General features: G+C 41.7%; 1 protein-coding gene and 1 pseudogene across 4 annotated transcripts; one reads left to right on the plus strand and one right to left on the minus strand.

The window, feature by feature from the left end:
- Positions 1-4,047: 4,047 nt before the first annotated feature.
- WLS (Wnt ligand secretion mediator) lies at positions 4,048-112,986 on the minus strand. Of its 4 annotated transcripts, none has more exons than XM_024565369.4 (12): positions 112,630-112,986; positions 71,272-71,544; positions 41,384-41,508; positions 35,891-36,052; positions 34,625-34,761; positions 31,600-31,768; positions 30,253-30,350; positions 29,829-29,892; positions 27,747-27,890; positions 26,453-26,536; positions 20,810-20,963; positions 4,048-4,773 (listed from the first exon to the last, which is right to left on the minus strand). In XM_024565369.4, the coding sequence occupies exons 1-12, from the start codon at positions 112,733-112,735 to the stop codon at positions 4,682-4,684; spliced, it is 1,608 nt and encodes a 535-aa protein (XP_024421137.2). In that variant the 5' UTR covers positions 112,736-112,986; the 3' UTR covers positions 4,048-4,681. The 4 variants fall into 4 exon arrangements, with proteins under 4 accessions (XP_024421137.2, XP_053776001.1, XP_053776002.1 ...); XM_053920026.1 differs by lacking the exon at positions 4,048-4,773 and adding an exon at positions 4,780-11,701 and having other exon boundaries at positions 112,630-112,984; XM_053920027.1 differs by lacking the exons at positions 4,048-4,773; positions 112,630-112,986 and adding exons at positions 4,780-11,701; positions 109,795-109,814.
- LOC112309066 (protein FAM118B pseudogene) lies at positions 85,761-87,012 on the plus strand (annotated as a pseudogene).
- Positions 112,987-144,179: the final 31,193 nt, after the last annotated feature.

Below are 144,179 nucleotides of genomic sequence, written 5' to 3' on the forward strand. Positions count from 1 at the left end.
TGATCCATATCCCTAATCTCTTCCTTGGGGCATTTTCCTTGGGGCTCATGTTAACTCATCATCGGTTTGACCTCTTGGCCGGCTCTCTCCTCTCAGGTTTATAAACTCAGTCCAGTTCTCTCCTCAAATTTAAAAACACAAGCTTTCCCTCTACTCTGATTCCTCCTGGAACCACAACCCTACCTCCCATTGACTGCGCCACCTCCAAATTCTGCCCTTGCCACTTGAGAGGGTCACGTTCAAACCACCAAATCCAACAGGCTTTATATTCAACCCTTAAATACTGCTGAATCTCTCAGGATACCTAACATTTTCCCCATGGATCTGGTCTTTCTTTGGCTTCTTTAACGCATTTTTCTGAGTGATTTACCTCATTTTCTTCCTGTCACCTACTGAATGCAGCCGTGCCTGGTTCACGGCCCCCGGTTATCTTCCCTGATGCTTCGATGCTCTACCCAGCTGTCCTTCTCATTCTCAACAATGGCCGCCAAACCTCCTGCTCTGAGTGGTCTGCTCAACCTCTCATTTCTAATTGTTAGCTTGTCAATTCAGCCAGAAGATGGCTTTTAAAACCCAGCCCAGGCAAATCCAAACCTATCATCTTGCTCGTTGTGGTAGATCTTTTCTGATTGTTTGCCCAGGTCTAAATGGATTCTCCATTCTTTGGAAACTGACCCAAGTCCACAGGATAAGCTGCTGAAAGCCACTTGACTGCTTTATCACAGTTGATTGGCAGGCACAAAGACAGGTACCTGTCTGAGACTGAGCCACTCACATAGATTTCTCCTAGCCTTGAAGTGAGAGAGACACACTTGGGCTAACTGTAGATGGTACTGTGCAGGGGAAAGGTCCATTTTGAATCCTGGTGCTGGGGTCCCTTAGAACTGTCCCAGTTCCCAGACTTTCTGGTTAATTCAGCTGTTCCATGGATTCATGAGAAACTCCAGAAAAATTCTAGTAAAGTCCCTCTTTTGGCTAAGCTTGCTTGAGTTGGCTTTTACCACTTATAGACCTTTAAGTAACAGAACCATCCACCCCTCTCCAGGAATCTCTCCAATTCTGGAAGGGGCCCTACCCTTCCCTTACCCAGAAAGGCTTGAAACTTGACTCTGCCCTTGCTTTTCCTGAGGCCCACATTCAGAATTCTCAAACCTTGACAGTTTTTCCTCCACAATGATTCCCCTCCTCTTACGTCCCCAGTTATTGCCCTAGTTCACTGGTCCAGCCCCACATGCTGCAGTGGTAACTCAGATCATACCATTTCTCTGTCTAAACCCTAAGACTAAGTCTTACAGCTCTTGATGTCACGTAAGTACCCTTCTCATTCCGGCTCACAGGTGCATGGGGCTTATTTCATGCTGTTTCCATTCCTGTGTGCCAGTCAGTCCTGATGAGCAGACTTATCTAAACACTCTCCATTCTTCACTTCCTCTGTGATTCCTGTGCTTCTGCTCCCTTTGCTCTTCGGCCCTGGTGAACCCTTACTTCTTTTTAAGGTCTGTGTCAGGCCTTTTCCCCATTTCCTCAGGAGAACCTCTCCCTCCACCCTCTGGGACAGGAGATCATTGCCACATATTAAATTCATCTCCCCTTCCAGCCTGCGGGGCACAGCTACCTTTAATTCCTTGCATGATAGTGGTTGATCAGAAGTGGGTGTTGAGTCAATTAGTTCATACGCCATCAGATGTTCATCAGGATAGTAAAAGGCCTGAGAGAGCAGGCAAAGCCAAAGAATTTCCTTCTGCCCCTGCTTACTGTGCTTTTAGCCAAAATCAAGGTGGGAGGGGACTGGATGGTGGGTGCCGAGTGGGTGAGTTAGACCATAACCCAGACCTCCAGGCAGCAGTGTCTAAAAACCAGGACACTCCTGAAATTGTTTTTGATTCCAGGGAGAACACATTCATATTGCTTCAACATTTAAAATTCATTTCCATATACATTAACTGATTTAATTGGCACTGCTACCGCACCATGCAGTTAAAGTTTACAAATACCAGTTTGTAGGTGAGGAAATGTTATAGGAGAAACTCAGATCTTCTTGCCGATGCAGTAAAGAATTACAGATCAGCAAGTCTGTTAGCTTGCATGCAGGGTTTATTGGTGATATGATCTCATGGAAGAGAATGGGCCTTGCTGAGGAGGGGGAGAAAGGTAAGAGCAGGGGTGGCAAGGGCAGGGGTAGCAAGAGCATCAGGTCCTTTCTTCTGAGGACTTATATAGTTGGCTAGATGGGGTGAAGAAATTACATGTTGCTTTACAGGTAATATGTGGGCCCTTTCTGGCCTTGCAGGCCTTGGGATGAAAGCACAGTTTCAAAGGCTTTCTTTCCCAGATAGTGGAAACAATTCATAGAATTTCAAGGACTGCCCTCCTCCCTTGATAGCATGGTGTTTCCTGTGATGTTGGAACACCTGGCAATATTACCAGCCCAGGCTCAGGACTGCTGAGTTAGTGGGTGAAACATGTCTCCCTCCTCCTCCCTGCCTTGGTTTGCTATCTATCCTACCTAACATTCTCCCACTGAAGCATTTGGAACCCAAATCTTTGGAGGTTTTGGGGCGACGACCACTCTGGCTACTTCCTGTTGTAAAAGGGACGTTGAGCCTTCTTTGGGTTCCATCTGCTTGCTAACTATCAATCACAGGAGGTGGAGGGAGGTGTCCTTCCATTGGCCTGTGATAGAAGTCTGGAGCCTCCAGTCCCAGAGGTCCGTAGTCATTCACGACAATCATTTGTAGCTTTATAGCATCTATTCTAGAAGAGATAAATTTAGTTAGTAAGTTGATTAACACGGGTCCGAATAGTAGCATTACTAGTATAATTAATAATGATGGTGCAAAGGGAAGAAGTAAAGACATAAGCCATGAATGAGTCCCAAAAATTCGTTGAAGTTTTGACCCTAGATGTGGATTCAAGAATGCGTTGGGTGTTTTGCTGGACTTGCTCTGACTTGTTAATGTAGAAGCAACACTCTTCCTTGAGGTATAAACACGTTCCTCCCGCTGAGGCTGTGAGGAGGTCTGATGCCCTTCGATTGTGGAGGGCAACTCCGGCTAATGAGTCCAGTTGCTCTTGGAGTGCTGCACGCATTTCCCCTGCTTTAGTTAATGATTCAGCCATTTCCTGTGACAGACGGTAGTGGATTCCTAAGGAAGCTCCCCCTGCCACTGTTCCATGGCAGAGAGGATCCCAATAATTGATGTTAAAGGAATAAGGGGACCAGCCCTTTTGAAAAGGTGTCCTTGTCCTACTAAAGAGAAGGGGAGGGAGGCATTTTCCCAATCTATGGAAACACCAGAAAGAATATACCCAAAGGGGCAGATTCCCCTCCACTGCGGAGGAAGGTCCAGTATGCCTAGGACCCACAGATCCAATGGACTCCTGTAAAAGGGGGTATTTCTGCCAGCAAAGCAATATCTGCCAGCTTCATTGGATGGGTTTCTACAGAGATGTAGCTGCCATTGACGAGTTGTTTGGCTCTTGGGTATTTAGCACCTGACCATTGTGATCCTTGTGCTACTGTGGGATTGTGGGAACTTGTGCTATTTATAAACTCAATAAAGATAGAGCCCCTCTTCAGTCCACAATGTATGGTGACTCGAGAGCTGCGGAGCACAGTGATACAGTCCTCTCTTTCCTGTGGGAGGGATTCATTAACTTGACAGGATGGCTTGCCCTGGCAGTAAGCTGTTTTTGCTTCAGTTTTTGTGTAAAGGTGGGCTAGGAAAAGCTGGCTTCGGAAAGCAGGTACGCATGAAATTTGTTTTGTCCCTCAAATTAGGAATTCCTCCAGAGATATAGGGTATTGCAGTGAGGAAAATTCCACAAGTAGAGTCTGTGAGAGGGGGACCTGAGATTAGAAAATTTTGTCGGCTTCGGCTATCAGCAAGCCTTCCCACGGGAGTGCCTCCTGGAGCATTACCGACAATGTAGGAGGGACAGCTGACTGAAGATGGTTTATTATTGTACTTTGCCAGGTATAATGCATGCCTGCGTTTTTGGACCAAACTTTCAGGAAAAAAACATCTTTTGTTTTAATTGTTTAATTCAATTATTTATTTATTTATATTTAGGTACTCATATTTTGTATTACAAAGGAATTCTAGCATTTATTTTTGAACATATTATGGTATAAGAAATTTTATGTAACAAATAATTACAAAACACAAGAACAGACACAAGGTACAAGGAATTTTACATACCGTACCACCCATCTATAATGTGCACACCTATTTTTCCCTCAAAAATTTGGGCAAAAATAATGCGCATTATATACAGCAAAATACGGTATGTGAGGATACAGAGGCCCTCTAGGGGAGCACTGACTGCTAGTGGAGAAAGTCTTGGGTAATAGTTTAGCCAGGTTTTGAGTAGCTCTGATGCCCTACGGGCTGGAATGCACAGCCTTTTTTGTCTAGGGTAATGGAGACGTTTCCCCGCTGTTCTGGTGCCAAGGGCTGAACTCAGCCCTAGCTACGAAAGAAAGCCAACAGGAAGAATTTAATTTTAAAGATTGGGTCATATGACTGGCTAATTCATAGGCAGTTATAGACGGAGATTTAGCATCAGTGAAAGGGGGTAAGGAGTAAAATAGGAGGCTACTTATCAGACTGCAGAATGTCCTTTGGAAAAGGAACTCGAGGTCCTCCCCTGGCGCAGAGGAGTATGTGGTATCATCCTGCTATTCTGGGAGTCCTGAGGGTTTAGTCGGCTCCTTGCATGGTTTGACTTCAGAGTGATGTATCCAACTGAAGATGTCAGGAACTTTGATGGCTGTTGGAGAAGACATAAGAACAGGGAGGGGTCCTTTCCACAAGGGTTGTAGTTGAGAATCTGGGGAACCATTCTCCCAAACTTTAAGTAAAACCTGGGTTCCCGGGGGATCCAATGGGCAGTCGAATCCTGCCTTGGTTTTTGCTGTAGGCCAAATTCCCGAAGGGTGGCCTGAAACTGAGCCACCATCTGCACACAGGTTTCTAGGGAGGGAGCCTCTGTGCCTAGCAAGAGTTCTGAATATAGAAAAGGTCAGCCTATAGTGCCTCGAAGGGGCTGAAAGTCAAGTGGGCCTTGGGGACCACCCTGGTCCAGAGTAAAGCAACCAGCAAGGCTTCCTTCCAGCTGAGAGAGGTTTCTTGTGTGATGTTTCTTATAGTAGCTTTTAGAAATTGATTGGCCCTCTCTACCTGCCCCGACGACTGAGGGCACCAGACAGTGGAGTCTGTAGTCTACTCCCAGGGCCTTGGAGGTTGTTTGGACTGCAGTGGAAGTAAAGGCTGCCCTGTTATCACTTTGAAGTGATCCAGGTAACCCAAACCTAGGAATAATTTCAGGTAGAAGCTTCTCAGCTACTTCATGAGCCCTCTCCGTTCAGGTTGGAAAGGCCTCTATCCAACCCATAAAGGTGTCTACAAAGACTAATAGGTATTTGTGTCCTTGTTAGGGGGCATCTGGGTAAAATCTATTTGCCAATCCTCCCTTGGATGGGAACCCTTATGTTGGGCAGGCTGGGCCAACATTGGTATAAATGCTCCCTGGGGGTTATTAAGAAGGAAGGAAGGACAGGAGGATATTACTTGATTGATAGCCTTGGACAGCCCCTTTCCTTAAAATGCCCTATCAATAAGGGTGGCCAGAGATTCCCTTCCCAAGTGAGTTGATTCGTGGAAGGACTTAAAAGATTTCCCGTTATATATTTTGGGTAGAATTAAAACAGTTCCTTGGCTAAGCCATCCCGACGGGAGAAGTTGAAACCCGTTCTGCAACACCCAGGACTGTTCTTCAGTGTAGGATGGAGTGGGTAGGGATGCCTCAGGGATGAGAGCCCCTATAGTACCTCAGCTGCCGGGAACTCCTACCTCCTGAAGGGTGGCTTGTCTGGCAGTGGTGTCTGTCAAGCGATTGCCCTTGACTACCTCAGAATCCCCCTTTCGATGTCTCCTACAATGAATGGCCGATACTTGCTGAGGCCTTTGAAGAGCCTCAAGAAAATCTAGAATTTGAGGCCTGTATTTGGTGGGGTGGTCCTTAGTGGTAAGGAAAACCCTCTCCTTCCAGACTGCTGTGTGAACATGTAGGACTAAGAAAGCATAGAATCTGTGAAAATGTTTGCCCTTTATCCTTCTGCTGGTGGAAGTGCTCGGGAAGCGCTATTAGTTCTGCTAACCGAGCCGAGGAACCGGCAGGTAGTGCTCGTGCCTCTGTCACCTGGTGGAGAGAAACTACTGCGTACCCTGCCTTCTTTTTCCCTCTACAACAAAACTGCCGCCATCTGTGAACCAAATGGTATCTGGGTTGTCTAGAGGCCGACTGGAGAGATCGGGGCCAGGGTTAGAAGACAAACATTCAGTTTCAGAGCAGGAGTGGAATGGTAAGTCCTCCGCTGCATTGGGAGGGAGAGTGGCAGGATTTAAGAAGAGATAGTAATGTTAGGATTTTCTAAAAGTAGGGCCTGGTGTTTTAAGAGTGTATTGTCAGAGAGCCAGCAGTGGCCCTTGGTCTGCAGGAGTTCTGGGACTTGATAACTAGTATGTGCCTGGATTGGAACCACCAGAGTCAGTTTGAAGGTCTCCTCTAAAAGAAAGGTGAAGGCCCCAACAGCTCAAAAACAAGACGGCCACCCACGGGCTGCTAGCCTTTTAGATATGTAGGCCATGGGTTGGTGGGTATTTCCTAATTTGGGGGTTTGTGTGCCAAAGCAGGTGCTGTATCCTTTTGTATCCCTTGTCCATCATAAGACTCTAAGTCCCAGTTAGTATGCTTGACGAGAGCTTCTCTCAGCCTTTCTAGGAAAGTGATAGGGCTCCCATCTGGGCCCTGGTTGACAACAGATACCTTGGAGTAATTAATGGCCTTTTGGTGGCCTGCCTCGAGTCCAGGCTTCGTACAAAATAAGGAGTTTCATCCCGGAGTTCCAATCAGGAGTGAATTTCAAAAGCAATTCACTTTCGGGAATTGCTATTATAATCCCACCCAGCGTCCGTAGGTAGAACCTCTGGTTCTCCTACAGGATATTTCTTGTCAGACAGATGTAAATTGTGAGCAAACTTTCTCCTTAATTTTTTTCCTGTTCAACGTCTGATACAGTTTGTCCCAGAACTACCATCGCATCTTTCCGGGTCAGTTCATGTGCCAAAGCAGGTGCTGGAAAGTGTCTATGCATTTGTCCAGATTGTCTGACTCATTCTCAGGTCAGCTCTGATTTGCCCGAACTCAACAAGGGAGGAAGGTCTGTGTGTCAGCTGGGGGCCGGATTCTCCTGCCACTTCTATTAGGGGCAAGGGCTGCGTAGTCGGGGCAGTTTTAGGGGTGGGAAAAGTAGGGGCCGGCGATTGTGCTGAGGACCCTGGCTTTGGGGTAGTGAGGAAGGCTGAGAAAGGGCCTTCTCTGGGGTCTCTGGGGCTGGGACTGGTTCCATGAGCATCTAGGAATTGAAGGATGAATCAGGAAGCACAGCATTTATAAGACAAAGTGTATACTTTTTGCATTAATCACTATGACTCCTGAAATAGAAAAATGCTTGGGTATCAGGAATCTTTGACCACTTTCCAAGACATTTACAAAAGAGGCTACGTTGTAGAATTGTATTATAGTTTAGGGTCCCATACAGTGGTCAAACTTACCTATCCCCTAGTTGATAAAAGAGCCAAGCTGTATTACAAAAAAAGATCAGTTGGTCTTTCTTTAAATTTTGAGGATCAAACTGCAACCAATTAGAAAGCATACAGCTTAATGGGGTACCAGCAGAAACGGACTCTTGATTCCCCATCTGGAAAAGGGAAAAACACCGTGCCCAGTGAGGGGACGTAGGCAGTAGCTGGAGCGCCTAGCTCTTTTTCTAAGGGGTTGAGAAAGAGTCATAGTAGTTCCTGCATCCTTCTGGGAGCTGAAAAGGCTTACTGGGGAATTGAGAGGTTAAACAGTGGCAGCTATTCCCTGGGAGCAAGCTGGGAAGCAGTCTGTTCTGCTCTAAGAGTGCCCTGCCCTGTGCTCTGCTCAGGGCAGAGGCTGGAGAGGGGAAAAAAGCAAAACAAAACGGTGGAGATATCAGGCTCAGTCCTCAGGCAACGGCTGAACAAGGGCCTTGGTTTTGTCACCTTTTCCCCTCTGCGTTGGGAAGGCAGGCACCCCGGTGTTTCAGCAACCAGTGACAGTTTGAGTAGCGAGTTAACGAACCTATTGTTCCCAGGACCTAGTAGTCCCCCCGGTCTAAAATTTATAGTGTTCCAAAGACTTTTCCTTATTTTTCTTTCTGAGTCCTACAGTCTAGGAGGGGTTGTGAGTTTCCCTCTTTGTACTGTTGTTCCGTTAATGTGGACACAGTGGGGCCAAGCCCAATTTGAAGCTGCAGTTGAATGCAGGGCTTGGGTCAGGCAGGTGAGGAATAGCGTCACCTCCTGCTAGGCAGTAGTGATCAAAAGGCATGGCCTTAGGGGACTAGATGGCCCCGGGCTGGAAAACAAACACAGCAATTACTTTGTAAAGCAGATAGACCTGGGAGTGGTAGGGATGTAAATGGAGTGGCCAGAGAAAGGGGGAAAAAGCCTTAGGAGTGAGGCAAATTCCAACGAAAAAGGCCTAGTTAGGAGAACAGGACCTGAAAAAGCCAGCACTGTGCACTACAGGCTAAACTCTTGCTTTCTCCTCTTGAGAACTAAACCTAAATGGGGAACGTGCCACAGGGCTGGGAGTATGATTGCTTTTACAGTGTGCCTCTTGTTGTGTGGACTTCTGCTGGTGGCTAGGGGGAACCTAGTGTTTTTGTCCTGGCCCATAACCCAGCTTATCCTTCTCACGGGTGTCTTTCTTTGCAGCGAGACCCCTGGTGACTTTCAAATGCTCTACCTGTGCCCGCAGGGTGTGGCAATTTGGAGAGGGGGAGAGAGAGACAGAGAGAGAGAGATCGCGCAAGACCTTAAGTAACATTTTTGTCCCTCCTTGCGGCTCCTGCAAGGGGTATTCGGATACAAATTGAGTTGCTAGAAGCCACTTGGGGAAGAGAGAGATGATGCAAACTTCCAACAGGCCAATGATTTAAATGGACTTTTCTGTTGGCGAGGTTTGGAGGTAGAAAAGGCTACGGAACCCAAGTAGTAGGTCAAAGTGTGCTGCTTATGAGTAGGGCTTCCAAAGGCCATTACCTCTTTGGTCATCCCTAACTCTTATGTGCCTCAGTTTTTCCCCTGTCTAAAACAGCCTGGGGGGTTGGGGGGGAGTGCGGCTAGCAGTGCTGGGTGACAAGCCCTTGTTTTGCTTGTCCCTGGAGAAATCAAAGTTACTTTACAGTGATGGGAGTTCCCTATGAGGCCTCTGTACGTGGATCAGGCTGGATGGAGCAAGTTCCTCTTTAGTCTTTGGAGCTGGGTGAAACCCCAGCACTCATTTCAGGTTTCATTGTTTCTACCTCCAAACACAGGCTTAGCACGTTTGAATGCCCCACCCCCAGAGCACAGCATCTCCTTTATCCCAAAGGTGAGAAAGGCGAGAAAACCTTGCAGATGAGACCATACTCACTGCGTTCCAAACAGCTGGAGGCAAAGGGTGAGATCCAAGTCAGGATCCCAGTCACAGCACTTTTTACTTTACTGGAGAAGCTCAGTTCTTCTTGCCGATGCAGTAAAGAATTACAGATCAGCAAGTCAATTGGTGTGCATGCAGGATTTCTTGGTGATATGCTCTCGTGGAAGAGAATGGGCCTTGCTGAGGTGGGGGAGAAAGGCAAAAGCAAGGGTGGCAAGGGCAGGAGTGGCAAGAGCAGGTGTGGCAAGAGCATCAGGTCCTTTCTTCTGCGGACACATATAGTTGGTGGGGTGGAGGTGAAGAAGTTACTTATTGATTGATGGGTAGAGGTGGCGCTGCCAGCTTCCCTGGGGGACATGACTACCCAAACTTAGGTATGTGTGGGGGTCTGTTAGCCTGAATCCTTATCTTGCTCCAGATTCCATTTGTTCATCTTGTTGTAAAACAAATATGGACAGAAGGCAGTTAATTAAAGTTGGGGCAGCTACCCAAACTTTATTTGTAGGCTACATTTGTGGGCTTCTTCCTGTAAGCATTAGGGACTGCCTTGTAAAAAAGTGACCAGAGGTAGGCAATTAACCAAAATTGTTTTATGGGCTTCTTCCTTTGGGCACTTCTGGGCCCTTTCCTGCCCTTCAGGCCTTGGAATGAAAGCACAGTTTCAAAGGGTTTCTTTCCCAGATAGTGGAAATGACACACAGAACTTCAAAGACTGCCCCCCTCCTGTGTTAGCATGGTGTTTCTTGTGCTGTTGGAACACCTGGCAATATTACCGGACCAGGCTCGGGACTGCTGAGTTAGTGGGTGAGACATGTCTCCCTCCTCCTCCCTGTCATGGTTTGCTGTCTATCCTACCTAACAGAAACATCCAGGCCAGGTGTCTTCAACCAGGTGACACTTATAACTGATGGACTTTCAACAGGAAACTGCCTTCTCACCTCAGAGCCAGGGTTCTTTCTCTCCTCTGTACCGTGTGGCTTCTCCAGTGGCGGAGTTAAAATACAACTGAACAGGCTATTTGTGAGGGTGGGAATGGGGGGGATGGTAATCTGCTTCTAATCATGTAACTTTTTCTCCTACCCTGATGGTCACACGTGACACCTAGGGGGGTTAACCACCCAGTACAAAACGTGTTCCCTATTTCCAGAAATAGATACCGCCCCCGAACACTTTGATTTGATGGCAAAATATTTTAATTTCTCATAAAGCTATTTCCCCCACCCACTCCCTGCCCCATAGACTTGACATGGAAAAGAATCTGCACGCGTGTGTCCTGGCCGAGCAGGAGGATGACGTGTGCATGTACATACATGAATATACATACAGGTTTATTTAAATGATCTACACTTTTGGAGAGTGTTTGAAGCATCTTATCAAAAGAAAACACATTTGAAGCAAGAGGTTAAAAACGCTTTTCAGACCCAACCCACATCCAACAGATCGGTTAGTATTGGATATTCAGATTTGGTTTCAAAGCTGAAATGCCCCCGGTGTGATAGACCATGAAATTCAGTTATTTTATGGTATGCATAAAAAATAGGGACATATATCTATTGGCAACTTAAATATTAACTCAACAGGCTACCTGGTGATATAAATAGGAAAAAAAGTGGTCATGAAGGAGGAGTGAAAAACTACGACACCAGCCTCTCTTGGACTGCAAAGGATGTTAGAAATCTATCCTAGCGTCTAAAACAGGAAAAAGAGTCAAACATTCCACTCCATATAGACCCCGCCTGGCCCAAATCATTCCCAAGGAGAATTCCCCCAACACATGAGGTTTACTAACCACCTGCTACAGATGTTACTACGTCACTAATGAACAATGAGCACAGAATGTGTCATACCAGAGGTTTTGTTATCACATACAATGCATTAGTGGCTGCAGGGATCTTTCCTCCCAGATCTATAGTCAGAAGGCAAAGGGACAACATCCACGCCACTGGTCCAAGAAACCACAGCTAAGAAACACGAGCAGTCAAGCATGTTTGCACAGTGAGCTCTCTCTGGCCCGCTCCCCACTCTAGGGAGAAGGGCTGGATGGGGGGACCGTCCCAGCCGGGTGCTGCAGCCGTCTACTCCTGGGCTTCCTTGCGGCTCAACTTGTAGATCTCGGTGGGTCCGTCCACGTGGGTGATAGTGGTGGTGAGCTGGAGTTCTTCCCCACTGTGGACCCTCAGATCGCCTGAAACAGGGTTTTTGTTGTTTGTTAGACGTGGTCAGGGAGGAAGGAGGAGAAAGCTGGCTCATCTCAGTAACTACCGCCCAATGTCTCTTTCACATTCTGAGCTGATAGAGAAAAACCTGGGCACAGACACCTAGGGCTCACACCCAACCTTTTCATTCAGACTTTGCAGTAATTTCATCCACTTTTGTCTCCCAGGGAAGAGATATTAACAAGAGATGAGTCAGCTTACAGCTTGTATAATTTGTAGTCATTACTAACATTTAATGAGAGCTTACTTGGTGACTGATGCTATTCTGGATGCTTTATCCTTGGTCGTATTTATCCTCACAGAGCCTTCCAAGGTGTCATCCTGACCATGCCAGCTTTACAGAGGAGGAAACTGGGGTGGAAGTAAGGGGACTGCCGCAGGTGATGTGACAGGTATACAACTGAGACAGATGGGAGCTAGGCCGAGGAGAGGAGGCTTGTGCTATGGGCTGAGCCAGCACATTTGCCTCCCCTGTGGGGGGAGGGGGGTAGGCAGGCACATACTCCCTTGCTGTGAATAGTTTACAAAGTGGCCATGCCACGTGCAGGAAAACAGGACCTGCCCACTCCCAACAGACTGCGTAGGGTGCTACGTGTCATATGTTTAGGAACAATCAGGAGTCTTCTTCTCAAGGAAAAATGGCCAGAAATACACTCTCAACGTTCCCAATCTCCAGGACTGTGTACACAAGGCCAGTGTGTCGGTCACCCCACATACCGGCCCTGCAGGGTGCTTGGTCAAAGCTGGTTCTGAATTTGCATATCTGGGTGAGCCCTCAAAAGTTCAAAGCCAGTTTCCTGATCTGGAGGTCTGCGAGTCATCAACATTTCAAAGATAGTCCTGACCACCCCAGTAAACCCATTAACACCTCCAAGTGTTTACCTAAGGAATCTCTTTCCTTGAAGACATCAATACTAGAATGTATTTAATTTTCTTCAGGTTTTGAAACAAAGATGTGAATTCTTTAAGCTTAAAATGTGATTCCAATTAGCAGGCCCTAGAAAATGTGTCTGCTCCTACAGATCATTTGATGAAACAGCCAAAATTACTTTGGCTTATTTCACAGGTACCTATATTACAGTATGTGCCCGACACTGTTCTGAACACTTGACAAATATTAACACATTTAATCTTTGTACCAGCCCTTTGACAGAAGTGCTGTTGTCGTCATTCTCCTTCTGTTGATGAGGTAACTGAGGTGCAGAGAGGTTAAGCAACTTGCCCAAGGCCCAGGGAGGTAAATGGTGACGTGAGAGTCCAAGGGGAGCAGTGGGACTCCAGCACCCAAGCTCTCAACCTCTAGGCTATGCCGCTTCTTTGACTTTGTAAGTGACAGCCAATGAGAAGGCAGCAAAGTATAAGTTCGAATGTGATGCGTTAGGGTCATAAATCCATACATATAATCCATACGTATAATAATTTGGATGAACTGCTCAGGATGTTAAATTTGCTCTACGGATCTGATGAAAGAGAATTTATAACACACAATATCAGTGCACTGATAGTAAGGACAGCTGTTGTGCACGCCTATTGACCACATGCGCTATTAGGGGCTTAGCAGGCCTTGTATTTCCGTATAAGATGTGAAGACACTGAGGCTCCGATAGGCAATTACTTTCTCTAATGTGAAGCAGCTTGCTCCCAGCAGAGCTAGGATGAGGACCCGGACCTATGCAACTCTGGCTAGCAAAACCTAAGATTCATGTATGGTTCTATTATACCTGGAAGGCCAACTGTTTCCCCTTAGGGAATGGATGTGGGAATACGGCAGTAACATGGCAGGAGTGGGGATCCCTCCATTTATCTCCAAATTCCACCAACCCCCTACTCCTGCCAAGGTCTTGCTCCATCTGTTCTCCCCGCTCTCTCAGCAACTGCTGCGCAGTATGCAAACACACTCAAAGGCTCTTCTCTTCCAAGACAAAAAACCCTTCCAAAAACGTGGTATGTTTCTTACTTTGGAGGCAGGGAAGGGTAAAAAAAAATAATAAGGAAGGAAAAGAATTTTTCAGTTTGTAGGAAGTTTCTTTCTCTGGTTATAATGTCAATTAATCTCAGCTAATTAACCATAAGATCAAGGCTTGTTTCTTTCTAACCATTGGGAAATGGGACCAATCTCTGGCATGGGATTTAATCTCAAAGGACTACGGATGGGTCCATATTTTTGGTATCACGGCCACAGATTGTTGCTTCTGCAGCTGCTGCTTGATTCTAACTGCCGGAAACACACACCGGGGGCCCAGAGACCGCGTAGACTGAGTGGTCCTGAATCAATGATAAGCACAGCTTCTGAAAACGGGCGGCGCTTCGGTGACAGTTATTTGTGTGTCTGTGACTGTTTTAGTAAAAAGAAGGATAAATCTGAGATTGTTTCACAGAATCTGGGAGATCGGCAGTCTTCTAACATCATCAATAAGGGCTACCCAATTCTTTCCTTATAACCACTAAGACAAATGAACACCCCATTATCCAGCTATGGAAGCCAGAGAGGTCCCATACCACGAGTTCATATATGTTTCTTACACAGTATATACTAGAGCCGGGATTCCAAACCATCTGTGTCTACCAACAAAGCTTTTGTTCTTGCCACGTAAGATTCTTGACTTCATTCTTTTCTGTGGAGTTTTTTCTAGTCCCACACTGACCTTCTTCCCATTCACCTTCAAAGCTAAGCTCAAATGATGACTCTCTATAATGAAGTCCCTGGTTCGCAGCAGAATGCGAAAATCAAAGAGTGTAGTATTTGTAAAGCAAGATAATTTCAATGCAAATGACTGTTGTTTACCCGAAGATTACATCTGTCCTATATTTGGGGTGTTAATAAAATAGTGGATATTAGGTCTTATAAGCTTTTTTTCCTTTTCTGAAGAACGTGAATACCCAGCATGGGATCTGGTTTAGTAAGTGCTCACTAAAACACTCACCAAGATTTGTCTGGTACAGGCCAGTCTCACTCCTTCCTCCCTGCTCTACTCCACATGGCGAGGTCCAGTCCGGTGCACCAATACTGGGGTTCCCCACTGGGGCTTAGGGACAAACTCTCAGCTAGCAAACAGGTCTGCCTTGGGATGATTCTGCTTTTGTGGTCCCTTCTGGGGGATGGCGCAGAGTGGCCTTGGTGGGACAGGGTTCAGGAATCCTGAGTCCAGCCATCTCTCAATCCCTTTCAACCATTCAAGGCAGTTTATACCAGATGTGGGATGAGGCATTTCCCACCTACGTCCACAGCACCTCCAGACACTCAACGCCAGGCAACTGCAAGGAGTGGGGCACAGTAAAGCCTAGAAGTTTTGAGTGAACTCTTAGTGTTGTGGGCTGAATTGTATTCCCCACCCTGTAACTGTCAAAGTCCTAATTCCCAATACCACAGAATGATTATATTTGGACACAGGGTCTTTAAACAGGTAATTACGTTAACATGAGGTATTGGGGTGCGCCCTAGTCCAATATGACCAGTGTCTTTAGAAGAAAGGGAGTTGGGATACAGACCCACACAGAGGGAAGACCATGTGAAGACACAGGGGGAAGACTGCTACCTATAAGCCAGGAGAAGCCTCAGAAGAAACTAATTCTGCTGGTACCTTTATCTTGGACTTCTAGCCTCCAGATTTGTGATAAATAAATATACTTTTGTTATTTAAGCCATGTGGTATTTGTTACAGCAGCCCCACCCAACTAATGCCTTTAAGAAACAGAAAGGTCCTCTCAAGAAGGTGACTGAGGTACCTCCTATCGTAGTGGGTGACAGTAATACTAAGGCTCAGAAAATATGATTTTAAGTGCTCGGGCAAGGAAAGATTCGGTCACTGGTAGGCCAGTGGCTTTGGGAGGGGCAAAGCTGGAGGTGCGAGGCTGGTGATGGCCTGTCACCAAAGTCCCATCTTCACGAGGGAATGGGAAAAGGCTGAGAGCAGCTCTGACGGTAAGACCAATTCCGGGACAGACGTCAGGAGAAGCGAGGCTGGCCTTAGGTGAGTCATCTAACATGCAGCCACAGTTAAGACCTCGATAAAAGGCAGCCACTGTCACAGCCTTAGAACTCAAACCAAATGTTTATTGAGGCAACAAAAGCCAAAGCCACCTTTCCTGTGAGGCAAGCAGTGTGAGACCTCAGAAGCCTCTGGGAAGTAAAACTGTCGTAGTATGGGAGCTGGCTACCAAGACGTGGGACCCGGAGTGGCTGCTGTGACTTCCAGTAGAATGAGTGTGTCAGACAGAAGACATTTAGTGTGAATAGAAATAGAAAGGAACCAGTTGGCAATTAGAGTGTCTCCTGTTCCCTTCGTCATCGTCATCCAGTCAAGAATTCCATTTCTTGCTTTTTTCCTAAAACCTTCTAACAAGAATTCTCTAGATGAAAGAACACAAGAATGAAAGCTATTATCAAGAATTGTCTGACTTCATAAGCAGCACCAACGCTTTCTCCCCACATGAATTGGTGGCTTGGGGTTTGGACAGCTTGTCATGCAGACAGGGCATCAACGTTGCACCCCTGGGAGACGGTGCCTCCCCTCTGAGCTAAGGGCTAACTAACATCAGCTGAAATTCATTTCTGCCCGGGAAGGCATCCAGAATGATTCACAAATTGTTATGGAAACAGGTAAAAAGAACACCTTTAATGAAAAAGCAGCAAGAGAAGAGCAGAAAATGTGAACAGCCCTAGCAAGAAAGAGGTCTAAAATATCTTTGTTAAAGTTTAAAAAAAATATATATATATATACACACACCACATAAAGTGATTACATAAGCACGTACATACACACGTGCACACACACATATAAAAGACGGTTAAGGCGAATGTGATGGCACCACTGCAACTGTGGTAAGTCAACCAACAAGAAGGAAGCCAGAGTCCCACAGCCCTGCAGCACCAATAAGCTACTGAAAACATGAAAATATTCTGGCTGGAGCTGTCCTGCCACATCCCGTGTTTCAGGAGGCGGCCAAGAAAGTCTTAATCTCCCATCCCAAACTTCTAGCTCCCTGAGAACAAGGACGTGTCTTTGTTACTCCTTTGGGCTTCTCATCACTCCGTCTTATCAGACCTAGCACAATGCTAAGTGCTGAGCTACTCAGTGGCTTCTAAGGGTCACTTTCCAACCCACACAATAGAAGATGAACAAACACATGGGAGAAAATGCTCTTTGGAAACCAACCCTCTCTTGAACCTGCTGCCTGCTCTGTTTCTCTCTGTTCATTCCTTGATCAAAAGGGAGAAGCAAAAGCCTATGCTCGGTGCTCCCATTTCCTTCCTACTACTTCCTCCTGATGTATTTCTAAACAAAACAACACTTCCCAGTGGTTCTTTCTCTTCCAGAAGTCTGTCTTTTTCCAGAGGTCTATCCAGGATCCATCTCAGAAGGCAAGAAGCATGACACACCTGTGGTTCATTCTCCATAGCAAGAGAGCTGAATGTTTGGCTCTGGACCTTAAAAGAAAGGAGTAAGGGGAAGAGTCCAAGCCCATTTAAAAATAAAAACTTTCCACGAGAAGGGAAAGGAACTTGAAAAAGCTGGGGCAGGGAGAGAAGCGCCATCCAGAGAATTTAAAACTCCAGTATATCCCCCTACAAGTTCATTTTCTAGGCTTCCATGTAATACTCCAAACTAGTCTTTCTGGGGAGCTTCAGCATCTTGGCAAATGTGCCACAGTTCCTGGGACACATTGTGTGGTTTGGTGGCGGATGAGGTGAAAAGTGAAAGGAGCAGAGAAGAAAGATGATCAGAGAACCCAACCTGAAGCAGCCCGTTCCAAATGCACACAGGTCACGACACTGTGCAGGAACAAGGGTACGACCAGCTCACCAGTGTTTGGAAACGCCATGGGCTGCTCATGTCACTGTCACAGAACTGCTAAATCATGTGACTTTTTTGTTTGTGATCAGAACAAGGTCCCAAAAGGGTCTGCCCACTAAGCTGCTTGAAGAATGTTTTCAACAGGTGCCCTATGGGCATTAGGGGCAGGGCGGTTCTTTACCACGGACCGTTTCACTCTGTGCAGGACATTTAACACACCTAGAATCTGGTCACTAAATGCCAGGGGCACATCCTGGCCATAGTGACAACCTAAAACAACTATGAACATGTCCGAACACCACTCAGTAAAGGACTCAGGGGAGATCACCTGAAAACTAGCTTTTGAGCTTCCTGTGAAATTGCAGTTCAAACTGTCTTCAACAACAACCAAAAATATTATGGCAAATAGATCAAGTGCTACTCTCAACTGCAGGGTCTCAGGCCTAAGACGGCAGCAGCTGTGCAGGGAAAGAAGTCCTAATGGGAGCTGCTTATCACCTGGCTACCACTCCAGCATCTGACCCAACAGGGTGGCAGGCGGCCATCCTGTCTCTGCAGGGCTGGCCACAGCTCTGGCCTCCTCCCATGTGCCTGAAAGTGCTGGAGCTGTGCAAATTCTCACCAGTGCTTGGAAACCCCTTACCTGTGACAGAACCACTACCTGGGCTGCCACCTTATGACAGGAGATGCTCTTCTGCCCCTTCCTTGCTATCAGGAAGAAAGGAAACCATAGGATTTCATGGTGCCATAAGACTCTTAAGAGATCGCTTACAACTGGGAGGTGTGACGCACAGCAAAGTGAAGCAGTTTGCCTACAGTCACACAGCAAAAACCACCAGAAAAGTTTGTGTGCACAAAGTGCTGCAGCACAGGTCGGTGCTCAACAAGTGCTACCCATTAGAATGGCCTTCCCACATCCTAGGAAGTCCAGCAAGTACTTTTTGTGGAATTTCCCTGGTAGGCAGGAGCTCCATCTTTTAGACTCCTACTTAACACTCGAAAGTCAAGGACAGGTCCATGTGGTTTCTGTCAAAGTCCGACAGGATGACCATGAAATGAAATCACAATTCTTGATCACAAGCCCAGAAGCCCTTCCTGCTGGCACGATGGGGCCCGCTTCTGGAGAGGCCGCGTGCTTCCATATTCCATGCACATAGTAAAACACTGAGTGCTGGCAGTGCGAAGGAAGCAGCAGAAAGTGAAGGGCGCCCAGTTCACGAGCTTTCTAGAGAGGATGTCAGTCAAACCCAGAGCTGGGCAGAAAGGTCAAAATTCTTCACTCTGGCCCAGGACCCATCATCACCAAAGGTAAACCCAATACTGTGTGACAAGAAGTCAAGGAATAGGCCCTGGCTGGTATGGCTCAGTGGATTGAGCACCAGCCTGTGAACCAAAGGGGCGCTGGTTCGATTCCCAGTCAGGGCATGTGCGTGGGGTGAAGGCCAAGTACCCAGTTAGGGGCACACAAGAGGCAACCACACATTGATGTTTCTCTCCCTCTCTTTCTCTCTCCCTTCCCCTCTGGTCTAATAAAAATAAATAAATAAAATCTTTAAAGAAAAGAAAAAGACGTCAGGGAGTAGGAAGGAAGGCCTGATGTCTAGGACACTCGTGCACAGAAGGGGCAGGGGCAGTACGGAAGACATGCTGGCTGAGACCACTCCTCCATCCCTGGTCCCTGCTCCAGTTCTCACACCACCACCCACCTCCTTCTACCCTGCTCTCATCTGTGAAATATGAAAGCTAATCTAGGACGACCCTTACTTCTAAAGCACCAAGTCACTCAACATTTTCAAAAGCACCTTTAAGAACCAGTCCTGCCTTTAAGGAGTTAGTGTTCCAACAGGAGAGAGAAGGGACAGGCAAACTCACTCACATCTACACAGTGAATGTCAGGTGAAAAGTGTAACCTTTCCCCCAGGCCTGTTCCTTAGAGCACTAGTTCCCAAAGACACCCTCTAGAAAAAGGGGTCCAGGGCCAAATGATTTAACACTTTTGGAAATGCTCTCACCTCCACCCACTGTAAATGACTTACAGTACATATTAATGTGCTAAAGGCATTAAGATGTCTTTTAGCAAAAACCTCAATGATGCTGATTAAAAACCCAGTGATTATCAAACTTATTTGACTCCTAGAACCTATTAACATCCCACGGCAATAATGTTCTGTTGAATGTAATTTGCTGAACTCCAACTGGTGAGATCAGGAAAAGGTTTCAGGATGGAGGACGCATTTTGAATGAGTCCAAAAGATGGGGAGGGTTTTATTACCCCCAGATGGAGGCAGGATATGCATCTATTAATTCACCACATACTCGCTGAGCACTTCCTACACGCAAGGCCAACCCTCTGTGCCACGGTGGACAGGCAGACCCTGGTCTGAGGCAGAGTGGGGGGCACTGGCACTGCCTTGAGAAAGAGCATCTTATATTTGGGGAATAGCAAGCACATAGCTAGGGTAAAGCAGGTGTGAAAAAGGCATAAAAGAATAAGGGTGGAGCCAAACAGTATAAAATCAAGTATCCAAAGCAAAAGGAGCTATCAGAACAGTTTACCAGGCAACCAATTCCAAGTTAACAGTACTGCCTTAGACAGTGATATTCACTCTTTCCACCATGGCTGGTAGAAAACCATGCAAGCCCTTCTCCTCTCTGGGCCTCAGTTTTCTCATCTACAAAATGACCAGACTAGCTAAGTTGTCTAAGGCTCCCTGTAGCATCAACATCTGAGACAGCACACACCAGCACTTAGGAAGAAAAAGGCTGCAGGGACCAGAGAGTAGCAATTAGTTTGGCCACATGTCCAAGCTAAAGAGTGAGCAGGAGAAAAATGAAGCCAGCTCCATCTTCAACTCTCAGGGCCCAGTCCCATTGCACCTGACACCAGAGGATCGTGCTTCTCAAGCTAGAAGAATGAATGTGGTATACTTTTTTCAACAGTCAATTTTGCTCAAAAAATTGAGGAAAGCAAATTTAATTTTTTTTTGTTGCTAAAACTGGGACATATTTTAGACTAGAATGTAATGTTCCCAATGTATTTTATTTTTTTTAATTTTTTTTTATTTTTTCCCCAATGTATTTTAAAGGTTTTATAAATGAGGACTTAACGAAGCCTCTGCCATGCACTGGCTTTTTGTCTCATGGTTCCAGAATTCTTCAGGGTGCTCATTCACACCTGGAGGGAAAGTTGGACCGGGGAACCCAGAGCCTTTGCTATTTGTCTTGTAGAAACAGAATCCTACTTTTCCTAAACAGAGCTACATGGAAGAGACTGTAACTCACCATTCGACTGGTCGTCCCCATAGTTCTTATGGGATGGCGCATACAAGAACATCAGAGCAAAGACATACAGGTTCCACATCCCGTAGATGCCTGTGAAAAAGGCACTGTTCACTTGCACTGTGACACCGCCCCACTTCCAATGGCCTTCAGTCACCTACAGAAAAAAGGCAATGACACTGAATTAGAGCCAAGAAGAAACACAGCACCAACACAGGGACCAACCAACACAAAAACCAAGTCTCTTCCACATGTGGGAACAGTGAAGGGCCAAGTAGGACTCCATTTTTTAATCTGAATCATACTAGTCTGAACAAATTAATTACAGGCTTACTATATGTGTCAGGTACAAAGTCTTCTCATCTTGGCTGCACACCAAACTCACCTGGGGAGTGTCCTTCTTAAAGCATCAGTTCATCGTTATCCCTAATTTAAGGAAACTATATTGGAGTCTAACTCTTATTCACACATATAATTTCTCCTTGCTTATCTGTCCCCTCAGCTGGCTGTAAACTCCCAGAGAGAGACCCTCTCTGATTCGTTTACTGCCTTATCTTCATGCCTGATGTACCACAGGGGCTCAATAAAGACAAATGAATCCTTAGAGTGAGTTTTCCTTGGTGGGGCAGTGTGGGGAAGCAGAATGACACAAGTTTGAAGTCAGAGATCCAGATTCAAATCCGGCTCCACCACTGTTTAATGTAGGAGAAGTAAAGACTGAGGCTCCGAAGTTTAGTTTCCTTGAGCACACACACACACACACACACACAAACCTTGCAGGATTATTAAGGAGAATTAAGTTAAAATATTTCTAGAAATTTCCTGGCATGCAGTAAACACTCAATAAATCTTTTTAATATTGTGTTACTCTATGTAAATCACTCACAAAAGTACTTACGAGCTTTCATGTGCTTTACGATTCTGCAAGAATGTTTTGAGGCTGCTTTTGTCTATGTTAATGACTTGGTAATTGTTTTAAGAGATGTCTGATGACATGATTACACTAAGAACTGTCAACAGAACTGTTGAGGTGAATGACTAGTGATTTGTGCCTGCTCTAAGATGAATGAAATGATTTTCACCACCTCTTAATGGGAAATATAATGATTACTCCTGTAGTTCTTACATGGGAATAAAAGAAAGTATTGGACATATGTTCCTGTGACAGCTTAATGAGGTGGGTTCTATTAGCCATCCCTTGGGGCCCCTTCTTCTAGGAGCTGAAGTGTGAGATGGTACACTCTATCTCAATATGAATGACTAACAGGTTGATTTCACCTCCTGATTCCAAGGCAGTGGGTCTATATTCATTTGGTACCCTCTTTATAAGCCATAATACACTGGGGCCCCAGGCATAGTACAGCCGAAGTACAGCTAGTTCTTTCGGAAAGACCTGGAGTGTCAGTTAACCAGATTAAGTGATTCTAGTCTAACCGGTTTTAATGCTAACATTTAAAAAATAATAACAAGGATAATAATAGTTAACATTCAATGCTAGTGGTTTGTCTGGTACTACACTAAGAATTTTATGTGGAAGGTATTATTTAGTTTCAATAACAAATCTATGAAGTAGGGAGGTAACATTCCCACCCAACACATGGGTAAACTGTGGCGCGGAGAGGTACAGCATCTTGCCCAGGACTGCTCAGCCAGAACGCCAGGGCTCTGACTCCGAAAGAAGGTATACTTAACCATTACCCAACACAAGAACAGGAATCGTATCTGAAACAGAGGTGAGTCTCCTAAATTAAATTATGAAGCAAATATTGTGTAAGGTCACATTTTTTGTTGAAAATTCAATTAATTGACCAAAATGCACATTGTTTACATAGTATATACACACACAGGTTTGTTTATTCAAATCCATATAGTAATATATATGCACTATATATCCTAGATATAATGCATGGGACATAATAAATGGCATATAAATGCAAAACACAATTTTACAGTAGAACCACTCAAATGAGATGCTCATACTCTGAGGGGCACACAGGAGCGAGCGAGACGGAGGAAATAGCATTTTCATGCCCACCTCTTGTGTTTGCTTTGAGACACATGCATGTTGTTTAGATACATGTGCAGAATTACCCATCCTACTTAATTTGTAAGCTCTAAATGTATTATTTTCTGCCGAGGGCAAAGAGTTGAATTTGAATAAATAAATAAACTGCATACAGTGTCACTCTGCTGTTTGGAGACTGGATTGTGTTTTCCCCTCTCTTCTCTCAATTATTCATGCCTGAGCCATCCTGAGCTCTGAGCGCATTCCCACCAATATGGACCACAATAAGCAGCCTCAACAGAGAGGGGCTTGTAAATCCAAAAACCTCACTAGGCAAGGCAGAGAGGTGAGAGTCACCCCATTTTAACTTTCAGAGAGAAAAATCAGGTAGCCCCAACCAAAAGAAAAAGAAAAAAAAAAGAAAATCGTCTTTCTTCTGTATACGTCTTATTTCTAAAAGTTTCTGTTTTTCCTGATTTAACATTTGAACAATTTACTTTTGTGTGAAACCACCCAATTATACCCCTGGAGCCAAGTGAAGGTCAAATCCTTTTACACCCAGTAGTCTTGACAACCAACATTCCACTTAACAACAAGATTTCTAAATCCCAGACACAGGCTCTCTTACTGGAAACATTTCCTCTGAAAGTAACAGAATGAAGTGGTCACACAAACAAAAAAAGAGCTGGGGACAGGCTCTCTGGGAGTTGGCTGCTTATGGCTTGACCTGAATGTCAGGCACCTGGGGGTCCCCTTAGTGAAGGTTGGTGACCTCCTCCCCTGCACTGCACTTGTGTTCCCTACTGCTCGTCACCTCTAAATGGAACACCTCTTTCTCTTCCAGAGGAAAGGGGCTAAAATACCAGACTGTGATATGCCATTGCTTGGTTGCTAGGACTGAGACCATTAAAATGGCAAGCATTAAAAGACTGCACCTCAGTACCCAGCTACAAAGCCTCAAGGTCACTGCATTCCTCGGCTTCCGTCAGCCGGTCTTTCATTCCTGGCCTCAGAGCTTCAGTATCCTGGCGAGATCCCCTCGCATTATATTTCATGGGGCTTAAATGCAAGCTCTCCCAGCAAGCCCGAGAGTATAATGGAAGTTTTAATACATTCCTTTTACCTAAGGCTGGGATCTATTTCAAAAAGTTACCCAATAGGTTTTCTTTCAGGTGAGCTCATTGCTGAGACATTTCAAAATGACATTAAAAAATAAATCCTCTGATGACTATATTAATACAGTACCTGGGACACTGAGAGTTATGCTGGAAAATGTCTTAGATATCTATAAATAAACCTTAAAAAATAACCCAGCAGGAGGAGTGTGAAGAGCTAATGGAATCCAAAAGACCTCATTGCTACCCCCTAAGAGTTGAAATCCACTCTGGGCCAACTGTCACAGTAGACATAAAAAGCCAGCCACAGGCTGGAGCTATGTTAGAAAATACTGGGGCAATGGAATATTAATTTTTTTCTCAAAAGAAAAGCCACAAACTCTGCTCCTTGGAAGACGGACCACCTTTGCTTTAAAAAGGTACACTGATTAAACATGTACAAGGTTAACTTTGGACATCGTATAATCGCCTTAAACACCAGCCAAATGTCCCTTCTTGACTTCAGATAGCAGGGACTCTGCGGGGACAAGGGAGGACGCGGGATGGGGCTGTGGGAAAACAACTTCGGTTTTCTAAAGTGGCAGAAACATGTGTTAGGACCTAAGGTGTCCTTCCCGAGAACATAACTTGGTACTGCCTTTCATTCCTCGGGCCCACCTTACGTGAGGTTGTGTTTCTCCGAGCGGTGCGCCCTGCTCTCTCGGCCTGGCAAAACTGGCTGTATTAGGCACATTACCGAAGGGCCGCAGGACCCTGAAGCATTTTGGTCACATGAGGGAATCAGCCAAGGGATAAGTCGGGCCTCCCACCCCATACAACTTGTTTGAGTCTCAGCTGGTTGAATAAAAACTCATTCAGAATTTGAAATATTTTTACTGCATTTGGAAGGGTGAATGAAGTGCTCCGAGGTTTTATAAACAGTCTGATACAAACACAGCACTGTTGTAGGTCAAAGCAGATGTGGTGAGCAGAACTTATGAAGACACGTGTGGATACATTTTTTATTTTTTCCTGCATTCACTTCAGCCTTCAGGAGCAACACTAGTGCTGCCCACTGGGCATAGCCAACAGAACGCTAGGGACCCCTAACTTGCGTTACAGGCACCCTTGGGTGTCCTTAATAGAATTCAAGGGGTCTGTGAACTGAAATGAGAAAAAAGATATATCTTTATTTTCACCAGTCTCTAACTGAAAGTTACTGTTTCTTTCAATTATGAATATAGAAAACAAATCCTGATAATATTAGCACTACCTATAATTTTGTTACCAGTAGACATCATAGCTTCAAATGTTTTAGTTATAGATATGTATAATTGCAAATATATATTACCTATCTATCTATATCTAATGCCTTTGAAATCTAAAGTTTTTTAAGTTTTATTTTACTCATTTAAATACATTCAAAGAAGTGGCCCAAAGCCCTCAGCAGCAGGGCACCCAAGGGGCTCATGGCACAAAAACTCAGAAGCCCGTGTGCTGGAAGGGGACTCACCAGCGCAGCAGGGCGAGTCTTCTCCTAAGGCTCTGTGAGCACTACGGCCATTTTCAATTTGGGCCAAACACAGGGATGACAGAGCAGCTGGTAAAAAAAAAGTCAAAAGGCCTGGGTACTGGTCCCTAATGTGTTCCGTGTCCTCTGGCACAACATTCATGCCTTTGCTATTGGTAAGGGCGAGCCTACTTCTGCTCACAACGTGCCCGGCGCAGTGCAAAGCACTTTGCAAGCTTGACCTCTTGTGGTCCTGCTAGTCGTCTTCCACAGTGGCACTATTATTATGTCCACTTTACATACAAGAAAACTAAATCTTAGAACTGTTAAGTGATCCATCCATAGTCCCACCCAGCTAGAAAACAGCATTAAGTGGGTAATGTCTCTAAGACCATTTGATTTCATATTCCAGCAAACTGGGATAACAATTCCTACCCATCAGATTTCTGTGAAGCTCAAATAAATCATAGGTATATAATACATTAGATGTAAGTAGTACTTTCCAAAACAAGTCCAATATTTTAAAACCATTAGCATTATTAAGATTTTCAAGTACAGAAAAATGTTGAGTTTTGGAAATAACCAGCAGAAAGATAAGGTTTTATCAGGGGGACTTTTGAATTTCATTTCATGTTTAAGTGGCAATCTAATTATCATAAAGAATGGCTGATGGACGGTAACAGGATCTATATTCATGTCAGATAAGCATCAAATCAAATTAACACTTGCTTGGTGGTGTTCTGCTACAGGGCTTGAAAAGTTCATTCTCTCAAGTAAATGAAACGAGTGCTCTTCAATGTGGCTGCAGGCTTTTAATTTACTTTTCCTCCCCTGAGGCAGTTCTGAAAGGGAAAATTCAGTCCACCTCTGGCCAGAGGATAAAGAGACCCAGAAGGGAGTCTAAAGAACGTGGCTCGATCAGCTGCGTAGCCTGATACCTTCCCTGCTCTGTTCTCAGTAGCACTATAGCATTTTCCGTGCGGAGCAGAGCCCCTCTCCAGCGACATTCTCACCCCGACCTCTCAGGGTCCTCTTACCTGACTAACAATGAAGAAGATGACAGTCATGGCAGCACAGGCCAAGGTGATGAGCATGAGGAACTTGAACCTGAAAATTAGCCCCTATTAGGAAAGAAAGAGTAGTTTAACATTCTACCAGCTACCATCAACCGTATCTCAATATGTAACTTTATAAAAAGCTAATTTTAAAGGAATCTATAAAACCCAGTCCTTAAGAATGACGGTAAAATAATTTCACCTAGTAACATTTCTCCTGCAGAGGTAAATGTGGCTGAAAAATGTATTGGGCCAAATATTTCCTATGTCCTTATCTCTCATGAAACAGTAATACCGGAGCCTGGGAAATTATATTCACAGCATGTCATGAGGCTGCTAATTTCCCTGCTAAGCTGGTTAAGCTTCTCCGCAAGTGTTCAAACTTACCAAATCCAAGTTTTCTGCAGTTGAAATAAAATTCTGCTCCAGTGAACAAAGAGAAATATGCACATTAATCAACATGAAGTGGACCTGATTGAATTTTTTCATGTGTCACTCTAGTTCTAGAGACAGGCAGAGCTTTAGAACGTGCCCAGGATTTCCGAGAGCAGGACTGAAGGGCACATTTGTTTGGGGAGAGGTGCCTCTTACTGCAGATCCACTGCATATAGAAACCCTGGGGTTCTGCCGTTTCTCCTTTCACAGAGGAATTAGGCCCATGTCTCTAAGGACCGCCACTTTGGCATGAGCCAAAAGGGGTCCTTGAGAAATTAAGAATGTGTTGTCTGCATTGGAGAATGAGTGTGTCTCTTGAATAAGGCACATAAGCTATAAGCTGAGGTTACTGAACTGTATCTAAGCACCTGCTGGATATTTCAGGGGAACTGTGGCTTCCTGGAGTCTGGAAATCAGATGACCTGGGCTGAACCCCAGTGTTCAGGCTCATTCTCAGCAAGGGGACCTTAAGTAACACCTCACCCCAAGCCAAATCCCAATTCTACCATCCTCAAATCTCCCATCTAGTATGCACCTACATTCCATCCCAAAGCTGAAGAACCTGCTGGACAAGTTCACTGCTCACTGAGGATAGAAAGACATTTATACCACAGAAAACTCCAAGATTTAGAGAGTCCAGCTAGATGCTTGCTTCTCAGAGTAGGATTTAGCCTCTTATTTTGCCCAGAGACCCTAAATTATATGGAAATCTCTCATTGTATATGTGTATTTGAAATAAAGGCTTCTAATCTCCAGGTGTAGGGTGGTGTGTGTGTGTATTTACATACCAGGCAAGAGATATTGAGTACCATTTCCTGAATGAGCCAACGGATTTGCTCACCTCATAGTGCAGCCGCCGGACTTTGCTCATGGCTGGCAGGCTGGACTGCTTCCCACTGATGTTCCGAAACACCTGAAATACCATGAAGCACAGAAACAGGAAGTACAGACAGAGGCAGATCCCAGCCACAATGATGAAGGCCATCTGATGGAGTCCAGTAAAGGAAATGGCACAGTAGCCAAGGACCCAGGCACTTCTCCTCAGCAATGTTGGCAATGCCATTTGTCTCCAAATATCTAAGCAATTTTCAGGGGGATAAAATATTAAAACCTGGCTCTAACACCAGTGATAGAGGTTTTCTGACACAAAACCACCACAAAGAATGTTCCAAATTGCTTTCTAAGGCAAATAAGAGGAATGGAGCTCTGCTTGTTAAAAATGCAGACTCCAGGGCTTACCCTAGCACCTACTGAATCAGAAACTGCCTTTTAACAAGGTCCTCAAGAGATTTATGGGCACAATAAATTTGAAAAGCACTAGAATATTCGGTATTGGTTGTAAAATACTGATTGGGTGGACAACTACATTAAAAGCACCAGAGGAGTTAAAATACAGGTGGCCCGGGTCTCTCACTGCAGGTATATGAAATCAGATTTTCCAAGGGATAGGACACTAAGTATAGCCATGTTTGGGAACCACTGGGCTAGTCCCTGGATTTTTATAAGGAGATTGAGATACCCTGGAATCAGAAGGAAATGGAATGGGACTGGAGGCCTGGCCATGGGGCTGGAGGTCTTGAAGTGAAACCAGGCATGAGGTTCTGTTCGCAGTCTTCTGTCCACCACAGAAACAACTTTGTCAAATGGAACAGGGAGCAGAAGGACACACGGCCACGGTGGGAGCAGAGGGGGTCGTAATGTACTTTGAGACTGGGCAGGGCGACTCTAAGATTTACCTTTAAAGTTCAGTCTGAGAACCTCCAAGGCTTGGGGTAAAGTGAACTGGCTTGGGAGACAGGTGACCCGACTCCAACTCCTTTCTGCTACAACTCTACCCCACGCTGCATATTTTAAAATATTTTAACAAGTGTGAACTCAGCACATATATTTCATTAAATAACAGACACTTAATGAAGTTTTTCCTTCTTTCCTAAAATAATAGTACCCTGAAATGAAGGGAACATAGTTATTTGCTGCAGAACTTGAAATTTTGTTTGCCTCCCTGAACCTCCATCGTATCGGTAGAACAAAAGAGCTGGAGTGGACTTAACGTTATGTATAGTCCCCATTCGGTTCTTCGTGGGGGATGGAGTGACAGACGGACGGGTTGGGAGAGCTCAACTCTCTCATCTTCAAGATAACGATACTACTGACTTAGTTTACTCACAAACTTCTTCTTTTAATCAGAAGCCAATATAATCATCACGGCCGGACACAGCATATTTACCAGCGCATGACAAGGTACTATCCATTAGGAAAGAATACAACTGAAGCCTTTCTCCCCTCTCCAGAAGTGTCTTTTTCTTCCAAAGGTTTTAGCATATATTATTCAGGAAGATAATATATTTAAATCCAGCAGCCTAAAAGGGATAAGCTAAGACTGTCGCTTCTGCTTCATGAAGATGACTCAGACAGTTTATGCCAACCAACCAGAAGCCTCAACGCCTCTGGAACTAATGGCAGCCTTATCTCCACTTGGTCTCGGAGATGACTAGCAGCAGCATAGTATACCAGCACGCCAAGGTCACTGTAAGAAGTCTCACACACACAGGCGACTTCAGAAATAGGCTCTCCCACAAGGAGCCCAGAGATGAGCCTCCATGGCTCCAGGGAAAAGCTAGTCATGCTTCGGTCTGCAGTAAACTGGTGTAGAGCAGATAATTTAGACAGGGTGCAATAAGACCAGCAACTCTGATTCCCCTGCTGTGGGGACGTGCTGCAATCTCCTTAGTCTGCCTGCTCTCACCCGGGCTTAAAAGCCAGCATTAATTCCTCTCATTATTTGCCTTAATTATGCTGTTATCATTGGTCTAAGGATCAAAGCTCTGGCTGAGCTCATATGGAGAACATCATTAGAAAATGATCTTGGGGATTGGAAGGCTATAAGAAGAAATGAAACCCTGAGCCCATGCAGGAAGGATACAGCCAGCTCCGTTCCAACATCTGTAGTCCAGATACTGTAGAAGGGATTTGTGAGTTGTACCCCTCTACAAAGAGAAACAAGATGGAAAGGCAAGACACAATTAATACAGAGGCAAAGGGGAACTTTCCTTTTTATATGTTCTTAGCTTTTCAATTGAGGGGTGGGGGCTGTATTTAGACTAAGAAAAGTCACAGGGCTTAAATAGAAAGGGGGTTTGAAGGATAATCAGCCCGAATACTTTGCATCTATAAAGAGCTTTGTCTTTAATTTAATCCCAGTCCTTATCTGAGGATGTGACCCTGTCCAACCCTTTAGTCCATAGCCTCCCAACCACCCTTCTCCCTTCTGCATCCTCCTCCTAAGGAGCTGGAAGTGGGCACGGTGATGCACATTTCAGCCTGGAGTCCCGTTGGCATCCGCTCACCTCTCACACATGTCAAATATGAAGAGGCAGAAAGAGCCAACAGCGATTGGTCCGACTTGCTTCCAGTACCCTGCTATGTGATTCCGCTCATGCTGATCCTGATGAAAGCCAAGTTGAGAAATGAGATAGACACAAGGAGAGCAAAGCAATTGCCGACAACCTGCTGTGTACCGAGCATCGCGCTAGAATCTAGGCATGAGAATGGGAAAGACCAAAATTTGTTCTCATAGTAATAACAACAGGATGCTACAGGAACATAAAGAAAAGCCTAGTAGTTTAAGTCATTCAGAATTAAATTCCTATGGGACTTATCCCTTGTGTTTGTTAAGGAGGGGTGGTCCCCAGAGGACAAAGTAAAGAGTCTAAAAGGCATTAAAATATGTCAGGTATAAGAGGTCTCATGGTTAGGAAAACAAATACACGTGCTCCTTATCTTTACTAAAAACAAGAATGGTTCCTCTTGATGCATATACAAAGACAGTAACAGAGAATATAAAGGAATGCAAAGTGAGAAAATGGATAAAGGCAAAAGACATTATCTTAGAATCCAGGCTGCGACCCAGGTGGAGCCGTCCACACCAATTCACTCTGTGCAATCCACCTGGTGGCCTGTTCTGCTGCTGTACCCGAGTCCCCTCCACTCCCTGTCCCTGCTGTTGAGGGCCCATTCACAGTGTGTCCCTGCTGGCAGACCCTCATGCTTACCCCAGAAGTAGGCAAAAGCCTTTCCCTTCTCTCACTGTTCTCCTGGAGGGGCTGCAAAGCTTCAGAAGCAGTGATCAAGCCATGACGAAATTTAAAAAGAGCCCACTTAACAATGAAGCCCACACGCCTGCCATGGGGCCCCAGCTCCAGCTGGCACACGATTTTAGCCACAGCGTGATGATGGCTCCATTCTTACTTTTATCCATGGTACCTTCAAGCCCTCTTGAAATATGATTCAGTGTCTGTGCAAACAGACCAGGGAGGCCAGTATTTTAGGGTAACAGGGGTTACTAGGCTACCTGGATAGATTGCTAGCTGGAAAGAACTGGGCCCACATTCTCCAGTGGTTACTTTGGTCCGGGGACAAGCACAGCAGAAGTCAGAGGACAAGAACTAATAATAGTCATTAATATGCATGCTTACTTTCTGCTAAGTATGTTACATTTAAATCTCACAAAACTCTTTATTTTATAGATGAGGAAACTGAGATTCAGAGTGACTAAGTCACTTATTTAAGGCCTCTCAGCTAACAAGCGGTGAAGCAGAAATTTGAACCGAGTGCCTGACTCTGGAGCTTACTCCTGTACCGATAATTTATTCTGCCTCACCCACTGTCCCTTCCCCAGGGGCTCTTGCTCTTACCATCATGTGCTCGCCACAGAAGATGATCCAGAAGGAGAGAAGCATTGCATAGAAGATGCCCTGTCGAATATCACCAAACAGCAGCATCCAGGTCCAGTCAAACCCAATGGAAAACCATTCCACTGGGATATTGATAAAAGTCATGGAAATCCCAAGGGCAAAGATGACTCTGATGGCGAGAAAATATCAGGAAAATGACTTTATTCATTTGGGAAGGAGATCTTCAAAAAGCAGAAGCCAGTTTTGGGAAATGAGATGTTGCTTATTGGGACTGATACGGTATGATCAGCTTCTTAGCTCTCATAATGAGTTTCTACAGAGATGCAAAGCATCCTATTTGGTTGCCACCACTGCAGAATGAAGGAGTGCTTATCTTGACCTTTCTAGATAATTGAACCTAACTTCCTTAATCCCTGGAACTTTATTCTGGTATTAGCTCAGGTTAAACACTTCCTACATTGTTTTTTACCTGCTCTTGCTTTCTTAAACAGACCTCATTGAATATAATTATCTTATTACCTATTGAGGTTATCATTAACTTGATCATTAAGAACATCCATTACTATTATGCTATCCTCAGCAACTATGAATTATATAAGCATATGCACTTCAATAATTAATGACTTCAAACAATATGAAATACAAATTCTTTTAGTGGCTTGTTTAGTTTTTATTTTGTTCTTCCCCGTCACACTATTAATTGCCACCTCTCTATCACAATGTCACTCATGTTGTCACTGATATATATTCCTACTTTCATTCATACCACTGAAATACATATGTTTACTAAACACAAATTATGTGCCAGGAATATTATTAGGGCTATAGACACCTAAATAAATAGGACCAGTTCTTCTACTCATGGAGATGTATTTAGTGCCTAGCCACACGGAGAGACAAAGTGTGATGAGTGATACAACAGAAGCATGCACAGGCTGGCTGCTACAGGGACGTCTAACTTTGACGGAAACAGAAGTTGAGCTGAGCTGTGAGTCAAGGTGAGGGAGGTGGGAGGGTATTCCAGAGGGAAGTGTCTGGATGGAGCCACAGAAGCCCAGAGCAGCCTTTGGGGGTCTTCGTGTAGCACATGATACCAGAGAAGTGAAAAGAGGTTTGCTCTACTCATGAGCAAACCTGAATACATAGTTAGAGAATTTACTTTGAAAGAAAAAAATCCAATAGAAACGTTTCAACAATGGAGTGACATGATTCCCTCATTAATTTGTTGAACAGTTCATGTTCATTGCGTTCCTGCTATGTGCTGGTCACTATTCTAGACACTAGGGATATAGTAGCAAACAAAACAGACAAAAATCCCACTCTAGTGATATCTGCTTTCAGATGGGGTGAGAGGAAGGATAAGGGAGGAAAGATAATAAATAAATAGAGAATGAGGATTATAAAGAAAAATAAAGCAAGGTAGGAGAATGGAGAGTGGTGCTATTTTATATATGATAGACAGGGAACAGCCTCTAAGATAAGAGATATGAGCACAGGGCCTGAAGGAAATTAGGAATTGAGCCACAGATATATCTGGGTAAGAGCATTTTAGATAAAGAGTTCAGGATGTGCAAAGGCCCTGAGGTGAGAGCATGTTTGAGCACCAAGAGAATGGTGGGTGGTGAACAGGGCAGGAGGTGAAAATCAGAGGGAGTCCAGAGCTTCTAGGGCTTCATAGCTAGGACAAAGGAGATGCAAAGTCAACAGAGAGCTTTGAGCAGAAGAGTGACATGATTTGATTTCACTTAAAAGGAAACAATCTGGCTGCAATGTAAATACATTATAAGGAGGAAAATGGTAGAAGCAAGGAGAGGAATTGAGAGGCTATTTCCAATAAACAGTTAAGAAATGATGGTAGTAGCAATGGTTAGATTAGGGTGGCAATGATAGTGGTCAGATTTCCCGGTGGGTTGGATGAGGGGTGTGAAGAAACAGAAGGAAAGGGTGACTCCTACATGTCTAGCCTAAGCAAGGGGACAGGATGGAGCTGCCACTTCCTAAGATGGGGCCGCCTCTTGGAGAAGCAAGTTTGAAGTGGGAGGATATGAAGTGTTCTTTACATGTGTTACATTTTTGTGCAAGTGAAGATGTTGAACAAACAGCTGGTCTAGAGTTGGGAAAGGCTGAGGTTGATGATTGTAAATTAAGAGTTATCATTTAGGGGATTTTTAAAACCATGAGATTAGATGAGCTCACCCAAGGAATAAGCATAGCTAATAAAAAGTTCCAAAGACTGAGCCCTGGCTCCAAAGTTTAAGAGGTTGGAGCGTTGGCTGGAAAGAGCAGTGGAGACGGACTGATGGTCGGCAAGAGACGAATAAGCACAAGAAGGGCTGAGGAGGCTCTCATAAAAAGGCGAGTGATCAATCATGTCAAATGCTGATGATGAGTCCAGAAAAGTGAGGGCAGAAAAATGACCATTGGATTTGGAATGTGAAGGTCACTGGTGACCCTGTCAAGAGCAGCTTCCTGGGTTGGGTGGGGGTTGAAATGGGCTTGAGAAAAAAATAGGAGGAGAAGATAGGCACAGAAAGTTTTCTGAGGAGTTCTGTCAGAAAAAAACAGAGTAGAAAAATGGTGTGATGGCTTCAGGGGGAAAAGGATAAAAAAGTTTTTTTTAAGAATGGGAGATGGTAGAGAGCATTTGTAAATAATGGGAATAATGCAGGAAAAAGAGACAAGTCAATAATATGGGAGAGAAAGAGGATAAATATATCCAGGAGCATCATCCTTCTGGTTGGGTTATTAGGAGAGAGGCAGTTAACCCACAGTAACAGAGAGAAGTATCTGATTCAGCCCATGGGAATAAGGAGCAAGGACAGAACAAAGAGCCAAAAGAGATAGAACTTGTAGAATTTAATAATAATTTGCATGTGAAAGCTGGAGGAGGAAAAAATGTCCAAAGTAACTCCTGGTCAGATCACTAGCCCAAGTAGCACACCGACCACTTGCACGAGACCCCGCAGAACCAGGAGCATGTCAGGCAGATCATGCGATGCTGTAATGCTCCAAAATCAGCTCTTACTTCTCTAGAAGCACTGGGGGTCGGGCCATCATGGTGATCCTCCTCCAATACCACACCATAATGATGAAGATGCTGGGCGTGAGGAAGGTCTTCATGGCAAACCACACCTTGGTGAAGCCTCCATTTTGGTGGATTCCCTAGAGAGAAGCCGACATAATTTTGAAGGTGACGATATCTTGATGTTATTTTCCACCAGCAAGTGCATTTTGGAGGGAGGTAAGGGGAGACCTTGTCTGCTGAACCGTCAAGATCAAGAGCTTTCACATTTATAGTGGGTACTGTCCTCAGACTCCCCCTGGCCCCTTCTCAGGAATCATAGGAATAGAAATCCAAAGGCATAAAAATGGACCCACTGTATAATAAGAGAATGATTAAGAATATGACCAAAGACTTTTCTGTAAGGCCTTCATTGAAAAATTGGAGATATCTGCGATGCCCCAAGTTGAGATTGGTAAAATGGGTTAAGGCAAATCTATGCAGTACAATGAATGCTAAACAGTAGCACAAAGTGTGTGTGTGTGATATTCATTCACTATATATGTGAAATATTCATAATATACCATTAAAATATTCATGAATACCATTAAACTTAAAAACAAGGAACAAAAGTATCAATTGAGTACGATCCCAGTTTTTTTACATGAAGAATTGTATATGTACATATGTATATAGAAAAAATCTGGAATCAAAAACTCAAAGTGGTTATTTCTAGATGGTAGGATATTACAGGATAATAATACAAGATATTAATAATTATTATAGGATATTAATAAAAATTAATTACAATCAATTTTTGTTTTATATGTTTAATTGTGCTTTTCTAGTTTTCTACAATAAATACGTATTTCTTGTGTGATTTTTTTAATTAAAAAAATGGTCTCCTAACTCCATGTTCTAATTTTTCCCATTAAACAAAATAAATAGAAGTAACCTAAAATACCACTGCTCCCTTTAATATTGGTGCTTGCAAGTTGAAATGTAAGAAAATTGCTTTTATCTTGGTGTAATTCATTACACAATCACCATCATTACAACACCTTACATGGGCACTATATTGCATTATTTTCCAAGTAATCTCTTGCACAAATTTATGATCTCGGCTCCACGGGTATCTGATATTATTCTTATTTGTCAGATGAGACAACCGAGGCATGGAGATGTGAAGAGCGAGATGCCATTTCCCTTCCGATACACGCACTCAATACCCAGTGCTCTTAGCCAGCGTTCTAGTGCCACGGGCTGCGTGGATCAGTCAGATTCACTCACCACCAACCGAATGTCTTTTATCTCCCCAATCCCAACGTTGATTTTCTTCTTCTCATTCACAGGCAGCCGGATGTTTAGAAGGTAGTACTTATGAGCCACAGACCCAATTTCCATGAAAGGAAGGACATCACATTCATAGTAACGGCCCTCATGCTCTGGGGTCTGGAAGAAGAGAGGTTTTGAGGCAGGCTTATTATTTCCAATAGACTGTCTGAACTGTTGGTCTTACCTTTGCTCCCTATCACCAATTCTAGAAAGCTAATGCTTAAAGGTGTACCTTGGAGGTACAGAGGGAGGCATGACATCCACTAGTTGCTCTTTCCACCTTCAAAACAAGCAAACAAACAAACAAACTCAAAACCACTAGCCATATTTAAGCCAGAACCTAAGATGTTAGGTAAAAAGTCTTTTCTAATTCTGCACTATTTTCTCAACATTTTCACCCTCGTTTGACTCTAACATCAGAATAACCTGGCCTACTCGGAAAGACTGCAGGCTTTTTAGCTGCAGCCTCTCGTTGGAGACCTGCAGGGCTCCGTGGAACAGTCAACTTCAGTGTTCAGAAGGAAGCCCTTGCTGACCTTCATCACAGTCTTAGATAATGGCTAATTACTTACATGGTTTGGGCCAGCAGGAGAAGCTGCAAGAAGCTGAAAATATCTACTTTTTATTGATTTGATAGAAAAAAGAAGCAACTCCAGGAGCCCTTGGGATTTGAGGAAGACAAAAAGGGATAAAAGGTAATAATGGGATTAGTTTGTTAGAGACGCTCACTTGGAATTTTCTATCTCCAAAGCTTAACTGCCCCAGAGGCAAGATAGCAGAAGGAGCAGAAATTTTAATTAAACAAAAATTAATTCCAGTTTCTAATAAAAGCCTCTTGGACTTCCTGCCAAACAACTAAAGAGGTGCTGCCCGGAGCAGGAGAGGAGGGGCACAGGCTGCATGAGAGCTACACCCTGCTCTCCCTCACAGGGACTTCAGGCTGTGTCTCTGCCAAGGGCCAGGGGTGGCAGGGCAAATCAGGCATGGAGAGGCATGAGCTTTAGAGCCAGGGACTTTTTCCTGGTAAATGAGATGAGTGTCTGCCATCAGTGTTGGGTTTATATACCATTTTCAATGTTTGCTGATCAAACAAGTGGTAGGAAAGACCTAATTTGTTGTTCCCAAGCTTATATTCTCAGGACCTCCATAATTTTTTGTTTATCTTCAGAGTAAAAAGTGTAGTGGAGAAATCAGAGGAAGATAGTAAGGAATCTGTAATCTAACTAGTGTATGAAGAGCCTCTGCCCCTTCTGTGACCTTGGGGAGTTCTTTATCAGAGGGTCAGAGGTTAGGGCGCCATAAGCAGACCTTTTTTTTCTTAAAGATTTTATTTATTTATTTTTAGAGAGGGGAAGGGAGGAGGGAGAAAGAGAGGAAGAGAAACATTAATATGTGGTTGCCTCTCATGCACCCCCTAGTGGGGACCTGGCCCGCAACCCAGGCATGTGCCCTGACTGAGGAATCGAACCAGTGACCCTTTGGTTCACAGGCCAGCGCTCAATCCACTGAGCCATACCAGCCAGGACCAGACCTTTGTATAGAGACAAAAGACACACATGACAAAGGAGAGGTAAAACAGGCAAATATCTGGCTTATACTTGTGTGCTTCTACTCTTCTATTCCCTACTCAAGGCAGACATCACTAATCAATCCTGACAGTTCTTCATCCTCTAAGCAGGGGTGTCCAGCCTGCGGCCCAGAGGCCGCATGCAGCCCAGGATGGCTATGAATGAGGCCCAACAGGGAATCATAAATTTACTTAAAACATTATGAGATTTTGTGTGATTACGTGTTGTAATGTATTTAGTGTGTTGCCCAAGACAACTCTTCTTCTTCCAATGTGGCCCAGAGATGCCAAAAGGTTGGACACCCCTGAAAGTTTTGAGGACTTTTATTGGAACTACCAGTTGATTAGGCTTGGCTTGTGGAATTTAAAAAATTCTGTAGAAAGAATACTGCTTTCCCCCCTAACTTCAGCTGCAGGCTCTATAGGTTGTTTTTCTTTTCCTTCTGCTCCTTTCTCTGTCTTATGCTTACAAATCAGGGCTAGTGTTAGGCCTCTGCAGGAACAACAAAAATACACCATCGGCTCCAATTCTGCCTCAGATTAAGCTGCATGGAGGAGGCTGAGTACCGTCTGTGCTAACAGCAAGAGGAGGGTCTTATGATATGTTTTCCTGTCAGGGACTTATTTTATTCCTAGAAATTGAGAGTTTGAGGGGGAAGGAAACAAAAGCTTATTTGGTCTAATGCCACTGACTTCATTGTGCCATGTGCCCCTGGGCCCAAAAGTAATAGTATGGAGTTGAGGGCACAGGTCTTCCCAGCCCAGCCTCCAGCTCCCATGGGGAAGAGGTGAGTGAGTGGGGCACAGAAAGGAATGACACTGCCCCAGGCATGCCTGAAGCAGGCGTTGTGCTGTGATAAGGAGGGCAAAGAACTCTAAGCCGGGAGACTTAGATTCTAGCCGTGACCTTGCTGAGTACCTTGTGAAGGTCACCCACCTCATTTGGCCTTACTTTCCTCATAAGTAAAACAAGAAGATAAAATAAGATAATCTCCAGGGTTACTTCTAGTTCCCCATTATGGGTCTCTGGGTGTCCTCCACTTCCCCGTCCCTACAGAAAGAGTAATGCTACCAACCCATGAGACAAATTTATCGAAGTTTAAGAAATTAGACACGCTGGCTCCTGGGATCCTGGCCTGGCCCATCTGTCTCAAAGACAAATTCACTGTATCCTGTTGGGTGTTGGGGACTCTTCCTTATGCACTGATGTTCTGCCTCTGCCAGTATTTAGGGCATTTAGAAAGGAAGACACCGCTCCCTGCTCTCTTTGCTTTCTCCCATCCCCCTCAGCCCTCCCCCACCTCCAGCGTGAGACTGACTAATTAGGGCAAATTACAGCAGGTGGCAACTTGACTTTTTTTTTTTAAACTTCGCAATCCACCAGGGACTAAAAAGCTTTAAAGCAATTTCTCATTTAATCTTCAGGCTCAAGACTAAATTTCACTGCAATCAAAAGACACAGATTTGATGATTCATTTCCTTCACACTTTTCAAGGTTTAATACCTTCTTGAAAGGGATCAACACATCCTAAAGATAATTAAGCATCCAACATTAAGGAGCAGTTACAGGCTTCTTAATGACTTCCCCTCACTCCGCTTCTCAGTGCCCTCCAAGTGTGTGAGTAAGGTGAGAAATGACTTTTCCCTTTTCTGAGGATGAAATTCCATATCCCAAAGCTTTATATCCTTTAGCTTAGATAGCCAACCAATCTCACTGCTGAAAGATGCAATCAACTTGCAGCAACCGCTAGAAAGGTTTTAATTAATTTTCTCCGTTGCACACAAAGATCTGAAAATGTCAGATATTCCTCTCTCCTGCTACCTCCAGTTTCTCTCTACCATTCATTTTTACCCACCGATTGCCCCCAAGGGTCTACCCAAACAATTCCGGATAGCTTTTTTTGTCGGGGAGGGGGGGTGCTATCATTGGCACTCAGCGAAGGGTCTAGGGCAGTGGCTCTCAAACTTTATCAAGCTTAAGAAAAGGAATTGATCCACTCATTTACTGATGGGCACTTAGGCTGCTTCCAGCACTTGGCTATTGTAAATTGTGCTGCAATGGTGGGATGGGTGGGGGGCGGGGGGAGGGACAAAGTGGTGGCAAGAAAATGGAGACAACTGTAATTTTACAATAAAAGTTATTAAAATTGTAAATAATAAAAAAATAGGAAAGAAAAGGAATTGAAATCCTGTTAAAAGAGAGTCCTTGCTCCTACACCCTGAAATTTTGATCTAGTAGGTTTTGGGTATAACCTGGGAATCTGCATTTCCTATGAGCTCTCAGGTGATGCTGAAGCCATTGGTTCTCAAAACATACTCTTTGTGGCTCTGATCTAGGGAACCTGGGAAGAGAGACTTAATAAATGCCAGGTGCCCCACTAGGTGCTTAATGCCCATGAGAGTCCTGGTCGCCCGTGTGATGAACACCTCCTTTCACTCTCAAGCATGCCCCAGACTGCGTGTTAAATGATAAGGTCATCTCGCTTATGGTCACTATCTCATTCTGTCCTTACAAAGTCTCCACAGAAGTTTTCATTATCCCATTTCGCAGAAGAGAAACTGGACCTCAGACAGTTTGCCTGATGTCATGCAGACAGGAAGTTATACAACCTGGACCTGAAGACAGGTATATTTTGCTCCAAATCTACACTTTTAACTAATGTAAATACCTTGAACCTGCCCCATATTACTCCTCTTTAGGGTAGGTTGGACAGGGCAGGGGCATTGCTTTCAGAGGCTTCAACCTGCTGCTCTTACCAATCATTCCACCGTGAACCCCAACATTGGTTATAGGCAAAAGCAGTTAGGAAAAGCCACGCTAAGAGAGGAGAGGAACTAAACCAGACAATGGCGTGGGAACTACAAAACTGTCCAAATCCTTTAGGTGTAATTGATCTGGAGATGTCATGTGACAAAACGACATACTCAAGAATGTGCTCCTGTAGAGCCTGGTCTCTCCCACACTTCACACAAAGAAAATGAGGCCTTTTCTGTACCTGAAGGGCCATCAGAGATCCATTGATGGTGTGCCATGTTAGCACCCTTGAGGAACGTGAGTAACCATGAGTAACAGTAACTCTGGCTCCGTTTCACCTTTACAGAGACTTTCAAAAGATTTCCAAGAGCAGCCTGGGGTCAGAATGTCAGGGAGGCATGCGTGAGGGCAGCACTTTCCTTTGTAAAGGGCCTCCAGCTAATTCTGATTTGGTCCTTAACCATCAGAGCCCACTATCCTCAAAAGTCAGAGTCAACCCCTGAATTTTTATTTATGAGGAATCTAAGGCCTTTGCCCGCACCTCCCCAAAATATCTCCCTATTTTGACGCAGGACACTAATTTCCCTTCCGGGGACAGTTGAATGAGTCCTCCTGGAAGGACTGGAGAAGGGAGAGTCTGAAAGATGGGTTAGAAGACCGAGGCCTCAATAAGACAGGATTTCCTCCTTCGCGTATTCTTTTGCCTGCGGTTATTGGGATTTTTAGTTTTCACACTTGCACACTAACTTTGGCAGCAAAGAGACGCCTAAGAAACAGAGAAGGAGACACAGCATTAATCCACTATCAACAGATTTTTACACCTCAAAATAATTTAGCAACAGTCTTCAGACATGGTTAGCTATTAACCAAAGAATGGAGACTTTATTTTTATGTAAGTATTTCAGAGAAACAACTAAATCGCTTCAGTCAGACACTCCTTGTAGTCTTCTCTCATTTGCAGGGATGTGAAATATCTACTGGCTCTTTCCTAAGACAACGGACAGTGTGGCTCATGCATGCTAAGAAATAAGGAACGTGACTGTTAGCTGTAAAGAAAATCTTCCCACATACCTGAAAAAAAAACCCAAAAAACAACTCCATCAGCTTAGACACCAAGGAATACTACCTTGGGGGATGCGAAGGTACATTTGAGTTTCCGGGGCACTCTCTCATGGGCCATTTCAGTCCATTCGGCAGACATGTCATCACGGTAAGCCAGGGAAACATCCATGGAAACTTCCGCGTTTTCTCCTGCACAAGAAGTACTCACAATTCAGAAATGGCTTTGGAAATAGTTCAAAAACTCTTATAGGCTCTGACACAAGAACCAACAAGACAAAGGAAATATATTAGTGCCTAACAAGCTCCAAATCTGAAACTCCAAATCTGAAGACTTAAAAGTCGTGGGATGAATGGTTGGGTGCTGGGTCCCCTTTTACAACCGCTGTGCAGAGACGGGGTCCTCACTCCCTCTGAGGCAGCTCGGACAGTCATATTCCGACTTACTCAGCACTTATCCTCCTATAACTTGCACTACTAGTCCTAGGTCTGCCCATAGGAGTCACACGGAAGGCAAGGTCCTTGTTCCACAAAAGTGCCTTAGGGCCCTGGCTGGTTAGCTCAGTTGGTTAGAGTGATGTTCTGATATGCCAAGCTTGTGGGTTCGATCCCTGGTCAGGGAATATACAAGAATCAACCAATAAATGCATAAATAAGTGGAAAAACAAACTGATGTTTCTGTCTCTCCATTCCTCTTTCTCTCTAAAATCAGTAAATAATTTTTTTTAAAGCGCCTTAGATACTAAAAGCCATACCTCATCCGCCTGTGTTTACTCTCCTCTCTGAGAAACCTGACCAGACTTTCAACCCCCTCAGAGACATGATTCAAGTACCTATGGTGCTTTCTTCTGGACATACCCGAGTCTGAGAGGACCTTCCCTAAAGTTACCCCCAATAAGCTCTCAAATATAAGATCTGCTACTTCTCTAAAAAGTAAAACCCCTTCTTCACATTGTGGAAAACGTTAATCTAAAAGATGAAGGTTTCCCCCCCAAATTAATGACTTATTATTAATGAGCACATGATTGTACAAATAAACGTTCACATACTCTTCCACATCAGTAAGGACTGTGAACAGGTTTAACTCACCACAGAACTCATTAAGCAGTTTAGATTAATAAGAATTGCATCTATACATTTGTCTGTTTTATACTCTGTTGATCAAGCTCAAGAACAGTGGGGTTCTAATGGAGAATAAAAAGGCACAGACTACATTTCCAAAATGATAGGGCAGCCAGCTCCCACTTGGGGTTATGAGGCTGCACTCAGTTCTAGGCTCTGGAACCTGAACACACACAGGTCGCAGGGGAACAGATAAGAATAACTGCTATTTGGAAAATTAGGGCTTTTCTACCACTGGCCCAGTGTGGCTTGAGGTCTGTGTGACAGTGTCATAAACCCCCGATTCCCTGAGGAAGTCCGGGAAGAGAAAGAAATGATGCACACCGGAGGAGGGATCTGAGGCCGTTCTGATGTGGGGGAAATCCTCTGTGAACTCTGCAGTCTGCTACTTCATTAATTTTTAAACCGCAGTGAATCATGGTGACTTGGCTACTTGTGTTTTCCCCCCCTTTCTCCTGAAATTAAAAAAAAAAAAAAAAGACAAAAAGGGAAACCAAAGGCTATTAAATCATAAGGGAAAAAACTGTAGATAAATGAGCGGGCCAGAGATTTCAACAAATTTCTTACAGATGAAAAATAAAGTAGGGTTTCCTGATAGCTACAGGGATAGGCACAGCATAAACTCCCAAAGAAGGGAGATTGTGGGAGAGTGAACCAACATGTCCAACAGGCCACCCAAGCGACTCTGAACTTGAAAGCACTAGATGTTGCAGAAGGCAGAAGTGAGGCCTGGCACCGACATCGGGGTGACGGGGTTGAAGTCTGTACACAGAATCGTTGGACCTCCAGTTCTCTCCTACATCACCACACAGTCTGAGGGGATACTCTGGATTGAGGACACCAAGCAATGCAGAGACCCAGGGCTGAAAATGGGCAGAGTCTGTATAAGAAACTGGGATGCCCCGCTGGGCAGAAGCAACGCTTGAAGTTCGTTCATCCTCTAGGTTAGGGGCCTGAATGGCTACAACTTCTCCTCACTGGGCATCCTTATGGTCAGTAAAAAGAACTGGCCAGACTAGGCACTGATAAATGATATCTATACATCTGTTCTATTATTTGTAACACTGGGATTAGGAATTGGGGCCTTCACTTCCAGAACCATACAGCTCAAGAATACCAGTCAGAAAAGGTGTGAAAGAAGTTATCAATTCGCACACTGGGCTCATGGGAACACTAGGGTTCAGAGCAGTTCTGCCTGCTCCACAGGTAGGAAGGGCTGTTATTGTGAGAACCATACTTTTATTCTTTAAAAAAAATTTTAATATATATTATTGATTATGCTATTATAGTTGTCTCAATTTTTCCCCCTTTGCCCATCTCCATCCGGCAACCCCCATTCCCTTTGGCAATCCCCCAACAGTTCATGTCCATGACTCATGCATGTAAGTTCTTTGGCTTCTCCATTTTCTATACTGTACTTCATTCGTCCCCCTGTCTATTCCGGATAAGTACAAACTTGTACTTCTTAATCCCTGCACCTTTTCCCACATTCTTCCCCTCCCCCTCCCTGCTGATAACTGTCTAAGTGATCTCCATATCTAGGATTCTGTTCCTGATTCTTGTTTGTTTAGTTTTTTTTTAGATTAAATTGTAGATAGTTAGGAATGTATTGCCATTTTAACGTTCATAGTTTTGATCTTCTTTTTCTTAAATAAGTCGCTTTAACATTTCATATAATACAGGCTTGGTGATGATGAACTCCTTTAGTTCTACCTTGTCTGGGAAGCACTTCCTCTGCCCTTTGATTCTAAATGATATCTTTTCTTGATGAGTAGTCTAGGTGGTAGGCCCTTGATTTTCATCACTTTGAATACTTCTTGCCAGTCCCTTCTAGCCTGCAAAGTTTCTTTTGAGTAATCAGCTGATAGTCTTATACGAACTCCTTTGTAGGTCACTCTCTTCTTTTCTCTTGCTGCTTTTAACATTCTCTCTTTATCTCTAACCTTTGGTATTTTAATTATGATGTGTCTTGGAGTGGTCCTCTTTGTGTCCATTTTGTTTGGGACTCTGTGCTTCCTGGACTTGCATTTCTATTTCCTTCACCAAATTAGGGAAGTTTTCTTTCATTTTTGTCACATAAGTGTTCAGTTTCTTGCTTTTTCTTTTCTCCTTCTGGCATCCCTATGATCTGAATGTTGGTACATTTGAAGTTGTCCCTGAGGCTCCTTAACCTAGCCTTGTTTTTTTTTTATTCATTTTTCTCCTTGCTGTTCTGATTGAATGTTTTTTTCTTCCTTATGCTCCAAATCTTGACTTGATTCTCAGCTTCATCCACTCCACTGTTGGATCCTTGTAAATTTTTCTTTATTTCACTGAGTGTAACCTTCATTTTTGCCTAGGTCTTTTTCATGCTGTTGAAGTTCCCAATGAGATCCTTGAGCATTTTAATAACCAGTGTCTTGAACTCTGAATCTGTTAGTTTGCTTATCTCCATTTTGTTTAGTTCTTTTCTTGCAGTTTTGTTCTTTTCTTTCATTTGGGCCATGTTTCTTTGTCTTCTCATTTTGGCAGGCTTCCTGTGTTTGTCTCTATGTATTAAGCAGAGCTGTTTGACTCCCTGTCTTAGTAGTGTGGCCATTTGTACAAAAGTGCACCAGTGAGTTGGATGGGATGGAGTCTTAGGTAATTGCCTGGGTGGGGCAACCTGTGAACAAGGTTGATGGAGTCTCAGATAAGGTGTCCAGGCTCTGTGGCTCTGTGTGGGGGAGGGCTCAGAAAGGGGACAATACCTCTGCCTGGCCTCTGGAGTTTTGTCCAGGAGGAAGCTGTCCCCCAGCACATGCCCTGAGGCAGACACTTCAGCTTCTCTCTGTGTGCCGCTGGTGCCCTTCCAACTGCTGCCCTGGTGCTGGAGCCCAGAGGGAGAGAGTCTCTGTAAGTTGTAAGTCTGTTGCAGGACGTTTGAGAGGAGACTCCTGATAATCTTTCAGTTTCTTCCACCACCCAAACCTCCACTGGTTTTTCACCAGAAGTTATGGGGATTTATCTTCCTGGCACTGAAACCCTGGGCTGAGTGGTCTGGTGTGGGGCTGGGATCCCTCGCTCCCGAGGTATCCCTCCCAATTTTTATCCACCACACGTGGGTGTGGGACCTCTGTTCTTTGTCTCCCCAACTCCTCTCCTTTCTGCATCTCTGTGTCTCCTACCCGTCTGGAGGTGACTTTTTTAATTCCTTGGTTGTCGGACTTCCATCAGCTTGTATTCTGATAAATTTAAGTGATAGCTGTTTTGTAGTTTAGATGTAATTTTTGCTGTGGTTGTGTGAGGATTCGAGCCATGTTTTCCCATGCCTCCATCTTGCCTGGAATTCTGGAATGAGCCCCACACTTTTAAAAGGTACAGCTCTGCCTGGCCCTTTTCCAGCTGTTCTCTTCCTAACAGGGTGAGATAACCTTAGTAAAGGAGATATGCCCACCGAGAGCTAAATCCTCCCCCAAGTTCTAGACCATGCTCTCGGAACTTGGGAACCCAGAATATCCTACCCAGACAGCTCTGAGCTGACTTCCATGGCCTGGCAGGGGGGCCTCTTCCCCAATCTGGCCTCCCAAGGGGAACTACACAAGTATATGTGCACCTTAGGGTGTACGAGTGGCCAGAGGCTGCTGTTTATAAAATGCTATGAGTAGAGATTGGGCTTGGAGGTTAGGGTGTCCACACACGAGCACACAGCACCCCCCCCATCTAGGATGAATCCTGGGGTGGGAACAGAAGGCCTCTAGGGGCCTACACTCTCTAGTCAGTCACATTGTGGCACGTAATTCCAAGGAGTCCAAGACTCCTAAATTCAAACCTGGCCTTCCATTTCATTATGAAGGCAGATTTGTTACAATTAGATGGTAGAACTTATTTGTCTTAACAATTTGTTATCACTTTAAAGTATTTAGACATATAGCAATACCATCACAGTTGCTCTTGGCCTGGGCCCCCACAAATGTTAGGGGTGGGCCTGCTTTAGAGAAGGGGCCGCAGAAAGAGAGAAGCCATACAGGTTGGCCCCCTGGCCTGCTCCCAGCTTTGAGTTATTCCCATCTGTTTGGAATCCCCAAAGTATTTTAATACATGCTGTTAAAAACAAACATTTAAAACACTGTTTTCATGTACAACTTCTCTGTATGAATCCCCTATGTCTTCCCTGCTTTCATTTAACGACTCTATTAAATGGGCATGGTTCTTTCCTGTTGATAACTAAAGTCCTCAGACATTAAGTCACTTAAAGTCATATTGTAATTGGTAACATGGGAAAGACAACCATTTGAAAATTGTCTTAAAAGACAATCATCTTTTTTGTATTGCTTAAAGAAAACTGGCTAACATACTGAAACGAGCCCCTCAAACTAGTCACAAAATATGAATATGTAAGTCTTTAATAAAAACTTATAGTACTTACACCCATTCTATGAAGAAGAGGCTATATAAGTTGCCAGAGAATACCAAGAATACATAGTAATGCATTGTAATAATAGCAATACAATGGCAGAGGTAGGACTTAAACCTTGGTCTGGATCACCCCAGAGCCCCACTTCCCTCTACTACCTTTGTTGGTAGAAACCAACAGAATTAGAAAGAAACTTAACAGTTGAGTCAATCACACTGTGTGCAAAGGGCCACTCAACTCTGACCAAACATCCTTTGCAGACTTCTATAGGAGAGAACTGTGCAATATTCTTGGGCGGTTGCAAGCAGGGCTGGCAATATATCTGGAATTCCCTAATCTGAGCTTTGACAGGAGGAACTGCCAAAACCCACACAGCACCCTTTCAGGAAACCGACTGCTGTGGCATGATGTGATCCACACAACACGGAGACGGAAGCCTCGTCGTGGTCCTGCCCCTAACTACACGTGTGATCAGGGACAGGCTGAGTTTGGATAGGGGAATAAGTCCCATCTGCTGGTGGCAGTTGCTTTTGGCTCCGGTCTGTAGACGCCATGAGGCATGCCGTATAGGTTGTTCTTACCAGACCTGCAGTTTTCAAGACAAGCCAGAGATCCAAATTGTTATGAGACATCTAATTGAGAGAGGTTTCCTAACATCTTTGGTTCACTAAAAACAAATACTAAACTAAAACAAAATGAAACACAAACTCTGCAGGCCAGCTAATAAAACATGAGGTCACCTGAGTCACTCTTCAGAGGGGAAATTCTCACAGTGCCCCCACACTACCATTCCTTTCTCTTCATTCAAGGGAAATTCTTTTTAAAGCTTTCTGTTATTGTTTGTGAACTTTATCACGTGTTCTGCCTAATCTGCCTATTTACTTCCTATGTAGTTCGAGGCAGGCGGCATCATTCCTATGTGTGACATAGGGAAGACAAGACCTGAAAGTCATACCCCCAGAAACACTGGACTCAGAGCTTCTAGAGCTTCCTAGCCTACAGTTGTAATCTTTCATTGTCTTTCATGGTGTACTTGTAATAGAAACCACAGGGAGAATAGCCAGTTCAAGCGATCCTCCCACCCTCCTTCACTGGAATTTGAGATATCGCTCCGAGACAAACACTCAGGTTCCTTATCTATTGGAATAAGACTTGCCTCCTAGGATTTTGTCATCACTAAATTAGTTACTGCATCAACAATGCTTAGAGCAGTGCAGAAATGCATAAAGGATTAGCTATTATTATCATCAGTTTCTTAGGGAACTGAAACTCTTATACCTACCTTTAACCCAAAATAATAACCAAATTTCAGAAACATGGAAATTTCCACTCTGAAACCCCTATCCCAACCTGGAACATAAAACTCAGAAAGAGGGAAGCACTGGGCTAAGGAACCCAGCAAAGCTGTGAAGTCAGCCACCTGAATCATTTTCTCTTCAGCCTCCAATGGACTCGGAAATAAAGTTCAGCTTTAATGACTATGTTGCATGTAATAAAAGACCAGTTTCATGACTCCTGGGATACTCCTCCTCCTCACCATCACCACCCCCGGAGATAATGAAAGTGAAGGATCCAATTTGAACTCCCTGGGAGAATGGCAGGAAGGCCAAGGTAGGCTACCTCTGGCACCTGGAGAACCTTTCCTATAAAATGAGGACACTGGTTATACCAGTTCCCTGGTGGAAAGTTGTAAGGTGTCAGCATAGGGCATTTATAGATTTGAAATGCGTGGTTTTCCACACTATATCCGACCAGCAGCTTTGCTATACCGTGGGCTGTCCAAGCTTCACTTTTCTCAAATGCCTTTGAAGACACATTTTGGTTGGGTGGAAAATTCATTCAGAATGCTGAGAAGGGAGGTGTGGAAAGGCACTGTGGTTCTCGACAAGACACTTACTATTTCCATCCTGTTATGGGGGCGGTGCTCCAACACGAGGAAACCTGCGCTCCGGGGTTCTGCAGAAACAGACCCAGATGGCAGACCCGGGTGGAAGGACCTGTGCCTTTCCATATTAGGGAGCATTGATCAATCATATCCTTAGGAAGCATTTATCTCTGCACCAGTTAATTAAAGTGTCCTGCTCTGCATCAAAAAAGCATGTGCCCATCAGTTTTTTTGAAGACAAGTGGAAAGTCAGAAAGAAGAGCAAGTCCTCTGAGTAAGCCAAAAATGATGGGGAGACAACTAGCTAGAAAAGAATCTGAGCACCTCCAAGAAGTTGGGGCAGCTGCTTAAAGGAAAGAATGGCGCCTGGGGGCTGGAAGGGGGCGAATGAAGTGATGAAAGGCCAGGCTTCATTGAGGAAGTCATCAAATGATTTTCACATACACTTTTTCTAAATTTTATTTTTCAATTACAGCTTATGTTCGGTATTATTTTGTATTAGTTTCAGGTGTTAGCCATAAAATTAAATCTTAGCATTTGCGACAGCATGGATAAACCTTGAGGGTGTCATGCTAAGTGAATAAGTCAGCCTCACAGATTCTGAAGTGGGCATTTGCCAGGTAGGATAGTACAAAGTGTTTGGGGCCAAAGAGATCTGCTTTCGAATCCTGTCTTTGTGTCTTTCTAGCTAAGTGACCTTGAATAAGTCTCAGTTGCCATCTCTGCAAGACAGAAATAGTGGGGCCTACTTCCCAAGGTTGTTGACAGGGCCACTTGTCACACTGACACTTAAAAATACTAGTTCCCTGCCCCAGCTGGTGTGGCTCCATTGGAGCACTGTCCCGCACACTGAAAGGTCGCACATTCAATTCCCAGTCCGGGCACGTGCCTGGGTTTGGCCCCTGGTTGGGAGTACGTACAGGAGGCAACTGATCGATGTTCCTCTCACATCAAATGTTTCTCTCCCTCCCTCTCTATCTCTCTCTTCCTTCCCTTCTCTCTGAAATCAATAAGCATGTCCTCAGGTAAAGATAAAAAAGAATACTAGTTCCCTTTCCCTCCAGTCTCAGGGTGGTTACGTTATATTGTTGACCAATTAACTAGAAATAAAGGGGAAAGGGGGCAGGAGAAGTCACATTGAGAGGAAATAAAGAATTATGTTATGCTTGTCAAAGTTCTCCTGAGAAACCTTGATTTCCCTGGGCCCTTGCCCTGGGAAAAAAATTAAAGAGGTTTCAAAATGCTCATATGCATTCCTACATTCCATAGGGGAGCCTGTCAGTCACCAGGGTTTGTTTGGGTAACCTCTGAAGGAGGACGCCCAGCCCAGCCTCCAGCAGACATATAATCTGGGGTTATTTATGCCAGCATTCCTTCCCCAATCAAAAACTCTCTGACCTGGCTTGTATTTTCTTGACGCTTTCAATTAAGGAAATAACAAAACAAACTCTGTCCTATATCCATGGCTAGGTCTGGTAAAAATGGACTCAGCTAATTATAAATTTGGCCCTGGGTGTTTTCTTAAGATGGCCTACAGGCCTGGGTGTGAGCAGTTATAAAAATGAATGAGACAATTATTTCGCAAACCAGCCTAACAGTTTAGTTCGCATTACCTCTCTCGTTTGTCCAGTGTTTGCATTGTGGAGAAGTTATTTTCCACTTGTAAGAGGCCATTTTTCTGAGCATCATATCAAAATGGTCCTTTGCTATGTTCTGAAGCAATACCTCCTAGGCAAAGTCAGCTGAATGTAATAAAACACCAATCTATGAAACATGATGGGGATGGGGGAAACATTCCTCCCAACAGGCCCTTTGCAAAGTGGCATCTCTGTTAGAAAACATTCACTTATCCTTCCTGTACCCTATGGTACTGCTAAAGGCTATGCATTTGGACAAGTAGCTGGGACATCAATTGTTTTGTGAACAAATGAATCTGAAGTACCACAGAATATAGAGAAACTACATTCGTTCACCAGGTTGTAGGGTAGCTCTCTCCCCTTCTAATTCAGCACACTTGCTTCGAGGGTATTTCATCTGCTCCTGGAGTGCCAGTCACCTTCTCAAGCTCAAATTTCCCTCCTGAATTTCAAATTCACATGCTCACTTCCTATTGGATGTCTCTATTGTGCTTTTGTGGTTCTGAAAGCCAACTGCATCCCGTTTGGTCAATTCTCTTCGCTCGTCACGTCTGGCAGACCACAACAGCTAGTGCTGCCTCCAAGATGGAATCAGCATACCTCTGAAACCCCAACACTAGATGGACCATCCAATCCAGTTCAATTTTTTCTCCAAATATTTTTAAGCACCTACTAGTTTCCATGCACAATAGTGGGGATAAAAATACATACAAGGCAAAGTCATTGCCCTCAATTGTTCACAGTAAAGTGGGGAAGGCAGGCCTATGTTTAAATAAGTATAATTCCACGTGGGTAGTACCACTTTAGAAGTACATATGAAGTACATAGTCAACATAAAGATGCCCAGAGTGCTGGGTGGGGGGACAAGGAATGCAGCATGGACTACATGATCTTCTAGATCACTTCATGCAGATGAGATGATGGTCCACTGTGAATCACTGGATGAGTAAGAGTTCACTGGGTAACAAGTAGGAGAAAGAATTACAGGCCGAGGAAGACACATGCATAAAAAGTCATGGAAGCACAAAACAGCATGGTGTCTTCAGGGAGGAGTGGAGAGAACGGCCAAGGCTGGAGAGCAGGAAATCTCTGATGACGATGGGAAAAAGCTTGCTCTGCATGTTGCAGCACTTTATTTGGAAGGGTGTTTAAGCAAGGAGATCTGGAAGCTGTGTGAAAGGCAGACTAGGAATCTAGAGGAAACTGAGCCCATTGCACTTACGCAGTTCTCAGCGTGTTTAAGATTATCTAATCTCATAGAAAATATCACCTTGTCTGTTTTTCAAGGAATATGAACTCAACATTAACCAATCTTTTCCTAGCAAAGCTAAAGAAATTAGAACCACCCAAACCGGTGAGTGTTAAAACACTGGGAAACAAATGTGGCAACAGCTCTCTCCTATTTGACCATAATCAACATAACTACGGAGAGAAAACCGTGACAGCCAAGGGAGAAAACACAGAGTGGTGTCTTTGCTTTCTCCCCAGGACACTGTCAGTGCTCAGAGCATTGAGGACAGCTGATCTGATGGTTATGAAAATCTACCTGCCTCTCTCTTTCTCCCCTTCCTTCCCTCCCTCCCTCTCCTCTTCTCTCCCTCTCCCTCTGAAGGCAATTAGAGAAGAGAGCTTCATTCACACTGAATCTAAAAATAGATGATGGCAGAGTTCATAGACTGACAGCTGCATTCTCATACAGTAACCAGGAAAGGAAAGGAATGGCTAATTTAACTTAACAACTTCCAAAACAAACAGTGCAAAAGTCTAGGATAAAGAGAAAACACCAAGGTCACTTCTCCAAAGAGCCGGAAGAGGAATGGGGTCACTCTATGGCAGTTTACTAGTCCTCCCCAAATCCTGATGAAACTAAGTATTTTGTCAGATCTGCTGAGAGCCTTTGACAAGAGTTTTGGCAGATGAAGCTGCTAAAGGGATCCAAGCAAGGTCAGGTAGAAGGGCCTGGGCTTGCCCTTGTAATTTCTTCATAGATGACCTGGATATCAGAAGCTAAGATTTATAGATAAAATACATGAGCACTTTTTTCCCCCTTCGCCATATCAAAAATTACACTCTGCCTGGCCTGGGGCAGAAAAAGAAAAGTTATTCAGGAAATAAACATGGATCATTAAGGGGGAGAGACCAGGTGTCTAAAAGGAGCGAACCATTTCTTCCTCTCCTCAGTCTGTCCTGCCCAGGATTATGGTGGGGCTTCAAAAGAAACAAGGGAACACTTGTGGACAGGCGGCAGATCCTCTCTGCAGCTCCCCCACAGATCTGTGTAGGCTCTCAGGGCTGCTGCCAGCCAGCTAAATGTCAGATCGCTGCACCCCAGCATTCCCGCGCCACACTACCTCCATCGCCCCGGTGACTAAGCTGTTTCAACAGCTGTGTTATTGCTGGAGTCAGGCCAGTGTTACTCACACAGAGAATTTGTTTCATATGGCTTATGGGGGGGATTACTGCACTTGGCTCTTGGGGTTCTATTTGCAGATAAGGTCCTCCCCTTGACCCATCAGCTAGGGCATTCCCTGGACCTGAGCTCTGGGTAGCAATGCAACAACACTGGGCTCCCTCCCAGGCTTCCAAAATTTGGAGAGATTCACACCACAAAGAGAGTGCAGAAGCGTGTGTGTGTGTGAGCGTGAGAAGGAAGCATAATAATAAACCACAACCCTCAGCTGAGCCCCCAAACACCTCCACTGCCCCTCCCTCAATAAAAGCCACCAGCCTAACAGGAGTGTTAAGCTCTCTCTCTTCTCTCTCTCTTCTCTCTCTCCTCTCTCTCTTCCTCTCTCTCTCTCTCTCTCTCTCTCTCTCTCTCTCTCTCTCTCTCTCTCTCTCTCCAGCCATCTCCAGCCATCTCCTTCAGTCTTTCCCTTGAAACAACTTCTTTCCTTTTGGGTAATATTGGCAACCTCTCTGCCTCTGTCAGCCTCTCCATGCACGTCTCTCCACAAACTTGCCTCTGAATACTAAGTCTGGGTGGCGTCCTCCCTTAGCCAATGGCCTCCCCTTCTGTCATCACATCGATTGTGATCATTTAGGCTCCTACCACTTCTGAAGCAAGATGGGCCCGTTGGCTTGTTCACCGCCCCCACCACCCCATCTCCCCACTTCGCTAGCCTCTTTCTCAGCATGGCAGGCACTCCATTACAAAGCGCTGAAGAAACCAACTCAACTCCCTTACTTTGAGGGGCGACAGGAGAAGGGAAAAGGCATTGTGCCAGTGACCCTTTTTTTCTGTTGACAGGACCAGTTGCTATTTCTAGTGCATTATTAGCTGCATCCTCCTAAGGGCCCCATTAGCCTGCTCTCCCTCCTAAGTTCTCACCAAAATCAATAGAGCTACGTTTTCTAACATTGAAAAGACCGTAGAAATATGAGTCTCTTATAAAGAGGATCTTGTATTTTAAAAATAAAACAATGATCCTTAAACCTCCCATTTTGAGTGCCTAGGATATGCAGACATTTTCAGCCACACATAGATGCCGGCCAGATATAAATGAGCATGCTACAAGCTCAGAATGGGGAAACTGAGGCCCACAGTCACACTGCTAGTGTGGGAGGGAGGTAAAATGTGAGCCTGGGTTTGCCCGACTCCGCAGCTCCAGTTCTTTCCCATTACGTCACACATCGGGAGACCTGTTTCTTGCTCTAGGAAAGCCACTAATTAGCTGTACAGTTTGAGTAAGCTGCTTTACGTATTACATTATTTCTTTAAATACTGAGTTGAATCATATGGTGACTAAGGTCCTTCTAGTTCTAACAATTCATGAATGTAGAAATCTGAGCTGCCAGCAGCTATTTGACTGCCTTCCACACTTGAGGCATTATGGCAAAAACAAACAATAAAACAACTCCTGCCCTCTGGGCACTTACCATAGAATTGGAGAGATAAGGAATAAAAACTTGAGTGTGACTAATGTAAGAGTTAAACAGTAGCAAACAGGCCCTGGCTAGCTAGGTAGTTCAGTTTTTAGAGCACGACCCCGTACACCAGGGCTGCAGGTGGGACCCCCTATTAGGGCACATACAAAAAATCAACCCATGAATGCATCAATAAGTGGAACAACAAATCAGTGTTTCTCTCTCTTTCCTTTCCTCTTTGTCTCTAAAACCAATTTTTAAAAATAATAATAAAATAAATAAATAAACAGCAACAAGTACAAAAACACCAGAGTACATGGCAGTGGGGGAGAAAAAAAAAACACAGTCATAATTTTAAAAGGACAATAGTGCATTTCAATAATGGTTTTCCCCCTCTCCGCAAAACACCTTTGTGTTGCCGGCTGGCAGGAAAAGCCAGCTACCAGAAGGGATCACAACTGCTTCATGGGAAAGCTTTGTTTCTGACAAGTTTCGTAAAGGAAAAAGTAGGCTAGAACACGCTTTTTATTTCCAACCCACCTTTTCTTAGTTCCCATGAATGAGGAGGGGATACAAATGTGAGCAGGCAGCCGGGGAGAAAAATAATATGGCTGGTGGTTCCTGACCTCCTGGATTCCTGCTGGCAGAGAAGCCCGAGAGGCAGCATTTAATTGTGGAAAAACCAGCCTTGCTAGCCTCTTATCTTTTCCCTCTGTGACTTAAACCCACAATTACTGGCAACCCCTAGATTCCGAGTCACTCAGCTGGCGGTGGCAGCGAGGGCTGTGTCTGCGACTGAAAAGCAAAAGGGGAGTCAGATTTTACCTGCCTGCGAAGCCTGCCTGGTGCGAACCCAGCCCTGGCCCAGCTTCACGACTTCTCTTATTAAAATGTTCACAGATGCCCTCCCGTCGGGAATACCACCAGGCAAGAAGCCCGGATGGGAAAAAAAGAAAGAAAGAAGTAAAGAAAGAAATGAGATTTCTAGCTGCTCTATAATTCAAAGGACAAGCTATGAGTCTCAAATCCTGAATCCCACATTTTATTTCAGCTCCAGATACGTGATTTTCAATTCCTTTTCTGAAGGATCAAACTCCAATTCTCTTTGCCTGGTCATCAAGGAACTCACCAACTGACCCCTCTGTCTTTCAGGAGCTTAACTTTCCTCTCCCATATGGAACTCTTCCACAGCCTAACAAATGGGCTTACGGTCCTTTGCATATAACATGCTGTTTCACAGCTTTTCACAGTAGAAAACTATGGGTGTTAGTCCTGACTTTCTTACCCGCAAACCAGGTGCCCTTGGAGAAGTTGCTTATCATCTAAGGTTGTCTTCCATATACCTCTGCTCCCATCCTGAATTATTATTCTATTCCCAAACATTTTAATGTGTATGTTAATAACACCTGATCAATATGGTATTTGGCACTCATGGGGTCTACCTTTACCAAGAATTTAGAGTTCTTCCCTTCAGATTCACAACCCCCTGGAATTCCATGGATGGCTTTCAGAACTTCAGGAGAAATATGAACACAATATGTGTGAATGGGGCCTTTGCACATTTCCTCCCAAGGTTGAAATCCTTGATCTAAAGTTAAGAACTTCTGTCCTGAAGTAATAAAAGGCTGGTGGCAGCATCCACCTGGGTCCTTGTTTTGCACACTCCGCCCTACTGTTTCCGTTTCTGGGCTTCCACATTCTCTCCAGAAGCCACATTCCTCTTCTCTGCTCAAGTCTGAGAATAAAAACAACTCACTTTTATTGAGCATTTATTATGTACAAAGCACTTAGTATATAAAAGCATCATATGTATTCAGGTTTAATCCTTAAAACAATCCTTTAAGGGTGGTACTACTATTACCTGTATTTTATAGATCAATGATTTTCGACCTTTTTCATCTCATGGCACACATAAACTGATTACTAAAATTCTGTGGCACACCAAAAAATATGTTTTTTGCTGTCTGACAAGAAAAATAGGTATAATTTTATTCATTCACACTGGATGGCTCATGTTGTGTGGCTGTTATTATTATTTTTTTATTTGACAGTCTAATAGAAAGAGAGAAGTGCCCCTGACTAAATAGGTATTGCATGTTTTAAAAATTCTTGTGGCACACCCGTTGAAAACTGCTGTTGTAGATGAAGAAAAGTGCAAGGAAGTCCAGAAACTTACCAAAGGTCACACACATAATTTGTAAGTGGAAGGTTAGGGATTCAGGCCAAACCCTTTGGTTTCACATAACAAAATGAGTCTGCCTTTGGCCCTGGCTGGGTAGCTCAATCGGTTAGCGCATCGCCCCCATATGCCAAGGTTGCTGGTTTGATCCCCATCAGGGCACATATTCCTCTTTCTAAAATCAATCAATAAATTTTTTAAAATGAAGCTGCTTTTGGATATTTCCTTGTCATCAGATAGTAGACTGTAACAAATTCCACCATCCCCTTTCAGACTCCGCCCATAAAAGCTCTTTAAAAATTACCTTCTCAGTGAGTTAATCATTTCCTCTTCTGTGTTCACGGAATACTTTGGGCACTCAGCACTGAACACATTGCTGTAATTTTTTTTTCTTTACCTCTGAACTAGACTATGAGCTCCTAACTAATTATTTTGAGTACCTCTTGAGTATTTACTGCGCCCGGACCTGTGCTAAGTATGGAGACACAAAAATGAACAAGATGCAGTCTCGGCCCTCGAAATTCAGTCTTGCAGAAGAAAGAGATGTAACCACAGAGGGGCCACAATTACTTTTGAAACAGTATTATGAAGGAGGACTTATCTTTGTATCTTCAATCCTAAGTAAAAATAAATGCCAGCACATAGTAGAAGCCCGATAAATGACTACTGAGTGAATGAAGGAAGTTGGGAAGGAAGGCTCAGAAGCTGGACTGTTAAATTAAAAGATCTACTATCCCTTTATGAAAACCCTTTGGTTATTTATACACTGACTCACCTAAAAACTGCTTCCTGTGTTGGTGTCTATGATACATTTTTTAATGTCAGACTAAAAATACACTTCCAGTACAGCAACCCTGTCTGCCTACCCAAGGACTAGAAATGAACACATGGTAACATGTAACAAAATAAAATACAAGAAAAGTCACTCAGTTCAACTCTAAGCTCACCCACTAACAAAAGGGTGTCCATCCCGACAGAGGCATCTTCTAAAATGGTTCCCACTTGAGGGCCTCTGAAGTCACCTATTTACAAAGCTGAAGGGATACTCATAGGACTTTTATGGAGCCAAAGAATCTTAAGTGAGCTGCAGACTCTCTGCGAAAGAGAGTTAGAGCAGCTGGGACTTCGGGGGTCATCTAGCATAATTTCCTACTCAGAACAGGAATCCACAGCACTATTGATAGACGCATGGTGGGGTGCAGGCACTGCAGCCACAAGATCACTTTGACTTACAACCCTCTATTTCCCAGCTGGGGAGACTTTGGCCAAATCGATGAACCTCTCTCATCCTCAGTTTCCTCATTCTGTCAGGGAGAATAGGTGAGATGATCAGATGAGTGGAAGTAAAGTTGTCTTAATCAGAGATGATTTGGTTACAAGTAACAAGATTTTACCGACGCCAACTTAAGCAGAAATTAGCTGGGAGGATACAAAGGTATCTCAAGGAATCCAAGGACAGAGAGTTCTGACAAGCTTGAGGGACCAGAACCAAGAAGAGAAATCTGCCAAGAAGGAAGTCATCACATGTAGTGATCATAGTTATGCCCTGTTGTCACACCCCATTGTCCTTCACCTCCACTTTCTCTTTGCACCTGGTTTCAGCCAACTTTGTCTGCTTCTCCACGCATGTGGTGAATGATGGCTGCCCACACAGCCCTCAGGACTTTCCAGTGTAAGTGCTAATGAAGATGGGCCTAGAAAGATTGAACCCCAGTTTCAAAAAATAAGAAGAGAGAGAGAGAAATTTTTCCCTTTTGTGTGAAGGGCCCACCCTAATTCAATCATCCGAGGCTAGGGGACTGATCATGTGGCCAGCTGCCCAGTCAGTAGGCATCATGGGAGCCCAAGATAGGCAAGTTCTGTAAGAAAACGGTGTGAAGCCAGAGCAAATGGCTGGCAGCAAAGACAACCACCAGCATCTGATACAAAAGTACTTGGTAAAGGCAAGTTACCACTGTGGTCATCACCATTATGATCCCCCCACACCAGCACACAGCTTCTGCTTGATTACTACCAGTGACAGGCTGCTCGATACTCGAAGACACAGGCTCTTCACTGCTGAACAGCTCTAGTTATTAGAACTCCTTTCTATGGGACAGCAACTTTTTTTAAGATCCTAAAGGTAAATATTTTCAATCTTTCCCCAAACTTTACTTTTAAAGAAGGTGTAGTTTTGCTGGTTAGGTCAGGCCTGGGCTTTCCGTTGTAGTTGAAATATGAATAACCAGTAAGGCAGGGAAGATAGATTCGTGGGACAATTATTTTACGAAACTGGCTGGACAAGAATAATTTAAAAACCCAGAACCTCTTCTTCCTTTAAAGGATTTCTACTACCTCTTCCATTAACGTTAACTTACTAAAGCCAAAGAGGAACTGGGATCATTTCTAGAATCAGTGTGTAGACAGTAAGTAGATGTTGAAAGAAATGTTTTTTTCCCATGTAGGGTTCCTGGCACTTCTGAGAGTAGAATTCTGCCGTATTTAACAAAGGATTCTCCTTCCTCCATCTCACTTTCTTTTGCTTTGGAAAGTATAATCCAGAAAATAATCTTACTTAATATAGTCTTAGGTTCCACAAAATAAAAGTATAATTCCCCATAAAATAACCTCACATTAGCTATGTGATGACTACCTGCATTTAAATAGTAATAAGAAAACCCAAAGTTAGAAAAGGAGGTAAAAACACAAAAACACCTTATGTATACTGGGGCCGTCATCCAGGAATCTGAGGCTGCTGCTGGCTGCTTTGCTGTCCACATTTCTCATTGATGTCACCAGCCTTTTATTTTAGTAACCAGGACATACTTGTTATGGATGCAAAGAGAATCTCCTCATTTATATTCTAAACTCAGAGCAGGAAATGAGACCCGTGGGTGATCTGCAGCTGTGGCACTATAAACAGGTCCTGCTTACCTTGTAGTCTAGGTGCGAGACTACACTACATTCCCTCAAGTACATACAGATTGGGAGATTTTTTTTTTTTAAATAGAAAAATACACCATTTTAGAAAGACCAGAGCAACTTCTGTCCAATAATTTGAGGCTGCTGTTCGGTAGAAGGCTCACTGACCTGCACAGTCTAGTGTACTTGCTGCTCTGGACCACCCACCTACCCACATGGCTGATGGACAACGAGGAGATCCTGCTGCGCCTCCAGCCAGCTGTGCTACGGTGGGCAAGTACCACTGGTGGTAAGCTTGCTTCATCTGGTAAATTAAAGGACTACTCTTTAACAGTTGAGGGGTCAAGCACTTATTTGCCCTGACAAAACCATGAACCCTCTTACTCCAAAAATTCATATAAGTATCTACAACTAAAATTTTACATAGCATGTCAGGGGCTCACTTGGTCCTTAAAATTTACCCATAATCTCTTGGTCAAAGATTAGACCAGCAGTATTCTAATGTTGCTTCCGGTGGTCACGGTCTGTAATTACACAGCTAATGTCAAGTGACAATTACTGCAAGGTATTCAGCACCATAGATAAGTATTTTAAGACTGGAAATCCAGCCAATAGGATCTACTTTCCAATGTGAAACTGGCCAGTGAGCCAATGGACAACTGGAAGGGGTTGGGAGGGCCTGACTATAGTAAACTTATAAACATTAATTTTTTTAAAATCTTGGGAAAGTTTTGGAGGAGCCCAACTCTGTTTCTAGATTGTACTTTTTCATTTGCAAATACATAACACAAAAACATCGAGCCAGATAGAGAGATCCAGACAGCTTTATAGCAATGCTGTCCAAGCAATGGGCTTACCAATCATCACATGAAACAAATAAAAGAAAACCAAAGGTTCCCACGCTCCTGCCAATATAAACATGTTCACAATGATTAATTCCAAAGTTGTGCCTGAAGAGTTCCTCAAAAGGAAAGATAATCCATGAATCCGAGTAAACAAACACGATGTCCCGAATCTTCACCATTCCGGGTTAATCATCAAAATATAGTCTTCTCCCAAGATTTTGGTTTCTCTCCATTCTAAATCAGTAGGTGAGACTGATTCCTATTAGTAAATTCTGGATTCTAGCCTGCACTTAAAGGGGCGCATGACTCCCTTAGAAGGAGGACTAACCTGTAAACGCACCTGGAATACTGACGGCTTCTCTACCTTTATTCACCACCACGAACCCCACTTCCTTTGTCTCCTGGATCTTCCTGGTATACTTTGAGGTTTAAAAAAAAAATTTGGCTTATCTTTTTTTTTTTTGAAGGGGAGAAGTATGAGGGTAGAAGGAAAATTTGAAGCTTTTATTTCTGCTCACATTGACTCTGATTGAGGTAGGTAAAAAATTTAAAAGGTAACTTTGAGAATCTAGGTGACTTGAGCCTGCAATGAAAAATATGTGATCAGAAATGTTTTTCTTATAAACAGAGACTGTAACACGGTCACAAATCAAAGGTCTCTGTTTGCGGGGAAGGGGAATGGCAGAATTTATATCTCAGTAGCTGATTCAACATATTTTGTTTAAGAAGATTACTGATGAAGCATGAAATCCCAGTTGTGTGAATACCGTATCACCAGCGGTTTGCTCCACCGCAGCTGTGGCAGACCTGCGGTGTATGGACTGTCCTGCCCCATTCACCTCTCTCTGTGACCCCTTCCAAGAAACATCTGAAAATAAAATTCAGAACCACGACTCTTACTGATGGCCAACAGTAAGCTCACAGAAGGACTCCCTGAACTTCTTCCTTCTATAAATTCACCCCTGATGATTTTGGATAACCTGATAGTTTATTTTTTTTACTGTTAACAGATGGTTCCTTTATTCTAATTGCTTTCATGTAGCATCTACTTAACATTCCATAATAGGTACCCAAATGGAAGAGCACAGTCACTTCATAAAAAGTTGGGCAATTTTCTCCCAGGACACTCAGCCATCTAACTTGATTATCAGCTAGGTAATAGTATCCTTCTGATTACGTTCTTTGCTTTTTTAGTAGAAATAAGTTTTACAGAAATGTTTTCAGGTTGAGAAAAGAAAAATCACTCATCAGCTACAGAAATATTTAATTCCACCATTTTATGTAGTCATTTGCAATAATGAGACAGGCAAGTAAGAAAACATTCAACTGCAGAGTACAGCACAGGCCTCAAGGCAAAACAACAACTTCATTACCTAAGAACAGAACAGACACCCTGGTTTTCCCTACCGCATACCACTCACCAGTATTTCTTTAGCCTCGGGGATTTTTAGACCTCTGAAAATCCTAGATTTACTACTCAGAGCAATCCATCTTGAGGCTTTCTGCCAATGAATCTCAGTGCTTATATTTCAACAGCCTGTACATCGGAAAGCTAGGTTAAGACATGTCAAAAAAAAAAAGAAAGAAAGAAAGAAAGAAAACCTCTGTCTTTGATCTCTGCACCCAAGTTCCTCAAAAGGAGCCCCACAGAGCATGTGAAGTTATGCTGAGTATGTGACTTGCAGCTGTAATCGGGAGCGTGGCATTCCATTACAAGTGGGCACCACACAAGCCAACCGAAACCTGCATTTCACAAAGACACACATAAATTGAGTGAGTGACGATACTATTTAAAGAGGATGAGATACACCCACTTTAGAGGATATTTATTTTCAAATACAGAATTTGGTGTGACAGAAAAATCCAAGCCCATCACATAGATAAACATTCATTTTTCCCAATGATTAACCACACATCCAGACACCAGATGTTTAGGCTGAAATTTTTCTGACATGCTTTTTAGTCTATTCACTCTCCCTCCATATCCTAACTTTCTGGAGTAAAAACTAAAGTCTTATGCCCCTTACAATCCTATAGAAACACCACATTTGTGCCTTGACAAACAGGTTAATTCCATGTCTCTGAAATGTTTAGAAAAAAATCATCACTGACTCAATCATAGATTTCCACAGACAGGTCTGCTCAGAATTTGTAACTGGTATTCACTGAAAAGTTCATTACTCTTGTTTCTAAGCATCTCTAAGTCTCAGGATTCTCTTCAGTTGGCCTTCTTTCCCCAGATCTTGTACACTATTATTTTAAAACTATCACCATTTAAAAGATGAACTGACAACAAACAAAGCCCAGAGCAAGTAGAAGAAAATAATCTAGATCGAGCAGAATTAAATAACATAGAGACTAAAAGAACAATTCAAAGGATCAATAAATCCAGGAGCTAGTTCTTTGAAAGGAAAAACAAAATCAACAAGCCTTTAACCAGACTCATCAAGACAAAAAGAGAGAGGACCAAATAAATAAAATCAGAAATGAAAGAGGTGAAATTACAACAAATACCACAGAAATACAAAGGATTGATTGTAAGAAGTTACTACAAACAACTATATGCCAAGAAATTGGACAACCTGGGCAAAATGGACAAATTTCTAGAAACATATACTCTTCCAAAACTGAATCAAGAAGAAGCAGAAAGCCTGAATAAACTGATAACAACTACTGAAATTGAAGCTGTAATCAAAAAAAACCCTTGGCACACAAAAGCCCAGACCAGATGGTGTCACAAGTGAATTTTACCAAACATTTAGGGAAGAGTTAACTCCTATCCTTCTCAAACTATTCCAAAAAAATTCAAGAAGAGGGAAGAGTCCCAAACTCTTTTTATGAATCCACTATCATCCTAATTCTAAAACCAGGTAAAGACACAACAAAGAAAGAAAACTACAGGCCAATATCACTAATGAACATAGATGCTAAAATCCTCAACAAAATATTGGCAAACCAGACTCAGCAATACATTAAAAAGATCATACAGCATGATCAAGTGGGATTCATCCCAGAGATGCAAGGATGGTTATAATATTCACTAATCAATAAACGTAATACCTCACATAAATAAAAGGAAAGATAAAAATCACACAATCATATAAATAGATACCGAAAAAAGCATTTGATAAGGTACAGCACCCATTTATGATAAAAACACTCAGCAAAGTGGGAATAGAGGGAGAATTCCTCAACATAATAAAGGCCACATACGAGAGACCTACAGCCAATGTCATACTCAATGGACAAAAACTTAGAGCTTTCCCACTAAGATCAGGAACAAGACAAGGGTGTCCACTTTTACCAGTTTTATTCAGAATAGTACTGGAGGTTCTAGTCACAGTGACCATATAAGAAAAAGAAATAAAAGGCATCCAAATTGGAAAGGAGGAAGCAAAACTGTCATTATTTGCAAACAACATGATAGTGTACACAGAAAACCCTGCAGGCCCCACCAAAAATCTGCTTGACCTAATAAGTGAGTCTGGCAAAATGCAGGATGCAAAATCAATATTCAGAAGTTACAGACATTTCGGTACACCAACAATGAACTATCAGAAACAGAAACTAGGGGAAAAAATCCCATTTACTATAGCAAAAAGAAAAATAAAGTACCTAGAAATAAACTTAACCAAGAAGGTAAAAGACTTGTACTTGGAAAACTACATAAGACTGAAGAGAGAAATTAAGGAAGACACAAATAAATGGAAGTATATACTGTGTTCAAGGATTAGAAGAATTTACATCACTAAAATGTCCATATTACCTAAAGCCATCTATACATTTGATGCAATCCCTATTCAAATACCAAAGACATATTTCACAGATATAGAACAAATATTTCAAAAATTTATATGGAACCAAAAATGACCCAAATACCCTCAGCAATCTCAAGAAAGAAGAACCAAGTAGCAGGGATCACAATACCTGATATCAAACTGTATTATAAGGCCATCGTAATCAAAACAAGTCTGGTACTGGCATAAGAATAGACACATAGATCAACGGAACAGAATAGAGAGCCCAGGAATGTCTTTCAATTAATATTTAACAAAGGGGGCAGGAGCATAAAATGTAGCAAAAGTAGCCTCTTCAACAAATGGTGTGGGAGAACTGGAATGGTACATGCAAAAAAATGAAACTACATCATCAACTAACACCAAACACCAGAATAAACTCAAAATGGATAAAAGACTTTTAAACATAAGCCATGACACCATGAAAGTCCTAGAGGAAAACATAGGTAGTAAAATTTCGGATATTCCACACAACAATATTTTCACTGACATATCCTCTAGGGCAAGGGAAAGAAAGGAAAGAATAAATAAATGGGACTACATCAAGTTAAAAAGCTTCTTCATGGCCAAAGAAAACATCATCAAAACGAAAAGGAAACCAACCATATGTGAAAACATATTTGCCAAAGATACCTCAGACAAGGGTTTGATCTCCAAAATATATAAAGAACTCACACGACTCCATTCCAGGAAGACAAACAATCCAATTTAAAAAATGGGCAAAGGACCTGAACAGACACTTCTCCAAGGAGGAAATATAGAGGGCACACAGGCATATGAAAGGATGCTCAGTATCACTAGCCATCAGAGAGATGCAAATTAAAACCATAATGAAATACCACCTCACACTGGTCAGAATGGTCATCATAAACAAGTCAACAAAAACAAGTGTTGGTGAGGATGTGGAGAAAAGGGAACCCTAGTACATTGTTGGTGGGAATGCAGACTGGTGAAGCCATTGTGGAAAACAGTATGGAATTTCCTCAAAAAACTTAAAAGGGAAATGCCTTTTGATGCAGCATTTCCACTGCTGGGATTATACCCTAAGAGCCCTGAATCACCAATTCAAAAGAACCTACGCACTCCTGTGCTCAGAGCAGCATTATTTACAATAGCCAAGTGCTGGTAACAGCCTAAATGCCCATCAGTAAATGAGGGGATGAAATAACTGGTACATTTACACAATGGAATACTACACAGCAGAAGGAAAGAAGGAACACCTAGCCTTCGTGACAGCATGGATGGAATTGGAGAGTATTATGCTAAATGAAATAAGCCAGATGGTGAAAGACAAATACCATATGATCTCACATATAAGAGGAACCCAATGAACAAAACAAACAAATGAGGAAAATAGAACCAGAGGCATGGAAATAAGGAATAGACTCACGGCAATGAGAGGGGAGGCAGAGGAGTGTAAGTGGGGAAAGAAGGGGTAGGGTCTAGTCAAGGAACATGTATAAAGGACCCATGGACATGGACAACAGGGTGAGGACTGACTGTGGGAGCAGGGCGTGGGCAGGGCAGGGGAGAGCAATGGGGGGGGAGAATTGGGACAACTGTAATAGAACAAGAATAAAAAAATAAAATTTGAACTGGCTAATAGTTTTCATACTTATTACCAAATGACAATTATAAGTGTTAAAAATGTTTATGCTTAAAAGGTGAAAAGTTGGGGTTCTGTTTAAAATAACTTTTTCAAACATGGGTTACTTTTTTGCATAATGTGCATGGAATACCTTCTTTATCAATAATCAATTATGCACGTTCTCTAATCATTTTTATTCTATAAGTTATTCTATCCTCCAAAGGATCAGCATGATTAAATCTTGGAATTGATGAAACAATGACTAGCTTTTAAATCACAAATCAATACTTTTCTAGTTTTTAAGGGTTTGTCAAGATCTTGATTCTAGGTAAAGTCTGTATCACCTTAAATTAGAAAGCTTAAAAGAAGTAAGCATTTAACCCAAATAACTAAAATTCACTTAAACTATAAAGTTCTTAGAAGCACAGACAGAGAAGTTAAGAGGGATGATACCCAGGCCAGTGCACTGCCATCCAGGGGAGGTGGTCCAGGAATTGAAAACCACAGAGATCAGAGAGGACTGGAATGAAACAAAACCAGTGGATTATTATTGTGCAGCCCCAATGAGCCGGGAACGATTCTAAAGGACAATCCCCATACAAATGGTCTCCTGTGCTACTGTCATGGCTACGTGTAAGTGAGGGGGGCCAGCCATGGGAGGGTACCTCATGGCCATATTCCTGAGTGCTGTCTTCCTCTATTACATGCTGCATTGTGTATTATGGGCAGCAAATGTCTATTGGGTACCACCTGTGGAAATGAAACTAAGGAATAGATCCAGTCTTGTCATCAAAGCCAGCTCTTGCCTCTCTCCTGAGGTTTCATCACTTTCACCCTTTTCTTTGTGCAGCTGATTTTAAAAAGCTTGCTTCCTTGTATGGTAGTGATAAGTTCGATTTGCCCTACAGGGTAAGAATACCAGCAGAATATTTTCAACGTGATCTTTCAGAACTGCACTGCTGTGACCTCTTTGATGAGTTCAACAAGGACTAGCCTATGTCAGGCTCTGCAAGGAGGCGACCTTCCCCACTCACTGTGAGCCCAAAGATGGAGGCTCCAGTGAGGATGCTCCCAGCCCTTTGCCCCCGCTAACCTGGGACTCATTCTTCCAGCCTGGACTACACTTGGAGGAAAAGGATCCCTAATCCAGGCAGCTGAGACACCCACTAGGACCCTCTTGTTCCCTGCAACTACACTGCGATCCTGGGAAGAGGGCAGAGATGATCCACACCTGAACAGCCCAGATGTTGGGCACTTCACTTGCTCAATGTCGTGAAGCAGTTCCGTACTCACTGGGGTTTTGATGGAGGTTTTCCATGGTCATCTAGAGTGCAGGGCACCACGATGATTTGGCAACACAAATGCCACACAGAGGGGCAGAGTCATGGCCTGCTTGTCCTGCTGCCCCCATCAGCTGTGGAAGGATGTGGCTGGATATATTCACCCATTCAGCAGATCTGTGCTAGGCACAGGTGCTTGGGAGATTCATTAGCAAATGGAACAGACAACAGGCTGTGAGCTCATGGAGCCTCCATTTCAATGAGGAGGACGGAGAACAGATGTGGTTACATCTACAGGTGCTTCCTGCAAAAATGTCCCCTTGGTCCTGGGGAAGTGGGAACTCACAGCTTTTACCTGCTAAGGGTTTCTGGGTGGTTTCCTGTTTCAGCCCCATAGCCAAGGGAAATTTCTGCTTTTTGCTCCACTGAGATATACTCACACTTGATGATGGACTTTTCTAGTAAAAGGAAAGTCTTATGTCCTTGTGCACACTTCTTAATATATCCTGAAAACCCAGTCTGACCACATCAACCCGTCTTAAAAAAAAAAAAAGAATTGGAATTCTCTTGGAAAAAAGGAGTCCTTAGATTATTTTACGTGCTCAAAGACCCAGTGAAAACTCTGACCACATGTGTTGGAAATCCCAACATTAATTTCATAGTCCAGATGTGAACTCTCTTCATTATTTGCAATCTGAAATTCATTTCCTAGGCTACCTAGGAAAGCTTAAAGGAAAAACAGAATTGGTCTTGACTTCTCTTTACATTGGTGGCAATATTGTTACAGCTGAATCTTTGATAAACAGAAAGTCATCCACAAATAGTAGGATCTTTTCCACCACACTCCCAGTCTCTTTTCTCCTGCCCCTTTTATTGCTCTCAGAAAGGCCTCCAAACAATGACAAAATAAAAAAGTGGACAGGCATCTCATGCATTCCTAATATAAGGGTTACAGGAGAACCTATCATGTCTTACAAATATTATCATTAAATTACATGTCTGTATATATCTCTATCAATGGGCAAAGACAGACCATTACTCCTTAATCAATGCCTTCTTCATTGTCCACAAATAAAAGTAGAGAGAAAAAATTTAAGGAAAAAAACACTCTCACAAACCCAGCATGTAACCTTTTCATATTAAAGTTAATGACCTCAACCCACTGCCCCTGCTCATAAGAAGTATTTTTTAAATCTGATTTTCTTGAGGATCCAGGATTTTAGTTATTTTACACACTTACTGACAGAGCTGTTAGCTATCTATCTTGTTATTTTTTTAGTGTGCCCTTATAAGTTCAGGACCTCATGTTATAAGAAATTTAAAGATTTTTTAAAGATAAGAATCTTCAGTAAAATCTTTTTCTAGAAGAAGACAAAATATACTTTGGAGCTGGAATCCACATTCTCGCTTCACTTATGTATATTGAATAGAACTATTTTATCAAAGCATCACCAACATAGGCATTTTGATGTTTAGGATTAATGTTTTTTAATGTTTCTGGGAAATAATTCGTTGTAAAGTTATTAAGGTATGTAAGCAATAGGTTCTGACCCCCAATTAGGATGTGTGTGTGGTAGGGGGAGGGGGTCCCCACACAGCCAACTGTTCTTGAATACCAGCAAGGTGTCCCACCATTCACTCAATTCTGACACTACCGGGAGCATCAGATCCCACAGACTAAGGGCTCCGTCCCACAAGAACCACCCTCCACCCCATATCCAATCACCAGGTTGTCACCCATGCGTCTGACCGACTGGCTATAAATCAGAGGTTCCCACAACCCCCTCGTTGTGTTCAATTAATAGGCTAGAACAGCTCACAGAATTCACTAGATTACAGATTTATTACAAAAGAAATAAATCAATAGCCAGATTAAGAGATACACAGAGTAAGGTTCCAAACAAAGGAGCATCTATCCCTTGTGGATCTCAGGACCTTGCATAAGGAAGGGTTCTAGTTCCCCAACCTGAAAGCTCTCCAAGCCCCCGCTTTTGGGTTTCCGTAGCAGCTCCATCACATAGCCACAACTGATTGAATCACTGGCCCCTGGAGATTGATTCAACCTCCAGGCCCTCTCTCCTCCCCAGAAACTGGGGGGCGAGGGTGCTGAAACTTTCACCCCTCTATTTATGGTTGGTTTCCTTCACAACTTGTCCTTACCCTTAGGCGTTTTCCAAAAGTCACCTCATTAACATAAGCTTAGTGGTAGTGGAACAAGACACACATTTTACATTTGTGACTCTGAAGCATTTTCAAAATCCAAGAATAAGAGCCCAACTATAACAAAAGATGCCCGCAATGCTTTTATCACTCACAAAAGTCCAAGTGTTTGAGGGAGCCATGAGCCAGGAACTGTGGAGCAAGGCCAAATATACATGAGAAATATTTTTGGTCATCCGAATGATCACATATCTATTTCTTAAAAATCATAATATCGTAACATTGCATATTCCTCTCATTATAGAACTTATCTTTCTCTTTGGTAGTTTTAAGTGTCTGTTTCCCACTACTATCTTTCCTAACCTCTTACAAGAACATTTTTTTTTCAGTCTTGTATCCTTAGTACCTATTGCTTACCACAGGGTTGGGATTTAAAGTCTGAATGAATGAGTGAGTTACAAAACCAATGAATAAGTCAATATGCAAGAGAACGAAACAAGAGAAATACCACTTGAATGCTTTGGGATGTTATACAAGTGTGGACCTTCATATTAGCTGTTCTTTCTTCCTTCTATCTAGAGTGCTTTTCTATTTGCCCCCCATGCTCACCAACTCCTTGTCAGGGTTTGCACTCTTTAACACTCACCTCAAATATGTCTGCTCACCAATACATGCACACACACACATGATCACACACATGGACACATATGCACACACACACCGAGGCCACCTTTCCTTTCCTTGCTCTGAAGCTTTTCTTTATGCTCCTCAGCTTCCTGGGCACAACTTAGTCACAGCATCTAGCACACTGTACTGGAATGGCTAGTTAGTTCCTAGTCATTTCCACTTGAAGGACAGCGTCTTCATCTGCATTTGCATGTCCAGCCATCAGCACGCTGCCTGGCAGTAGTGGGCACTCGAAAACATTTTGAAGTAATGAGTACAAGATTAAATAAATGGGGAGGGGAAAGTCTGCCTTATAGAAAATTATCTCAGCATAATGTGTTTGATACGATGTCAATCAGGTACATACACTGTTTCAATTTCTAGAAAGAATAAATTAATATGATTGTATACCAAAATTACTGCTGACACAGGAAAATTAAAATAGAAAACGTGCTTTAATCCATGGGTAGACCCCAGGTAGAGTTGTCTTGAACATACTTTTCCCTCTTACCCTAATCCTGCTCCAGTGAAAAATGCTTTCTTCTTTTTCAGCCTGGAGTTACCCCAGATGCCACAGATGGATCTCCCTGCCAGAAATCACCCAATGACCTCCTCCTCACGAAACGTGTGTGGGCTCCATGCTCTCAGAGTCCTGAATCACAACTGCGTAGGCTAAAAATAATTACCTGGTTTGTGGGAAAATGGGTGTGCATGGGTTGAAGTTCCCGTTTTGATAGAGATCTTTCTCTAAGGCAATGGTTTTCCTCAAAGCCCAGTGGAAAAAGACATTCTGAAACATGGGACCTTTCAGAAATCCTCAAATCACTCTGCTGGGGTGAGCTCCCTCGTGGCACCAGAGAGGTGAACGGGTGGAATGTGCCACTTTGGCACGTAGATTATTTTAAGCTGAAGGCCAATAAAACTCAACAGACTCAAGAAAAAAAATTTACTACTCCCTAAACGGCCTAAAAGAATTTAGATAGTGGGTCTGGCACAGAAAGAGAGCTTTACCAGAGAGAGAAGTTTTTATTTGAAAGACTTAACTGCATGGCAGGGCAAACTTCTAGTTACCAAAAATCTGCTTTCTTATCACCACCCTGAGAATTATCCTCCTCCCCTTTGAAGCTCTACTCCTCTATCCCATTCCTTAGCTCAGGATGGCATTTAAGCTTTGATTATTCAACTTGCCCTTGAGTCTCATATTGGGGCTCCTGTACATATGAAATTAATATTTTTTCTCATGTTAATATATCTTATGTCAATTTAATCATTAGACCAGCCAAGGGAAAAAGAAACACTTTCTATTCCCCACAGAGGTAATGAAGGTTAGTGGTTAGGGCAGGGCTCTGAAGCCAGGCTGCCCAGGTTTGAATCCACTCTTCAGCCATCTGACCTTAGGCAACCTGCTGGTATCCAAGTTTTCTCATTGTAAATGAAATAAAAGACCTACCTCTACAAATTGGGGGGTGAGGGGAGGTGAAATGGGTTAACACAAGTCAAGTACTCAGAAAAGTGCCAAATAAGTTGTAAGCCATCAATAATTGTCTGCTATTAATTTTAGCATTTTTCCGTCACTAGAGCTGGCTCTGAAAGAACCTGAAGAGGAGAGAAATTCTCTAAGGTAGGAGAGGAAAGAGAAGAGAGTGCACTCACTGATTTGGTTGTTCAGCTTGAATGCAATGTCCAGCTGCAGGATAAACAGCATGAATTGGAACCAAGGACTCATCTCCATGGCGGGGAGTGGAATGTGGACAGAAAACACGATGTCATTGGCTTCTATTTCTCTTGGAATGGCTTCCTCGATGTCTCGGATTTTGTCGCACTGGTTGGGTCCCCAAGGCATTAGCCATTTTGCCTTGTGATGGTTTTTACGAACATCCACACATTTCACTGACATGTAGGACACTGCTGTTGTGGGACCTGGAGCTGAAAAGAAAATGTTTTTGTTTTAGAAAAAATCATCCACTGAAAGTGCTCATTTCTGGCTAACATTCTTTCCACTACTGTTTCCTCGCATTTTTTTGTATTGCCTTCTATAACTCAGGATCAACTCTGAGTGAAGATCCTTCAGTGACCTCCGTAGGTGTCATAAAGCATCCCCAAGAGCCTTCCCATTGTGTCATCAATCACTGATACTTACTGGAAGGATGTATCTGCAAACCTGTTTGGTTCAGTTACCTCCTCACTCCAAAACGAAATGTCACAAAGACCTACAGTGCTTCAGTTCCCACTTGCCTGTGAACTTGGAGGGCTCTGGTGCTTCATAGAGCAGCATTTGAAATCAAAAGACCTGGGTCTGGAGCCTGGTTAACTCACTTACCCTCAGTTAATCTTGGGTAAGTAGGTAAATCTATAATCGCTTCAGGATTCTTATCTGAGAAAAAAGATAGTTGGTTTCTAAGATTCTTAACTCTAAATTTTACAATATTGCTTTTGATTGAGAAAAAAAACTACATTAACCTCAAGTCCCCACTTGGAGTGATGCCTGTCAGAGGTGGGAACTCAAACATCGACTGATACTTGAAAGGTGTACTAAAATATAACCCACTCATTTCAAAAGAAAGCATCATATTTGAGCTACATAACATTAAAAAAATGCTATTTTGAGATTATAAAATGATTATGATTATAATAGAAATTCTGTAAAATATAGAAATTATAAAGTTCAAGACAACATTTACCCAAAAACCCACTAGAAGGGAGTAACTACTGTTGGAAAATATGAAAATACTATCTGTCTTTTCTATGAGGGTATAATTCGATAAAAATGTATAGATGAATTAATTGTATGTCTCTAAAAATCTATACTAATATTAACACCTGTTTTTACAAAATAGGATAATACCATGCATAGTTTTGTAGGCTTTTCTCTCTTTTCACTTAGAGTAGCACGGAGGGAAATAACACGAGCTCTGGAGCCAACTTGCCTGATGTCGAGTCCTGGCCCTCTCATTTCTCGTTCTGTCGCCACTAATCCCCACCAGGGAAATTTGGGTGAATTATAAACCTGTCTGTGTATTATTAGTTTTACCGTCTCCTAAATGGCAATGATGATGGCACCCACCCCTCTGAGCCATTGTATGCATTAAACGGGTTACATGAAAAGTACTCAGAACAGTGCCTGAGCATATTAAAAGTATAAAATGAATATTAACTATTACATTATAAATCTTTTCTACATAATTAAAATTTTCAACTAGCAGTTACAAAATAATCACATGATGCACCAAATTTAATTTACCTACATACCCCATAAATAAGAATAATTCTTTGCTTAATTTTTGTTTGTAATTTATCTTGACTTTTACAGCTGCTCTCTAAATTTGCTTATAGCATGTTTTTATAAGAAGATTAAAATTTTATATAAAAGCTCTCTTTTCATTTGTTTTTTTTCCATGCTTTTGTCCTTAGGGAGACCTTCTTTATCTCCAAATTCAATAAAGATGCACCTTTAGTAACTTCTAGTTATTTTTAACAAGTCATTTTTAAAATATTTAAAGATGATCCTCTTGGAATTTGTTTTGATATAAGAGATGAGATAAAGTTCTAGTTTTTTATTTTTTTAAATATGTAAATTGTTCTCTACTGAATAGACTCTCTTATTGATTTATGACACCACCTTCATCTTGTCTACAGCAGTAGATGTTTCTGGACACCTGGTCAGTTTCCTGGACTGGACTGTCAGTTCATGGCCCAACATCACACTGTTGTGAATTCTGTATATTGATGGTGTGTATCAACACCTGATAGACTGAGTCTCCTGTCCCCAATCCATTTCAAATTTATAACCTGTTGCTGGGGTTTACAGTGAAGTTACATTAAATCTGTAAGTTAACGTGGACAGCATAAGCATCCTTTCCCAACATTTACTGTTCTCATGCAAGAATGGTGACTTCTTCTCCATTAACTGGAGTTCATTTTTATATCTCTTTCAAAATTTTCATAGTTTTCTTCACGGGTTCAGCTAGTATAGTATGTTTTTGAAATCAATTTATAAAACTTTTTTCTTAAAGTTAGCAGTGAAAGAAAACATTACAAATTATGTTTTATGTGTCTGGTTTAAATATGTTTAATTCTGTAAATATATTTGGTATATCATGCTTTCAGAACTTCTAAAGTAGAAATCATCTTTTATTTGATAGAGATCAGATAACAACTAGAGAAATATGTAAAAGCAAGAGGAAAGACACATATGAGACAAAATTGTGTATTATTAGTATTTACTTCGCCTGCTCGGATGTGCATTTCTTTCTATCCCTAAATAACTATCCTAAATTTCAAGTAGTAAAATGTTATGCTTGCAGAAAGTTATGAAAATGCCTAATAAAATGTACCCCAAACACAGCACTACTAAACTCTAGCCAAAAGTTCTTCCATGTAGAATCCTGAACACGTGACATGAAGTCAGCACTAATCAATGCCAGGGAAGTTTTTCTTTAAAACTCAAAACTGTAGCCCAAAGACATTTTACACCTAATTCATTTAAAATCAGACATCTGGCTTACTATCAGAAAGATGAAAACCAAACTTTGGTTATCCTGACTCAGCTAACTAGCCCACTGACATTAAAAAGACCAAATGGCACATTTAACTGAATCCTTTTTAATGTGGTTGGAGAAATAAACAGGGAGGCGAAAGTCATGAATTCTATTTTTGGCTAACATGCTCAAACTGACTATTTGCGGCAAAAGATAGTTACTACATTTTAAAACTTCTATTCTTCCAAAATGAACCTAACCTTTTTTCATATTTTTTTTCCTTTTGAAAAACAAGTCTCTCCCTCCTTAGACCAAAATGAAAAATGACCAGCTGAGCTCCTCAGCTAAGCTCCGAAACCACATTCCAAACTTAATAACAGAGGAGCCGAACAGTTTGCGGGCACAAAGGCTGCATTTTTAATGGACACAGTGAACGGCTGCCTTTGTAGCGGCCTGAATTATTTTCATTCTTTCATTAGTCTAGTGTTCCTTGCATAAAGAAAAAAATTTCAAGAATACTAATATTTTCATAAAGATCATGGCAATGAACTTGGAGAAACTTCAAATGCATCTCAAGCTGTACTATGAGAACCACAAATACCTTCCTTCATGTGAATAAGTTAGTCCTCTAGACTCAAAAACCTTTGCATAACTTAGAAACCTGAAGACAATTCAATATTTTCAACTTTTCCAGTACTGCTCAAAAGGTCAAAACAGGTATATTGTTGGAGAAAGTAAACAGCAATTCTGAGAGTCAAACACGACAGTAAATTTTCCTCCAGTGATGTATTTACAGGTCAAGACAACGTCCAACTCCCGTTAAAAGTGAATTCCAAGGTGCCCCTTTATGTCGAAAGCCGATGAAAGTAAACTAAAGAATAAAGCTTATAGCTGATAGCTGGTTGCCTGCGGGAGGTGTTTTCATTCAATTGTAGCCAAAATTATGATGACATGTATCACCAAACAGTGTCTAAAATCAAAAGAGGTTGGATTTCTGTCATTAAAGTTTTTAAAAGTGAGACAGATTTAATTGTTAGAGAACAGAAGTGGAAGAAGTTGAAATTATCTGCAACCTTTGAGGAAGCTATAGTCAACTAACAGGTATATGAAATGAAGGACTTACGTAGAAACCAGTGTGGTTCTAGGGATTAATAGACTTTGTGTATTTAAAAAAGGGACTGGATGGATTCAGGTCAACAAACCGAGTCATGTTTGCTCAGGTGAAAGCTAAAAATAACCACTCTTCAATATTCCTAGGATAGTAATGCAGTATCACCCAGCTGCCTCAGCATACTCTATAAACATCCCCTCTTCTATTCATCAGAAGCATTTAGTTGAAAAACAAAAAAAAAGTGGGCCAAAACTACCTCTACATCAATACACTTTAGTAGACAGAGCAAGCTGGCCAAAAATGAGTATGTCCAGGCAGTGTGGATGGGTTAACCTGGGATCGTTTAAGGCAGCATTTAGAGTGTGCCCAGAAGTTGTAACACCACAAGCTACTTCGTTGAAAACTCTGGCCTGTTTTCAGCTCAGTTCTCTTTACTATAGCAAATGTAGGCCATCTTTTTCTTTCCTTATCTGTATTTCCACACAGGATTTTTGGCCTCCACCTCTCCACTATAGTGAGAGAATTATGAAATGTGATACTACAGGACAGGTAATTTCAAAATGATACGAAATCATTAAGAATTCTAACGCAAGGTTTTGAAAACCTGCACAGACACAACTTGAAGCCTCTTTGAAAATCCCGTGGCCTCTCCATTAAGAACGTTACTAAGGCTCGCACCACATTCACCAGACATGTCTGGAGGTGCTGTTAGGGCCGAAGAGAACCTAGTAGACACCAGCCAAGTCGAATGCGCAAATAAGGGAAAAACAGACCAAAAAAAAAAAAAAAAAAACCAATTACAGGGAAAAGTAATTATAATTGTGATGAATGCTAAATTTACCCTGACATTTCATGAGAGAGGGCAACAGTCAGATATTCGGGAGGCAGAGAAAATGAATTCTCTAGAATGAGGCAAAAATTCCATTCATCATCACAATGTAACCTTGAATAAAAGTGTAAGTGAGCAATGACTAAAGCCATACTTCTTTTGGGAGAATATTCATTGACTCCAGTCAGCTTCCTGTTATGACATCTCAAATGGCTGTACAGTTTACAAATTACTATCTAGCCAACCACTACCGCTATCATGCTCAAAGTTGAGTCAACATCAAATCATTAGCCCCTACTCCCGCCAGACCTGTAATTAAAGAGTTGGAGAGAGATGCAAGAGTTGGTTGCCTCCTAGAAAAGTTAAAATTAAAACAACATGTTGACATGACACATGGTCTCCATTTATGCCAACACAGACTATTTATTTCTTTGCTTTATTCAAGTGAAAAAATTCTTTTAGCAATTATCTAGGAGTATTATTATTATGTGAGCACTGTGCTAACTAAAGATAGAGACAATGACAGTCCCAGACCCCTGAGTTGCTCACAGTCTAGTGTGGGAGGCTGAGAAGTTGGCAGAGAAGTACATCCTGATTGAATGTGCTCTGCCAGAGGTTTGGTCAGGACGCATCCCTTGGAAAGAGGGCTGAAGTGCGGGTAAGGGGGCTGCTTGCAGAAAGCTTGGGCTTAGCCTTGAAAGACAGCAAGCAGGTGTTTTTTTAGCCAGGGGGAAAAGCAACAGCCACATGGGGAAGGTTCTGAAAAAGGTATGCTTGGTCATAGGACATCTAGAAATCACAGAATGTTCTAGAGATTTCTGTGAGCATTAACCATTTTACAAGATCATTGAACAGATGGAAATGCAGCCCCACCCCAACTTTGTTTCAGCTCTTTGCTTTCTCTAACCAGTGGGAGAGTTCCACCACGTGGCCTTGGCTTCTGCTCCCAACGGTCTCTGCTCCAGTCTACAGAGCAACACGAAGAAGAAATAATAAACAGTCCTACCAATAACAAAAAATTTTTACTTGGATCTTTCCTTCTAGGACACCTATCCCTCTCCTGTAGGTTTCCACAAGGCTAGCCGTGAGCACTGCTGAAGACAGAGAAGCAAGAGAGTACGGTGGGAAAGAAAGGGAGAAACCCCTCCTCTTATTCTGGGCCTCCAAAGAGCCTTTGAGGACTAGATCATCAGATAATAGCCTTCACCTAAATAACAGGAAGAATGTCTGCCTTGCAACAAAAATGACATTTAAAGATTAATCTGCTCTGGGCTATGAGGGGAAGGAATGTGGAGAACAGACAGTTAAAAGGTAGTGCAAGCTTATAAGCATTAATAATCATCCTGAGATTGCTAGCAGATACTTTTTTTTTGCTACTGACTCAAGAGGGAGGATGATTTAACTCTTAAACCCTAGTCTCAGTTAAAAAGCTGCTGTCATAGTCTTTGGACCTCTTAAAACATAAATGCTTAATTTATTAATCTGTTTTTAATAATTTCATTTCTTCATTCTCTACTCTGTTCCCTAAAAGATATAGGGTTACTAGAAAGTGAATATGAAACTTTATTTTTAAAAAGAATTGAGGCTGATTCTAAAAGCCAGAACTGATGTTTGGGGCTAAGAATCACTTGGCCTACATGTATCTATGAAAGTAGTGAGCAGAAGCAGTGGTTGGGTCATGTAAGCCCCCACAAGTTTCACCTGAATGATAAAGCTAAGTGACTCAATATTCACTTCACTTTGTAATGTAGACAAAACGTCCATTGCCTGGCCACGGATGGAATTTATAGGATTACATACCGTAATTCTATCTCATCACAGTGCAAGACCCCCAGTGGATGCCTGAAACTGAGGATACTACTGAGCCCTACGATACTGTTTTTTCCTGTACATACATTCTTTTTCACTGAAAGGAAGCACTTTATGGCCTCTCTTTGGCATACCCGAATTGCCAGCCTCACCACTCATGCTTTGGGGTCACTAATTAAGTAAAATCAGGGTTACTTGAGCACAAGTCCTGTGAGGTTGAGACAGTCTATCTGGCCACTGCGATTGGCTACTGAGTGATTGCTGGGCAGGTGGTGGGCACAGTGTGGACATGTGGGCAAAGGAACGATTCATATCCCAGGCCGGATGGGGCAGAGCAGGACCACGTGAGATTTCATCATGCTACTCAGAGAAGCACACAATTTAAAACGTATGGATTGTTTATTTCTGGTCGACTGCAGGTGACTAAACAACCATGGTTAAGGGGGATTACTGTACTCACTTTGGTTCTAAACTTTGCCTATCTGAATGTCTATGCTTGCCTCAATAAGAATTCATATGAAATGTATTGGGCATTTGGGCCCTTGGACAATTCCTGGCTTTGCTTAGGATTTTTTGATGTGCCTCAAGGAGGGAAGGAGGACAAGAGGCAAGAGGAACATAGGTGGCAGAAACCAAGGAGACCGGATGAATTCCTGTTATTTATACAACTAGAATTTTTATTCAAAGGCTCCCCCCCACCCCTCCAGGCACTCATTTAACATAAAAGGATCTTCAGCTAAATTTAGAAATTAGTTTTTAAATGTGTTAAATGAAGTTCCCTCAGAGACTCTGCCTGTCTTTCTCAAGCTCAAAAATCTCTTACTTTAATTCTAGTTAAAAGAAAACACGTCAGGTATACCATAGAACTGACGTAGCCAGATCACATTACCTGGTTGAGTTGTGAGGTTTTTACGTAACTAGCAATTCCTTCAGCTGATTCTGTTTACTGTTCCCTCCAGGTCGGCTTCCAGAATGATTTTTTAGTACCTGCCACAGCATGTGTCTAAGTTTTAGGATGTCTCACTATAATGACCTCTTCAAAATTTTTCAGCTAAAGAAAGTGTAAATACTTGTGTTAAACGGACTTAGTCCTTCAGAATTAACTGATTCCATCTGGTAATTTCTTTACTGAAATTGCTCTAAAGTTATAATGGTCAGACACGCTACCTCTGCCACCGACTTTGAAGATAAAATTCTCCATTTCAACCATACCAATTAAATCTTACTAGATTACTAAGTGAAATATTATTTCACGATTCAATCTTAATTACTGGAGAACTGAAAGCGGGTCTGCAGGGCCAAGACCTGGAGAAGTGGTTTTCGGAATCATCCTCGCCATGCCCGAGCGTGTGTAATGGGGTGCACGAAGTGAAAAATAATTCATTCTTGCCAGCAATTTTCAGTAAGCAGTTAATTATGCTAACATCTGTTCTAGGAAAGCTAAATTTTTAAACGCGGCAGAACATTCCTCTACACTAAACTACTAGCACTGAAACACAAACTCACACGTACCACAGAGCAGAATTGAACGCAAAATAATTTATACTGTACACACGAAAGTCAAGCACTTGTTTAAAAATAGTTCCCCACAACATAAACGTATGAATAAATGACATAGAGAGTTTGACAGCAAAGTTTCAGAAATTGTAGCAAACACTTGCACAATTCATGCTGACTTTAAAAATATTGAAAAATGTATGTTTATATCCAAGGCCGATCAGGATTTTAAATGCTTGGCCTGCAACCTCAATTGTTTTGGAGCCAAAGATGTAACAGCTTTGAAGAATAGAAGAACTACTCTGTATCTGTCAGAATGTGCACGGCAAACAACCAGCACCACTTGGCTTCCATTACTTGCCTGGCTTGGATCCCGTGGAACTGAGGAGCACTGGAACCAATAGGAAAAAAAATTAAGAGTGCTTTGGGATGCTGAGCCAAACTCTTACATAGTATTTGCAGTGCCGTGGTAAATATGAAATTATTTTAAGCTCAAAAGATGGGTGCCAGTTTTTTTCCTCTTTTTGAAAAAAATAGTAAAACGCACATAAAGGGTCCTGCCAGAGACACAGAGCACAACACCTGCCAACCATTAGCCATGCTAACTGGGGGAGCAAAACTGAATTCTGAATTCAGATTTAAAAACAGCCCTTCGCCTTTGGTATGCAGGGGCAAAGGGAGGCTAAATTAAGAAGTTTGACAGAAGTACATCAGATCACTCATTCTAACCTATACCCACGAAAAATACCTGCAATTACTATTTCTCCATCACTCCAGAAGTAGTCAAAGCAGTAAAAATTAAATACACATGAAGTAAACACAGAAGATCTCCACAGAAAAACCAAACGGCTTATCTGTGGATGCCATTGCTCACTGCTTAGCAGACCAGTCATCTGGGCTGAATTTTTGACTTTCTGCCAGGGCTTCAAAATCAGCCACCTTTCAGCCAAAAGGCTGTGGAAGGCAGCCAAGACCACCTATGGAAAGTGAGTTACAGCACCTTATAATTTACTGCCTGGGCTACGATCTTTCATAAAGCCAGCATGGAGGGCGAACCAGGTCTTGTGAGGGAAACCTGAGCTCTCATAGAGGCCCCCGAAGCTGCCCTGGCAGAGCTGCAGGGGTAGCGGTGACAGGAAGGTGGACAGCTGGCTCTAGCTGGCGAGCAAGCCTGACCCACTTTTGTCTTAAAATTTTAGGGTTAAGAAAACTTTTTCTAGAAGAAATAGCGGCTTTGTTCTGAAATACTTGTCCCACTCTATAAATTTCATACATTTGTTATTTATAATTTATTACTCTATAATATCTATTATTTACAAATTACAGATACCCACTTTTATCAATATTATTAATGTTAATAATAAACACACATACTATGTCAATGGCACATTCCAGTGAACAAAGCAGTTTCACACTCTTGCATCATCTAATCCTTATAGTAAACAGGAGTAGTCATTATAACGCCCCTCCCCAGCACATGCAGAAGATGGGTGGTTTTTGTCCCACCACTAAGTGGCAGGGGTAGGATTAGAACCCCAGTCTGACTTGATATCCAGTGCTCTTTCCAATACACTGCAATGCCCCTCAATTGCCCCTTTCTTTATTAGCTCTCTCCAATTACCTGAGAGCTGATGAATGGAGCAGGACAGATGAGGAAGACTGAAGCATGCCATAGGGAACTTTGCTGAAGCTCCATAGACAAGGCCCTCCCCAGCACTGGGCTGGGCCCCACACAAAGGGAATCGACAGGATAGCTTCTCTGCAAGACTCACGGCAACAGGGCACCTCCACAGAGTTCCAGAAAGAGAAGGTGGAATAATAGGCTCTGAAAAATGCACGGAACTCAGTTGAAAAGTAAGAGTTACCGCCCCATAATTTACTGGGGTTCAGGTTATAACTTCAAATTCCAGGCTGGCAGTCTGGGATGTGAGCCTAGAGCATAGCTTACTCAAGAACGCATGGCAGACCTGCTACAGAAGGGGCTGTGCCAGATCTCGTGGGCAGAATAAGGGCCAAGATTACAAGTTAGAGGTAGGGGAACCTCCCAGCAACCTAAGGAAGAATTCACTGACGGATCGGATAGGCAAACAATGACACAGTTTGACTCAGGAAAGGGTGAGCTCTCCATTCATGGAAACATGCAGGAAGTAACTAAATAAATAAGAATCGAAACTAAGTTAAGTTTTTCTCAACGACATCAAAATGATAAAGTCTTCTGTTCACACGTGGGATACTAGGGAATGCAGACCTTCAGGCTCAAAGAAGAGCTTCCTGCAGTTTATTGATTAATTTTTCTCCATATTCTGACCCATTTCAGAAAAACAATAAAAGGAACCAAAGTACAGGGCATTCTGAAGGGTCAAAAATTTAGTGTTAGTGCAAGCTGAGACTAAGGTCAAGCAAGGTCCATTAATGACTTTATCTGGAATTTCACAAATACCAGGGATAATCATAGTCCCTTTCTTGATTTTTCAAAGAAAAGGTAGGCCCTTATAATTTCAAATTCTCTAGAATCGAGGTGGAGGTCATTTGGAGTAGAGGGTAAACTGTAGTTTCAACAGTCACATTCTTAGAAATTATTGGGGGCTTTTTTTTGAACACTGAAATAAAATTAAGATCATTATGTAATTGTTAAATTGTTTAATATTTTCACCAGCTCTGGATTCTAGCTCAAGCGCCACTTCCTTCATTCAGTTTGTTAAATGCCTGTAAATGTGCCGGCACCTAACGCCTCCGCCAGTTTCCCTTGAGTAACGAATTATCCTCACTTCCTCTAATGCCAGCATCACCTGGTCCGTGCTTTTATTAGAGCATTCTATTTAATTTGCAAACATAGCTTCTGAAGCCTACAAAATTATAACCTCCTGGGAGGAGAGACCATGTCTTGTTCCTCCTTTTGGCACCAAACATAGAGATTTGAACAGACAGATCCTCCAAACCTGAATTAACTATTTACATTAAAGGGTCTTTATGTCATAATAAACACATTAATGTTGAGTTATGCTTGATTTACTTGTTAGGAAATTAACTTATATCAAACACTATTTAATTATCAAACACTTATTAGGCACCACAGAAAAATGCCATAGTGAATTTGATCCATGGCCTGCCTACATCAAAGTACAATTAAGGCTAAAACTGGCACGCAGCGAGTTTGGGAGAAAGCCATGGGCCCCCTGCCTCGAGGCCAACCTCCCAGTGTGACCTGTGCCCAAGTTGAGGCTCATTTCCCTTTCTGGGAGTTCTTGCGGATCTGTGTCAACCTATATATAAAATGAATACTGAATTTGGAGGATCAAAACGAACTTCTACTAAACTAGAACACTACCACCCTAATCCACAGGGGGGAAAAAAAGTAAATTTACACATCAAAAGAATGTGTATGAGACAGACAACCTGCAAGCAAAAACATGGTATTCTTGAAAAATTTCTCCCGAAGCATTTATCGCTAATATTAAAATGTGGGAGAATGTTTTGATAACTACATTTTAGCCTATTTCCTGGAAATTAAGATTCTCAAAGGTAGGATTTCACAATTATTTATCTTATTCTAGCATTGCCCTTGGGGGGTCAAGGCCTGAATGATAGAAATAAAATGAGATAAAATGTTTATCTCTTAGCCTTAAATATATAATTAATGGCTGTGTATTTGAAGATTTTATGACAAAAATCTACTCTTAATACACAGAAGGAAGGAAAAATCTGACCACTTCATTAACATCTTAAAACAAGTCCTACCAAATAGAAAAGCAAACAGCCCTTTCTAAAGACATCAAATCCTGCTTTTGAGATCAAGTCCAGAAAAGAGGCTCAGAGAGAAACCTGGGCAAAGGAACCTTTGGCTGCATGTACGGGTATGTTCTATTTACCCAGAAGTTCTAAATGAGTTCTTCTCTCTGGCCCAATAAGTTACATCTGAAATTTCTGTAAGAACTAGTAAAGAAAAGCAATGGAAAAGACTTCTGGTGTTAAAGGAACTGTGGAGAATAGGGTGCAGTTGAAAAGTTTTGAGCTAATACATGGAGCTTCTGAAGGATGACAGGTAGATGTGATTGTGGCTGGAAGGAAATGTTCTTTAGGAAGAATTTGCAGGCCCTGTTGATTCACGTGGGATGGGGGAAAGAGAAGTCAAGAATGTCCCCAAGTTTCTTGCACCGACAGCAGATGGATAATAATGTCACTTTGCTGGGAGAGGACTCAAAGAAAAATGAGTGATAGGACATATCAGTTAGAATACGTAGAAGCTGGAAGTATACAGCTAGTTAAAAGAACATGTATGAATGACCCATGGACATGGACAACAACGTGGGGATGGACTGTGGGAGCAGGGGTGGGATGGGATGGAGGAGGGCAAAGGGGGAAAAATTGGGACAACTGTAATAGAATAAGCAAGAACGAAAAAGAAGAGAGTTCAATTTGCATTGAGGGAAGTAGTTCACAGATAAAAGGTCAAATACGTGAATAGCTAAGATTTGGAATTACTTATTCTAAGTAGTCCCAATGTTGCAAGTTCTAAGGAAGCAATTCTGAGATCAGTAATATCTAAGGGTCTAAAGTTCACCTGCCCAATTGAAGACACTGAGCTGCCCACACCTTTATTCCTGCTGGTAACACTGGGTGAGTGCAAAAAGTGCAGGGACACCTGAGCACTGGATGTGGGTGGAAAGACAGCCTTAGGGCCTTCTTCATCCTTAACCATTCTATAAGCACTCTTGCAGGGGTGTCCAACCCACAGTCCATGGGCCGCATGCGGCCCACGATGGCTACAAATGCAGCCCAACACAAAATCATAAATTTACTTAAAACATTATGAGATTTTTTTGTGATTACATGTCACAGTGTATGTAATATATGGTCCAAGACAATTCTTCCAGTGTGGCCCAGTGACGCCAAATGGTGGGACACCCCTGAAGAGTTTTAATTCTGGGCCACAGATCAGTCTGCTATTCCAAACTTGAGGAGAACCTCGGTGGAATGAATTATCCCAGGAATCAGGCCTGCTGAGTTCTAGTATTGGACATGCCACCAACCAGGCAAATTATTATTCCATGTTGGGCCCCAGTTCTCTCAACTGCAAAGGTAGTATTTTAACTGTTAAGACTTGTCTAACTTAGACATTATGACTCTACAGGAACGTTATATACTCTATGTTACGGTGAAAGTCATTCTTTTAAGATTAAAAAATATCTTCAAATTAGGGTCAATGTGTATGCCAAGAATAGAGGCTGCCAAGCCTTGGTCATCTAGGCTCCTTACCCCCTCGTTTTCCTTGTATGTTCATATCTGTTAGAGGAAAAGACCTTAATCATCACTCTATTGTGTAGTGCTGTTAAGAGTCAAAATAGGCTCTGGGTGTTTTCTATCTTCCAGCAACTGGTGAGAGCAACAGACTGTTCCAAAAAGCGAGGGCAGACAACAGCCAACTATAAAATTTTATACTGATGTACTCCACACAATGAAATATACCTCCATAATATGCGACACGGGAAAGTAAGTCTAATGCAATCACAAAGAAAATGTTTAGGAATAAAAAAAAAACATTCCATTCCAGCTTCCAGCCAATGGCCCATTCATTCACAGTATAATGCAACACAAAGACATTCCAATACAATGAAATAATGTGGAATATGTCCAAACTGTATTTTTCAGGATGATAGAAATAAGCTCAACAGAGCTGTCTATTACTATTCCGAAGAAATGGAAGTTGTGGCATACACTGCCCTAAAAAAATCATTGACAAAATTGGTTAATCAATTCATAACATTCATCAGCTCATAACATTCATTCAGATTTTCATGTAAACTGCTGGGTTCTTAGTATATTTCAAATTTTACCCAGATTACCCTCTACAAAAAAAATAATATTGCAGGAAACAATTATAGTACAGCTTTCACAGGAAGACTTCTTGATGTGGCTGTAGACACTTACAAAAAAACAGAATAAGAAAAATTGAAATGTGTGCCCTAGACTCAGAAATACTTGGGTCAAGTCCCAGCTCTGTTACTTGCTAGCAAGTTAGTCGGGCAACTTACGTAGCCTTATGAAATGACAGTTTCTTCTTTGTAAAATTTTACTAAGAGTACCCAACTCACAGGTTGGTTGTGTAGTTAAAATAACACAAAGAGCCTACTACATCTCTTTGCACATAGTGAGGCCTTAATAAATGTCAAGTATTGATAACAACAATGCTGCCAGCAAATGCAATAGAAAAATTTGGAGGGAGATGGGGACATTATCCCTATTCTCTATCCTGTCTTCTTCCCCCTAAGGATGTGTTAATCCCAAGGTACTAGAGGGTCTGGATCTTGAGTCATCCTTGTCTTTCAATGAACAGCCCCAATAATCAGAGATGATTCTCTAAAAATTTTAACTTGAGAGTTAGAGCAGTGGCGGCATTAGGAGCGGACATGGGAACTCGATGGCTTCAGGGAGCCAGGCCTCTGAGACACAAAACATTTTTGGATTCTTCAGTGACGACGAACCCCCCCACACCCCGCAAAAAAAAAAAAAAACCAACCACAAAAGCAACCCAGGATGCTGTTTCCAAGATTAACAAGTAAGAAGCCTGGGGAACTTTGTGCTGGTGATTGGAACAGGCATTACTGCTGTGGTTGCACCTCAGGTTCCAGCCTTGAGAGCCTTGAAGGGATTAACTGACTCAGGCCTTACTGATGCTGCCATTGATTTTGTACTTCTAGAAGATGAGGACAGTAAGACATTTCAGAAATGTCTCCATGAAGACCAGAATCTTGCTCATGTCACCCAGGAGATCATTCAGAAACTCTCTACTTGTTTTATTAATGTCCCACGGGTATCCAACCCACAGCCCACAGGCTGCATGCGGCCCAGGACGGCTATGAATGAAGCCCAACACAAAACTGCAAATTTACTGAAAACATCGTGAGATTTTTTTTTTTTTTTTTTTGTGATTACATGTTGCAATGTCACGTAGTCACAAAATCACAATGGCCCAAGACAAGTCTTCTTCTTCCAGTGTGGCCCAGAGATGCTAAAAGGTTAGAAACCGCTGGATGTGTTTGAAGGACTGTTTATGCACAGTACTGGGTGGCTTGCAGTCAAAGATGAAAGACTCTGGGAAAAACCCACCTCAGTCAGTTCTCCATCTGGTGGAAAATGGAGCCCTAGTATGGACTCAAAATTTCGACAATCTCCTGAGTCCCTTGACCTTTCTGATGCAGACAAAGTCATAGAGTGGGCTTGAGAGAAACAGAAGCTGAGCATGTTACACACCCACCAACCCCAGTCTATACCAACCCTAGGGGCGTTGTCCTTCACCCAGCTGCGTATTGGAATGTGCTCAGGAACACTTAAGATATGGAGAGATTCAGAAACTCTGTGCAAACAAGTTGCTACTTTTCCAGGGTTCTGGATGGAATAATCTTGACATCACTCTCCAAGCCCCTTTTCTTGAGGCCATCAAGCACGTATCTGACACACATTTCGTGCTGGCTCAGGCAAAAGATGGAGTTCAGTTCAGTAAGTGTCAAGAAGACATGGGGCACAAAGAGATTTTAGTTGTCCCTTATGGAGATGAATACGCAGGTCTCGCAGAATGTTTAAAGAGACTGACCTGTGAGATGTCTGGGAGGGGTAGAGCTGTAGGGATGGTGAGACGAGGTCAGCTATATGGTTCCCCTGCAGCGCAGTGAAATGAGAGACCACAGTACATAGGAGCGCTATGGGAGCCCTGGCCATCAGACCAAGCTGCAAGGTCCTCCCGGGGACAGCGTTTACTTCGTGTCTCCAGCCGGTTCTTGGTCTTTTTTGTTCTTTTGGTTCCTGTTCCAGCTCAAGAACACTCAAGTGACAAGGGGACCCGCAGGCAGCTCCCCAGCCCAACCCTAAGCTGGACACACTGCTTGAGTACACGCAGCAGGTCAGTGTGGCAGGTCAGTGTGTTATCCACTGAGTGAGGCTGCAGTTCTGTGTGAAGGACTTGGGGTGCAGGTGCCATGGAATGACCATGGCCCTTGGTTCAGTTTTATGCTCTATACTTGGTTTTTCTTTTTCTTTTTTAATTAATTATTTATTTTTAGAGAGAAGGGAAGGGAAGGAGAAAGAGAGGGAGAGAAATATCAATGTATGGTTGCCCCTTCTGCACCCCCTACTGGGGACCTGGCCTGCAACCCAGGCATGTGCCCTGACGGGGAATCGAACTGGTGACCCTTTGGCTTATAGGCCGGCACTTAAACCACTGAGCCACACCAGCCAGGGCTATACTTGGTTTTTCAATGAGGCTTAATGATTGTTTTTTACAACACGATTTGAAGCTCTGATTTTCTAGATCTTTTACATACCTGAGCTGTATCAAAAGCTTGTTCATTTACTTCCCAAGGCCCTGGTTCTACTTTTAGTCACTTTGGAAAGCAAACCTGCAAAGTACTAACAAGCCTAATTTTTGGAACTCAATTTAATTTAAAAGATCTGTTCCACCCTGGCTGGTGTGGCTCAGTGGACTGAGCACCAGCCTTCGAACTGAGAGGTGGCCAGTTTGATGTCTAGTCTGGGCTCATGCCTGCGCTGCAGGCCCAGTCCCCGGCTGGGGGCGTGCCAGAGGCAACCGACGTATATTTCTCTCACAGGTAGATGTTTCTCTTTCTCCCTACCTTCTCCTCTCTCTAAAAAGTAAATAAATATAAATAAAATCTTTTTAATAAAAAGATTTGTCCCTTCACTTGGAGGAGGGGTTATCTCATTCTCGGGAGAGCCATTTTACTCAATTCCTGAGAGCATTGGCGATTCCTACTGCTTCCCTTCTTACAATAAGCCCTAGTCAATGTGATGTGGGGTTTTAGTTTTGAATCTTACATAAAGTAACTCCAAGACAAAAAATAATAATAATAACTTGAACGCCTAAGATGTCTTTTCCCTGAGAAATAGCCCAAGGATAGCCCAAGTCAGCCTGTTGTTTGAGGGAACACAGAATTAGCCCTTGCTTTCTCCTCAGTGAAATGGGACTATAAGATTTTTCACAATCATATTTACAAATTATTACAAAATAATTACAGCCCAAAGTATTAACATGGGTCTTCCCTCCTCCTTCCCCTCCTCCCTACAGATAAAGAGAATGCTCGTTTTGTGGCATGCCCTCACCTGCCCCCCACATGCAAAGGTTCAACTATGGCTACATGGATTCTTTGGGTTTTCATGATACACAATCAAGAGAGAGGGGACAGGTAGAAGAGATGGACTGGGCTGGGAGAGGTCAGTCATGTCTTTAATAAGGGCAACATAGGAAAGCAAGATAGGGGCAAAGACTTTGCATAAACCCTTGGCAGGATTTATTTAGTTAGCACATGACATTGGGAAGATAGAAAGGACTGACAAAGGCACATTAGGGTTATGGGGCTAGACCACAAGAGGTGAGAGTTACAACTACACTGGATCATCATCTAATTCCAAACTTTTATGCAAAGCCTGGGCTCCTCACGATCAGAGAGCTACGCTCCCCAATTCTCTCTTAGTACCCCTGGCTGTCCTGCCTGATCCCTCTATCTCAGGGTTTCTCAACCTCAGCGCTTTGACGTTTTGGGAGGGGTAACTGTCGCTGGGGCTGCCTCATGCATTGTAGGGTATTTAGCAGCAGCCCGGGTTTCTACCACTGGTTGGTAAGGGCATCTTCCTTCCTCCCCCAACAAGGCATGACAACCAAAAATGTTTCCAGGCATTGCCAAATATCCTCTAGGGGGCGAAACTTTTCCTAGCTAAGAACCCCTACTTCTTCCTAACAACTCAAGCTTAGAAGAAAAATCCCTGCCCCACTAAGTCATTCTGTGGCACTCCCTTTTCAGAGTTTGCAACGACATGGATTCCAAGTTCTCAACAATCCATACCCATTGCAGTTATCTACATACCGGACGGGCTGCATCAGGCTGTCATCCACAAATTACAAATGACTAGAACAGGTTTCATTTGTAGGGTATTTGTTATGTGCCAGGCATTGGGCTAGGGGATTTAACTGGATTGATATCCATTCTTATACAATAGAGAGAGGTAGATAATATCAACGCTCAGAGATGAGTAAAATGAGACTCTGGAAATGTAAACAACTCATCCAAAGTCAACAAGTAGTTGAACTCAGGTTTGAAACTAAATCTATTTGAGCTCACTCAGAATCTCTCTTTGCCTTAGGCTACACTATTTCTCCAACTGAGAAAATTCAATGCAGAGATATATGGAAAGTGCGTTTGGCATGAGATTTATATGAGTTAAAATGGTGAGGCAGTGCATAGACCGTTTTAGAACTCAAGGTTCTCTGAATAAGCTGACCACCAGCAATAACAAGTTGATTTTTGAATTATGAACATTCTACTGAAAACAGGAAAATGGTGGTTTCCTCTAAGTGAAAACAACAAGCCCCTAGCTGGTTGCCATGGTAGCAGAGGTAAACTTAATCTTGCCTGGGAATACAATCACCAGATAGGGACAGCAAGTATGGTAAGGAGTCTAAACCAGATAAGGGGTGTTTTTCTCCTGGAAAAGAGAAAGTCAAAAGAGAGAAATGATAGTCATATTCAGTTTGAAAGGTCACCATCTGACTGAAGGGAAGCACATGATGTAGATTATTCCAAAAGGAAAATTCAGGATTCATGAGTGGAAATTACAATGTGGTAATGGAAGCCAGTTTTCCACTGAGTGATAAGAAATAACATTTAATCATCATAGTGTCTCAACTGGACTGAAAATTTAAATAAGCTGTCTAGACAGCAACTCATCACTAGGACAGAAAGGTGATGGCAGGATGACTGTCTCTGTTAGAAGACCCCAGTGTGGGTGAGGCTGGACTAGATGAATTCATAGGCCCCTTATAAAACCAGGATCTGCCCTGGCTGGTGTGGCTTAGTGGATTGAGTGCTGGCCTGTGAACCAAAGGGTCACCGGTTCAATTCCCAGTCAGGGTACATGCCTGCGTTGTGGGCCAGGTCCTCAGTAGAGGGCGAAGGAGAGGCAACCATGCATTGATGTCTCTCTCCCTTTCTTTCTCCTTTCTTTCCCCTTTCTCTAAAAATAAATAAATAAAGTCTTTTAAAAAAATACCAAGGATCTGTTTTTCTACAGAATTGGAAAATTGTGAGATTCCTACTGAAAACAGACAAATAGAGGGTGGGGAAATTAGGGGTGTCCACTGGTCAGAGAGAAAATACCAGTAGTAGCTCATCACCATATAAGTAGTAAACTCCAATCTTGCCTGGGAAGAAAATATCATTTAGATGAGACCAGACATAAAAGGGAAGAACCTTGTGGGGAATTTTTCCCTGATGTTCCGAATAAATGACTGAGGAATAGGTCAATAGAGGTAAAAATAAATAAATAAATAAAATAAAATTCAAGAATCAAGCAGCTCTTTCTTCTGTCTTCCAATCTTCCACGGTGTCTTCCAAACTTGAGATACCATGATGCCTCTTGGACTTTATAGCCACCTCTCACTATTCTGACTTCAAAAGTCCATTTAACTCTAAGAAGAAAACAGACAAACATGCAGCTAGGGAATAACTAGAGTAATCGTTGACCAGCTCTCTCATAAACACTAATATTGCCTTTGATTTCTCTACCTTTCATTTACCCTTAACCAACAATAATTATAAAACATCTCACAGCTGGATTCAAGGAATGTAAAGAGGACAAGGCTACCCTCAAACTTTCCTCTTAGGAAACCAACCACATTGTAAACTGGTAGATCTGTCTTGGAAAACAAAATTGTTGCAAAGGCAACCTCTGCTAACACACACAACTTCACCTGTAAAAGCGAGGTACCGAAAGCATAACAGGTTTTCCAAAAAAGGGGGGGAAGCTACATTCATTCATCTTTCCACAATAAATATGAAAAATACTTAAATTTCCCTATCTCTTCTTCTCCAGGGCACTCAAAACACTTACAGTCGCATTATTTTACACAGCACCTTTTATGTGGATATCAAAGATTATCATCCTCCTTGGATTTCTAAGAAGGCAGCTATAGAAAGATTAAACAGTAAGTTGTCCAAGGTTGTTCAGTAAATTGAGATGCTTGAAGTTTTCCATTCATTGCTTATTTTAGGGACTGTGGTACTACAAAGTGATTGAATCCAGTAAACACCTTAGTCTTTTTTACCTCGACTCCATTTCTCACACACACACATGAAATCTTCAGGATCTAAGCACAAATCTACCACCTTGTAGATCTTGGACAAGAGTATCCTACCAGACTAGCACCTAGTCTGCAGGAAGCCTGGTACCTCACCTAACCTGATTTTCCAATCAGAATCAACCCCCTCCTTTATCAGGTGAAGTTGGTTGCTTCTGTCTGGCTGTGCCTGGGAAATTTTTAACCCCTGGATCAGCTATTAACAATTGGTTTAACTCAGACGAGACAGAGGACAAAATAATAGTGATTGAAAAAATGCCTCCGCCATTGTCCTCACAAAAGGAAGCATGACAAACCAAGTTCTCTTCGTGTCCTACCCCCATTCTGACAGCCAAAGAAAGAGCTTTGCACTCCCCTTTTTTGATGGCCGAGTCTTTTCCTACTTGTCTCATCACCCACACAATCTGTTCACAGCCCAGAGAGACAATCCAGCCAGTCTGTGGAGAGTTCCTAAAACATTCATGGCGTGAAAGCAGGCAGGATGAACAGGACCTCATCTGGACAAAGGATGATGGGACGTTCAGCAAAAGAGTTCACAAAGGGAAATACAGACGGCAGGCCCGGGCTGAATGGGGATTGCCCACACTGTCTGACACAGTGCCCATCCTTATGGGCATCTGTACACCCTCTGGTCAACTTACAGCCACCTCCAGGTTTTGTCCCCCAAGCTCCATTGCTTTTAAAACAGAGGGTTTTTTAAAGAAAACAGAATTAACAAGTTAAGTCCAAATCACTGCTTTAAGGAAACTTCAGTCTCTCAAGACCTTTAAATATGAAAACAGCAAGGGAGACAAAGATTTGAGTTCCAATTCAGAACACCATGAGGGTTGAGATGAAGCACATAAAACACTTAGCACACTGCTTGGCACATTACATTCTCAATCTTATCTAATATTTTATCATATGCTGCTCTGCTGTATTAAAAATATTCTTATATATGTCCTGCCTATCCACTCAGCTAAAACTGTGCCACCGTGTTTGTCTTGGGTGTATTACAAAAGGTAAGTGCATTTTGTAGGCATATTTAAGCCTACAGATCTCTGGTAGGTGATTGAAGAGATACTAAAAGCAAACCTAGTCTCATAGCTGGTGCGTGGTGGATACCCTGAGATCTCAACTTGTTAATTTCAGATCTGGTGCTTTCTTTTCATTACCCCACAGTTGAGCAGATTATCATGTCTTTCGCCTCTCTATATTCCCCAGAATTTAGCAAAGTACTAAGACATATCTTAATCACCATCTAAACAAATTCCTAAGCTGTAGGTGACCTAAAGACCCTCAGGATTTAATTTAGTGCCTTTAACAAAAAGAAAAGAAATTGGTGGAAAATGCCAGCATATTTGGTTTTGTTTTTATTTGCCAAGGGAAAGCATTACCATGTCCACTTAGCAAATAATAAAGGTAAGAAGAGATGAGAGGAATTGAATGATAAGCAAATGGGGCAGAACCAGATGTCCCGCTCTCGGCTTTTTCATTTTTAATTCAGTGCCTGGAATGCGGTGAATGTTGTCTTGGATTATGTACATCAAATTGTGCTTCAAATGATCACCCAAAACTTCAAAGGTCCAGGCCAAACTCACTAATTCTTTAAATCTTTTTATCTGATCTAAAAAAGACTCAGAACAATTAGTCTGCTTCACCCAACTTTGACCTTAACAACAAACTGTTTTATTTTATCAACCTTATCTCTCCAATCAAATTTAAGTTGCTCGAAGGCAAGATCCACTTGTGCACTCCTTCCGTGGCCCATGACTAACCCAGTTCAGGAGTGGTAGTAACGTGTGCTGGCTCCTTCCTTGTTCTGCCTCACAGACTCCTGGATGTCCCAAAGAAACCTCGAGCCATTGCAACATCTATTAAAGATTCCCAACCATCCCCAGAAATACTGCTCTGCTTAGGCAGTCATTAAAGCTTCTCCTCTGCCTTCAAGAACTTCATTTTAGATGCTGGGACATCCTGTTGCCATCCGTCTCACAAATAAATCCAGCTCAGCAGGAGGACATGTTGCAATAAACTTCATTTCAAAGCCAGCAGCCTGGCCTACTTCCAGGAATTGGCACTAATGATCTTCACCAGCCACTTGGTGCTCCAACAGTGGTACAAAACCCACACACACTCACCACTTCAGTCACTGCTCTAGTTCCTAACAAAGGTTGTGGCTCCATAGCTGATTTTATATTTTAACTGTTACAGAACACCTAATCCATCAAACCGGAGCAACCTCTCCAAATATACCTGCAATATATTAACGGTCTCCACCCGCCTGTCTTTAAACCAAAGATACAGTAACGAGTGCAGCGGTCAGATATTTCGGGGTTGTAAGAGAAAGGAAATTATGCTCAAAGTTGCTTTAACAAAAATTAATCCATCACTTAGTAAGGGGAAGCTGAAAAATGTCCAGCAACAGAGCAGTCTTTAGACAGGGGTTATTTTGAAAGATCAAATTACGTCAATAGATCTCACTTCTCTTCAGTCTCGGAATTCTACCTTATGTTTTATTAGCTTCATTATCAGACTTTCTTGGAAGGCAATTCCAGCAATTCCAGGCTTGTATTATCAGGGTTTAAGTTCAGTAGGAAAAATGGAGGACATTTCTTCCTGGTAGCTTTCACACAAGCCTCAGTATTTACTCTGATTTAGACTAACGTGTCCCCTGCATGCTTGGTCACATGCCCATCACTGGAGTCAGAAGTGAGGATTCTCTTAAACCACATGGGCTAAGAGAGAGGCAAGAGAAATGTCGCAAAGGAAACTCAGGGTCTTTCTATCAATAGAATTTGGCTGGACCATCCTCCCAATAAGTCTTCCCTCTTTCCCTAATCGCTAAGAAGTGTACTATAGGGATGGTCAACTTTGAAAGCACTATACTGGGGAAAGAAAGGAAACAACCAGGCAGGTCATGAAAGAATATAAATAGCCAGGAATCATATGAAAATAGGCTCACACTTGCCCTGGCTGGTGTGGCTCATTTAGTTGGAGCATCGTCCCATAACCGAAAGGTTGCAGGTTCAATTCCAGTCAGGGCACATACCTAGGTTGCCGATTCAGTCCCGGATCTGGGCACATAGGATCCCTGGTCTGGGCCTGTCTGGACGCATCTGGGAGGCAACCAATCAATGCTTCTCTCTCTCTTCCTTAATCTCTCTCAAAAAAGAAAAAAAAATGAAAAAATGTTCTTGGATGGGGATTTAAAAAAATTTTTTTAAGTAGGTTCACACTCACTAGTAAAGAAATGTGAATTATAAGAAAAGGAGACCGGACTGGTGTGGCTCAGTGGGTTGATCATCGTCCCTCAAAATGAAAGGTCATCAGTTTGATTTCCAGACAGGGCACATGCCTGGGTTGTAGACCAGGTCCCCAGCTGGGGGCATTGCAAGACCAATCGATGTTTCTTTCCCTTTCTTTCGCCCTCCCTTACCCTCTCTCTAAAAACAAATAAATTAAAATCTTAAAAAGAAAGAAAAGGATATTCTTGGCACATTCGCAAAAATTAAAAAATTAAAAATAATGCCTTGCACTGGCCCAGATGCAGAGAAATGAACACTTCCAGATTGACTAATGGGGCATTTGGTGGTTATCACTGATCTGATGGGGAAGTTTGCAATTATTATCCAAATCCTTAAAAATGGGGTGCCCTTTGACCTAATATAAATTCACAGAAGTGAAATTGCTAAGGAAATAATTAAGGGTATGAATGAGAATTTAACTACAAACAAGGTTTTCCCAGAATGGCTATTACATGACCCCAAACTAGAAATATCATCAATGTCCACCAAGAGGAGATTGGATGTACCACAACTGAATGACCCATTCTATGTACTATCATACCAACACCAAAACCCCCTTTCAATGCATATTTATTAGCATGACTTAGGTAAGGGAGGAAAGCACACCGCAGAAGAGTTAACATTGTGGGTGACCAAACCACAGCATCACTCACTAGCTAACACTAGTAAATTAGTTTCACTTGCCTCTTCTAGGCTCTCCCTGGCTCCTTCCTCCAGATTTACCACGGGGTTCTAAAGACCCAGATTCTGCCCAGGAAAAGATCAAAACATCTGGACACCCTCAGGTTGTTCCTTCAAAGAAATATTCCTTACATGTTTAACAACTGTTCAGGGGAGCAACTGAGTGTTACATGGGGAAGGTGAAGAAAACGGACCACAGATGGCATTTCGTTGCCCTAGGAGGTAGCTCAAAAAGTAATGTTTGTTAATTTGCAGTGACTTCTATAGTAAATAATTCTCTATATTAAAAAACTAAGCTTTTTTTTCCTGTTCTTCAGCCTGTCATCTTATAGCAATTAATCTTCAAATCCCCAGAGTAATTCCCTCCCCAAACAAATCAATTATCTTCTCAAACGAAACTAACCACAAACACAGCTATTCTCCATCTCCGTTTCCATAACTTTAAAATGTGAATATGCCTAGTGGACCATTCTCTCTCATAGTGTTGTTGGTGATGTTAAATGAGATGATTTATATGAAAGTGATCTGGAGCAGGGTAAAAGCACTACCCAAGTGTGAGGAATTCATCATCTAGATTTAACATCACTCAACAAATCATCTGTGAGCCTCTGGCTATACCATAACCTTCATGTTCTTTTCCTAGAGTCGTCTCTGAAAAGCCAGATGTTGGTCTGTAAAGTTGCCCTGCAACAAGAGTACAGGCCCCTCTACTTTCACACTGGCCGAAAAGTGCTGATGGTGTTTCCAGCTACTGAGACACAGGTAATTAAATAAGAGGGGGAGGCCAAAAATAGTCCACAGAGCAGGCAGACATGCCTGGTATAGACTGGAGCTTGAAATGGAAAAGGGCAGCAGCATGAACAAGTAGAGGGGTTCATGGTTTTCATATTATCCCTTTCAAGCCACAGCGATTACAAATCCTAGAAGATGTAAACTCCTGAAAGCGGGAACTCCTTTAGAATTTGCACACAGTACTACTATTAGCAATATTTTATAGCACTTCAGTGATCTTCTGAAAGGAAATCATTGCTTTAAAAAAAAAAAGGTTGTTTCTTGGTAGGGTTGTGCTTCTATACTATGGACTTACATTGTGTTTCTTCCACAATCTCTCATTTTAAAGAATGGTAAAGTTTAAGTAAAACATGGATGGGTCAATAATAAGTACATTTAAGTTCCTAAATGCCCTTCTTTTTAAACCCCCACCCCAATTACATCCTTCCCTTGCGGATATTTACAATCCTCTATGACACATGCTCTACACCTTCTTGGTTCAAGGAAAACACACCTACAGCATTTCAAATTAACTACTGACCCTTACTCTCACACTATAAACAAACCCTTTTTCAAAATCTCAATTGCATTGTGTCCACATTGATTAAAGCTTGAAGCCTGGTGACCTCATGTGGTGTTAACTTCTCCCATGCACCAACAGCATTCTGCCTTTCTACTCAATTACCCCCTTTGGTGCCAGAGGATCGCTACCCAATGAACATACACAATGGATTTCTGCTTCATTACACTAACCAACAGCAGGATAGAAATAAGCAGAAGAGGAATAAACAAGCTAATTTATCATGAGGACAGAGCAAGCTTTCACCAGTCTCGCCATGGAAAACTTCAGTGGTTAATGGGAATATCAATAGTCTGGGGGTAATATTTATGATCTTACAGATTATAGACAGAGCCACAACAGAACCTCCGAAATTAAAGAATTTCGCAGATTATCAGGTGTGAACCACATGCACACAAAACCCATGCTTTAAAACTCTGGGGTGCTACATAAAACCCACTGAATAATTATTTTGGGAAGCACAACCCAGGGCTTTGGATAATATGGGCTGACACCCTGGTAATTTGCCCCAAGTGTTCGACCTAACTGTGGGGCCCCTCTTATTCATCTTTGACAAGGTGTTCAGCAGAGCCCCAGACTCTTTGTAAGAAGAATCTGGAGTCCCCCCACCCCCCTTCATTAGGCATGGCAAGGGCACAGCAGCTGATTGAATTAACAACTTTGGAGGGCTTCAGTCCCAGTTCCCAGACATTAGCACTATCATCCAGAACAAATTAAAAGTCTCACAGCAATTAAGCAGATTTTGAAAATGAATTTCCCATGGTTCAGTGGTTCAACAAGCAACTTGATTTAAGTAGTAAGAGAAGAGTTTAGAAGGAGGAGATGAGGAACTGACTGCTGAATTTCCAAAGTAAATATACAATGGCAGAGGCATAAACAATAAACTTCTGAGCCTCTGCTAACCAGGTTTTTACATTTCTTTTATATAAAGTTGGAACTATTCAGTCACAGAAGGTAAAAGAATAAAAAACTAACAGAATTGGTGTATTAAAATGATGGATTTCAGGACAATTGTTTTGTTTTTAATTGTTTTAACATCATTGTATTCTGTTCAAAAACAAATAAAAATTGGGATGGAACAAAAATACATGTTTCTAGTTACTAGATTTTAAATTCACACAAGCAATCTAAACCTCATACTAGAACCACTTACAACTCTATGAATCATTATGGCCAGATTCAGAGCAGGCACAAAAACTTTTATGCCAGGATCCCAAAGGGCTCTGCTGATTTAGATCCAATAACTCATTCCTGGGTTAAAAGAATAAGACTAGCCCTGGCTGGTATGGCTCAGTTGGTTGGAGCATCATCCCTGTCCAACCTCCAGTCTGGGGGTATGCAGGAAGCAACCAGCCGATGTTTCTCTCTTCCTTCCTTGCTCCCTAAAAGCAGTGAAAAAAAAAACACCCTAATAATAAAATAGTACCTAGCCTATTTTAAGTGTTTATTATTTTCCAGGCACTGTACACTTATCTAATCTTTCATACAAAATGTCATTTAATCCTTGCAGCATTACTACTACTGTTTTACCCTTTTGAGAGTGGAGGAAACTCCGGCTCTGAGATTAAGTAATTTGTTCAAGGCCACACAGCCAGCAACTGGTAGTGCCAAGATTTGTATCCAGTCCTTCTGACCCTAAAGCTCTTGTTAGATTTAGAATAGCAAACTCCCATTTCCAGTGCAGTTTTATGCAGGCTTTAGAGCAGTGGAGGGGTCCACACCAAAAAAAAAGTCATTGTTTAGAGGGAGGGAGGGAGGGAGGGAAGGAGGGAGGGAGGGAGTGCACGATGACAAGTTGACCCAGCTAAGGAGGAATTCTTGTCATCTTTCTCTGAAGCCCCTATCTTCTCTCCAACACCACCTCCCCCTCCCCTTACTCTATGCCAGTTCTGTGTCCCCCACCCCCAAACTCTCAGCACTCCCACCTCTAGCTAGAAGGTCTGGCTAAGAGAAGCCCAAGTCCAGCTTTTGTGTGACTGTCTCCTTGGCTTTTGCTTCTTTCTCTTTCACCTTACTTCTGCTTCTTAAATCTCTGTCCCACATCTCCACGTGGCTTCACTAGCACATCCCAGGCCCAGGTTTACCTGCGGGTATTCTCAACAACCTGTTTCAGTACTGTTCAGAAACCTGGAAGAATGTGTGCATGAATTCATTCCCACCCTCCAGATGCACAAGCTGAACACAATGGAATGCGGAGGTGAGTGGTTATTTGAATGCATTATGCTTTCATGTCAAGGGCATTTATAAAAGTTGGCATCATAAACACATTAGTGATCGCCGTGAAAAACTGTTGATACACCTGCAAAACTCTTAAGAGGGGAAACTTTGAAAGATGAAGTTTCTATCTTCAAAAGTGTATAGAAAATAAAGCAAATTATTAGTCTTTAAAAAGCCCCTAAAAACAGCCCACATGAAGGGAGAAGGAAACACATTTACTTCTCAAAAACAACAAATCACAAAATTTCCATCATCTGTCAGCATTCTCATTTGAATAACCAAATCTGGAAATACGTGTAACTGGTCTATGTTCCCGTCCCCCCAGCCAGAATAGATAACAAGTCACTGTCAATTCTCTGCCTTTGTGGCTAAGTACAGACCAAGTACTAGACCAGACATGATAGTAACAGTAGGCCTAGGTAATGAAACACTCCGTTAGTTGTCAGGAAGCTTCTTTGTTCTAACCTTATTCTCTTACTGTGATTTCTCTGGGTCTTGGGGTCCACAATACAATAGGAGAAGGTCCCTCTAGCTCCAAAAAGTATATGTTTTTATAAATCTAAGCATGAAGACCATAAAGGGGACACAATGTTTTAAGTTCAAGTATATAATAAGAAATCTCCCTTCACTTAAATAATAAAAGAATAGCCAGGGGTACAATATTACCAATCTTAAAGGCAGACCTTACTGCTGAAGCATTTCAGCTACCTCTGCAACAGGCCCCACATGCAAGGCATTCATCTGTTTCTTCAGCAAGTATTGCTGGGCACCTACACAGCACTACCCATGGTAACCACTGGAGATAAAGCTGAGAAATTAGGCCAGCCTTGCTCTCATGTAGCTTACAGTTTTATAGGGGCTATATTTTCATCTTTATTTTTTGTTTATAATTTCTTACAATAGAGCACTATAATTTTAGTTAATATTTTAGAAGTAGTTAATATTTTATGAGAAGATCATTTTTTCCCTTGAATCTTGACTTTGAAAGGTCTTTGTCACTTACATTATTATCTAGAAGCAAAATAATTTCCCCATGGACGATGACTCCAATTTCATAATGTGAAACAGAAGAATAATTGGGATTCGCTCTGCAGCATGCAAGGATGGGATATAGCTCTTCCATGAAATGAGTTATATCCATTTACAAGTTTTGCTACCTGGGTTTATCTATGCCATAAAGAGCCATGAATACTGGCCCAGCAATTTAAAAGGCAAAATTTAAGATTCAGATTAAACCTTGGTGAAAACTATCACTAACCAGATCAAAAAGTAAGTTAACCACTCTCATTCACCAAATGTATAAGTGACATGCCTTTTGAACTGTTGGCTAGCATGGATTGTGTCCTTTCTCGAGCTGGGCTGATCAGTTTCTAATTTTATGTAATCAACAAAGAGGCAGAAATACTCTGCCACAGGCCTAACCAGAGAAAGGATGATTCAAAAACAAAACAAAACAAAACTTTAAAAAGTTAATTAGTGACAACTTCTAGTTCAGGAAAATGGCTAATACATAACTGATCTAACACGCATGCTCAGGTAACTTACATTCTCTCACTTAAACCCAACAATGTCCCTGTGAAGGAGAAAGATGAGGAAACTGAGGTTCAAAGTATGTGAATGGTAGTCCAGGTTACAAAGCAGGTGTGATAACAAACCAGATCGCACCCACTGATCACCATGTGCTAGAAAACGATCAGTAAGAGATCTGCTTTGGATGGAAGGATCAGTAAGTTTTTCATTGAACAGAAATATCATACGGAAAACCTTCAGCCAGAACCATGTTTTATAGCTGTTTCCTACGACTCCTACAAGAAGCCCAAGCCATCACCAGCCAGAGCCAAGGGCAATGTTCGAAATACTGTAGCAGTTGTGCTTAGCCAGGAGTGTCATTCCATTTTTTTCCCCTCACCCAAGGATATTTTTTTAATTGCTGTCAGAGAGAGGAAGGGAGAGAGAGAGGGTGGGGGGAGAGAAACATCTATGTGAAAGAGAAACAAATTGGCTGCATTCTGGTATGCGCCCACACTCCAATCAAGCCACATGCAGCGGCCAGGGCAGGAGAGTTATTCTAAAGTGAGCTGCCTAGAGAATTAATGGACAGGGCTGGTATCAGTGCCCAACCCAAGTCCTAACCCAGAAATATTATGGCCTCAAATATATATATTAATGTTGCTTTTGTTTAAATCCCAAACGTACTGCTGCTCATCCTTCTCCCAAGGTATTTTCTCTTTCTTTTTTTTTCATAGTTGGGTTGGGTAGGGGAGGAGAGTAATGGGGAAATTCTTCTGATGTTGGTAAGAAAATAAAAGAGGGAAACAAATGTTAATTGAAAGATGAACTTAGTGTCCTTTTAGTTTAAAAATCTTGGGCATCTACAAATTATCCTATTTCTTTCACTTTCATCGACTGTTATCCATAAACACCATGTTCTCTTAGAACAAAACTGTTCTGTTCAGGCATGTTCAAACAATGGTGCTGGGGATTTAATGCCGGCTGTCTCATGGACCTGCAAATTATGTAGAATTTGGAGGAAAGGTAGGACTAAAAGGGTGCTTGAAGCCCAGAGTTGCCTGTCACAGCCAAGCCCCTCCCCACTCCACCCCACCTCACCCCACAATTATGAAAAGCTGATCATTTCTAAGTAGAGGTGTGTTCTGTAAGTGATAGCAAACAGGAACTAAAGTTAGAGCCCTTTTCACACAAGTCAGAACTAGCTCAACAGAACAGAGAAACGAAAGGAATGTGGGGATGTATTCTTTCTACATTTGAGGCATTCTGTTCTCAGGCAAGTCACAATTCAACTGAGGGCAGACACGATATACAAGAACCCAGAGTAAAAGGAAGGGGGCCTCCAAAAGACCTACTTGCCCTAACAGAGGGCTAGATTTAATAAATGTGAAACCCAAGTTTTTGGTTGTGATCACCTGAAGACAAGGTTGTTAAACAGACACTTAAAAGTCCGAATTTATTGGTGCTAAATCAGAGGATGCAGAAAAGCATAGTGCTTTGTGACTCTGCATAATTTCAACACAGAAGAGGAAGAGGAAGAATTTACAGGTAACACTTGCACCTCTGGCATCACAAAAACATGCCTGTCAGTCACAGTGGCATGGAGCCCTCAACATTTTAAGTCCTATTTTCGCAATTTGACTGTTCTGTTTGCAATTATCCTCCGAGTGAAGAAATGGTACAGGGGAAGGTTGAGCAATTTTGTTGTTTCTCTTGTATGTAAAACAGACCAAAAAATATATGCCATACCACTTCCCCTAAAGTCACTACAACTTCAGAATTATGCTTGCCACAAACATCCCCTGAAAGCACGTAAGTTAGTCACAGAATTTTAGTCAAAGGAGCCTCTGACTGATGAAGTCTTAAAACTAACCATGAAAATGGGTCTTTGGTTGGATTGGTAAGGACCACAGTCGTGGGATTTTTTCTTTTTAAATTTTAAATTTACAACATTTTCTCAACCAACAGGAAGGGAACGTACCACAGCCTCAGCAAGAAAGCAAGGAATTTAGTTTTGTGTTTTAATTCTGCAGTATCCTTTAAAATCCACATAGAACAGCTTAACACCGTGTATGATTATATTGTTCCATAAGAGATTAGCTAAGAATACTAAGTAAACAAAAGCAAGAAGGTGAAGACATTAAAGTTATTACTATTTTATTTTCAAGTAACAGAAAAGTTAATAAAGCTATAAGAACTACAAGTGGTGCCCTGGTTAGTGTGGCTCAGTGGATTGAGTGCCAGCCTGCAAACCAGAGGGTCACGGGTTCAATTCCTGGTCAGGGCACATGCCTGGGTTGCGGGCCAGGTCCCCAGTAGGGGTCACACAAGAGGCAACCACTCATTGATGTTTCTCTCCCTCTCTTTCTCCCTCCTTTGCCCTTGCTCTAAAAACACCCCAAAAACTACAAATGGGGAATTTTCTCGAGTTTGGACAGAAATCAGTCTGCATGCTGAAGCTCAGAAGGACATACATGTTTGGAGGGCTGACTGGCATTAGAACATGAATCCAAACCTTGGTTCTGCCTCTAATTCTGTAAACTGAGCCCCTTCCTCTTCCTAGGACTCTGATTCCTTCTCAAAGGAGGTAGAACGAGACGGTCTCCAAGGCTCTTTTGTTTTTATACTTTCACAGGGACAAGTTCCAGAGTTTCCATTCAGGCCAAATACCACCAAAGTATGTGGATACATTCACCCAAAAAGCTACAATAATGGCAAGGAATAAGACCACTTTGGAGAATAATCAATTATCATATCAGCCTATAATGTAGTTATGCTGCCAGTGGGGCTGCTGAGGTGTAAAGTGACCTGTCGCTATCACAGAGACCCCGGGCTTCTGGGCATCCTTCCCTGCCTTCCCTGCCCTCAGGTAACCACACTCCTACATCTCTCTACTGCCAGAGCTTCTGTGGCAAATTGTCTCAACTGTTGTAGATTTAGAAACGGCATAACCAAGCTCTATTGAAATTGTGTATAATGCACCCTGGATGGTGTGGCTCAGTTGGATCAGTGCCATCCTACAAAGGGAAATGTCCACAGTTTGATTCCCAGTCAGGGCACATGCCTAGGCTGCAGGTCGATGTTTCTCTCCCTCTCCTTCTCCCTTTCTCCCTCACTCTCTCTAAAAATTAATTAATTACTGTGTATAACACAAAAATAACAGATAGACCTTGAGTAAAAGCATGAGGGGTTCTCTTTGGGGCAAAATGTGCATGCTTAAGAGAATGATTTAGACTTGTGATCTTATTTACTAGTTTTCTGCAATCATATCTAATGTTTGGGGAAGGCTTATTATGAGACATCTGGCTACAGCATGGAAAGGAATGTTAGGAAGCAGAATGGAATGACCTGTTTCGTACTTTCAAACCCAAACTGGGTAATGCTTTGGGTCAATCCCATTCCTTCACCCTCCATGGGTCCATGAATCTGGAGGTGTTTGACAAAGTGGTAGTGACTCAAGGAAGAAAAAGAATAGGAAATAAACAGCATCATGACTGAATTTCCTCCATATCTAAGAACAGAGAGGGACAGAGAAAGAAAAGTAGCAGAGAGGGCTATGGAGTTAATCAGATAGTTTTGGAGAAGAGTCCTCTGGGCATCGCGTGTCTGGTGGGCCTGGTTCAATGACACCCCAACAGGCTCCATGTCCTCAAGGTCCTCACAATGACATAAGAGGGCTCTGCCCGACGTCATAAGTGAGGGTGGGAGCCAAGGAGCATTTTGACTTATTTGAGATCACTGAGACAAGTCATTCCCAGAGTGCGAGCCAAGTTTCTGCCCACTGCGTGATGCTGCCTAGAGACCAGCTCCTCTCTCTCTGGGAGGGGCTCAGCCAGGACTAAGGCAGCAGTTAACTGGCTCCCAACCAGCTCTCATGAGCTAAGTCTTACTAATCTGGGGCTTTAAAAAAAACCTGAGCTATTCACTTACAGGCCCATTACCTTCTTCTTAAAGAAAAATCATAATGCCTCGCCAAAACAAATGTAATAATTTGGCCTCTTCTTTCAATTACCTCAGTTTTCTTGGAAATGTGTTTTGTGGGTAAAGCCTCCACGTTAACCTAGGGAATTAACCAGAAGTTGAAGAAGGACTTAGAATTCCTGTGGAGCAAGAATGCCTCTTTATCAGGGAATATTAAAAGAATAGAGTAGGAAAGACAAAGAGAAAGGAGAAAATTGTACTTGAAGGCCAGGATTTCAACAGGCATAGCACACGGGGGGTAGGGGTGACATCGGAGGTAGGTTTTGGAAATCCAGATACAAGCTGTGTCCCAGAGATATAGTCTCATATGTTTACAAAGGGCTTAGTTTTTCTTTCCTGCGTCCATATTCTGCTCCCATCTCCCTTCTCCACACCCATGTTCTTCTCTTGTGTTTAACAACTCTATTCAGGACCTACTGTGCATGCAGGTCCAGGGAGCATTCAGAGGTCAGTAATTCTGACACATTTCAAGTTCAATTCCCAGTCAATCTTTGCTGTGTGTAATTTCTTTTTAGGGGGACCTGGGGTGCAGTTTTCTCAGGTTCAGCTCCCTACACTGGTCGACATTTACAATGGTTAGTGTAAGAGGTTAATATGTATTGAAATTGGGATCATTTGTTTAGGAATTAACTAGGTCCGTGATTAGTACCCAGTCAGTGAGGAGAGAATATGGTTTGGGAAAAGGGCTGAAGCGGAAAAAGGGGAGACAGCTTTCATCTTCTATTGAATCTGTGCAGAATTTCGTTCATCACACTCCACCCTTTGTTCCCCGTGGAAACTGAACAGACCATAGGAGGAGAGTGGCATTGGACTTAAGACCATGGCTTAGGATTCAGTCAAGGACTTGAGTGCCAGCCCTCTTATTGACTACATCTGTAACCTCTGGAAAGTTCCTCCAATGAGCCTCAAGATTATGATTATTAAATAAATCAATATACATAAAATGCTTTCCGTAGTCATTGAGTAGGTCCTCAAACAGCAGCAAATCATAAGTCAGATCTTTCACTACTGGTTGGATGACAATCCGATTATTGCTTTTGTTCAAGATTTTATTATTAGAGGTGTGGGAGGTGGGAGAAGAGCAGTACAAGGCTAAAGAAACTTAGTATTTTTGTATTCTAAAACATGAGTTGCTCATTTCTGTTATTTAGCAATCCTTTGAGAACTTGAACGCCTTAAACTCCTCTTCTCCACTCGGATCTCCAAACCCATCCAGGCGCTTTCTCTGGGAACTGTCCCAATCTCCCTCATTTGTCTGTTAGACCACCATTACTACAGCTCAGAGAAGACACAAGACCTAAAATGGAATAGACGTGATCATTTCATGTCTTGATGCTCCCTATCTGCCATCATCTCTCAAGAGCCTCTGTCAAAACTTAGGACAAATATTTCAATAGAAAAATTCTATCAGGTTTTTTTCCAAAGAACAAAATGTACCTATTCATGGTGTCAGCAGGCAAGCCTCTAGTTTGAAATGCCCTCATTATCATGCATGGGTGTGAAAATAAACAAAAATTATCCTTTGGGGAACAGAACTTTCAGTTTTCAGTGGGAGGCTCTTTCAATTGCTCTACCATCCCTGCCAATTTACAACCTCTAATATCCTCTCCAACCTCAGTTGACTCCTTCTCTCCTCTTCCTTTGAAGTCCAGACTTACATAACTACATAAGTAGATTAAAACCACTAACTAGAGAAAACAAAATCGAGTAATCTTCCTTAAAGTAGCAGAACTCAAACACATTATGGTTAATGAACTTGGCTGCTCAGACAGTGATGATTCATACAATTATGGAGACTGGTTAGAACTCGTACGAAATGGCTGGACTCGCATACGCAGACACATCAAAAGGTGTCCTCCCTTGGCCTTGGTAAGGGCTCTGTTTTGCTATGTATGGCTTGACTCCATTTCATTTATCATAATATTTGATATCTTTTCCTTTTTATATGTTACCCAATGATCAAAAAATATGAAGTTAGTTGTTTTTCTATTGTTACTCACCATATCTTTCTATATTTAAACCATTTTTATTCAGTCCTTGAAGTCAAGACTTTAGGAGGTGGAGGCAGAATCACGTGATAGTTGAGAATTCTGGTTCTATTGTCAGATTGGAGTTCCAGCTTTGACACTGACTAGTTAGGTAATCTTGAGCACTTTTTCTAGACTTTTCTGTACCTCGGTTCACTTGCATGCTAACCGGGTACAGCAGTACCAATTTGGTAAGGCTTTGCATGGATAAAATTAGATAATATCTGACACATAGTACACATTTTACACATGTAAAACATTATTGTTATTTTGTTAATATATTTATTTTAAGGTGAAATATTAATATAATTATTTGATGGTATAATTAACAGGGCTTCTCATTTCACATGTTCTCAAATTCCCAGTAAGTGAGTGAGAATTCTCTTGATGCTAGAAATCTTATCTCAGGAAATCTTTTGTTAGTGAACTTGTATTTAGAGGGGCTCTCTTCTGCATCTGGCTTCCCTAAGTTACTCGGGTTTCAAGTCCCCTCTTTCCTAAACCCCAGTCTGTACTATGGCCCTATTTTGGGCACACAGTAGGCTCTAATCAATATTTTGCCTGACTGGTGTGGCTCAGTGGGTTGGACATCACCTGCAAAACTGAAAGGTCACTGGTTCAATTCCCAGTCAGAATACATGCCTAGGTTGCAAGTGGGTCCTGGGTAGGGGGTGTGCAGCAAGCAACTGATGAATGTTTCTCTCACACATCCATGTTTCTCTCCCTCTTTCTCCCTCCCTTACCCTCTCTCTCAAAATAAATAAATAAAATCTTTTAAAAAATATTTTTGCACACTAGGCCGGGGATACATATGAGCTCGAAGCTAAACCTCGAGTTCTAAATCTCCATAGAAACACTTTCATTAAGAATATAAGGTAAGAATCTTTCCTTAGTCTACATGGATTTTTTTTATATTAAAGGCCAAGTTATTGCAAAATGTCAACTAGGCAGAAAAGGCTTTGAATCTAGAAATGGGTTCCAGGCAGGGGACTTGAAAAGCTTACAAAGCTACTCTATAATCTCAAGGAAATATTTCTCACCTTTAACAGGGAAAAGGGAAAGTTCCAAGAGAAGGCTAGACAGGATTTATTGAACAACTAGATGAAAGCATGATAGAGATTTTTAGCACAAGCATGATTTTCTTGCAATCTCCAAGTAGGTAGTTTAGTTTTTCTAAGTCAAATAATGTAATTTCAATTGTAAAATATTTTACACAAATTTTTGACGTTGCATAGTACTCTTACAAACCACATTCGATAGTCTAGTAATAAACAAAAAAAGAACACGCTTTAGTCAGATATAAAAATTTTACAAAATAAAAAGGAGAATCAAATACAGAAAAATGTGAGCTAACATTTATCGAAGGCCAATTAATTACTTCTTTTCAAGATTCTTGCCAGATACGGAAACACTGCAGGATTAAAAGTATTGCATTATTAACATATGCCAAAATATAATAAATACCACAACAAGCTTAAAACCTAACGTGCTGGGAAGCAAACTCTTATATACACTGCATAATTGTAATTGTATTTAAATTCTTCAAATCCTGCAACTTCTAAATAAATGATAGTCACAAAAACAGAATAAACCACAATCAAGACCACCAGTAGTTCCCATTTAAACGGTAATAGCACAATAGCATAGGCTGGATCATTGAAAGGCCGTAGATAAGTCCATCTAAAAATTGAGAAAACCGATACACACCCACACATAATAGTCTCAGCATTAATATGCTCACAGAGTGAGCTGTTGAAAGAAAGAGCAATCCTTCCTAAATAGTTATTGATAATTTGTTGATACTTACTTGTAGTTTAAGTTTGAAATACTCTCATTTATGTGTACACTTAAAACAATGCAATAATTTTCTACTCATCCAGTCCTGATCTTCATACTCTTTAACAGTTTTAGAACAGGTGGGAACAGTGACCTGCTTTTTCAACCATTATATCCCCCAGACATGACTAATTTGAAGCTGAGCAAATTGCACATAATGGGCCAGGGATTGAAGTTCATGATTTTTAGTTGGCCGCACTCGTGTTTCAGGGCACACAGCTTCCTCCCCGCCCCCAGCACCCCTGCAGCTGTGTCTTCATGAACTAAATGCACCAAATGTGAAATAAGAGGAAATTTATATTTTTTTAAACTTTCTGCAGAAATTCATTTTAAAAAAATTATCCTCCTTACTTTTAAGGAGGATAAAGATTAAGCGATATCTTTAAAAAAATTTCTTTTCCTGCAGTGGGTTCTTAAATTTTTAAATGAGTTCTAAATACGAAAGAGGCTAGCCGCTTAACAAACCTTTTCAATACATAAGAAAACCGATGCAAGATTTTATAATGGCGCAAAGTTTTCACAAAAGCATAGTGTAATTTAGTGAATTTTTAAATAACCCAAATCCTACCACATAGAATATTGCTTTCCAGAGGCTTTCTACAAAATATGGTTAAATATTCAGCAGCATACAGACACTGGCACAAGAAAAACAAACAAACAAAACAGGCGCGCGCACACACACACACATGCACACCCAGTCTTGGTTCTAAGAAGGTCAATGGGGCAGGGAAGTGTTTAAGCTGGCTAATTAAATCCCAATTCTATTTGCTTTTTCATCTAATGTTTAAAATTCCCCCATCGATGCTGGAAGGCTGCAACCAAACACCAGTCTAAGTTTCATATAAAACTAAGTACTGAAAAATTCATAAAATTTTATAACTGAAGGAACACTTAAACTCATTAACCTACCTATGAGGAGACTGAAGCCTATTGATTGACTGATTGGCCTGGTGACTTTGGGGTACATGGTTTGTCGTTGTTGTTTGGGGTGTTTGTTTTTGTTTCGTGTAATGTGTGTAGTGCTTATACCCTGAAAGTCTGGAGCTTTGCCATTCAGATCCTCCCCTTCCTAGGCTGCCATGTTTCCTTCCACCTGGGACAACAGGGATCAGAAAGGAACATATATCGTGGCCAACTCAACACCAAAATTTCACTTTCTCCCTTGGCCTCTGCAGATGTATTAGAAAGACACTTCCCTCCCAGGACACCTTACTTGTAACATGTCAGAAGTGGAACTGAGGACTTCTCCCTGGGGAGAGTGGAAGAGGAATTTTCTGAACTGTACTTCAACTTTCCAGCCTACAAACTGCTCCTTCATCTACTGATTCCACTTGCCCACTTTGTCGAAGGTCTATTCTTTGCTCAGTTTCATCTGCTTTCCAATTTAGAGAAGTTTGGTGGGAAAGCATATCACTTACCTTTTGTTGATATTTATTTCCCATGTTTGGGTCTTGTAGTATACCCAAATTCCAAGATTTCTTTAAGAGAAAAAAAAAAAAGGAAAGGAAAGAAAGAAAAGAAAAATAAAGAAAAATTCTTTAAATCAGCAATTTTCAACCTCTTTCATCTGATGGCACACATAAACTATTAAAATTCTGTGGCACACCAAAATTTTTTTTGCCAATTTGACAAAAATAATAAGTATAATTTTGATTTGTTCACACTGGACGGCTATTGTTGTGTTGGCCGTTGTCAGTGCCCCTGACAAATAGCCAGGTACTACATGTTTTAAAAATTCTTGGAACATACCAAGGTGCCACAGCACACAGGTTGAAAATCACTGCTCTAAATGGATGAGATAAAAGGCTAAGTCACTGTTCAAAGTGTTTAATGTGGGCTGGATCCCATCTTCTTAGTCTCCAGCCAGAACTGGGGACAGAACTGTGGCAACTGAGGAAGGAAGTAAACTTACACAACAACTTCCCCCAAGAAGTATTACATACATACACATTTTCTTTTTCAAGGAAAGTTGAAAATAAAGCAATTTATTTGTTGGAGAGAATCTAATTACGGTTAGAACCTGTCACTAACTTTTTGAGACTGTTACCAAGTACAGTCACTATGCTCCTCGTGGAGAACAACCCCTGGCACCACTGACCCCAGAAAAGCCCCTCTTTGAACACACCATGGTTCTGATCCTACTGCAACTTTAATGTCCACCGTCGGTGTCCATGAACCACCTCCCCAGTATTAAGACTCCAGAAATTATAGTAATTCCGGTGCCCTACGAAACACAGACCAGTGGACGATGGGCTCTTCAAGGCTAGGAGATCAGCTTTAGAGGGGAAAAAACCCCAAAACATATACCAACAAACACCCGGCAACTCTGCGTAATGGTTCGCTGCCTGTACAAAAACCTCAAAGAGGATGAAGGTCAGGCAGGGATAATAGGCCAATTTAATCCTGAAAGCACAAGGTGCAAGAAATTTTAATTATGGTCTGCCACTGAAATCACACAAGATCCAATGGCATCTAACTGCAACTGCTCATCAAGAAAGACAAGAGGTGTAATTGTAACTGCTGCATAATCACTGTGAGGGCACAGGGAAGGCTGCCATGCGCTCCCAGCAGAGAATGTATTAAGAGCCTCGAAAAATCCAATACAAGGAAACATGGAGATTGCACGTAGCTAAACAGGAGCTCATAACAGGAAAGCCCCATGGGTGTGTGTGCGTGTGCGTGTGTGTGTGTGTGTGTGTGTGTGTGTTTGGGGGTGGGTGGTAAGGGTTCCAGGAGTAAAAAGATTTAGCTGTTTGTCTCAAATTGAGAATATGAGCTTGCAAAACTCTGACTCCCTTTCCGCGTTGTGGATACCTACACTGAGAAAGACACAATCTCTTCCAGAAATTTCTCTGCTCGGTGAAGCTTCACCCACTCTCCTTTGTTTAAACAATTAGCTTGAATGTCCCAGTGATTTACAGAACCAGGCTCCCTTCAGTTTGTTCCCATCAAACCCAAGTCTGGAGACAAAACGCCACGCACACGATCCGAAGTGCCCAAGCTCTCATCCCTAGGACGACTACAACGCTCGCGCCGCTGACTCTTGCAAAGGGAAGTGTGGAGAAAGCCCCTCCGTGGACTTCCCCCTCCGCAAAGTTTCACAAATCCGCGAAGTAAGGGAGCAAAATCTCCCATCCGCACCGACTGCAAAGTTGGCGCTGAAGTTTGCGCCGGGATGTCCTGTATCTAGAGGGGACGCCAGTGTGTGGAGAGGCGGAAAGATGGATAAAGATGGAGAGACAGCGTGGGGGTGGGGAGGAGTTTTTCGAGTGGAAAGTCCACGAGACCATCTTTTTTCATCCGGAAGCCTCTTTGAGTCCGAGAGGTCCGGGCGGTGCGCTCCAGGGGAGGTACCCAAAGGCGGGCACATTAGCCTGGGGCCCCGGGAGCTGTCACCTGCGCGGAACTCCGGCGGGGTCGGGGAAGCTTTCCAAGACGCCAGGGAGGATCTGGGGCTACAGAGTCACCCGCTCTCCGGGCTCTGAGAAGGGGGAGGGGGAGATTCGAAAAATGGCACGAGGCCAAAAGCAACACCTTTCGGAAACGCTGTTCCCCTCCGACCTCTCCAACTTCCCGCACAGCCAGCCAAGGACTTTCTCCCATTGCACCCCACCCCATCCCGCCTACATGCCCACCGCTCGGACCTTCCGAATGCCGAAGCGCGGGATGGGATAGGGCTGCGGCGAGGCAACGGAGGGCGCGAAGGTCGGGACCCAAAATACAAACTCTCAATGCCTGGGCGAGACGACCCATGCGTTTACACAGGCAAGGAGTACTGCCCTGTAAGAGGGCTCCGGTTTGCGCCGGGCGCAGATCCCCGACTCTTCTGTTGTTCCTAATAAAGTCGATTACGTTGCCCTCCAGAGCTGAATGGGAGGGAACCGAGAGAAAAAGGGGGGAACGCGGGAAAAAGCGGGGGGGTGACGGGGGGGTGCAGTAATCAACTTTGTAACCCAGAGCTTCCTCGCGCGATCCGTCGCCATGCTTAAGATTCCCACCCCCGCCACCCCCTTCCTTCCTTTCAAGTGGGTACTGAAACTAGGCCAAAACTTTTTCCCCTCCTTTTCTCTTAGCCACTAGACTGGATTGTGCCCCACGGAGCCCCATGGAGCTCTGCTTTCTTAAGCACAATAGCCGGACTAATTAGATCATAGAAGCAAGACAGTGATACTGTAACAAGTAGCCGGAGAGGCAAAGAGGGAAGGGGCCGGAAAAGAGAGAAAGGGGGAAAAGTTTGCAGCTCTCACACTTACCAATCAAGCCTCCCACCAGAAAGGCGATGATTTGGAACACGAGCAGAATCCCACCAACAATGCATAGCTTCTTGGTGCTCATGTTTTCTATAATTGCCCCAGCCATTTTTGCGCCCCCCTTTTTCTTTTCTTTTGGAAATAAATGTTTTAGGGTGTGCTTTTTGTTCGCTCTCCTCTCACACTCCCTCCTCCCTCGCCTCCTGTCTGGGCGCTGCAAAACTTCAGGGGTGCGGGAGCGCGGCGAGGATGGGACCCGGACGGTAGGCGCCCGCACGGATTCCCCCGGCGCAGCCGGCTCGGGCTCCCCCAATGCCCGGAGCTGTGATTGTGGCCGCTCCGCCGCCTGTGGACGCTTAAAGGAGCAGGGAAGCGGATCACATGACGCCGCCTCCCTCCCTTTCTTCCTCCCTCCCTCTCGCGCTTCCTCCCTCCCTCCCTACCTCCCTCTCTTCCTCACCCCCTTGCCCGCCAGTGCGGGCGGGGCTCGGAGCTCCAGCGGGTGCTGGCGTCCGGCTCCCGAGTCTGGCGGGAGGCTCGTCCCGCCAGGGGCTGGTGTCGTTTGGGGGTTGATGATGTTGTTAAGTGGGTTCCCCCTACTCCGCCTCTACCACGTTGCCTTTCCTGGTGCGAGACTTAAGTCACCCGTGGACAGCTTTGCAGACCTTTAACTTAGGCTTTGACTTTAGGAAATGGTCCCCACTCCCCAACTGCTAGAACTCTCTTTAGGAAAGAGGAGGAGAATTTTTTTTAAAGGGACCAAAAAATGCTTAAATCAAAGAACAGAGATGCGGAATCAAATCTCAGATCCTTCTGCCGGATCCCTGCCTGGGCTATTGGGCACAGACCCTGCTAAACCTCCCCCACCGCATCCCTTGAGGAACCCTGAGCTCCAGCCGAATAGACCGCTGTTCTTCACATTAGACTCCACTCCATGTGTTTTCAGCGCCTTGACCGTGGCTCTTGCCTCAAAAAATTTTTTTCTTTAATTCCGTGAGTTTTAAACATTTAAAAACCAACTTGTCTGAAAAACCTCGCTAATTTTCCAAACCACCTCCACATACTATTTCCGGGAACTGAGCCCCTACCGCTCGGGTGTTTACATTCTCAGCTTCTATTGTAAGTACTTGCAAGGACGTTTGTCTCCACCGCAGGGCCTTAACTCTTGGGGGATAGGGACCGAGTTTTATTCATCTTTGTACCCCCCGTGGCGCCTAACAAAATTCTCGCTCTAGTAGGTCCTCCATAACTTTTGTGGGCTGAATAAATAAGCGAATGTGAAAGCAAGCCCACCGTTTGCATTTCAAAAGCCTAAAAGAGAAATTTGATTTAGATAGTATGCATATTAAGTTGCAATGTTTGCTCTCTCTTAGATATAGTATATTTATATTTATACTTAACTTGCAGGAGGCAAGGTGGGTGGGACTCAAGAGATTTCCTGCTCTACTAAGACTAAATTCCTGGGCCTGGCAGTTTCCGTGTTTCATCAAGTGGTCACTTGGCCAGTACAATACACACATGGCCGGATAGACCCTGGGTCTGGTAACCTCCCCTCTCCATTTCCACACATGCAGGGTTTTCGCCACCCACCAGCCCTTACACACACAGTTTCTTGCCCCTCCCCTCCATCGACAGCCTCTGCTCTGCTCCTGAACTTTCATTGCCCTTGTAGAAGATGCTAGGCAGGTTACACTTCACAGAGGTGTCCATTTCTGGAGTCCAGCTAGATACTTCTTAAGGACTGGTACCAAAATTTATGTGTATATAACTCCATCTCCTTGGCATCTAACAGTTCTTACCAGTTCTGGGGATATATTTGCTATTTATTCATTCTGTCCCCTAACCCTTTCCAGGCTTTCTTTTCTTGGCACTGGAGGGTGCCAAGATGTGAAGACACTTGCACTTGCCTTGGCGTCTAGGCTCCCCAGGCTAGCTGTTCTTCACTGCGAGTAGTGACTAGCAGCCTTTGCTTGGGAGAACATCAGATCTGGCAGGAAGAAGCAGAAAAAAACCTTGTCAGCAGTAGTGGTCAGGAGTGTTTGGTACCCAAACACAGATAGACCAGTGTGGTTTATTTCCTTTCCTTCTTTACCTTTTCAGAAGCTTACGTCATTTTTTCCCCCTCACAGGAGTAGGTTCCAGGGCATCATAATGGTAGTAAAGAATGTCCTTCTTTCTTCTTTTGCTAGTTAACTCTACATTCTGTGTTCTCATCTCAGTAAGCTGTCAGCTTCCATATATTTAAATAATAATGGTGCCTTAAGGTAGAATTTCTTTTTTAATAACAGGAGATTTTTTTTTAGTAAGGTTGATAGGATTCAGTATCAAGATTTACTCTCCATTTGGTACTACTTTTCAATATTTAGGAAGAAAGAAATGGTGTCCCATGCACTTCACATATGAATCAGATCTATAAGAAATTCTTGGCTAGTTGAATGGGTTTATTTGTTTAAGATTAGTGACCTCTCCAACTCAACTAACTTTTCTACAATACGAACTGTTACAACACACCTCAACCCCTTGGCTCCCAAATACAGGTCTTCAGAGTAACTGACCTAACCCTTTCAGGTCTGGAAATGAGAGGCCTGGAATAGAATACTGGTTCCCCAGCAAGATGATACTCTAATTTAAGAGGGCACTTATTACTTAACATTTTAATTAAAAAGGGATACTTCTAATTGCTAACCAGTGCTTCTAACTTGTATGAGATTACCAATATTGCCAAACAGAGGGAGGGCTGGACGCATGCAGCATTAATCACCGTGGGCTGTTTTTTTTTAAAATTACCATTTCTCTTATGGCTTTTTAAAAATTAAGCGTGACTGTTGGATTCTTATTTTCCGAGGGAATGACACAGTTGAGCAGAGAAGAGTGTGAGTGTTGAGTTGCCTGGATCTGGGATGGAGCCTCACTCCCAGCTCTGCCCTCTGCTCTGTGTGATCATAGTCACCTGCCCACTCTGAGGCTCAGTTTTTTCATCTTTAAAATGGACATAATAATGACACCTAGCTCATGGGGTTCTTGCAAGATACTATATTGTTATAGTTAGGAGCTCTTAAGGGAAATCAATAATCTTGTGTAAAAAACTAGTAAAACTGATCATTAATTGGTCCTTTCTCAGCTCTCAAACTCTATCATGCTATAATTATTCTTGAAATGTATTTTAGGAGAGGTCTAGGTGATTAACTGTGACTGACAAGGGTGCTAATAAGGCCAACGTTTAGTGTTGAACTCTGGACAACACTCAGTGAACTTTAAACATAAAATCATTCTAAAAGCTGCTCCCAATCCCCATGAAACACAGGTTTTGGGTTACCAGGTAAGTTGTCCCAGAGACTGGGATAACCCAAGGGTGCAATCCAACTCTGCCAACAGAAATCAATCATCCAGATCCCATTTCACTAGACGTAAGTCGGGGATCCTGATTTACCCATTGCTTATTCGAAGGGTTTGGCACATGGGAGTTCAAAGTGATGTTTAATGCATAATTACTGAAGGAATGAATGAATGAATGAATGAATATCTAACTGAAGGTGGATTAACTGCAACTCCTTCCCATCCCTCCACCCTACCCCCCACTCCTGTATAACATTTATTGACTAAATGTCTACCTGGCACATAGAACATGGCCTGTAGTTTGTACTACGTCTATGTATGTGCCGTGTTGTCACCCTGGCTTGCAAGCTCCTTAAGACCAAAGAGAGTATGACCTGAGCCTTTGTCTTTCTCACAGCGCCAGCATAGCACCTTGTACAGAGGAGGGCTCATTTCCTGGAGCTGACAAAGCCCCTTTTGGAAGCCAAAGGCAGCAAGCATATCATTATCATCGTTGCAGTAAATGTAATGTAGAGATCTAAAAGAATTGCATATACCTCCTCAAACACCTAATTTACTTCCCAGAGGGACCTAACAAGAGTAATAATTTCACTCTGAGGCTTCTCATTCTCATGAATAGCTTTTATCCATAAATGGCATCCCTGTGGCTTCTTCGTTGTTGGTATTTTCTCATAGTTAGTGCCTGTAAATGTAAGCAGGCACTTTGGGTTCACACTCTATTATTCAGTGTCATTTTTCTCTCTCCTTCTCTCTATAGATAGATAGATATAGATATAGATGTAGATATAGATATAGATGATATAGATATAACAGAATATATATACACTCACAACTTCTTTTAAAATACTTACTCATTTATTTTCAAAAGGAGCCACCTTTCCTTTTTCCCTCTATGAACCCCTTCATCGTATTGTGTATGTAAATACAAGACCTTTGCTAGCACCCCCTCTTGCACACTAATCTTGAGTAGGAACTATTCAGGACCCTGGGCTGGGAAGGCTGGTACTTTCAACCTGATCTTTAGGTAAAATTATTTCATAAATACCCCACCACCCTCTCCCATTTTACACATCAGCACCCGCCCTGAATAAACTGCATTTCACCTTTTCTTTTCCATTCCACGTATATTTCACACATTAGGCTTATTAGTCGCTGCTTTGTCTTACTAGTTGTGTGTATAAACTGACAATATTACTTACCTTTTTGAGACTTTTCTTATTTCTTTCTATTTTAAAAGGTGCTAATCTCTACTCCTTAAATTGTGGTGAGCGCTTTAAAAATGTTACAAAGTGCCTACCGCGCCGGAGAGCCTGCCGCAAAGGGGGCACTCAACAAATGTTTTTTGCAAGTTATTAGGGGGAGGTTTCTGTTCCCGAATAGCAAAGCAAAACAAAGAACTATAAATCCTCTAATTATTGTTTCTTGTGAAATTGCCTCTTTGAACCCAGGCAACTTGGAAGGGACTGATAATAAATGTATAGGTTTCCAGAGGCCTCTTGTGAAAGGCAGCTGACAACTTGAAGTAGCCAGCCAGCCTCCTGTTGTTTTCCAGGCTTGAAAGTGGCTGCAGCAGAGAGCTGGGATGCCTCCCATGTATAAACCCCTGAGATGCCATGTGCTCAGCTTCTGGAGCAGAGGCAAAGGAAAGAGTCCTTTTGCTCTGCCAGTTTCCCTAGCACATGTCTAATGGGGTCTGAGCTGACTGTGCTCCCCAGCCCATGCCCTCGTGACTGCTCCCCCTTCTCCATCTCACCTTGCACTTTGTCGTGCTCATAAGCTTCTCTCCATCTGCTCCTGCCCGTGGAGAATGGCAGTGGGAGGAAAGCGTGAGCAGGCCAAGAAACACCTGCCCTGGATAACGATCCTGTGATATGTGACAACAACCAACGCCGAGGCACAGAGTCAGCAGAGAAATTTTGTTGAATGAGTGAATGAATGATGAATGAACACATTCCAGTCCCTGGCTGTTCAGGGGTTCAGGAAGCTCCCCCACAGATGGCCAATGGCAGAGGGACTTGGACTTAACCTCAGCCCTAGACCATCTGGGGTGAGAATAGGCCCTGACTTGGGCCAAACCCAATCTTTACCCCATGTTAATTGTAAAGTAGCTTAAAAATCATCACTAAGTAACCCAGCATGAAGGATAATCTACAATGAAAACAGGTGCAGGCATCTATATGTAATGGGGGAAAGTAAAGGTTGTGTGAGGATAAAATACATGGAAGTCAAGAAACTTTAACCTTTCCACTTTGCATTAGATAAAGGAAACTGGATGGCAGGGGGTGAGGGAGGGCAGGTAATTCCTCAGTGTCAGATCCAACAGCAGCTATTAGCCACTAATAATAATGTCAATAATTACAACAATGACAACAATAAGGAATTATACTGATTGCTTCCTATATACCAAGCACTATGCTAAATTAAATGTTTTACATATGTTATCATCATTAATACACACTACAGTCCTATTAAGTAGGTGCTCATTTTATCATTTTTGTTAAAAAAAGGTAAGCCAGTTCAGAGAAATTAAGGAATATTCCCTTGACCACACTACTAGTAAACTGGGCAATTCAGATTCTGAGGCAGACAGAACACAGTATTCATTCAATTGGCAAATATCGATTGAACGTTTATGAGTGCCAGCGCTGATCTAGATGCTGGGTGACAGCAGTGGGCCCAACACAGGCCTTGCCCTCATGGAGCCTGCATGAGGAAGCCTGCTACAGAGCCTCAGTTCTTATCTCCTTTCTGTCAGCTGCGCCCTGTGAACTCAACAAAGAAAAGAAGCCTGCAGGGCTGTGGAAATGAGTAGAAATCACCTCCCTGGTGTGCCAGGGGCCTTCCCCCTGCCTTCCCCATGAGCCCTCAGGAGACATGGATTCAGAAAACCCTTTTCCTGCCAGTTCTGAGACAGGCGCCGGGTTAGTGGTTTTCGACTACTCCTTTGTCCATACATTCCACTCTGTTCTCTTCCTCAGCACCTTACTCCCACTCAGATCCAGCTCCCTCCAACTAAGCCTTAAATCTTTGCAAGTCTTTCTTTGCAGATTTTTGCCAGTAAGGCTTTTCCAAGTTGAAGATCAATTTTCAAGACAAATAACTCATGAAAGTAATTGTCATGCACAATTTCAGAATGTTTTGAGGATGGTCTTGAGGAATACTTATTAGCAAGTACATTCAGTGCACAAAATTAATTTTGGCTTAGTTAACCTAGAAATTGATTTCTAAAATATTTTTATTTTGTTGTTGTGATATGAATCCCTAATAAAGACACTCTTTATCAAAGATTTCAAGTTGCTTTATCAATATTATTCATCTTAACATAACAATTTATGAGGATAAAGTTTCCCGATTTCTTGTTTTCCACAGTGATAACTTTTTTTAAAAATTACATTTATTGGGGTGACATTGTTTCATAAGGTGATATAGGTTTCAGATGTACATTTCTATGCTATATGATCTGCATATTGCATTGTGCACCCAACACCCAAAGTTAAATACCTTCCATCACCATATATTTGGCTCCTTTTACCCTTTACTTTTTCCCACACCCTTTCCTTTGTCAACCGCCGTACTGTTGTCTGTGTCCATGAGTTTCAGTTTTATATCCTACATATAAGTGAAATTGTATGGTTCTTGGCTTTTTCTGACTAAGTTATTTCACTTAGCATGATATTTTCAAGGTCCACTTATATTGTCTCAAATGACAGTATTTTATCTTTTCTTATGGCTGAGTAGTATTTCATTGTATACATGCAACATGTCTTCTTTATCCAATCCTCTAGCAAAGGACAGTTCAGTTGTCTCTTTGTCTTGGCCACCACGAATAATGCTGCAATGAACATAGAGGTGCATATATCTTTGCAAATGAATGTTTTCAAATGCTGGTTACCCACCCAATTTCTGATACATGTCTTACCTTTGTAATAAATCTGAGCTGGGAAGCCTGAATAATTTGATGGTACTTTCTTTCACTCACTTCATAAATATTCATTGTGTTTACATATGCCAGGCATCTGCCAATTTCTGGACTACAAATACAAAAAGGACAGGTATACTCTTTCTCTCACAGACAAAGCTCATCTTTCAGGTATGTGAAAGGGTCTTCGTGATGCTGTGGCTCTGTTACCCGAGACGGCAAGTCCTAAAGAATCACTGGTATAAGAGGCATGGCAGAGACCTTGATCTGAGGAAGGGACAGGACAGGGGGTGCACTCCTAACCGGGTGCACAGGGACACCACGCTCTGCCTCCAGTTGATCTTCACAGGGTCAGCAGAGTGTAGCAGTGAAGAGCATGGGCTCCACAGCCAGACTGACTGGGGTCTGAATCTGGCTTTGCTACTTCCTCATTGTGTTTCTGGGCTAGTTAGGGTAATTGCTTTGTCACTCAACACCTTCATTTATAAAATGAGAATAATAATACTCTCCCCAAATATGACTGTTATGAAGATTAAATGGGATCATTGGTGTTAAGTATTTAAAACAGTGCTTGAAACATACTAAGTTTAGCGTATTTGCTCAAAAAAAAGTTTTTCTTCTTCTGCCACTGCCACAAGGATACCTTAGGTTCTGTTCACTTGAAACATCTTGTTAAATCCCCAAAGCACCACGTGTTGTTGAACATATATTCATTAGTAATTCTTCTTATTACCCGTTAATTTATTAGGCATATCCTATATGCCAGGTGCTGCTGCTTAATTGTGGAAGGCAATTTGAGAAGCAAAAATTTAACATTAAACAGATCTGGGTGAAATGCTGGGACCTGAGGCAAGTAATGAACTCTCAGAGCTTCAGCTAAGTCACTTGTAAAATGAAGATGATGGTGTCTTCACGAAAGCTGTGGAGAGGATAGAATACATTCAGTGTATAAAGAGTTTAGCAAAGTGCCAGCTATTTGGTAAGCACTCAGTAATAAGTAGGGACAGGAGGAGGAAAGGGAGGATGATTAGGAGGAAAGGGAGTAGGATTATTGTAAAGGTAACACATTTGTGTAGTTAGAAAACTGAGGTTCAGTGTCCTCGACCCCTGCCCTCCTATTCTGCACTATTCAGGGACCCTTCTTCCCATGTATGTACCAGGCTCCTCCCAAATTGTTGCATGCAACCCTTGTTGACAACCCTTTCCATGAACAACCTGCTCATAGTAAGCTGTTATTTGGGAAGGAATGGTCTACTAAGCCTCCAGGACTGTCTGTTGAACTGACTATCTTTTAAGTATCACACATACTTTGAAATACTTTTTGATCCTCCTTCTTCATAAGCAGATACAGTATCTCCCTTGGGATACTCATATAGCTGTATCTATTGGTGATCCTTCGCACATGCTACCTGATATTGTGATTATCTGGGCACTTGTCATATCTACTTCATTAGAACACAGTTTTGTTTTGTTGTGTTTTGTTATAAGATACCAGGGCAGTGTTTTTCCTGGAAGTCTTTTTATTTAATTGTAGTAGAATCCCAAGCTCTGAAGTCATCCTTCCAAATCATTGCCCCTTCATCTCCTTCTCAAAACAGATGTATTTTTACTAACAAAGTTAAGGGAAAGAGCCATCAGGTGTAAACATTCTCAGCTTCAAAACTGATCATTTTCTTATGCATGATCTCCAAAGAAGCAATGATCTACTTTTGGGCAAATCATATGTTTTTACTTATGCACGTACGCCTGTACTTACACGCTTAGACCTATTTTAGAGAGCTGGCCGGCATAGCCTCAGGTTAATAGCATGTGCTCTGTTTAGCCCTGCCTCCAGCGTGAGAGTAAGAATTAAATGAGTTAGCATATGAAAGGTATTTACTAGATAGAGTACTTGGTACATGTTATACCTCAGTAAATGTTAGCTATTTTAATTACCTCCTATCACCTTCTATGACTAGCTTCTTCATGATCTTCTTTTATACCTTTCCTCAATCTTATTCTCAAGTCTCCCCCACATAAAATACATCTTTCTCAATCCTGCATTCAACATAATACATCACTTACTGAATTTTTTCCTTCGATTGTAAATCAAACTTCCCAAATGAAAAGTTCACATTTGCTGTTTTGTTTTTTTTAAATAACCTCTCTTCCCATCCCATCCCTGACCCCCTGCAGACGATTCAGATTCCAGACCCAACATTCCACGGACTCTGCTCTGCCACGGGTCACCCGCAGCCTCTTTGGCATTTGTCTTATTTGATGTCTGAAATTTAACACTTGTACTATTGGAAAAATCTCTCCCTACTTTATTCTTGGTTCTCTTCCTATTTCTCTTAACATTCCTTTCTCTCTCTTCCCCTGGCTCCATTTCCTCTGCCCAACCCCTGAATGTGAGTATCCTCTCCTTTAGCTCACCTCTTCTCGTGGGGTCAGTGGAAAGTCTGTATCTTCGGACCTGATCTCTTGATTGAAGTTTGGACTCAGACCCAATCGCTTCCTAGACATCGCTGCCTAGACAGACCACGTGCTCCTCCAAATCAACCAGATGTCTTCCCTAACCCATATGGTGGCCTAACATTTCAACCACTTGCACAAGTTACATATCTCAAGGCCTTCCTTGATTTATTTACCCACATCCAATCAGTTATTCAGACCAGATTCCACCTCTCTTATTCATACTGGGTTGACCTCTCTTCTCCATCCTCCCCACCTTCTTGTAAGTCCAGACTCTCGTCATCTCTCCAACTTAGACTTTTGAAGGTCTTTTGTATCAGGTCTTCAATTTCTGGTTCCTAACAATAGATAATTCAGTCTGTACATAGATTCCAAAGTGCAATCATTATAAAACACAGATCTGTCTTCTTCAGTCTCTGAGTATAACTCTGCAATATTTTCCTACTGCCTACTGATAAAGCCTACATTTTAAAGCCTATATCTAGCTAAAGCTCACTGACTTCTCCAAAATCTACATGCTTGAGACTATCTTTCATTCCCAGACTTAACAAGTCACTTCTTTGCACCTGATTGTATATAATTTTCACAGTCCAGCTCATGTCTTTCTTCTTATCATATCATCATTAGGACGGGCCAGTTGACCCCTCAAGTAGTGCCAGCAAAGTATCAACCTCTGGTATTTCTCCTCTTCTATTACCTATTTTATTTTATTTTTTTAATTATTTATTGATGAGAGAGAGAGAGAGAGAGAATTTGTTGTTCCACTTATTTATGCACTCATTGGTTAATTCTTGTATGTGCTCTGACAAAGGATCAAACCTGCAACCTTCACATACAAGCATGATGCTTTGACCAACTGAGCTACCCAGCCAGGGCCTGCATTACCTATTTTAACATGCTGGCTACCCAGAGACCCAAACAGAGACCTAGAAATCGTCTTAGATGTCTCCTTTATAAGTGTAGTCAACAGATACTGAGAATATTATCTGCCAGATATCATAAATAATACATCATCATCACAACACTGAACACATATCATACTGTGTGAAAGGCACTGTTTGAAGTGAGACAGATAGATAATATAAAAATATAACACAAAATTATAATAGAATAATAAAAATTTGTACCTCAAATGGTTGTGGTTAAGATTAAATGCTCTAAGTGTACTCTTGTATATATGACTGAGAACATTTAACCCTTACCACAACCATTTGAGATACAGCCTATTATTCTATTTTAGTAACTTACCCAAGATCACATAGCTAATAAATACCGGAGCTGGGCTTGAATCCAGTCAGTGTAGCACCATAGTTCATGAACTTAATGGTTACACTCTTCTGCTTTTGATTCAAATAGCAGTAATAGTAACATCCTTTAAGGTTTTCTATATGTCGGCACTGCTCTTAATATATTACACGTATTATTTTATTCAATCCCCCAAACACCTTCTATGAGTTACGTGCTATTTTTCTCCTTGATTATTTATGAAAATTAACTTTACTTGAAGAAAGCCAAATAAAAATTCAAACTGAAAACACAGAAAAATCTGGACATGAATACTCACTTCAAAGGAGTAAGCATTTACTCTTCTAAAAGCCTTGTTTCAGAATTATTTAGAATTTTAGATTTCTCTTATCACTTATCACAAACTTTCAGGTAGCTTTGCAGTATGAGAGCAGGAGTGTCTTTACTCATTCAACTATCTATTTATTCAAAAACATTTATTGAGCACCTACTGTAGGCAAGATACTGAATACTTCAGAGAATGTTTCTTCTCTCCAAAAAACCAAATATCTAGAAACTGAAAAGAACATTATAAGCAACTAGTACAATGAAGTATGACAGGTGGAATTGCAGAGCGGTTAGGAGAACAGACTTTAGAGCCAGTCAGACTTTGTTCAAAGCTTGGCTTTGCCACTTACTTCTCATGTGACCTTAGAAAATGTATTTAAACTATTGAAGCCTTATTATTTTTTTTCTTAGAACCTACATTATACGATCGTTGTCAAGATTTTAAGTTTTGATATATATAAAAGACTTTGATCAGTGCCTGGAACATGGCAACACGAAGTAAAGGGCAGCTATAGTTAGTAGTCGTCATGGCATTGCCATGTGAGGGTACACTGGCATTGGGAAGCGAGAATGAAGAGAGTGCTTTTTTAAAAAGATTTTATTTATTTATTTCTAGAGAAATGGAAAGGGAGGGAGAAAGGGGGAAAGAGAAACATCAGTGTGTGGTTGCCTCTCACACACCGCCTACTGGGGACCTTGGCCCACAACCCAAGCATGTGCCCTGACTGGGAATTGAATCAGTGACCCTTTGGTTTGCAGGCCAGCACTCAATCCACTGAGCCACACCAGAGAGTGCTTACTTTTTATTGGAGAAAGGAAACAAGTTCAGGTAAGTCTTTAAAGCAAAAGATAAGCCTAAGTTTTAAAAGATGAGTAGGTGTTCTCCTCAAAGACAGAAAGGAAAGACATGGTTAAAGTCAGGGAACGATGACCCCTAAAGCTCATATATCTGGCTGAAGAGTGAGTAATCTATCTTTGTGTCGCCAGTATATTGTATCAGAGACCTCTAGCCATGGGAGACAGGAAGGTAACAAGGGTGGAGAAGTGAGGTTCTCCTTATGATTATAGATGTTTGAAAGCTATTATTTGAAAGCATGTTTATTATTGGACTGAGAATAATAACACCTTCTCCTGTGTTTGGATAGCAGCAATTCTGTACAATTTTAAGATAATATCTCAGTAATCTTTACAACCTTGGAGGTCTGGTCAATTATAATTATTACCGTTTTTCATATAGAAAAGTAGAAGTACAAAGAGGGGAAAGGTAGAAATCCAGGGTTGCTCAAAATGTTATTGGTGGATCTAGAAAGGGTCTCTAATTTACAGCTCACTAAAGTTCCCAAAATAATAAGATCAGACTAACTCAACACACATGCCTTACACGCCTTTCTCTTGTCTTTTTTTTGTTTTATCCTCACCTGAAGACATTTTCATTTGCTTTTTTAGAGAGAGAGAGAAGGAAGAGAGAGAAGCAGCAATGTGAGAGAAGCATCGATTAGTTGTCTTCGTACGCACCGCACCCAGGCATCTGTGCAGGACAGGGAATGAACCTGCATGCAGCCTAAGTGTGTGCCCTGATGGGGCACTGAACTTCAACCTTTTGATTACTGGGTGATGCTCCAACCACTGAGCACACCGACAGGACTCTCTCCTTGTCTTAGAAAAGTAGACAAGGTGTACTTGAAAATGGTAGAGTTCAAAGGCAATCAGAAATAGTAGTGGGCCGTGCAGAAAATGTTGGATCAGACAGGATTGTGATTAGTAGAATAGACATGTTGGGAATAAATTGGACTATTTGCCAAGAGGAAACTATTTATTTGCTTACTTGCTTACATACTTACATAGCTCACATACAGTAAACTACATAAATCATAGGCATACATGTCTATGAATTTCTACAAATAAATGCTATCTTTGTTTGCTAGAGATGTCATAACAAAATACCACAGACTGAGTAGCTTAAGCAACAGAAATTTATTTTCTCACAGTTCTGGTGGCTGGAAGTGCACCTTCAAGGTGCTGGAAGGCTTAGATTCCTTTGAGGCCTCTCTCATGGCCTGCAGATGGCCACTCACTCACTTCTTCTTTGTTTGGTCTTTGTTGTGTGTGTTTGCACCCTGGCGACTCTCTCCTCTTCTTATAAGGATATCAGTCATATTGGATTAGGGCCTCTTCCTAATGGCCTGTTTGAACTCAGTCACCTCTTTAAAGACCCTATCTCCAAATATCTTTACACTCTGAGGTACTGGGGGTTGGGACTTCAACATATGAATTCAGAGGGGGATCATAATTCAGCAATAACAAATGTGATGGTTCTGTATACGTAAGATATAGAACCACCGAGATCAAGATATAGAATATTTCCACCACCTCAAAAGGCTCCCCTGTACCCCCTTCCAGTCAAATAATCCTCCAGTGATAACCTCATTTCACCTTGATCACCATGATATGTTTTTACTATTTTTGAACTTCATATTTTTGAGGGACTGGTGTTTTCCCCCAACATAATATCTGTGCATTATTTTATGTAGTAATATTTTGTTTATTTAATTTCATTGTGTTTGAATAACAATAAAAAAAGAAAGAAAAAAGCTAAAAAAATTTCATTGTGTAAATATAATTTATATATTTGAGTTGCTTCTAGTTTTTGGCTGTTATGAACAAATCTGCTGTAGGAATTCTTTTTTATTTTACCATTTTAATTAATTTATTTATTTACTTACTTACTTACTTATTTTTTATTGTTGTTTATAGGAGACCGTTCTTTGTGGTAGGGGCCCATCCCCCACTTGGAAAGGCCAGTGGAAAGTGAGGTACGGCACACAAGACCCACGCCCACAGATAGGTTCTCCTGTGGGGAATCAGGCCTGCATTGTACCTAGGCCTCTTTGAGACTTGCTTTTTGCTAAAACTCCCTCACCCTGAATGGAGGGAGCAAACATTTACTGCATATCTTCAAAGTAACTTCCTAAAATCTACGCTAAACCTTCTAAGGACCAGTGTAACCAGTTCAACCACTTTCCCCTTTACATTTGTAAATATCCTTCCTTTTTGATGTGATTAGCAACATCCTCTCCTTTGTTTTCTGTAAAAGGTAACCACCGAAAGCAAACCTGTGCATAGTAAATGAGGACCATCCTCAATGTAATGTGCCCAGAAAATCAATAAAAGCCTATCAAGGCAAGGGCCGGGTGCACTCTTCTCTTGATAGAGTGGCCGTGCCATCCCTTTTCCTCCACAGAACTCTGTGGTCTGTGTGAATTTGTCTATTGCAGCCACAACACATGGATCGGGCAGACGGGGATCCAAGTTAGTTGTTCAAGTATAGTTGTCTCCATTTCCCCCCACCACTCCCCGCCACCCCACACATCCCCATCTCCCAGAATCACATCATATGTGAATAATGAGTTTACTTCTTCCTTTCCAAACTTTCTAGCTTTTGTTTTCTCGCCTTATTGTAATGGCTAATTCCTCCAGGATAATGTAGGATTAAAAAGTCACCTCTATCCCTGACTGGTGTGGCTCAGTGGAATGCATGTTGTTCTGCAAACCAAAAGGTGGCCCATTCAATTCCTAGTCAGGGCACATGCCTGGGGTGTGAGCCAGGTCCCCAGTTGTTGGGGGTGTGTGAGAAACAACAGTTTGATGCTTCTCTCACACGTTGATGTTTCTCTCGCCCTCTTTGTCCCTCCCTTCCTTTTTCTCTAAAAACAAATAAATAAAATATTTTTTCTTAAAAAGTCACTTCTATTATTTGATATTTGTTTTGGAAATGCTACCAGTGTAATTCAACTAAAGGATAAAAAGAGAAGCAATAAGGATGCAAATCTATAATTATAAACCTTAAAAACACACAAAAAATATTTCAATCAATAAAAGGATTTATTAATATTGCTAATCACGAATTTAACATAAAAGCTAATTAATTTACTTTAAAATAATGATTATCTGTCAGAAAGTAAAATGGGAGAAGACATCTCATTGAAATTACTATAAAAAGTTGAAATTCTAGTAGTAAATATAACAAGAAAACACAGAAATTTAAAATTCCTCTTAAGTACATAAAAGTTAAATAAATAAAAAAATATTAATTTGCATAGAGGAGTCAATATTTAAAATGATATCAGTTTTCTTTGAATCAATCAAAAATATGAACAAGGCTTTTAGAGGTTTTTTGAAACTTGAATTAAAAGATGCTAAAATTCATATGAAAAATGCACATGTAAGAAAATAGTTCTAAGAGAGAAAAACCAGAACCATAATGGAGTAACAAATAAAGTATTTAAAACTGTGTTTTCCTGACCTCAGGTTAGACAAACAGCTCAATGAGACAGATAAAAAAAATCCATACATAATCTTGAATAGTTATCAGAATTTTAAAAACAGTCACTTTAATAAATGAGAAAAATATGAATTATTGATTTTTCACATAATTCACATTTAAATGGTAAGATTCAAATATAATGGTATGATTTGATCAATCTTACCAATATGTTGGTAAGACTGATCAAATATTTGAAGAACATAAAGTTGAATTTTCCTCTTCGCCTTCTATACTAAAATTGAAAAAACAAATGTGAAGAAAAATCCATAAGGACTAATGTACAAAACATATAAAGAACTCATACAACTCAACAACATAAAAACAATTGGATTTAAGAGTGGGTAGAGGACCCAAATAGACATTTTTCCAAGGAAGATAAACAGATGGCCAACAGATACATAAAAAGATGTTCAACATCATTAGTCATAAAGGAAATGCAAATCAAAGCCACAAGGAGAAACCATCTCACTCCTGTGGAAATGGCTATTATCAATAAGATAGGAGATCACAAGTGTTAAAGAGGATGTGGAGAAAAGGGAACCCTCACACACTGCGGCTAGGAATGTAAATGGGTATGGACACTGTGGGAAACAGTATGGCTGTTCCTCAAAAAATTAAAGAGTAGAGCTACCATGTGACCCAGCAGTCCCTCTTCTGGGCATCTATCTGAAAAATTGGAAAACACTGAATATTTGAAAAATCAAAAAGAAAAGGGAAAGAACTGTACAATTTCATTTATATGTAGGATATAAAACAAAAAGTAACAAACTCATAGATAAAGATGGCAGAATGGTGGTTACTTAAGGGGAAGGGAGATTGAGGGAGGATGGAGAGGGAAAGGGATGTCAGATATGTGGTGATGGAAGGAGACTAGATTTTGGGTGGTAAGTATACAGTGGAGGATACAGACATTGTATTATAAAGTTGTACATCTGAAATGTATCTGTATTAACCAATGATACCCCAAAGAAGTTAATTAAAAAAAAAACAAAATACCTAGAAGAGAACATGAGATAGTATTAATTGAAAAATAATTTTGGCCTGGGAAAAGCCATTCTAAGCATTTTCAAAGCCCTCAATCTATACAGGAAAAGTTATATCCAAATTTATATCATATTAGTTTAAATTTTATCAATTTGAAACCTCTATGCAGTAAAAGAGGGCAAAAAGACAAAAACAGGTTGGAAAAGCTATTTCTAATACATATGACAAAGCACCCTTAATACACAAAAAATTCTTACAAATAGGTAAATAAAAATAAATAACCCAATAGAAAAAATGAATAAGACAATTCGTGAAAAAAATATTAATATACAATTAAAATGTGAAAGATACTTATGCCTATTCATATTTTAAAGTATACAAATTAAAACAAAAACAATGTCATTTTTTTCTATTCAATTAAAAATTGAAAGGTTAGTTAAGTCCTAAACTGAAGGGTAGTAAGTATTTCTATGTATTGTTGATAGTATAAATTATTATAAACCTTTTATAGGAAATTTACCAGCATCTTTCCAAATTACTAATGAGAATATCCTTTGACTTCAATCTTGAAATTTATCTTCCTCAAATACTTGCACAAGTTTTCAGAGATATGTGTACAGGAATTCCAGAATTTTGTGGTAACATTGTTTTTAATAGTTTGGAGCTGAATCGTGTCTCTCTAAAATTCACATATTGAAGTCCTAACCCCCTGTAACTCAGCATATGACTGCATTTGTAGACAGGGCTTTTGAAGAAGTGACTAAATTCAGATGAGGCTGTTAGTTTGAGTGCTAATCCAATTTGCCTGGTGTCCCAATAAGAAGAGATTAAAACACAAAGAGATGCCCAGAAGAAACCCTTGTGAAGACTGGGAGGATATACAGCCATTTATAATGCAAAGAGAGAGGCCTCAAGAAATCAACCCTGCTGACACCTTGATCTCAGACTCACAGCCTCCAGAACTGTTTGAAACTGAATTTCTGTTGTTAAAGTCACCCAGTCGCTGTTATTTTGTTATGGCAACATTAGCAAACTAATATAAATAGTAAAAGTGAAAAATCTGTGGTTTGAAAGAAAGAAAATGTTACCAGTGGTTACCTGCAGAAAGTAGAATTACAGAGTAGAGAGGATAGAAGACAGGAAATTTTATGTTTTACTTCATACCATTCTGTTCTGTTAGTTTTTCAATATTGAACCTGTATTACTGCTACAATAAAATAAACCAGTTCATTTTTTTTAAGTGATGAAGAATTCGTATTGAATTTGTGTGTATGCGTGTGTCAATTTTTCAACTCCCAGAAAAATGTCCAGAAATCATCTTTGAGACCATAAAATGTTTCTCTTGTTTTATTTATCATTAATTTGTTATTTCTTCATGGCCTAGCATCAAAAATAAATGCAATTCATTTTTATTCTTTTGTTTGGATCAATTGCTAGTAATTCAGCAGCATTGTTTTACATTGTTTTTCTTTCATAACATAGATATTTAGATTTATTTCATCTTCTTCCAAAACTTGAAAAATCATGATTTTGCACACTCAAGGATTACTGGGATATTTAGAAAAATCCCTCAATTTAAAGTTGAATTTTTATTTTTAAGAAGACATCAACCAACCTACTGTAACATGAACTAAGTAATAACCATGCAGTTGTAATAACCCTTTCTTTTAATTATAATCTAGGACAGAAGGGCTAGCAATAAATACATAGTAGACAGCACTGTAATTGGACAATATTCCACTGGAAACACAAGTTAACAGCCTTACTTCAAATCTCCTTAGAAACCTGATTCTCCGATAACTAAGAAAATGATATAGTCTCTAATTATTAGTCAGCTTTAGATGTTAGTGTAACTCAAATGCCAACACTTTTTTCCTTTATTTTAGAGTTTAAGTAACTATCTAACTCTGGCTAAAAACATGTTAGTATGAAATAGTTAATAAATGGAGAATGTAAAGTGCCATTAACACTCCTCCAAATTGCTCAGATGTTCTTTAAGCAGAGATTACAGAGTAGGAATGGATGAGATGCAGTAACTGAATGACTGGAATGTCCCTGGGGGCTTAACTCCTCAAGCCTTCTCACAATCGGTTTGCATGGGGTCTGTACTTCACTGACATTATAATCCAACTGAATAAGTATTTCTCTTCTGGGCCAAAAGAAGTAGGTGAAATTTGAAACAGCAAAGGCACCTCGGAGAACTGTAGGAACCGGGCTCCAGCTGGAGCCTTTGCCTGCATTGAGCCAACGGGAGGCCGCGCTTCCTGCAGCACCTACACAGGAAGTAGCCTTGCCTAGAAGAGAGGAAATACCACAGGATTTGGTGGAGATTTTACAAACTATTGCTTTAACAGCCCATGTAGAGGATGTATTAATTACTTATGTGGGGCTTAATCGTTTTGGTCATTCATTTTGTTCAACAAATATTTATTTGGCATCTATTACATGCCAGGCATTGTGCCAGACACTTGGAATATAATGACACATCACATGACTTTTCTGACTTTCGGCAGTTCACCTATAAATGGCTTTCACAAAAAGAAAACCAATGACTAGGTTTTCCAAATTTTCAAAGACAGCTGGAGAAGTCCTAGATTCATGCACAAAAAAGTGACTTCCCCCCTGCCCCACCCCACAATAGACTCCTGGTCCAATGTTGAGGAACTATGAGCTTCTTCATGTTTATAAAAATGCTTACTTAGCACAAGGTTAAGAGAAAGAAGAAGAGGGAGGTGGTCCCCTGGATTTTAATCCCACTTCTGCAAGTCGATTAAAGTTTTAGAATGTCTTTGCTCTCAGTTTCTTTATCAGAGGATATCAAACTGAGGATAACAACACCTAACTCAGAATGGTTATGAATATTAAATTAGCTAAATGTGAACTTTAATAGTATCTGACTCCTAGTAACCACTATGTTATATTTACATTTATGTATTTCAGATTTAAAGAAATATTATTGGTTTCAACATTCAAAAAGAAACTTAAAGGAATTAAAATCAATAAATGTTTAGGCATCATTATAATCTAGAATTATGTCACTAATTAATTGTAGTTTAATTTTATTCATATAGGCAAGAGGGGACAGAGACTCACTTTAACGTGCTTGCCATAACATGGAGAAAAGCTTCTTCTAATAGTCAAGAGACTCTAGGTACACGAAAGATTATAAAACATCCCAGAGCACAGAGAGAAACTACTGTCAGGCGCTGGGCTAAGTGCTTTGCCTACAGCACTGATCCACAATGTCTTGTCTATAAATGTGAAATCCAAAAAGTTCTGAAAACCAAACTACTGTGAGGTTATTCATAATTTGTATTTATCTTATGTGCTGTAAATGTGCTATGTACTATGTACTGTGAATCCTATGTACATGAATATGTTTTACTGAAGAAATTGTTCATTTGTATAGTAGATTTAGATATATTACAGAAATAGTTCACATACTTTCTGCTGAAATATACTTCCCTAACTTTGGACTTGGTCATATGACTTGTTTTGGCTGATGCAATATGAGTGGAGGTGGTAAGAGCAGGGGCGTTAAATGTGTGTATTGAGTTTGGGTTGGGCTTGCTCTGGCCTTTCAATAATTCATCCCTGGAAAGTCTGCCCCAGGGAATCACTGATCCTAAAAGAATGAGAACGGGAGAATAGCCTCTGCAAACTGTAGTCTGGAGCAAACCCATCCAATCCTAGCTGAGCCCAGGGTGACCTGAAGCCTGAAACAGACCCAGAGACCTATAAATAAGGAAAAATTTGATTGCTTTTGTTAGCCATTGAGTTTTAGAGTGCTTTGTTATGAGGAACTATTGAGGCAATAATACAATGTACAATGACTCGTACAATGTAGTTGATTTTGGAATACTGCTCCAGACTCCATTGAGGGTATTGCACAATAAGCAATACATACACTATATTTATTTTGTAACCATGCTATCTAAATTTTGAAATACATTTGGCTTAGGGTTTTAGATGAAAAAAACTGTCCTTTGTATTTTATATAATGATTAAAATAATCCAATGAGATATTCCCATGGTTACAGATGAGGAAACTCAGTCTCTGATGGGTTATATAACTTGTCCAAGATTTCACCACTGGTAATGGTAGATCCAAGATTTGATTACAGAGTTCTGACACAGAACTGTATTCTTAAACATCAGACTGTTCTGCTGTTTAGTTGATGGTATTAATGGCCCAGAGAATCTTCATGTGATATTCAGAACTAAATTCAGTAAAAATATGTAACCCACACACACAAAAACATGGTTTCATTTTAGTCATGCCTATTATTTTTACTTGTAAAAAATTTCTAGCCCTGACTGGTGTGGCCCAGTTGGTTGGGCATTGTCCTGCAAAGCAAAAGGTTGTTGATTTGATTCCCAGTCAGGGCACATGCCTGGGTTATGGGTTTGGTTCCCTAGTCAGGGCACATAGGAGAGGCAACTGATTGATGTTTCTCTCTCACACATAGATGTTTCTCTCCCTCCCTTCCTCTTTCTCTAAAGGTAAATAAATATAATCTTAAAAAAATTCTGGTAACTTCTATCCTCAATTCTTGGGGAAAAATCATGAACATCTTGCTTTTGCTGAGATAGTCAATAAAGGCCTTTCCCCTAAGATATGGAAACACTGGGAGGGATGTTAGTTTGAAATAATCATTTTAATGGTGAAATAAGTTAAACCCCTAAAAGCTAACATGTTTTAACTGTTGCTTGCCTAATGTTAGTGTGAATTGACTGCTAATATTCAGAGGTCACAATCAACTGCTCCTCTTTGCCGTGGAGGCAAATTTTGCTTTTAGTCTCATTGACTAATTTCATAAATTGAACTGAGAAAGATTGTTATGATATTTCCTTTGGGGGATTTTCATTGATTCGTAAAGTTCCTCTGCCTAATGTTAGTCAATGGTTTTTAGAAATTATATAGTTAAATATAATTTATTTAACAAATTGGTTATATTAATGTTCATATGTTATATACATTAAAGGTTATATTAATGTCAGAAATTTGAAACTTTACTTGTTTAAGCAAGTGTGCGTATGTCTTTGTTTCATTTTCTGGTCAAAATCAGGTACCTTACTCTTCTTAAAGTGGAAAAATGGCCATGAGACAAAATTAAACAAAATTATGACTTTTAGCTTCCACTGGAGGTGACTGAGGCTCTTTGTAGGCTGAATAATTTGGCTCTTGTCACCTCCCTGAGACTTACTACATAAGAGAAATATTCAATTTTATGGAAGTATGCTGACTTCAGAATTATGGTATCTTGCCAGCAAAAACAGATTCTATCAAAACGTTCTAAGATTAATTATATTGAACAGTAGAGGATAAGAGCAAAGTCAACTATTAATTCTTACATTTCATATTTTTTGAAACTTTGCAAAGCAGTAGAATCAACATTTGAGAGTTCTAATGATAACAATTACTTTACAATATTTTATTAATTTTTCTAATGAAAAAAGTAATACCAATTTTGGTCATATATGTGATTCAAAATTTTTTTGAAGTAAAAGAAAAGCAATTGATTGCCCACAATCTCGCATCTAAAATATAACAGCCCTGGCTGGTGTAGCTCAGTGGATTGAGCTCCAGCCTGTGAACCAAAAGGCCGCCAGTTGGATTCCCGACCAGGACAAATGCCTGGGTTATGGGGTCAGGTCCCCAGCTGGGGTCGAGTGAGAGGCAATCAATAGATGTATCTCTCATGCATCGATGTTTCTCTCCCTCTCTTTCTCCCTCCCTTGCCCTCACTCTAAAAAAAATAAATAAAATCTTTAAAAAGTAAAATATAACAAGTGAAATTTCAATAAATTGTAGAAAAGTATCAATAGGAGAATAACCTGGTAGTTTGGAGTAATTCAAACTTTATTCTTCATTTATTTGCATTATACCTAGCCTTGGAAGATATAGTCGCTGAAATAATTTATTGTTTTGATTCATTCGTGACAGAAGAGATTAAGGTCTCTGCATTTCTCATTTTCCTCGAATGAGTTTTCTTCAGATGAGTTTTTTCTTCAGATGAGTTTGGTTTCTCTATGTCTATGTATCTGATTTCTATATGTACAAATGACAGAGAAGTAATCTATGAACTAATTGATTTCTCCATGCTGTCTTTTGCTTCTGCCCTATAAATGGAAGGAAAATTATCAGAGACCAGTAAATGGGCAGGGTTTCTGACGTTTAGTTTTTAAAAAGCTGGGAAATCTTAGCTCTATTAGTCACTAGCTTTAAATGCTTGAAAAACAAAACAAAACAAAAACTAATATATCATTTCACAAATTATTACACTTTCTTCATATACTTTAGAGAGTCAATAAATACAATATCGTCTCTATTTAGATCTTTCAAATCTAAACAAAAAATGTAGATTCAGAGTATCTTCACGGGAGTAGAAAGGATTGGGTGTAAGCACCTGTTTGTTAACTTGGCTGAAGATGGGTCTTGGCAAGAGAGACACACCTGCTGCCTATGTCTGTGCACAACAAGGGCTAGTGCGTTAATCACACACTCTGGCTTCGTTTGCTGGGTTTCTCTGCAGGGAGGGAAGCAGTGGAGGAGGAGTATTTTTTTTATAAGCAACCCCAAACTATGCTTAAAAGAGCACCCATACTCACCCTGACTGGTGGGGCTCCATGGTTTGGGGGTTCTGCAAACCGAAATTTTACCAGTTGGGTTCTGGGCCAGGGCACGTGTCCAGGTTGCGGGGCAGGTCCCCAGTTGGGGACGTTCAAGAGATAACCAGTAGATGTTTCTTATGCATCAGTGTTTCTCTTCCTCTCTTTCTCCCTCCCTTCCCATCTCCCTAAAAAATAAATAAATAAAATCTTCAAAAAAAAAAAACTACACTAAAACTCAAGGGTAAGTCTATGCACTTTTGTCCACTTATAAATGACATTTGTTCGGAGAACTGAGAAACATATCCGCCTTTGATTTAAAACTATCTACCAAAATACAATGAAGATGTTTTAACTTTACCTTCCCCAAGAATGAGTTGGTTTTCAAAATGACGTTTGCTTTTTTAACGCAAAGGTCCCTGTTAACCCTGGTTCAGGTATTGATCAATCAGCAGGGAGGCCTGCTGACTACCATTCCTACCTGTTAGGCTTCCTCAATTCATTTCCCTTTTGGCCAACACAGTTATGGCCCAGAGAATACTCATATAAAATTCAGAAATAAAAAGAGAAATAATAATAACCCCCCAAAAGGACTTAGCTCATCTGAACCTCATCTGAGATCAAGAATAATGTTATAGAATTATTGACTATTCATTAAGAAGAATCCTTTTATTATTACTGCTAAAAGTATCTAGGACACTTCAAGTTTATAACCTGGGGCTTACTGAGTCCTTCGAGAATTAGGAATATTAGGTTTTGGCCTAATATTTTTTTGTTATTATGACCTCATTTCTCAAAACCTTTTTATAAATCAAAATTTAAGGGTCTGTCAATGCTAACATCAGTGGTGCATGTTTGTTTAGTGTTTTTGATGCTAAGAATTACTTGAATCAAGAAAAAAAGGTAGTCTAGCTCCTTAATAGATGAATCTTAAACCTTCTCTCCCACAAAGGCTTATAGTTACAATAGTGTTCATATACAGCATCTCACTAATTTTCTCAACCCTGTGAGATTAAATGTCTCCAGTCACCAAGAAGAAATTTAGGGTCAGAGAGCTGGCTTGTTACTAGGCATGTGTACAGTAAATGGTGGCATAAGACCTTGAGCCCAGCTCTTCTGCCTTTCATCACACACGACTCATGGACAGACAGGGTGAACTGGGAATTCAGAGAAACTCATGGGGCTGTCACTTACGGCTGCTTAGGAAATCACGTGGAAAACTCACATTCCTCCCCTCCCCATACCCCACCTTTCCACCTAGTGAACTGTGGAAACCCATCATTAGGGAGGAAATGTGGTGGTGTCCTTAGGGAATAATATCAGTTTGGGTGGGGGGAGCAGGTTTGTGGAGGTGGAAGAAGAAACTGGTGCCAAGTATTGGCAAGATGACAAGTATAGGAGTGTCCCACCTCTTCTCCAATGCTGGCTCTTAGTCTCTGCTGCCTGGCCTCAGGTGCCTCCAAAGTTTCCCACCCAAAGAATACCCCAATTTACAATGACTGGGAGTGGTTCAGGTGATTTACTTGCCTTTCCTTTTCCCTTGGTTCTACTAAAAAATTGTTGCTTAGAACCCCTTCACTTTGGGAGTAGACTATAAGTAGACTTTAAAAAAGTCTACTTTTAAAGTAGACTTTAAAAATCTTCATAAGAAAATGTGCACAAATTGTTAACAGGATTACCCCTGGGAAGATTTTCACTTTTAACCACTTGTGTAATATTTGACTTTTTAGGATTGCATATTAATTTGAAATAACAACTAGTTTATTTATTTATTTTTAAGTATATTTCATTGATTATGCTAATACAGTTTTCCCAATTTCACCCCCCTGCCCTGCACCCCCATCCCTCCAATATCCCCCCCGTAGTTCATGTCCATGGGTTATACATATAAGTTCTTTGAATTTTCTGTTTCTTATACCATTCTTAACTTCTCCCTGTCTATTTTATGCCTACCAATTATGATTCTTATTCCCTGTTCCTTCCCCCCATTCCTCCCCTCCCCACCCCCTGAAAACTCTCCATGTGATGTCCATTTCTCTGATTCTGTTCCTGTTCTAGTTGTTTACTTAGTTTTTGTTTTTGTTGGGTTTTTTTTTAGGTTCAGTAGTTGACAGTTGTGAGCTTGTTGTCATTTTACTGTTCATAGTTTTTGGTCTTCTTGAATTTCTTAGATAAGTCCCTTTAACATTTCATATAATAAGGGCTTGGTGATGGTGAACTCCTTTAACTTGACCTTATCTGGGAAGCATTTTATCTGCCCTTCCATTCTAAATGATAGTTTTGCTGGATAGAGTATTCTTGGATGTAGGTCCTTGACTTTCATGACTTCAAATACTTCTTTCCAGTTCTTTCTTGCCTGTAAGGTTTCTTTGGAGAAATCAGCTGATAGCCTTATGGGAACTCCTTTGCAGGTAACTCTGTCCTTTTCTCTTGCTGCCTTTAAGATTCTCTCTTTATGTTTAATCTTGGGTAACTTAATGATGATGTGCCTTGGTGTGTTCCTCTTTGGGTCCAACTTCTTTGGGACACTCTGGGCTTCCTGGACTTCCTGGAAGTCTATTTCTTTCACCAGATTGAGGAAGTTTTCTTTCATTATTTGCTCAAATAAGTTTTCAATTTCTTGTTCTTGTTCTTCTCCTTCTGGCACCCCTATAATTTGGATATTGACACGTTTAAAGTTGTCCCAGAAGTTCCTAAGTCTCTCTTCATTTTTTTGAATTCTTGTTTCTTCACTCTGTTCTAGTTGGATGTTTATTTCTTCCTTTTGTTCCAAATAGCTGATTTGAGTCCTGGCTTCCTTCCTGTCATGGTTGGTTCCCTGAATATTTTCTTTTATTTCACTTTGGGTATCTTTCATTTGCTCTTGCATTTTACGACCAAGCTTAGTCAGTTCTGTGAACATTTTGATTACCAGGGCTTTGAACTCTCCATCCAATAGGTTGGCTATCTCCTCATCGTTTAGCTCTTTCTGGGGTTTTGCTCTGTTCTTTCATTTGGGCCATATTTCTGTGTCTCATGGCACCTGATAAGTTGTAAGGGGGCAGGGCCTTAGGTATTCGGGAGGGCGGGGCAACCCTCCTTGCTGCTCTGCGTGGGGGAGGCGCCAGAGAGGGAACAATGCAGCACGCTTGCCGCGCTCTGACCTCACTTTCCAACAAACTCTGGTGTGAGACTGGGAGTTTCTCCCACTACGGCAACCCCCGACAGAGCCCACAGTCCTCTCTGAGTCTCAGTTTCCTGTTCAGCCAGCCCCTCCTGCAGGGTCCGCCCCCTTGCCGCTTGTCTTCTCTGCCCACCCACCTGCCCAGCTCCTTCCTCCTGGTCGGGTTGACTATTTCTTTAATTCCTTAGTTGTCAGAGTTCTGTGCAGTTTGATTTTCTGACACCTCTGGTTGTTTATTGTTTATAGATTGGTTGTTATCTTCCTTTTGGTTGTGCGAGGAAGCGAAGAGTTTCTACCTACGCCTCTATCTTGGCCAGAACTTGAAATAACAAGTAATTTAAAATCTATATAAGCTCTATCAACTATGTGATGAAAAAATCAGTATTTCTGCCTTTTGACTTTTTAAATAAAAACTACAATTGACATATTGTACTATTACTTTACCTTTTGCAATTTTATGTGGAAAAGCACTTTGAAAGGTAGTATAAGGTAATAGTCTACCATTTAAAGTCGACTGACACCAATTTGTATTCTGACTCCCTCAGTGATCTGCTATCTGACCTTAGGGAAATCAATTAATCTCTCTGAACCTTGGTTTCCTGTAATACAAGTTGACTACATAATGTCTACAGGTTCTCTCTAATCATTGATGGATTAAATCGTTATTTCTATGGTATGATTGCTAGTAGTTTCTTGGTGTCCTTTCTCTTTGCCTTTTACCAGAACTCTCAATGACATAAGATATTCCTCAGCCTGCCTTATAGTCAATGGTATTTGAGCAGAAGTGATGTTGGCTATTTCTAGATTGTACTGGTAGAAGCAAAAAGCATGTGTTTCTCTTGAACCTTTCCCTATTTCTGCTTGTTGAAATGTTGATCAAGGAGATGTATTGGCAATCCACCTTCAGCCATGAGGAGAGGGAAATGCCATCAGGAATGGCAGACGTAGAAGGAACTTGGGCAGTTAACACTATAAAGCTGCCTTATCCCTAATTGTTAGAATGTTCTAAGAGAGAGAACTCTCTTAGAACATTCTAACAACTTTTTTTCTTGTTTAAGCTACTTTTGATAAGTTGGGCTTTTGTTCCAGCAAAGTTGAAATTTGGAATTGCAGGGGAAAATCAGGTTTATTCTACTTTCCCTAACTATGTTTCAATTGCCCTTTTAAAAAATAATAGTATCTTATTTTAAAATTAAAAAAATATTTATTGATTGTTGGAGAGATAAAGGGAGGAAGAGAGAGAGAAACAGTGGTTTGTTGCTCCACTTATTTATGTCTTCATCGGTTGCTTCTTGTATGTGTACTGACCAGGGATTGAACCCACAACCTTAGCATATCAGGATGACCCACTAACCAACTGAAATACCTGACCAGGGCTCAACTGGCCTTTTTTTTTTTTTTTTTTTTTTTAACTCCCTAGTTCAACTGTGTCTTCTCTTGGCACTGACTGTGGATTTAAATAAATATGTGGTCCCACTGGAAATCACAATCATAAACTCTAAGCACATCCTGGTTATGACTGATAGTTTGTTTCTATGGTTTGTTGACGGGCAGGCATTAATCTATGCACATATTTTATTAAACACAGAGTATTGAAAGTTCTTTGAGTGAAGGACCTGTGTCTTGTTCATTTGTAAATCCACTATAGCATCCTTCATAGAGCCTGACATATTGCAAATGTACAATAAATAAATGCATGGTTTTGATGTGGGGAAGCCAAGTGCCTTGAGAAGACTTGGCAATATCTCCGCCCAGCAAAGGCACATGAAGATGGGGAGGGAGTTGAACCCAGACTACATCCTGAATGATGTCGAAATCTAACCTGTTATATATCCCCCACTCTTGAAAGTATAGGAGTAGAGTCAACAGTGACAGACTGCATAGTTCTCCAGTCACACCTCCATGTTACTTTCATGACCTAAATACGTGGAACAAACTTCCATTACCAAAGGTAATCCACAACTGACTATCCATTGCAATCTTACAGATCCTTAGTAACACAATTAATGCTCCCTATTTCTACTGGGGAAGTAATATGTATAAAATATGCAATATTAAATAATTATATAATGTTACTTTTATATATAAATAAATATACATAAAGAAAGAAAATATGATATGTACTACCTAGACTTACTTATATATGCTTTAGGTTACTCAGGCAGCCCTAGTTTATACCTGTTGTCCTGGCATAATTAACAACGCCCCTTTCAAACTCAGAAGTGTTCTGATACAGTCACTCTAACTAGATTAGATGCAAAAGGGATCTTATGTGAGACAGAGAGGATAATTAAGTGCTGAAATGAAGTGGGGATACCAGAAAAGGTTATGCCATTTTCTTTGCTGGAAGCTCCTAAAATTTATTACTCAACTGAATGTTCTAGGAAAATGTGTCATATCCAAGGGACTGAACCAAAAATTTTGTTTCTGATGTTGTCAGAAACATACATTTTAAAGTATGTCCTGGATAAACCAGTGGTCCTATAGATATAAACTAATGTTAAATATGTCCAGAAGTTCCTAATTTATGCTTGGATTATTTGGCCTAATGTCTTTAATGAAATCTAAGCTATGTTCTTGATTTTTGTTTACATTTACTTTCTCAAACCATAAGCAGATGTCATAGTCTGTGAGTGTCTCTAAAATAGTGTGAGTCATTCCCAGTTATCTGTCATATAGTCAGCACCCCCCCCCCCGAATAAGTCACAGAGGACATGCAGGTGATGCATGCTAAGGGTTGAAAACTGAAAATGAAATGCCATCAATGCCCCTTGACTTATAGCTTTTGTTAAAACCCTTTTCATAGGTTTCAGAGTAAATCTAGCTCATATATTCTACTTTTTTGTGTTTCATTTCATTTCTATGGCTTAATTATAAGCTCCTGCCTCCTTTGTTTTTGTGGTGCAGACTGCTAATTGTTCCCCAATATCCATTTTCTCTTTTCCTGTGGCAATAGTGCTTTTTCCTTCTATTCCACTTTTTTTTTTTTTTTGCTGGTAATATGCTGTCAACACATTTGAAAGCCCCTGGGAAGCCAGGCATGGCCATCTGACAAAGTCTTTGACTTCTGAATGTGAGCAGAAGGTGTGTATATTATTTTTACACTGTTTGATTAATGGAAACTTCCTGCTCTTGACTGTTCTCTTTCCCCTTCCTGGGAATCCAGCCTCAAGATGTGTCAGCTGCCCAGCTTTGACCATGCAGATTAACGACAGTGCTCTAGGACCTTGTTAACCAGGTGTGGTCCTTGGACTGGCAGCATCAGTATCATCTGAATGCCTTCTAGAAATACAGAACCTTGGGCCCCATTCCAGGCCCACTACCTGAATCTGCATTTTGGCAAGATCCACAGGTAATTTGAATGCACATCAACATTTGCAATTTTATTGTATTTTTTACATTACCATTTATCCTCCTTACACCCCCTTTCCCCTCCCACATTCACCACCCTATTGTCCATGTCCTTTTTCTTTCTTGCTCAATCCCTCTACCCACTAACCCCCCAGCCATAGCTGTCAATCTGTTCTCTATCTATGAGTCTGTTTCTATTCTGCTTGTTAGTTCAGTTTGTTCATCGGATTCCACATATGAGTGAAATCATATGGCAATTTGTTTTTCTCTGACTGGCTTATTTCATTTAGCATAATGTTCTCCAGGTCCATCTATGCTGTTGCAGAGGCTAAAATTTTCTTCTTTTTATGGATGAGTAGTATTCCATTGTGTAAATGTCCCATAGTTGTTTTATCCACTCATCTACTGATAGACACTTGGGCTGCTCCCATATCTTGGCAATTGTAAATAACTCTGCAATAAACATAGAAGTGCATATGTTCTTTTGAATTAGCGTTTTGAGTTTCTTTGGTTATATTCCTAGAAGTGCTATCACTGGGTCAAAAGGCAGATCCACTTTTAATTTTTTGAAGTATCTCCATACTGCTTTCCATAGTAGCTGCACTAATCAAGTACTGCCTTAGTGTTGGATGATGGATCAACAGGATGGAAGGAATCTACTTCTTAATTATTTTGTTGAGCAGAGCTGTCTGCTAGCCTGGTCTGCCTAAGGTAGACTACTATGAGAGGGCAAAATAAGATTTTTTTTCTTATTTAAGCCATTGAATTGTGGGGTCTCTTTCTGACTTATAACTTACATGATTTTTAGTCTTGTAACAGCAAACCTACTTTTTAAATCCCTGCCAGAGTCTTGTGTAGAAAGAGATGAGAAAGAATATTCTAGAGTACTTCTTCTACCCTTTATAAAAGTACCTAAATTTAACTCAATCTATGTTGATTTATCTCAGACTGGGTGAGTGGGGAGTGCTCTTCCCTCATCCTCCAGGGTACCACCCTGTACATTCCAGCGATCATTTTTGATCTTCTCGAGGATGCTGAGTTAAGAAGCTTGATATAAATATTAAATGAAGTGAATACACAATGTTTCCGGAGGTGGTTTCATCATTTTTTTCTCCAGAAGACCCAAATTCTAACTATCAGCATTGATCAGATAGACCACATTTATTTTAAAGTACATTAGGGCATGCGCACCCTCCTTTTAATGTATGGACTCACCCATTGTTTAATTTAACAACAACAATTTCTCCTTCCTCTCAATCTCTAGTTTGGTAAATCTGTTTTCTAGACTGGCAATTCCCCTGCTTCACTCCAACACATATTTACATCATGCTTCCAGAATGCTAGGCATTATATTACATCCTGGGAAAATAATAGTGAATAAGATAAAACAAATCTGACCATATGTAACTTAGAGTCGAATTAGGCAGAAAACAAATGAACAAGTAATTACAAAGAAAGAATGTTAAGAAATGAAAAGAAATTAAAATACTTTCAATATTGTTCATTGCCTGAATAAGTGAAGAAACAGATTAACCATGAACACTTTCTCTCCAAGCCTCCAGGGTGATAAGGAGCACAGTTGCCTTACTTTTCCTTTCCTGCCTCCCTTACTGCTTTATGTTTATTATTGGTCTTTGTGCCTGTGCTAGAGAAGTTGGCTAATTACCCAGTGAAGAATAAGGATTTACAGTTAATACAAATGGAAAATGACTGGAAAGAAACTTAGCAAAATGAAAATAGTTGCATTTGGTGGTAAGATTGTGGCTTTAGTCTTTTCCTTGTCATTGAAATATTGATTGTACAATACATTAAAATTGGGCATAAGAAGGGCAAGTTTG

This window comes from Desmodus rotundus, chromosome 3, assembly GCF_022682495.2.
Source record: "Desmodus rotundus isolate HL8 chromosome 3, HLdesRot8A.1, whole genome shotgun sequence".
In the NCBI taxonomy this organism is placed as follows: domain Eukaryota; kingdom Metazoa; phylum Chordata; class Mammalia; order Chiroptera; family Phyllostomidae; genus Desmodus; species Desmodus rotundus.

Bases quoted from the DNA above. Each gene is read 5' to 3' on its own strand.
- WLS (XM_053920026.1), bottom strand. From the start codon at position 112,735: ATGGCTGGGGCAATTATAGAAAACATGAGCACCAAGAAGCTATGCATT. The intron at 71,545-112,629 runs GTAAGTGTGAGA...TTTTCTTTTCAG, and splicing joins TCTGGTGGGAGGCTTGATTG to CTCCAGGTCCCACAACAGCA. The intron at 34,762-35,890 runs GTGAGTGAATCT...GCTTCTCTCTAG, and splicing joins TAAAAGACATTCGGTTGGTG to GGAATCCACCAAAATGGAGG.